Source organism: Lepidochelys olivacea, assembly GCF_965140295.1.
Source record: "Lepidochelys olivacea isolate rLepOli2 genome assembly, chromosome: 5".
In the NCBI taxonomy this organism is placed as follows: Eukaryota; Metazoa; Chordata; order Testudines; family Cheloniidae; genus Lepidochelys; species Lepidochelys olivacea.
In genome coordinates, this window is record NC_140415.1 from 100,119,222 (window position 1) to 100,226,195 (window position 106,974).

At 42.0% G+C, this 106,974-nt stretch overlaps 1 protein-coding gene across 2 annotated transcripts; it reads right to left on the bottom strand.

Annotated features, from left to right (window-relative positions):
- Positions 1-2,465: 2,465 nt before the first annotated feature.
- Positions 2,466-106,697, bottom strand: MAMDC2 (MAM domain containing 2). Of its 2 annotated transcripts, XM_084627646.1 has the most exons (14): positions 106,425-106,697; positions 105,912-106,025; positions 57,582-57,853; positions 54,573-54,657; positions 53,150-53,287; positions 47,922-48,178; positions 46,207-46,300; positions 42,062-42,208; positions 39,622-39,887; positions 16,118-16,211; positions 14,587-14,739; positions 6,067-6,326; positions 3,261-3,345; positions 2,466-2,931 (listed from the first exon to the last, which is right to left on the bottom strand). In XM_084627646.1, the coding sequence occupies exons 1-14, from the start codon at positions 106,453-106,455 to the stop codon at positions 2,867-2,869; spliced, it is 2,061 nt and encodes a 686-aa protein (XP_084483772.1). In that variant the 5' UTR covers positions 106,456-106,697; the 3' UTR covers positions 2,466-2,866. The 2 variants fall into 2 exon arrangements, with proteins under 2 accessions (XP_084483772.1, XP_084483773.1); XM_084627647.1 differs by lacking the exons at positions 2,466-2,931; positions 3,261-3,345 and having other exon boundaries at positions 6,171-6,326; positions 14,591-14,739.
- Positions 106,698-106,974: the final 277 nt, after the last annotated feature.

The following is a 106,974-nucleotide window of genomic DNA, read 5'->3' on the forward strand; positions in this document are numbered from 1 at the left end:
AGTTGTCAATATAGCTCCAGCCATAAAGAGTGGGGCAACTAGATTAAGAAGTTACATGAAAGTAAAACTGAAGTAACAGAGTGGTGAGCCTTTATGTTAAACAAAGATTAATCTAATACTGGGCCAGAATCTGGTCTCATTTACACTAGTGTAAACCCAAAATAACTGTATTAAATTTGATATCAACTGGATTTACACCAGTGTAACTGATAAGAATTTGTCCCTCTTAAGTAATAAAAATATGCAAAAAGAGGAGCTGATAGAACATATACATACAAAATAAAGAGGACAATATTACAAACAACAAAGGGACAATGGAAAGGTCTGTCGTGCTCTCAGGACAATGCCAGTTTTACTGCAATATAATTTGTTTCCAGAACAACCAAATATAAACCACTGAGTGTTTGGGATCCTGTAGTTGCTTTTGAAGGCTCTGTTTACATACCTATACTGGAATAGTCCACAGAACTGGGCTCATAGCAGTTGCATGAGGATTTATTTTTAAAGACATCTGAAGAGATTTTTAGATGGCTGATTTATATGACATGTCATATAGCTTAGGTATCAGCTTCAATTCTTTGCTTTGCTGTGATCCACTTATGCTCCAGTGATGCAAGGGGCCATATAATAGATGAAACTGGTCTCCAGGTCCAGGATATTCCCCTGATGCAGAGGGTTTCCTACTTAGCATAGTCATTCCATCAGTCTGTGCAGTCTCCCTCCCCTATCTCAGCATAGAGACTTGCCAGTTGGGGGAGCACTGTGCATGCTACCTCTATTCTTAATTGACCATGGGCATCAAGGGGTCATGTGCTGCCCTGAGGCTGTGAATTCAGGAGGCACAAAGTGTCTTAAAGCCACCTTTTCTCTTCTCCCTTTCATTCCGCTGTCTAGTGGCGGTGTCTTTTTTGGACCCCTAAACAATTTTAAATGGAGCTGTGGACCCCTTTGGAAATCTTAAGACAGTCTGCAGACCACCCCCTGTTCTATGGTAAAAACAACATTTTGTGGACCCCTTAGACATAGTCTGTGGACTCCAGGTTGAAAACCACAGGAAGTATTGGTTAATTAATATATCTTAAGATAGTTGTTTAATGTATATACTGAACAAAATCAAATCCTTTGATTGTGCCTCCAATGTTAAAAAAAAGAAAAACACACCAAAAACTCAGCTGATTGGAGGCATAAGGTAAATCTACACAGCAAAAATAAAAACCCTGCAGCAGCGAGTCTAACAGCCTGAGTAAACTGACTCAGTCTTGCACTATAGGGTAAAAATAGCAGCACAGATGACTTTTGGGGTCGGGCTGGAGCCCAGGCTCTGAGACCCACCCCTATCACCAGGTTTCAGGGTCCAGGCACCACCCCAAGCCCAAACATCTATACTGCAATTTTTAGCCTCATAGTGTGAGCCCCATGAGCCTGAGACAGATGACCCAGGCTATGAGACTCACTGCCGCAAGTCTTTTTTGCAGTGTAGACTTACTGATAGAGGTCCAGATCTTCAGCTGTGGCCAAGGAATGTTCAGTGCAGCTTGTGGAGGTAGGGGCAGTGGATTGGACTCTAGATGCAAATTAGAGCAGCCTGAAGTCTGCTCCAGTATGCACCAGGTACCAGCAGTCCCAAGGGATCATTATAGCAGCTGGGGATCACGGGTGTACAAGGGAGCATTGGCCACTCCTGTTTCCTGGGCCACATACCCTGTTTCAGCAGCCAGAATGGGGACTGGCATAGGAACTGTTACAGTGTCTACATACAGAATCCTCCTGTAGCTGGTTACGTTGGCTTTTGGGCTGCTCTGGGCTCCTGCAGTGCAAATGTACTGGAGGATCCAGCTCATAATTTTTTCTGAAAATTCTAACCTTGTTTGCATATCATGGCAATAACTGGAGAACATGGTGTTTGAAGTGGAGCAATAAAATAAGACATTCAAAATTACATTTTATTAGATAGTTTGGTAATTTTAAAACAACCATCTTGTAATACAAACACACATATTATGTCTTAAGAGTTAACAGATTATGTGAATTTAGTTTCTTTTTAAGATAAATGCAAAACATTTCTTGGGTAAAGTCTATAAAAAGTGTGAGTGTAGAAACTAACATTTAAAAAAGGAGGCCTGCAGTCCAAACAAAGTGTTCTTCTTCTATTGCATACAAATCAATAGCAGTGTATTTTAATATAGTATTAACTTGCACTGAATCACACTGGAACATTGATGGAAGTCCTTTTGTTATGCACATTGATGGCAAATAGATTCATTATAGTAATTAATCTGGCAAAGAATAGTGAAAAATCCATTCATATGGAACATTAGAAGTATAACCATTAAAAGACTACATTTTCCCAGAGAGATTTGTCATCATGAATAATTGCATTCAATGTGCAGGATATTATTAATATGCAATATTATTTACGTATTTCAAAATATTTATAAGTCTTGAAATAAAAACAAAACCCAATTTCTACCCAACACAAAACATTCATTGAATGCAGATTTAAGATAACACAATATCAAATTTTAATTGTGCCCTTTTTACCTTCTTCTCTTTACCTATGTGACAAAAAAGATTTACCAAAAAGCATTAGTATTTTATTGCTTGATCTGTGCAAAATGGGAAGCCTTTATATAATATCTAATATCACATGCAAAAGAGAAAAAATACAATAAGAACAGTCTAAGAAGCCCTGAGTCAGTAACTTTGTTACAAAGGCCAAAGACAAGAGTGCGCTGAGTTCTTCCTATACATTGGTGACATATTCAAAATACTCCAGTATTTATCGTTTTATACAAAAAAGGGAGGGAATTGTGCAGTTTCTCACATATAACTTACATAGTGCTTCATTCATTTCAACAGAACTTATTTAATACTCAATTTCATTTAAGTCATCATAATCCCCGGATGAATGCTGAGTAATTTCTCCCATTTCTAGAACAGAAAAGAGGGAAGACTATTAACTGTTTTCATATTTCTTTATCATTTTTACGTACACAGAATTGAATTACCATGTTGGACTTTGACCAAGAGACTGGGCTTACATCCATGTGCCATGGGATCTTTACTTACCACAAGCTATCAGGACTCTGGTTTTACATCTCTTCCAAAAAATGGCCCATCCAGCAGTACGGTGGTCCTTAATACCACACTACTGTGGGATTGATTCAATGCTGTCTCAGGAAAAATAGCACTGACTCACTAAAATCACTACCTATAGTACCTAGGTGTCTTAGAAAATTATAAGCAAGTATAAAATTTACCTATACAGGGTCCAGCCTGGAACAGAATATCATCTATAGCAATGTCACTTCTTATTGACACTCCACGAACTGCTTCAACAATAATCTGTAAAAACAACCCATATGGTTTTCATAAATATCACATCTAGAAAAAAGTACACCTTTTTAAAAATGCAAAACCCTGATGCAGGCTATTTTAAGATATAATGCAACCCCAATGCTATTCTAAGAAAAAATATATATACTCAGTAATTAGCATATTTTAATAGACTTCATTCTAATTAGTCCGAGAACTGGGATGCATGGGACACCCAGAAAAGGCCAATCAAATCTCAGAATTTGGTATGGAACTGTTTTGTCCTAAGGATGACTGACAAATAATCAAAAAGAAAAGGAGTACTTGTGGCACCTTAGAGACTAACCAATTTATTTGAGCATGAGCTGAAGTGAGCTGTAGCTCACGAAAGCTCATGCTCAAATAAATTGGTTAGTCTCTAAGGTGCCACAAGTACTCCTTTTCTTTTTGCGAATACAGACTAACACGGCTGTTACTCTGAAACCTGACAAATAATCAGTTAGTTTTCATGATGTAATGTTTCTGTTGTTTTTTCATTGCCTGAGTGTCGTCCTTATCACCCGGGTAAGTTATGAGGGCATAATTTTGTGATAAATCAGCAAGTTGTTCCTCTTACTCCTGCAGTTGAATTTAGCTCTTAATAAAAAGCAATTTTTTTCTAATTAATCTCTAGACATTTAAGACAAAATGAACCTATCAGTATATGTTTTCTATTAATGGTTAATGCATTTTGGGGCCACTCTTGTGCCAATAGATATTAGAAATTTTACCACTGACTTTAATAGGACCAGGCACAGGTTCTTATTGTACACACCAGAGTTAAAATCCTGGCCTCGTTGAGGTCAATTGCAAAGCTCCCATTGACTTCAACAGGGCCAAGATTTCACTGCAGAATCACTGAGGCACAGCCACAAGAGGAAACACAGCAAAAGGATGCATTTGTGCATTGTTACAAATGTTTTTGATAACAAATAAAAAATTATTTGATGATTAAATTCTAAGTGTATGAGGAACTTTTTTAATAAACCAAATATAAGCTCTGATACCCTTCGGTAGCCAAATTCTTCTAAGCAGCCTATCAACAGAGAATTCTTGTCAGCAGAAGTATGCATTCTCCCTGATAAAAAGCAATTGTCTCTATTCTGGATAGTTTACAAATTGAATTAAACATTGTGAAGGAATACAAGATGGGCATATTTTGTTTGGTTGTGTGTGTGCATCTGTTTGTTTCATTTACACAAGGGCCAAGATGCAGCAATTCTGGTGAAAGCCAGGAGGTCCTGAATAGTTAGAGAGAGTGATAGGATGGTCTATTTTTCACCCAAGTTACATAATTTTAGAGGTCCCTCTAATAAGGCCGTTGGTTAAGGAGTATGGAATAACTGAATCTTAAGATGCATTGCCAGGTGAGGTCACAAAATAGATGACCAATGGTCGGACAGATGAAATTGGCAACTATGGGATGTGCTCTGAGACCAGTAGAATGTGCATCTTAACCAAGAGAGATGCATCATTAATGATTCCAAATTTCAATGAATTGAGAGTTTATTGATCTATAGTGACATTGAAAGAGAAATGTAAAACCAGTTGTGGAGAAGAAATACAAGCAAAGATGTACAGATATATTAAAAAGGGACTGAAAGACTTTCCTCCCGTAAGATTTTTATGTGCGTATCTATGCAATCAAAGTATTTGGGTCAATAAGGGTCTAAGTCATTTTTGTTATCGTCTTTTGTAAGCCAACATACAATTAGATTTAATAGTAATTCATAGTAAAATATTCCAAGTATCACAACCTTGGGTATTACATCATCTTCCACCTGGTTCATTTCCTGTTATAACTTGCATCAGTGCATTTCTAACCTTCATATCTGGATATTCAGAATTGGGGTTTGGTTCAAATACATCTCTAAATTTAATGTCAGTGGGGCCCAGACTTTCATAATTATGCACACACTTGCATGGCTCACTTGCATATGCAATGTAACTGCATAAGCAAATGACCAGTTAGACTTGCACAATCAATTAATGTAATTACATTGGCAATCGTGGTAATCTTGGCTTCAAAAAAGGCATGCAAATATGCCTGCAATGGAAAACGTGCAGTTCAGAAAATCTAGATCTATCAAGAATGAACATTATTAGGGTCCAGTCCCGTGAGGTGCTGAGGGTCCTCAAATTCCACTGAAATTAACCTGGAGTTTAGGGCAGATGGAACCTCTCAGGACTTGGCCCCTCATTGGCAGTTACAACCTCAGCTCAAACATTTATGAGCTTGAGATAAAAATGAGATCTAGAAGACAGAGCTAAGACCACTAGCAAGAAAGGGTGGAACAATATCATTTAAATTAATATATACAAAAATGGACATGATCAGTAATATAAATTGAGATGTTCACATTTGCAACCCACTTATGACTGTATCTGGTATATTCCCTCCCTCTTATAAATTGGGAGAAGTTTTCCAGTATTTCATCTTGCTCAAATGAAATGCCACACGCAGCACCAGTCAGTGATCCTGAACAAGAAGCATCTCAACACTTTCTCTGTCATGAACAGAAGAGGACACAAGCTCTGAATAGCATCATGGATTTGATTTCCTCCTTCCTATAAAATGTCCAGGTCTCATTGAAACCCCACCTATGGCAGTTTTTAATTCTGACTTCAAATGGAGCTCATTCTCTGAGCTAAAAAATAAATCCCAGAAAACAGTGCAATTTAATCTTCCATGTGGCTCAGTCTTTTGCTTACCTGATGGTATTTATCACATTCATATTCTATCAGTCCCCTTAGCCATGTGATGCTCTGTTCACCTCTCCTTCTCCATAAGAGGGTTTCTTCACTATCACCTTCCTTTTTCACATAAACATTTAACAATCCAGTTCCAGCTCCGTGCATGTGATAGAAAAATGTCAAGCACTGCTTTCCGGAGATCCCTCTTAGTGACCTTGAAGTCAGACGCGCTTTCTGTCCATAGATCATATTGGATGCCTCTATGTACATGTAGTATCCTTAAACAGATACAAGACCAAATATTAGTAAAATAAAATGGTTCTTTCCCTCAGTATGTTCAATAATAAGCCTGTGTGTGAAACCTGTTTGATAAATGCTTGCTCTTGCTCACAATACAGTTCAGAAATGGATGACTCTGTGTTAGTTATATAGTAAAGCAGAGTATATGAATGATTAATGAAAAATATTTTAAATTAATATATACTAAATGAAAAAAAATGTGTACAAAGAAATAAGATACCATGAATGGTGATAAAGGGGTAACATTGGAAATAATAAAGGCCTGAAGTAGGTGAATAAATGTTATGGAAAGGTTGCATATTTTTAAAATATACACTGTTTTAAATTTTTGCTTATGCAGTGGAGTCGTACCGGTGGAACTGAGTGGAGATTTTTTACCCCAGTGTATAGTACTTGAGTATAGTAAAGAATACTGATTTAGATCAAAGGTGCAACCTCTAATAATTCAAATAAAGCCATGAATTTAACATAAGTAGAGATTTAATTATGTTAATATATGGACCAAATTCTGCCTTCAGAATGAACAGGAATGTCTCTGACTGCAACTGTTCTTAACGCAGGGGTATGGCATGAGAGAGGCAGAATTTCACTGATCTGAGAGTTTATTGATCTCCTGGAGTACAATGGGAGTTGTGTACATGCATCAGAGGTCAAAATTTGGCCCTATATTTAGAATTGGTGCTTTTGATAAATCAAAGGAATAAAAATAAGTCTTTGCCACGGAAGACATCAATCATGTGTCTGTTTCAATTAACAAGATGTGAAGATACAAGTCAAGAGAACTGATTAGCCAGAGTGCATAAAGGGTTATGCTCTGAAGTCTGAATTGTGGGAAAATTGGTTATTAATCAGCAAAAGACAAATAATTTTTCCTCTGAGGGTCATCACACAGCTATTTCAAGCTGGAGCATACTGATATATCAGAATACTGGGAAGCATCCCAATGTCCCATCTGTTATACATGGCAACTGTTTTGCATGTTGCGGCACATACTCCACCAGTAACTGGTAAGTTAAAATTTTGCAGCAGCTGTTCCTGCGGTCCCACTGCTCCCTTCTTGTCATGTTGGCGAGGAAAAGCTGCCCTTCCACCCCTCTGAATAACAGAGTTTACAACACTCTTGGGGCAACAGGGAATTCTTAAGGATCAGTGAGACAAGAGGAGAGCAGAGAATGGCAGGAACAGCTGGTAGATGCTCTGAATGTCTTTGATGATATTCAGAGTCATTATCTAAAATCATTCTGAAGAGGTCCTCTGTGGCCAAGGTTATTTTTTTGGTGGTGAGTAGCAGCAGGAGAGTGAAGGAGAGAAGATGTGCAGGGGGTGGAAGCATAGAAGAATATCTACAGCTGCAGATCTTCAAACAAAAGCGCACTCCCTGTAATCTGTCAGAGGAAATTCCCAGGGCTATTGTGGCTATTATACAGAACTGAATGCATGCTGGTTATAGAGATTTTAACTACTGTTTTGCTTAAAAATTATTCTTGAAGTAAAAATCCAAACTCAGAACTATGTCATTAGCGTAAGCTAATAACACAATTGTTTTGAGAGCCAAATCAAGTTATAAACTAGCTGGAATGACTAGATCAGATCTAGATTTCATTATCCCATGTTTGTAAAGTTCCCAGTATACTTGGGTGAGCTAAATAAGTGAAATAATTATCATCATTTTGAAAAATATTTTTGTGTGACAGCATTAAGACTGAAAGACCAAAATTACTCTTTTTCAGCACCTTTGAAAATCAGGACACCATCCTCTTGGCTGTCTCAATGGTTAGTGGTCTGTACAATCAGACAATAGATTTCTGCTCTGAAGAGAGCACACTAATTTCCTAGGGTGGGGAATCTCTCTACAATGTCTCCTTCAGCAAGCAGATGGGCTTCAGTCTTGAGAAATATGGGGCCTGGAATATCTACTAGAAAGGGGATAACAGAGGATACTATGTAGAAAATCCTGCTGGGGGAGAAACAGTAAACAAACCTGTGCCCTGCATTTCTTTATGACAGTGGTTTTCAACCTGCGATCTGCGGACCCTTGGGGAGTCCACAGACTATGTCTAAGATTTCCAAAATGTCCACACCTCCACTCAAAATTTGTAGGGGTCCACAAATGAAAAAAAGGTTGAAAACCACTGCTTTATGATAGTACAGCCTGGTTATGAACCAAAACAAAGCTGGCAAAGCTGATTTAGCAGAGTCCTTTTAGATTACTGTATATAGAAAAGGAAGGCTGTGCCAGACAGTACAGGGATCGTCTACACATGCCTATTCAGGTATCAAAACCACATTTTAAAAAATATTCAGTCAAATGGATTTAAAAAACACTTGGAAAAATATTTATCCTGACTTTCTGGCTGGATTCAAGCAAATCTAGTTTATGCAAAAGAAGTGGGTGTTAAAGATGGCAAAGACCTACTGGTATTAGGTCATCTAGTTCATAGCCTGCCAGAGTAGGATTGTTTCCTATGCTACATTTTCTAGCATTTTTCCCAATTTTAAATGGACCAAGCAATAAGGCTTCCATCATTTCCTTCTGGAGACTATTTCACAGTATCGAAGACGTAATCATTAAGACAGTTTTTCCGGTTATTCAGCCAAAATGTTTCCTTTGCATAATTTAACCATAACAACTGCATCAAATATGCTCAAATTTGTAACTGATTTGTTTGCTTCCATTTTTCATTTCTAATATCATAGCAGGAGTTTGATCAGAGCTTTGGCATTCCTGAAATGTATTAATACTTCTGCCTACATGTAGCACTGGCTAGCATTGGCTGTGGGAGAACATAATTGCTTTGAAGACTGAAAACTACAAGTGAGGTTAAAACTCTTCCATGTATATTCTCAGTTCAATGCCCAGGGCTTTGGCCATGTAGTCCACATTGACATGAAGGGAAATTGTGTAGCTGAAGCTCTGTAAACAGTCAAGAATATTCTCCTCCTCCATTAGCATCTCTTTCCTTTCCTGCATTAATACAGAATTTTTCAATCCTGCCCAGGATGTAGCTACTGGAGGGGCTTTATTAAGAAGTGTAAACGTGATGTTCTGCGGAGTATACATCTCTTCTATGCACAAATATCCCTCTCGATAGAGTGTGATTAGAGACAAGGCAAGGCTCTTATTATTTTGTTAACTAGAAACAAAATAGTTTTGCAGGTGCTCTTGAATGCAGCTGCGTAAGACTCCACATACTCAATTGAAACAACTATGTTTAAAAATGTTAGCATGGTTTAAATTCAGCTGTACACAGACTGAGTTAAAACACTATTTGGCAAGACACTTTGGACAAGGCCAAGCTGTGTTATAATCAGGCTTAAAATATGTTCATCACAGCTATCAGAATTGTTATAATTCAGCTCACCTACTGAGTTTAAGCTTTATTGCGTGAATTTCAGCCCTGTGCAAGAGGCCCAACAGAAGGCACCACTTAAATCCTTTTACGTCTGCTAAAGTATTCTGAGAGTTTAAGCAGTTATGAGCTGGGTGAAACCTTGTATAAGGGTTGAACTCATCCTTCAATTGATATATCTGTAAGCAAAAGCCCCACCAAAGACAAAAGATATGCGTGAACCTGCCCAGGAGTTTTTGGCTGAGGCAGGGGTGAGAAAAGTTTTTGGCCCAAGGGCCACATCTGGGTGGGGAAACTGTATGCAGGGCCATGAATGTAGGGCTGGGGCAGGGTGCAGGAGGAAGTGTGAGGTGTGGGAGGGGGTGCGGTGTGCAGGAAGGGGCTCAGGGCAAGGGGTTGGGGTGCGGCAGGGGGCTCAAGGCTCCGACCTGGCACTGTTTACCTCGAGTGGCTCCAGGTGGCAGCAGCGTGCAGTGGGGCTAAGGCAGGCTCCCTGCCTGCCCTGACCCCACGCCACTCCCAACAGCATGTCTGGCAGTGGCTTCTGGGGGTGAGGTGGGGCAGCCCTTGCCTGTGGGTACCATCCCCGAAGCACCCATGGCCGGGAATGGGGAACCGCGGTCAAGTGGGAGCTGCACGGGGCGGTGCCTACAGGTGAGGGCAGCGCACAGAGCCCTCTGCCCCCCTGCAGCCCCCCAGGGGCCACAGGGATGTGGTGCCAGCCACTGCTGGGAGCGGCGCGGGGCCAGGATAGGTAGGGAGCCTGCCTTAGCCCCGCTCTTGCCATGGGCCTGGCAGTCCCATGGGCTAGATTGAAAGCCCTGACGGGCTGGATCCGGCCCACAGGCCATAGTTTGCCCTCCCCTGGGCTGAGGGAAGTGTGTGTGTGCACACATGTATAGAAATTATATAGAAACTGAGGTCAGACAAGAACAGAGCTGCTGGAAGGAGCAACTGAAAGCACAAGGCTGACCCTGGAATAAACCTCAGAAGAGGATTTGGGATCAGGGGTGCAAGCTAAAGAGCCCTCTTAATGCTGTGAGTGAAAGAAGCTGTGTCCTGCTATTTGGTTCCCTCTGTGGTTCAGGGACACAGAACTTTTCACTTTCTTTGTGAATAAACAAAGCTGCATCAAACAAATACCTATCATCAATTTCCACTCCCAACTAGAACGCCCACAGGGCCCAAACTTTGATGAGTTGCTTAGCTCAAAAAGGGGCCACACAGTACATAGGCCTTAGGCTGGCCTTCTGCACAGTGATGAATTTAATCCATTATGCTGCACTCAGTAGAATTACTTCGAAAGACTTACACTGGTATAAAGTGAGCCATAACCCATACTATATTAAAGCAGCCGGGTGACAGCACGCACATGAAATGTCCTGCTAATTAGGTTGCTCCTTGGTGAATTGATGTAAGAGGCAATGTGAGGTGGAATTCTCTTCTTCAGGACAAGCAAGCTTTAGCTTAGACACAAGGTGAACTGTTTTATAATTTAGGTCTGGTCCCATAATCTTTTTCATGTTTTTGTGAATCCTTGAATATTTTAAAAACTAAACAGGACACCATGAGTCCACTCTCTCTTCTTTGAACTTACTTCTGTTTAATTAACAAGCTAGTTAAGGGCAAAAATTCTAGTGCCTGCATCTTTGTTCTCTGAGGTAAACAGCTATTCTGTGTATTTTGTAAACACCTGAAAGGCATCCTTCAGACCAAGGGAGAGACAATATATTGGAAAGTTTTATACTACAAATTTTCTGTGACTCATGGAAAATACTAATATGCATCCTGTTTAATACAGCCAATTAGTTATCTCATTGTTTTGGGTGGAGAACATGCAGTAACCATTTAGGTTGGTCCTTTTAGTCTCTTGTTTTAGTCTTCTGAAATCTAGGAGGGTAGAATCCTTCAAATTTTGGAAGTATAAAGAAGGAAACAAAAACATTTCAGATGAAAACAGAGTTGCCAGCCATGGAGGATGGGCTTGTTGGGGCTGAAATTTCCCCTCTCCCAGGGCAATTGGGGGTCAAGAGATACAGAACAGCCCCCTTGATTCCCCAGGCCCAACTATCTATAGCGTATCTTTTTGTTCCTCATCTCTTCTCTCTTCCTTGAAGCAAGGAGTTCATCCAAAAGGGCTGAGCGCCCACCCCTTTATCTTGCCTCTTTCTCCCCTGTGGAGGCCTCACAGAATCTACTGCAGATCTGTAGTGACTGTGGACTTGGGTCAGAGTCTGGGCTTAGTGTGAAGTATAGACATACCCTGTAACTCCTTCGTAGCTGCTATATCTTCAGAATCTGTGAAACTAGTGCTAAGCCTGCTGTGTAGGGATAAGGGGCTCCTTTCTCTACATAAGACAGGGCCAGGATTTGGCATTTACAGTGAAATTCTTCCTTTGTCTGCACATATGACACATATCACTGAAATCAGCATAGCCCTGGCATACACAGACAAATTCTAAATTTGTCACTTAGCTTTTACAGCTTTCAGTCAAACCCTAGATCAAATAGTCAGCTTGCCTAAGGCGGCATAGCTCTACTGAAGTAATATAAAATAGCTGTTTTGAAATCAATAGAGATATGCTGATTTACAGCAGCTGAGATTTTCCACCTTCTATGTATATCCAAAGCCTGTTGCTGAAAGAAGAAAAGAAATTAATAGAAAAAAATGAAAAGTAAAACCTACTTTATTTGCAGTTTGAAACCACTAGGTTTTGTCTTTCATTTGTGTTTCTATATGTGAACATTTATTATCGTAACTAGAAAGTATGTGTAATACTGACAGACCGGAAAGCCGAGCTCTGTTTAGCCACAGAGAATTTAGAGCACAGACAGCGATAGTTTACACTGCCCCATCCATGTGCCCAAACACTGTTCTGAAGGACTACCGCAAGACGGGGAGGGTCCGTTTCTGCATTTCCATTCAATCACTGATCTCTCTATTATGAACTCCAACCAACAAAGGTGGGAACTCTTATGCTATTTGTGATGTGAACACCTTTTGCCTCTGACGGCCAACTCATTTCACACAATCCAAATAAAGATGAGAAAGAGAATAGGAAACAGAGCCTATCATCTGATCCTTCAGTCCCATGGTTGACACTGTCAAAGTTGCATCAGTCTCTATATTATAAAATCTTATGTTGAGAGATTTGAAAATACTTTGTATCATTCGCTTAAAATTAATTTCCTTTTAAGCTAAAGTCTGCAGTAACATCCCACCCCAGCACAGAGAACAGGCAAATCAAAAAGGTAATCTCTCAATGAGCACGCATTAGCTATCATTAATGGAATATATGCAAGAACATCCAGAGAAAGATAGACACCTGAGTTCAAAAATGAAGGGAAACACTATGCTCATCACATGATGTTAGAAGCACCCTTGACTAAGCTGTGTTAAAAGTGGCAATGACGGCTGCCCTAAAGCAGGCTGTATGTTCAAGAATGAGGAAAGATGCTATCTAGCCCCATGTAATTCAGAGTAAAAGAGGAAAACCAACAAGTAAAGAAGCGGCTCAGAAAGAAGAGGCTGATACTGCATTACTCTGCACTAAATTCCAAGGGGTCACTTACCAGCAATATCTCAGATGCTGTAAGTGCACCCATATGCTATCCATGTCTCCCACTTTCACTATTATAGGGTTTCATTTGACTTTACCTTCAAATTTGAAATGCAATTAAGCTGCAGCAATCATCATCACACATATTTATAAAGGGATGAGGGCTGTTAGCAAAAGGTACTTGATTTGTAAGAATAAGTCAGATGATGAGTGAAATTAAAAATAATTTGCCTACCACTGAGAAGTCTCTATGTGTATTTTTCACTACTACATTATAGGGTTGGAAGTACCATTTATATTTTCTGAATAGTTGGTAAATTCTCTATTCCCTATGTAATTATTCCCACTAAAATAAAATGTAACCACTGTTATACTAACACACAACCCCAAATTCTGTAGAGATAAAAAGAAATAAATCTCTACAGTACGTTTCCTTTATGGAAAACAGTGAATCTCTTTTTAAGAACAGCTACAATTACCCAGACACACTTGGTGAAAACATTTCATCTACCAGTTGAATGCTATAGGCAGGCACATGACACAGATTAAAACACTATCTTCCCAGACATATATTCATAGTAGCATCTTTCAGATAAGCTAACAGATTTCTTGCTTGTTTGTTTTTTCAGATTTTTGTTTTCAATAACTATTTTGGATATGAAAAGGAGGATTTGTGGCACCTTAGAGACCAACAAATTTATTTGAGCATAAGCTTTCGTGAGCTACAGTTGACAAGAACGTGTGAGGAACAGTGCGGGGGGGGGGAAACATGGGGAAATGGAATTAATTTGCAAACTGGATACAATTAACTTAGGCTTGAATAAAGACTGGGAGTGGATGTGTCATTACACAAAGTAAAACTGTTTCCCCATGTTTATTCCCCCCCACCATTCCTCATACTTTCTTGTCAACTGCTGGAAATGGCCCACCTTGATTATCACTACAAAAGGTTCCCACCCCCACCCCCGGCTCTCCTGCTGGTAATAGCTCACCTTACCTGATCACTCTCGTTACAGTGTGTATGGTAACATCCATTGTTTCATGTTCTCTGTGTATATAAATCTCCCCACTGTATTTTCCACTGCATGCATCCGATGAAGTGAGCTGTAGCTCACGAAAGCTTATGCGCAAATAAATTCGTTAGTCTCTAAGGTGCCACAAGTACTCCTTTTCTTTTTCGGATACAGACTAACACTGTTGCTACTCTGAAACCTGTTATTTGGATATGAAGGGTAAAAACCTTTTTACTTTGCTCTAGAATATCACTTCAAAGGACATTCATTTAACTGTCACTCTGCTCTGAAAATTCAATGTGACCCTTAACTCACCTACCCCAGTAGTGTGGTCTCCTTTTGGTCCAGTGTATGAAGTGGGAGTTTGACCCCTTCTCCTATGCCAACTGCTTCGGTTTCTTCTCTCCTGGGTAAATGCACACTCATCCTTTTCAAAAGTACATTCTCCAGGAAAAGATGACCACATCTCTGCAGTGAAAGAACAGAGTTACGTCTAAAAACGTATGGTTGGATACATTACTTATATAATCTATTTTATCCATCCATTTACAATGTCTCTTTATGCATAGAGATATTTATGACAGGTTATACACACAGTGTAGGAGAGATGGGTCCAAATTGGAACACTAGATAAAGCCCCCGTTTTCACAACTTTAGATCCCATTCTGGATCTGAATTTCACAATTTGGACCCTTCTCATATTCTTTTAAACAACCCTGCTGTTCACCTGATAGGTCATCCGCTTGCTGTGACCCTGATCCTGCAATGGGATCTGCTAGTGTAGGCCCTTCTACCAGCGTGACAACCCAATGAGCTTAATGGGCTCTGGGCATACATAAGGGACTGCACTAATAGATCCTACCATAGGATCAGGGCCTATGTTAACTGAAGTCAAATGGAGAAGATTTAGCCTGCTCAGCCCACAGTACAGGATTCTGTGTTTCCTTTATTTCAGCTGATAATATCACAACAACATGCATTCCCTGAACTACTTTAGCTGTTTGGAATATCATTACATGATGCAGAAGAAATAGACAACCCAGAATTCAGATCCTGGCAGGAATGTAAAGGAGGAACTGCATTTCAGCTATTCTGTTTTAATTTTTTAATTCATGAATATTTTAAACTTGCTTTTACCCTAGACTCTCCCTTTATTCTTCAACCGCTCTGGCCTGTTGGGACATTGTAGACCTTTTTGCTTGTATCACCCATGAGTCCCAACATGTGAGGTAAGTAATCCATATAGGAATATCAGTTTAAGTATGTAAAGAGCATGGTAGTGTCTGTGAAAATTCTGTTTAAACTACAGTATAAGAAACATGTATTTAGTCATATACTGATTGAATTTTACTGCTCCTTCTCCAAGCCACTTTTCCCCTTTTTATTCAGCCTGCAGTGGTGGGAAATGGGAGTATTGCATATCCACTCCTAGCCTCTCCAAACTGCCCCTTATATCCTAATCAAAATAGCTCAGGATTAAAGGAAAATCATCATAAATACTAGTACAAAGGTTGATTCTGATTTTTATTATAAAGCAGACTTTTAGGACCAAATTTAGCTCTGTATTAAGCACATACACCACCCACTGGAGACAATGGAGTTAATCAGGATTTACTCTGATGCCAAAATTTGGCCCTCACAGTAGATCACTGAAGCAATGCTGCTTTCACTGCTTGACTGACACCCACGAACACCAGTGTTACAGCTAGCTATGGAATGAGAATTTGATATAATTCTGTTAGGAAAATGGACACATAAGAAGGCTTTTTATAGCAAGGGCTGAGATTGGACAGTGGTTGTAGCAGAACAAAAACCTAGCAGAGATTTCAAATGCACATTGTCTTACCAGTGGTTTGGCAGCTTCCCAAGCTCATGGATATGTCATCAAGTGCCACCAGCCCACAGTCCCAAAAGCTTTTGCACCAGCTCAAAAACACCACCTGCAATTTATGAAGAACATGGGTCTCAGGTGTTTTTAGTGAAACCTGGCGTTGTAAGCAGTCCTGAAATTTTATACTTTTCTTGGTGTATTAATAATTTTAAATTTTTTAAGTGTTGAAGGGATTGATTAAAAATTTTTCTCCAATAATTTTTGTCATGTCAGTTTAAATTAACTGGTTTTTAGACATTAAAAATATGTCAGTTCCAATAGAATAACCTTTCTCCATTTAATTTTTTTAAAGCTAATGATATCTATCTAAAAAATAGATTCCATTAATATAAGTTCTCTCCACGTACAGTTATTTTATTAGGGCACACATATTTATCAATATAGGAGAAAGAAAATCTCTAAACTTAGATCTCACTTCATTAAATTTCCTCTGGAAAAAAAATAGCACAATTTTAGATTGTTTTCTATTAAACTAAAAGAAATTTTTCACCCCAAGAATGGTTAGAGTTGAATCAAAATATGGCAAACAGGCATATTATAGGTTTGGCAAGATCTGTGTTATGCTACAATTTCTGAAAATGAGAAAATATAATATAGCCAAGAACAGAAGGTTCCCATGATTACATTCAACTCTGAAACTGAAAAATTACATACTGTATTCTGGTTTTACAGTCTAATAAACTCTAGCATGTAGTTTGGTTTCATGCAAACCACAATATTATAGTGACTGTACATATCACTCTAGAGCACTGGGATTTTGAGTTTTCCGGATAGTGTACACAATGCTCTGGTGCATTTAGCCAGCAATGCAAGGGCAGAAGCAGGCCTCAAAGCAGGGAAACTGGTGTTTCCAGAAGGTTGCTGTAGAGCAGGCGCAGAAGGGGACTTCACGTCCCTCTGAATGGACTCTCCACTTACTTCTCATAGGCTAGTGCAGAGGTGCGGGTTAGATGGGGAAAGAGGTATGACTAGTTGGTCTATAATTACATAAATCCAATGATCACAAACCATCAACTAAGAGGGGTTGCAGCTCTTATTACAATAACTCAGGGACCATAATAGCAGCCGTGGAGGTACTGACTGGCAGCTTCACACCATGCCTGTGCATTGCGAGGATGGATACAATCCTTCCCAATTCCTGCATATCAGTAGATCCCATGCACAGTGCCTGTTTAGTTGTGTAACAAGTTTCAAACATTAAAGCGACATTTTCTCCTAAAGAGAAACAGGATTCTGGGGGAATATCCTGAATGCTGCTGCAATACATTAACATTCCATTACTGTAATGGATGTACTTGGTACAGTCAACAACTTAGAAACTGCCTTTGTATTGTATTACGCCAGAGGGACTCCTCAGATGAAAATGTTTTAGTGCACACTCTTTCATACTACGAATCATCCTAGACTATCAGGGCTGGAAGGGACCGCAGGAGGCCATCTAGTCCAACCCCCTGCTCAAAGCAGGGCCAATCCCCCATTTTTGCCCTGATCCCTAAATGGCCCCCTCAAGGATTGAACTCACAACCCTGGGTTTAGCAGGCCAATGCTCAAACCACTAAGCTATCCCTCCCCCCGACAGTCCACATTGCTAGGGTCTAAAACTCTTCTCTTACTTTTTTATTTATAGTCTTGAAAATATAAACTGCTGCATGGGATTTTCTGTTAGTCTTTGCAGCTTGTTCCAGGGCCAACTAAAGTCGCTCTCACACACCCATCACAGCAGCAAGTACAGAGCCACTAACTTCTCCTGACCACCAGGGGCTGCTGTGGTGTCAGCACTGAGGCAGGGAGATTTCTCCTCCACTCTCAAATCTGCAGGTGCGTGGCTAGAATGCTGCCAGTGTGTGGGGAGGAGATGGCAGCTGCTGGGATGGAGTGAAGAGAATGGAATGGGCGACAAAATGGGCGAAGCAGGCTGGGAGGGACAGTGTACTGCTATGTCTTTGCTCTCTGCACAACATGGATCAAAAGGGAAAAGCTTGGGGGGGGGCAGAATAAGAGAATGGGGGATCGGAACAACAGGCATGGGGAACCAGGGTTCCTTTTGAGACCTTTAGCCCCATTCTACACCTCCTCCCCTCCTCCCTCACAGAGTTGCGCCTTGCACCCATGCGGAGCGTTCCAGTGAGAATGTTGCTTGAGGACAGTACAAAATGGCACTGGCATGATTGGCAAGAATAAAGCCATTGGGAATTTAAAAAAAAAAAAAAGTTATGGATGCACTAGGGATGTAAAATGTTAACAGATTAACCGATAAGCATGAGTCTTATAGGTAAGGTAGTCTGGTTAACGTTTCAACTCCACTGCAGGATCCTGGCTGCCGCGCTCCCTCCCACCCCCGCCCAGGGTCCCAGCTGCTGGCCCCAGGTCCCAGCTGCCGGCCCCAGGTCCCAGCTGCCAGCCACGCCCCCAAGATCCTGTCTGCTGCCCCGTGCCCAAGATCCTGGCTGCCGACCCCAGGCTCAGGGCCGGCAGCAGAGTCCCCGGTGTGGGGCTGGCAGCGAGCAGAGTTCCCAGGCGCGGGGTGGGAGGAGAGCCCTGGGCACTCAGGGTGGCAGCCGGGACCCCAGGTGCACAGGGCAGCAGTGGAGCCTAATGGTTAAACTTTTAATGAGTACCATTTTAATAGTTTAAACATTTACTTTTTTTAAAACGCTATGGGATGGCCACCAGAAAAGGCCCAGGTATGCTTCAAAAATAAAGACATACCGTCCTGAGTTTATAGAAGTGAAACTGCTCCATAAAATGGGATTCTCTACAAACGAGATCATATTACTATGCAGCCTGAGGTTGAAAATGCTAAGCATACTCCATAGTGTCCATCTGGGTACCGAGAAGTATAAGAGGAGTCCAAGACATCCTATTTTGGCCAGGCATGAATTCTGCCATGAAAAATAAGGTATTCAAGTATGTAATCTGCAATCAATACAGCAAACAGAACGCAAAGAACCACTGAAACCATGTGAGATTCCTGATTGCCCTCGGATCAAGGTTGGTGCAGATCCGTTTGAATTAATCAAGAAAATACAAAGCTTATTTCCTGTGCGTATTGCTGCAAAGCAGTAGATGGGCAAATAATAAAAATTGTGTATCTGACTAACAAAAGTAATTTGCTGCCATCATTTTTGGGAAAATTTTCAAAGCTATTTCATTGTGATCAGGCATGACTTAGTGGCTGCAGCCAGGTATGTTTCTCATGGCTGATTCACATTCCAGTACAAATTGTTAATCCCTCAGCTTCACATTTGAGGTTCTCTGCTCACTTACAATTTTTGGCTTATGCTGAAAATTCGTTATCATAGAAAACCATGTATATACTTTTAATCACTTTTCACTGTCTTTAACAGGACCTGTGGTGCCTGCAAATATAGTTGTTGAACAGGGTAGTGCCAAGTTGCTTAACTATGTAATATTTACTAAAACCTGCAAATGCATAATGAACAGTCAGATAACCACACTTAAATCTTTAAAGAATACATGAATACATGAATTCAATTTCCAGTCTCCTTCTAATCATGGTTCTGAAACCTTTTGCTATGGAGATATAAAGTTTTCATCCTCATATGATTAAACAAATTGTAAGACAATTCTCAAGAAACAAACTATTCAGTAAAAATTCAGTGCCTTGGGAATAATTGACACAATGACATATAACCACTATGGCATATGTTAAACATCTATCTCTATAAAATAAAAAGTTCAGTGTGGATGACTTTTGGCTACAGAGATGATATTTTCATAAAACCCCCAAGCTTCAACTTCAAGAAAGTGGCACGTGAATGGATGAGTCACAATTTTACAACTCTTAATAGTGAAATAATGTTTAAGCACTTTGGGCCTAAAGCTGCTCCCTATTAAATTTTTCCATTGACTTCAATCAGAGAAGGATCAAGCTTTTTGTTCAATTGCAATAATCTACACCAGGGGTGGGCAAACTTTTTGGGCCAAGGCCCACATTTGGGTGGGGAAATTGTATGCAGGGCTGGGGCAGAGGGTTGAGGTGCGGGAGGGAGTGCGGGGTGTGGGAGGAGGAGCGGTGTGGAGTGTATGAGGGGGCTCAGGGAAGGGGGTTGGGGTGCAGAAGAGGTGCGGACTGCAGGAGGGAGTTCAGGGAAAGGGATTGGGGTGCAGGAGGGGTGCGAGGGGCAGGCAGGGGGCTTAGGGCAGGGAGTTGGGGGCAGGATGCTGGAGGGGTTCAGGCTCCGGCCCAGCGCCGCTTACCTAAAGCGGCTCTGGGGTGACAGCAGCGTGCACCAGGGCCAGGGCAGGCCCTGGTGCACGCTGAGCGCTGCCCTTGCCATGCCTCCAGGTACCTCCCCCAAAGCTCCCATTGGCCATGGTTCCCCGTTCCCAGCCAATGGGAGCAGCAGGGGGCGATGCCTGGAGGCAAGGGCAATGCACAAAGCCCTCTGCCCCCACTGCCACCCCCGGCCCCAGGGACATGGTGCTGGCCGCTTCTGAGAGCAGCGCGGGGCCTGCGGCACCACGGGGGGCAATCCCACGGGCCAGATCCAAAGCCCTGACAGGCTAGATCTGGCCCGTGGGCCGTAGTTTGCCCACCCCTGATCTACACCATATAAAAGATTTCATATTTTCAAAGAATCCAAGGCTAGAAAGGACCATTAGACCACCTACTCTGAATACCCTGTATTAAGTCCAAAATCTTTAGTTAGACCAAAGCATTTCAGGAGACTAACCTGTGTGCCATAGTTAGAGAACAGCAGTGATTAAGGTGTCACCAATGCAATGGCAGGGAATTGATTAGCTGAGAAATGCCCAAATGATACTAGCAGGTGAACCATGCCACATGCCGCAGAGGAAGGTGAGAAACCTCCAAGTCCCTGCCAGTCCGACCCTGGGGAAAATTCCTTGCTGACCCCAAATCTGATGAGTAGGACACCGAGCATGTCAGCAAGACAAACCAGCCAGGCATCTAGGAAGAGGATTTTCTGTACCACCTCAGAACACTTGTCCTATGATCCATCTCTCGGTGTGGCCACACTCTACTGCTTCAGAGGAAGGCAAAGCCTACCCCTATTCCCTCCTCAGAATACAGCTGGCCAATTATGCATTGGGGGGAGAAATTCCTTCCTGACTCCTGCAGGCAACAGGCTAATGGCCTGAAGCATGAGATTTGATTATAATCATCGTCTTAATACAGAGCTGCAAGTGTTTTGCGAACGTTGAGGGCAATGCAAGCAATCCTGTTCTCCCCATGGCCCATAAAACAGGGGGATGAACAGAGGAACTCAGATTCAGACTCAAGGCCAGAAGGGACCATCCAGCGTACTCCACACCACACAGTCCATACAGTTTCTCCTAGAAAATGAATTAAGGTGTATCTTTTTTTAAAAAAACAATCTTGTTTTAAAGATTCCAAGCAATGGTGAGTCCACTACCTTGCCTGGTAAGCTGTTTCAAAGTTTAATTCCCTTCCAAAAGATGCTACAAAATTGCATCTTATTTCAAGGCTACATTTATTAAACTTCAACTTCCAGCTATCAGATCTCATTATGCTTTAGTCATCAAGGTTGAAATTCCCACCCCACTCTTATGCTCAGATCTCTTTTCTGTGTGTAAGCATCTATACACAGCAATCAAGTCCCCACTCAACCTCTTCTTTGATAAGATGAATAAGGGGAGCTTCTTAAGCCTCACTTCATCAGGCTTGTTTTCCAGGATCTGGCTCACTTTTGTGGGCCTCCTTTAAACAGACTAGTATTTCCATATCCCGCTTCAACTGCGGACACAATAACTGGACACAGTATTCTAGCAGTGGTCTTACCAATGCTAACTAGAGAGGCAAGATCACTTCCCTTGATAGTCCCCTTTTTTACATCCACATTAACCCTTTTTGCCACAGCATTGCATTGAGAGCTCATATTAAGATGCTTTTCTTTGATGATCCCTAAGTCCTTCCCTGAGTCACTGTTTTCCAAGATAGAGTCTCACATCCTACAGGTATAACTTGCATTCTTGATTCCCAGATATATCACTTTGCATTTGGTTCCATTAAGAGGCATTTTGTTGGATTGTGACCATTTAACTAAGCAAATCAAATTACCCTATAAGAGTAACCCCTTTTCCTCATTATTTACTATCCCACCCATCTTTTTGTTCTCTTCAAACTTTACCAGCAAAGATTTTCTATCATGATCTATGTCATTAATAAAAATATTAAATAGCTTTGGACCAAGATTTAATCCTCGGGAAACTCACTAGAAACAGCCCTGCTCGTTGATATCTTTCAGTAACAACTACATTTTAATATCTAATGTGTGCCCTGTTAATTCCATATAATGCAAATTTTTAATCAAAATGTCATGTGGTACTAACTCTAATGCCTTGGAGAAATCTAATTATACTGTATCAAAACAGTTGCCTTTATCAACCAAACCTGTAATGCTGTCAAAAAGGGACAATAGGTTTGTTTGACAAGACCTACCTTCCAGGAAACCATGCTGACTGGCATGAATTATATTTTTCGATATACAGTTACCCATTGGATCTCACAGAAAGCAGTAGTGATGTAGTGCTTTTACAATAGGTATTGGCCAGTCAAGGATTTAACTGAGTAAGTACTCAACTTTTCCCCCAAAATTTTAGTTCAGCCTTTTAGCTTTACCAAGCAACAAAGACTATCCAATGTGTAATTCTGTCCCAGTGTCTGTATATGTACCTTTAACCTTGCTAAATTCTACCCTTGTTTTTTGAGGTAGTAAGTGACATGCTACTGCCACGTGGCTAATGTTTCCATGGCTACTTTGTTGGCTTATGCTCAGGAAAAATGGATTTTCCAGCACGGAAGTAACATAATGCACTGTGAAGTTGTCTAGTGTTCTCTTGACCAATTCAGTGTTTCTGAAACTTTCCTTTAGTAACATTCCTGGTGCCATTATGAGGAATGGAGTAGAAGACATTTTTCTTTACCAGATCAAAATGTATATTTATTTGACCCCTTATTTGTCCCTAACATCTTTAATTATAATTTTGGCCCATTTAAGTATGCTTGCTGCTCACCTGTAAGTTTGGATGGTATCGGTATGTCTTTCAGTCTTTTGCTTATTTTCATTTCAGGTTTGGCCTCTGAATCGGTCCTTCACACTGCACCTAGATTAGCGGTCACCAATAGGCCCATCGTGATAGACTAGTCGATCCTAGAGGATCTCCCAGTCAATCGCGATCTCTGGCGGTGCAGTGTGGCTGCCACTAAGGTGCAGTGTGGCTCCCTCTGCTCGTTGCTCCTGCCTGTAAGCACCGCTCCCCGCAGCTTCCATTGGCCAGGAGAGCTGCAGGGACGGTGCTTGCAGAGAGGCACATTGGCCCCTTCTGGGAGCGGTGAGGGGCTGGGGTAGGCAGGGATCCTGCCTTAGCCTCGCTGCACCCATTGCTGACCAGAAGCTGCCAGAGGTAAGTGCTGCCTGGCAGGAGGCCGCACCCCAACCCTCATCCCTGAGCCCCCTCCCAGAGCCAGCACCCCATACCCCTTTCTGCACCCTGAACCCTCCCCAAGCCCCAGCCCTGACACCCCCTCCCAGAGCCAGCACCCCAAACCCCCTCCTGAACCCCAACCCCCATCCCTGAGCCCTCTCCCAGAGCCAGCAACCTGTACCCCCTCCTGCACCCCAAATCCCCTCCCAGAGCCAGCACCCTGTACCCCAACACTCTGCCCCAGCCTGGAGCCCCTTCCCAGAGCCAGCACCCCTTACCCCCCCCCCCCGTATCCCAACACTCTGCCCCAGCCCAGAGCCCCCTCCTGCACCCAAACTCCCTCCTAGAGTTTGCACCCCTCACCCCCTCCTGCACCCCAATCCCCTGTCCCAGGCTCAGCCCAGAGCCCCCTCCCACACTGCAAACCCCTCAGCCCCAGCCCAGAGCCTGCATCCCCTCTGGAACGCCAACCCCCTGCCCCAGCCTGGTGAAAATGAGTGAGGGTGGGGGGAGAGCAAGCGACGGAGAGGGGTGGGGGATGGAGTGAGCGAGGCGGGGCTTTGGGGCAGGGGCAGGGTAGATCCTGGGTTGCCCTTAGATTCCAAAAGTGATCTTGGGCATAAAAAGGTTGGAGACCACTGACCTAGATGATGACTGATTGTGATCTAATTTGAGCCTTGCAATATTTACGTTTATATTAATTTTGACAATTTCTTTTCCCAGGGTAAGTCTTCCATAAGTGAATTAATGCATGCCATAGAGGAGGGGATGAGAGGGCAGAGGATCATCTGAGTGTTCAGCTCATGTTTTCTTTATTTAACATGACAGATGATGAAGAATACATTTATTGTTTCAGTCTAGAATTATTAAAATACCTCTTGGGTTTGTGTGATATCCTGGAGGTTAAATTAGGAAATATTAGTGGATGCAGTCAGCTGTTGCCAATATTATTGAAGTTAAAAAGTGCTTTCCTCCTTTACCTCTGATTTTTGCAGTGAGTAAAGGGAGATGCCCAGGACATTATTCACGCATCTGTTTACAAATCTTTACATCAGTTTCTCAAAACATGTTTGATTTATGTTCCAGTGCTTACTTAATCTCCTTGGTCTACAGCATCAACAAAAATCAGTGATCGAGTCTTGTAATTTATCAGCCACGTATCAGTAATTGGTACAGAAGAAGGCAACATTCATACTAAATAGAAACGCAAGCATGCAAGTAATTTGCAATGATGATTCAAAACTCATCTCTTCCAGGATACAAAGTTGGGTTTTGGCTCGCAGGTTATATTGAGTTGGGTTGAATGATTCCCCATTCTCTTTTTCTGTACCTGGACCAGGAGGACTGAGGTTGAAATCTGTATATATGTAGTCTACCTGCTCCTAGAGGGGGAGGGGAAATGGGAGGACCTGCTGTAAGTCTCTGCCAAGGAGGAAACAGGCAGTAATTCTGATCTTGCCAAGGAGAAAGCACCTGACATAGAAGCCTGTAAAAAAAGCCCTAAGACTAATAGAAGCTAGGCAAAGGACCAATCGGGAGCCCTGCATGAAAAGGGCAAAGCTCTGAGAAAAAGGAAGAAGACGCAGCCAGACCCTGACGTAGCGTAGGAAGCTGGGTTTTTCCTTTTGCACTGTTTACCCCAGAAATGAGAGTTTTGGTTCAGGTAGAGACCTAGACTACCCAATCAGACAGAAAACTGAGGCACTGGCCCAATCTGATGATGGGAAGTGTGACAGGGTCAGGCCAAATAGCTACAGGAGTGTTTTTTTGAAGCAGAAGCCAGATTAAGCAGGTCCATTTCCCCGGGTAAGGTAACAGGGGCAGTTCCAGAACAAGAAGGAATTTGCTGGAACAAATTCAGGCAGGCAGGCTAATTAGGACACCTGGAGACAATTAAGAAGCTGCTAGAATCATTTAAAAAATAGCTCACTTCAGTTTGTGGTGTGTGTGTGTGTGTGAGAAGCTAGAAGCAAGAGGCACTAAGAGTAGAGACTGAGATGGTGTACTGCTGGAGGACTGAGGAGTACAAGCATTATCAGACAGCAGGAGGAAGATCCTGTGGTGAGGATAAAGAAGGCGTTGGAAGGAGGCCAGGGGGAAGTAGCCCAGGGAGTTGTTGCTGTTGCACAGCTGTTCCAGGAGGCACTCTAGACTGCTGCAGTCCACAGGGCCCTGGGCTGGAACCCGGAGTAGAGGGCGGGTCTGGGTTCCTCCCAACTCCTGATCAGACATAGGAGGAATTGACCTGGACTGTGGGTTCCATCAGAGGGGAAAGTCTCTGGGCTGTTCCCCGACCCACATGGTGGATCAACAGAGACTGCAGGGATTGTTCTCCTTCCTTTTTCCCATGCTGGCCAGTGAGGAGGTTAGCTGAATGAATGGCAGGTTTGAGCCACTAGCAAAAGTAGCCAAACTGAGGGCTGCCATGAATCTCTGAGGCAAGCAAACCACCAATAAGTGCAGGACCCACCAAGTCAGAGGAGGAACTCTGTCACAGAAGGTAAACTGTGCCCCAGCAGTAGGTTATGTTGCCTGAGACCGTCATGCAGTTTAACCTACAGTATTGCTGACTATTTGGTCTGAGCCTAACAAAAACAGAGATTAAGGCAGTAAAGTGCAATTATACTATAAACATGACTGTACACTTTTGTGAATTTGAAAATAACTTTCAGGTACTGTTTTCAATTATGCTGCTACTGAGCACTCCCTCTCACTACCCAGCAATAAGCTTCCCTAGTATCAGTGGCCGTGCCCCGAGCTGATGACTTTGTCACTGACCACTGCTTAGACTTTAGAAAACCTACTGCTGCGCAATGTACTCTGGGAAAATAATGGCGTGTGAATGGCTGGTAAACTCATATCCATCGAAGAAATCTGAACCAATGACTTCAAAAATTATCCAGGATTTAAAAAAAAAATTGTAAATCTCTATGAGCAGGAAAAACACAGTTTAGTTTTAAAACTTAAACTAAGTGTGAAGAATTAAATTTAGCATTTAGTCTCAATTTTTAAAACAGAACCTTCAAGTGCTGAAAAAATGTTAACAAATTAGCAAAGAAGGTATGAACTATTTCATTCTGATGAAGTACTGAGCACATTCTGGATGGTCCAGAATGCCCTTAATTCCCACTGAAGTCTAGATGAGGCAGTTCAGCCCCTCACAGCACACACTCAACATCTTGCATGCTTAGGCCCCTTAAGCCCAGTTCCACCAAAGTCAATGGAAAGCCTGCAATTGACTATGAGTGGAGTTGGGATCGGCCTTACATTAGTAGGAATAGTTATAAAACTTTATATAGCACAAAGATATTGATGATCTTGCCAAATCCACAAATATTGCATTCCAATACAAATAAAAATGTGCTAAAGTGTAATTGGCCAGTTCATAACATTTCACAAAACAAAACATTGGGCCTGATTCTTCACTCGGTTACACTGGTTTTACGCAAGTGTAACTACGTTAAGATAATGTCACTAGCATAAAACTGGTATAGCAAAGGGAAGAATCAGGCTGATCGACTCAAGGCTTGTCTACATTGGGAAAGTTGTACCAGTTTAACTTTAATCAGTTTTTAATCAAACTGGTGCAAACAGCTGTATGGACATTCTTATTTCAGTTTAACCAGGTTTATTTTGGTTAGCTAAATTGATAGAAATTGATATACACTTAACCGAAATAAGTCACTCAAACCAAAATAAGAATGTCCACACATCCGTCTAACCAAGTTGGCTTTAAAATCACGCTAAATTAAACCAGTGTAACTTTCTCATGTTACAGATTACTCAGATAAACTGCCTATGCAAATGCTGTGGATTGTAAAGAGCAAAAGAAATTGATCTGAAAATCTGGTGCATATTGAATTGGAAAAGCCTGGTAACATCTGCTCGTAACATTTGGACAAATTTCTGAAATGCACATTTGTCTAAGGAGAAATAGACTGAAGAAGGGAAATGAGAAGCTCACAGAACAAGTTAAAGCCACAGACTCTGCCACATCTATATCAATGGATTATTTTATCTAGCAGAGAATGCTGTCTGTACAGAAAAGTAAATAGACTAGTGATATGTTTAGCAGTCCCACAGAGCCCTGCTAAATTTCCCATATCCTAATATTATGAGTTTGTTCCCTCCTTAATGACGCTGTTTGGTTCTTAAATTTTGGGGCGGTGGGGAGGGACAGCGCAGCGGGAGATTTTGCCCTTGGACAGAAGAGTACTGTCATATCTTTGGCCACATCATTGACCTGATAATCTCACAAGCTCTGTTAGACATACACACCTCTTGGAAAACAATATTCAGTGCAGAGAACCAAGCAAGTAAATAAATGTCAGTTAAATAGTGCAGAACAACTAAGTAGTCATAATGGGGATATAGTATTCACTCCTCATCTAGCTGCTGTGATGAGTGTAGGAGGATTTATATTTCCTAAGTTTTTAAATTATTTTCTTTAACAGTTTTTCTAGGATGTTATTTTTAAAAGTGTATATCAAATGTCACAGACAAATGGGTATCCAATACTGATCACCATATTTTGAGAAATCTTACATTATTTGAGATTTTAACCATGAAGACTCAGAATGGGATTTTCAGCAGCTGACATTTTAGGGCCATTTCTTTGTTTTTGGGGCAAGGTTCGTTTCCCTGTTGCTTTAAGTTGCACACCCACAAGTTCTTATGACACAGCCATCACCCTTCCAATTCAGAAACTGCATGGGAGTCCCTTTGAAACTTGACAAAAAATGCTTTAACTGAACGTAGAAGTTGCATATTAAGGAGTCATAAGGCTTTATGCCCTCTTTCACTTGATATTGCCTAGGGAACTTCCCTTTATAAATGGCGAATTGTCTGTGGTTGCCCAGGCTTTCGTGACTTCAAAGATTGGATTATTTCAACTCTCCAACTCTCCAGGAAATACAAAGACCTTGACAAATTTTTGTTAACCCAGAATGCAACAGCCCAGCCCCTCAGCAACACCACTCACCAAGTGAGCTTCAGCCTGAATACTGTGTGTTCTACACTGGCTCCCCACAGCGTACTGGGTCAGGTTTAAAATCTCAGTTCCAGTCTTCAAAGACATCTGTGGAACTGGTCCAAGGTGTGTAAGAGAGCATCTCCCTCTCTTTTTCCATGTTAATGATCTCCCCTGGTGATTGTGTTTCTAAGGAACTAAGAATGAATCTATGTCCTGTCAACTTCAAGGCTGAAGCTCATGAGAGCGGGAGACAGGGATTTCTCAGTGTAACAGTGGGGCTTGCCCCTTAAGGGCTAGAGGTCTGGGGCCAACCAACCATAGTTACCAAGGGGGCACACCTGAGCAGGGATCTGCTGATTCACCTGTAAAGGGGTAGCAAAAAGGGGCAGAGAAAGTTCTCTGGGGGAACAGAATGAAGTACAGAGGCTGCTGGAAGTGACTAGGCTCCAGTAGAGCAGGGGTTCTCAAACTGGGGGTCTGGACTCCTCAGAGGGTCACAAGGTTATTACATGTGAGGGTTACAAGCTGTCAGCCTCCACCCCAAACCCCACTTTGCCTCCAGCATCTATAATGATAAATTAAAAACACTTGTTTATCTATTTATGGGGGGGGGGTTGCACTCAGAGGCTTGCTATGTTAAAGGGGTCACCAGTACAATAGTTTGAGAATCACTGCAATAGAGAAACCTGGAACTTGGGGAGTGAGACTACCAGCAGGAAAGACCTGGAACTGACCTGATAAGGAGGTAAATGGATGGAGTTGAGAATTTTGTTTTTTGCGTGTTTGTTGATTTAATAAAGCAGAATCTGAGAAGGGCTGTGACTGGACAAAAGGAAATGCAGTGGATCTAATTTACCTAGATTTCAGTAAGGCATTTGATACGGTGCCACATGGGGAATTGTTAATTAAATTGGAAAAGATGGGGATCAATATGAAAATTGAAAGGTGGATAAGGAATTGGTTAAAAGGGAGACTACAGCGGATCATACTGAAAGGTGAACTGTCAGACTGGAGGGAGGTTACCAGTGGAGTTCCTCAGGGATCGGTTTTGGGACCAATCTTTTTATTACTGACCTCGGCACAAAAAGTGGGAGCATACTAATAAAGTTTGCGGATGATACAAAGCTGGGAGGTATTGCCAATTTAGAGGAGGACAGGGATATCATACAGGAGGATCTGGATGACCTTGTAAACTGGAGTAATAGTAATAGGATGAAATTTAATAGTGAGAAGTGCAAGGTCATGCATTTAAGGATTAACAACAAGAATTTTAGTTATGAGCTGGGGACACATCGATTAGAAGTAACGAAGGAGGAGAAGGACCTTGGAGTATTGGTTGACCAAAGGATGACTATGAGCCGTCTATGTGATATGGCCGTGAAAAAAGCTAATGCGGTCTTGGGATGCATCAGGCGAGGTACTTCCAGTAGAGATAAGGAGGTGTTCGCACCGTTATACAAGGCACTGGTGAGACCTCATCTAGAATACTGTGTGCAGTTCTGATCTCCTATGTGTAAGAAGGATGAATTCAAACTGGAACAGGTACAGAGAAGGGCTACTAGGATGATCCGAGGAATGGAAAACCTGTCTTATGAAGAGAGACTCAAGGATCTTGGCTTGTTTAGCCTAACCAAAAGAAGGTTGAGGGGAGATACGACTTCCCTCTATAAATATATCAGAGGGATAAATACCGGAGGGGAATTATGTAAGCTCAGTACCAATGTGGACACAAGAACAAATGGATATAAACTGTCCATCGGGAAGTTTAGACTTGAAATTGGACGAAAGTTTCTAACCATCAGAGGAGTGAATAGAATAGCCTTCCAAGGGAAGCAGTGGGGCCAAAAGACCTAACTGGCTTCAAGATTAAATTCAATAAGTTTATGGAGGAGATAGTATGATGGGATAACATGATTTTGGCAGTTAATTGATCTTTAACTATTCATGGTAAATAGGCCCAATGGCCTGTGATGGGATGTTCGATGGGCTGGGATCTGAGTTACTACAGAATTCTTTCCTGGGTATCTGGCTGGTGAATCTTGCCCACATGCTCAGGGTTTAGCTGATCACCATATTTGGGGTCAGGAAGGAATTTTCCTCCAGGGCAGATCAGAAGAGGCCCTGGGAGTTTTTCGCCTTCCTCTGTAGCATGGGGCACGGGTCACTTGCTGGAGGATTCTCTGCACCTTGAAGTCTTTAAACCGTGATTTGAGGACTTCAGTAGCTCAGGCATAGGTGAGAGGTTTATTGCAGGAGTCGGTGGATGAGATTGTGGCCTGCATTGTGCAGGAAGTCAGACTAGATGATCATAATGGTCCCTTCTGACCTTAATATCTATGAAACACCTTGAAGGAGAAAACCTGAGGTGGATTGAACTTACAACCCTGGGTGCTAGAGAAAGGCAAGAGGAGCTGGGGTACTCCAACCTAGCAACTCCCCAGGCTGCAGGCCTTGTGCAAGGCCTGAAGAGAGGTATGGGGCTGCAGGGAAAGGCAGCAGGTCCAAACCCCCCCTTGCCAGTGATGAGTGGTTTACATACTGCAGTCTGCCCCAGTGAGCAGGGGCTAGATGATGACTGGCAGTAGCCACGGAGGCAAGGTAAGGATAGAAGGTTGGGGGTTCCCCTGGGAGGGGAGACCCAGAGTGTGGGGGCACTGCCCGGGGGCAGCATCCCAAGGTGGAGGGACATGAGGGCCAGTGGCAGGCGTGACTCCAGCCAGGAGGAGGCGCTCCATACACTGGAGAGTTAATTCCTGAGATGACCAGTAGGAGGTGCTGTGCTGGTGAGTTGTCGCCACACACACATTCAAGCTGTGTAGTGCATGTGTGTGCATGTTTGGAACTCACTTGTTAAGTGGATTCCCCCCCACCTCATATAGTCTGAATCCACCCCTTCACTCTAGTGAAATTGACTCCAAATCTGTTCTCAATATTAAACTGAAATGTGTTTCAAACAATCTAAAAAGCTGTCATTTTTCATGCTACCATAAACAAAACCTTAATAGATCATGGGTCTGATCCATGCCCATAAATGCCAGGATCTTCCCTCTGACCTCCTCATCCTCATGCTTGTTCATAAAGTACCATTTTCAAATTCTGCAATGCTTATGTACAGAATCATATGCACTTACTCTGTCCTTAGCTCATGCTGTAAGAAAGGATAACTTTGAATTTCCTGCCTTTTCTGAGATTAAGTTCATCTGCTAACATTATTCAATGTAACTTTTGTGTTCTATTTGCAGTATGTATATTAGAATTTATAACTTGCTTGGGTGATTCATATCCATCTAACATTTTGACATGGTACTTACAAATGCTACATTAATGCCTTCTGGACAGCTGCAAGTTTCCTGCGCTCAGAATTCAAGCCAGTAAACTGCTCCCAGACTCCAATTTACTTATTCAAAAAGAACCTATACAAACCAGGATCCTCAAAAGTAGAGAGCCTTTTATTAGTCTGAGACACACAAGTGCTAGCTTCAACAGACAAATGCCACTTTGTCCCCAAAATTCATCAGAAAAATCTCAAAACGTACCTGAAAAGATTTTGGGAGTAATGTTTGTACCATACATCATTCCCTAGACTGAGGAGAAAGATGAAGGAAATATGCAATCAGAAGCTCTGGAACTACCACTTTCTGACAATAGGAGTCTTACAATTTTCAAAAGATTCTCTGGCCAAAGAAAGGAACAGCATAAAGATCTGAGTCGCTGGCTTTATTTGCCATTAAGTGGCATCCAAGACATTACATCACCAGAGGCTGTTTGCTATTTCCACAGACACTTACTTAGCCAACCTACCAAGTAACATCTGTCAACCAAAAGTTTGATCAAGCAAATTACCATGCACATTTAAGTTTACTTTTCAGTTTAGACTTGTTCTGTCTCAAACATATGCATGCATCAACTATGATACTTTATAAACAAAATATGCAGAGCTAGTCACAGTGCCTATTAAGATGTCTTATGGGAGATGGGCAAAGACCCTGTTTTCAGTTGCTTATAATTTGCCAAACTAACCATTTGGGCTGAAATTTTCCCTGCCAGGTTTTGGGGACTGGCTGGGCAAAGAGACTAGTTCCGGGAGAGAAGGAAAGATTGGGAAGGGGAGTCTGGAGGGGTGAGGGTGGGACTTGCTGTGAAAGGAGACTGGAACTAGAATGAAAAGCCCGAGGAGCGGAGGCTGGGACGAGGACCCATGGATGAGAAAGAGACCAGACTGAGATGTGGACAGGCTAGAGGGGATGAGACCGAAGGGATCGCATATGGGGCCGGGGGTGGGGGGGAGGGGAAGGGGGGAAAGAGCCAAAAAATAAAGTCTATACCCCACAGAGCACCCTGGATTGGAACCCAAGATTCCTATGTCTCACCATTCCTCTGCTGTCAGCAAATATCTGAATCTACTGGCAAAGTGTGCATCTAATCCCCCTCTAGAGCTGGTCCACACAGAGGACAACAACCTACTGTTATCAGTTAATCTGTTAGTTCAAATGGCAGAGGTCTGCGTGGTGGGTCTAAAAGTTCCATCCCTGCTGATGACCCATGTGTCCATATGATGCCACATAATGGAGTTTTTCTTCAGTTTGCTTTTTTTAAAAACTAGGAAATTACACACACAAATTATATAAAAAGAGCAGTAAAAGATTTCAAAGCCTACCACTCAAAAGTTAGGAAATCCCAGAATTAAGGTTGCCTATACCACCTTAATTTAGCCGCCTTGTGTGTCTGCATTATGGTACACTCTTTAATTATGTGATGACACACATGAGGACCCCTGCATCATTCAATGCATAGAATTGAGTTTCTGTGGGGATGAATCAGGATTGTGTAGTAAAGGAAAATGTTAAAGACGTTAAAGACATATGTTAAAGCAAGTTAAAGACGTATGGGCTGGATGAATGCACTATAAGGTGGGTAGAAAGTTGGCTAGATTGTCGGGCTCAACGGGTAGTGATCAATGGCTCCATGTCTAGTTGGCAGCCGGTGTCAAGTGGAGTGCCCCAGGGGTCGGTCCTGGGGCCGGTTTTGTTCAATATCTTCATCAATGATTTGGAGGATGGTGTGGATTGCACTCTCAGCAAATTTGCGGATGATACTAAACTGGGAGGAGTGGTAGATACGCTGGAAGGCAGGGATAGGATACAGAGGGACCTAGACAAATTGGAGGATTGGGCCAAAAGAAATCTGATGAGGTTCAATAAGGATAAGTGCAGGGTCCTGCACTTAGGACAGAAGAACCCAATGCACAGCTACAGACTAGGGACCGAATGGCTAGGCAGCAGTTCTGCGGAAAAGGACTTAGAGGTGACAGTGGACGAGAAGCTGGATATGAGTCAGCAGTGTGCCCTTGTTGCCAAGAAGGCCAATGGCATTTTGGGATGTATAAGTAGGGGCATAGCGAGCAGATCGAGGGACGTGATCGTCCCCCTCTATTCGACATTGGTGAGGCCTCATCTGGAGTACTGTGTCCAGTTTTGGGCCCCACACTACAAGAAGGATGTGGATAAACTGGAGAGAGTCCAGCGAAGGGCAACAAAAATGATTAGGGGTCTGGAACACATGACTTATGAGGAGAGGCTGAGGGAACTGGGATTGTTTAGTCTGCAGAAGAGAAGAATAAGGAGGGATTTGATAGCTGCTTTCAACTACCTGAGAGGTGGTTCCAGAGAGGATGGTTCTAGACTATTCTCAGTGGTAGAAGAGGACAGGACAAGGAGTAATGGTCTCAAGTTGCAGTGGGGGAGGTTTAGGTTGGATATTAGGAAAAACTTTTTCACTAGGAGGGTGGTGAAACACTGGAATGCGTTACCTAGGGAGGTGGTAGAATCTCCTTCCTTAGAAGTTTTTAAGGTCAGGCTTGACAAAGCCCTGGCTGGGATGATTTAATTGGGGATTGGTCCTGCTTTGAGCAGGGGGTTGGACTAGATGACCTCCTGAGGTCCTTCCAACCCTGATATTCTATGATTCTATGATTTGACCTTAATCTCTCAGTGCCTTAGTTTACCATCTATGAAATGGGGATAATATCCCCTCATCTCACAAGGGTGTTATGAAAATAAAGTCATTAATGTTTGTGAAGCACTCAGATGCTATAGTGATAAGCACCATAGAAAAGCTCATGAGGAAAATAATAATTCTGTCTTTATAGCAGGCTTTGAATAGTTTCCAGTAAATGAGGCCTGAGGCAATCCAGTATTTTGTTCTTTGTTGTTCAGTGAATAGCTGCTCAGTAAATGAGCACCATCCATCATGTGTCCTGAGTCAGACAGGGGCCCTGTCAAAAGAAATAGTATGTGATTGTGTAATTAAAGACTCTAATACATATGCATAAAGAGGCCAAATTAAGCTAGCACAGGCAACCTTAATTCTGACATTTTCTAACTTTTGAGTATTTGACTTTACAACCTTATTAACGTTCTTTTAACGTAGTTTGTGTGTGTAATATTTATATATACACACACGTGCGCCTCTGAAGGCATTAGAGATATGGTCTTCAATATGACAGGTTTCAGAGTAACAGCCGTGTTAGTCTGTATTCGCAAAAAGAAAAGGAGTACTTGTGGCACCTTAGAGACTAACCAATTTATTTGAGCATGAGCTTTCGTGAGCTACAGTTCACTTCATCGGATGCTGTAGCTCACGAAAGCTCATGCTCAAATAAATTGGTTAGTCTCTAAGGTGCCACAAGTACGCCTTTTCTTTTTGGTCTTCAATATGTTATTTGTCTAATCAACCATTTGTAAAACTATTTTATGTAAACTATATATGGCCATAGAGAGAGCTGTAAAGCAATGGATTCATTACAGAATTAAGACATTCTGTTGTTGGTCATTACTTATGTAGCAATGGCAGCTACTGCATCATCAAGATTGCAACACGGTTTCCACTATAAGCCCAATTTTGCCTTCCAAACAACAAAAAAAGTCGTATCAGCCTTAAAATGAGTAGGCTGAGTCTACGCTGAGGTAGGGTTTTTTCACAATTTTAAGTAAAATTGGATAAAGAGTTCCTAAATTATGACACCCTCAAAGTAGGTATTCTCCACAGCTCAAAAAGTCTCTGTGTGTGTGAGTAAAATAAACCTTAAATTTACAGGACTAACATTACTGAGACCTACTGCACAATATAAAAATTTAGCTGATTACAGGTCTACTTTCAGAAGTCGTTAACTTCTGGACATGTAATACCACTATAGAACATCTGCTCTACTGAGCTGAATATAGAACATCAAAGAACTGCTGGAGACCCAAGGTTTAATTTAAAAAAAAAAAAAAAAAAGCAAGCCTCTAGTCTTTTCCCTTGCAGAGATGTGTGTCCCTGTGTAAGTATATCAAGGGGAAAAGAAATACTTTTGCACATAAAAACCTCTCCGGGGAGTGACTGAGTGAGACTCTTAAGACTTGCCAGGAGGCCAAGGAGCCTGAGCCTTCAATTGCACATTGGGTTTCTCCCACCCCCTGCAGGTTTCAGGAGGCCCAAGGGAAGATAGGAATACTCCCTTGATCTCCTCTTTCTCCAGGTCCAGTTCTCAACCAGTCTGCCCCTGCCTACAGCCATCCTGGAAATTATACACACAAACTGTATTTTGTTTAGTTATTTGCTAATTAAGTTTTTAAAAGGTTTTTAAATACATTAATTACTAAACTTTTCAAACAATTTAAAAAAAATCAAATGAGTTTCTAAAGATTTTCCAGATAAATCAGATATTAAAAGAAATCAAACTGGGAGTATATATTTCTTCCATTGTCCTAGGAAGATTTTTATCAGCACCATTTTCCCACCACACATTTGCTATATATCTAATAGAAGTTTTGCATTGTTTTCCATATTAATCTGAAATTGCATACAAGAATCTCATTACTATTTATTGTGACTTTGCAACTATAGCAGCTACCTGACAGAGCCTGCTACTTTGTAGCTAAGGTAGAGACTTTCAGTGCAAAACCCCCTTTTCACGTGTTCATAAGGTTTTTTGTTTGTTTTTTAAATTCTTCTTTTGGGGTGTACTTGGTCTCCACCCAAGGAGAAGTTATTCCTAGAAAGTTTGAACAAAATAAATACCTTTAGCAATTTTTAACTATATGAAGGTAGGAGGAAAAAAAAAAAACACACACACACCCCACATTCTCCCAGTGTAGGAATGTTTTAAGATGCTAGTTAGCTTATACATAACTCAGAAATGGCTGAGCTTTAAAATCTGTCCATTTTATGTTTTTCTTGAGGTTTCACACATGCAAGGTAGTCATTTTTAGCTCTCATTTGAAGCAATGGTACTAAATACAGCACTAAATCAAATCTGTACTCTTTTACTCACACAAGTAGTCAAACACACAAGTAGTCAAAGTAAGCCCATGTGAGTGGTTAATGGGACTGTTTGCAGAGGAAGGAACTACTCGGGTAAAGATTTACTGGACTGAAAATTTTTTATTTTTATTTAGTATCATAGCTAGACACCGATGTAGAAAGTTTCACCATAGGCAGATTTCAGTGCAGAAGATTCCTTTATGCTTTTGTAGAGCTTGTGATCTCTCCAGGAAGGAAGAGATTCTACTCTGGATCTGGTAACATGGACAGTGCATTGCAGTACTCAACTGTCAGGGGAGCAAAGACAGAAATGATTGTAACAAGATCTACATCTGAAAGACATGGGCATACCCCTAATCATCTAGTGCAGATTGAAAAAACCATGCTGGCCTCACCTGCCACAAGACTCTTGCACTGCAAACCTGCATAACAAATGGCAGCTTGCTCCCTCAATTAAGAACATTAATATAACTCACCAAATCTTATAGTTTCTTCCCATCATCTAATGTCACCTTAGTCTTGTCTGCTTGAAGCCTCAGCCAGTTAGCCTTAATCCAGGCTCCAGTTACATACATACCATTCTATCACATTAGCCTGGTCAGATAAATCAAAGACAAAGCTGAGTGTCATCAACATATTGACAGAACTATAACCCATGTCTCCTCACAGACACGTTTTGCAGCCTAGTACGTACCTTGAACAGAGTAGTAGCAAAACACATCCTCATAGTACTAGGCACTTGTGCTGTGAGGGCTCTCTTATGCAGTTACACAAAGCTATCCCCAGTATCACTCAAAGGGGCAGAGCTAATCACAAATAATTCTATCTGCTACTTGTCAGGAGAATGGACATATTAGCACACTGATAGATCTACTGATGCCAATCAGCAGGGTACTGTTCTCATCTACTGCATGGGGAGTGGTGTCCTAAACCTATATCACCACTGTGGTTTCTGTAAAGTTCCCCGACCTAAAATTAGATTAGCTGGAGTCAAGGAAATGTGAGGCCTCCAAATATCAGCAAAGTTAGCCCACGAAATCCTGCATTTGGTCACTCAAATAGATATTTCATAGGTGCATGAAGCAGATGTCTGTCTGGGACTGGAACCCACATTTGAAATTGGGCATACAGTCATTGTGTGTGTACCGCACATACCAATGGTCCTCCACCTACACCTCTTTCTCCCTCTCCCTCTCTCTCATTGAATTAAAATTGACTGTTTGCTCAAAAGAATGGCAATACCATGTGGCAGACTTGTGAAGACAGGACCATCTTAGGGTTCAAACAGCAGCATCTCATCTTGTCAAAATTTTCAAGTCTGTACCACAACCTCTTAAAAAGTTTTAAGGAGCTCTGTAAAAGTATTTATGTAGGACAGGATCTATGACTGCCTGTCTCAGTTTCCTTCTGCATTATCATATTGTTCCTGAAGTTCAATTCCCTTCTACTACTGGTCACTTGTAGAAACATCAAAAAGGCATTAACATTGATAGTAAAATTAAACAGACTCTCCAAAATCGTGAGTGTCATCCATCTTTTTATGTGATCCAACATTTAGCCACTCGCAACTGGTCCCCCAAAATCTTTTGCACCATTTGCAATGGTGCTCCAAGGGTATGTCTACACTCTATCTGGGAGATGTGATTCAGAGCTTGGGCAGACACATCATGCTAGCTCTGTTTGAGCTAGCTCTCTAAATATAGCAGGACAGTTGTGGTGCCATAGGCATTGACTTGAGCTAGTCACCCGAATAGAATCCCACCTGATCCCCTGTGTACACACTCAGGTGACTATCCCAAGCTGTGACCATGGCCACATTGCTAGTTAACATGCTAGCTTGAGCAAAGCTAGTGTGTGTATGCCTTCCAGTGCTGGAAATCACACCCTCCTGCTGTCATGTAGATGAACCCCAAAAGAGGAACTGTGATAACTGATACAATGACTTCTAGACTGATTTTGATACCTGGGGATTATCTAAGTCAAATTAACTTTGGGGGGAAAAGAGAAAGGTAGTAGAAGTGTGATGACTGCTTGAGGGTTGGTGTGGATGGTTCTGAGAAAAACTTTGTTAATTCACCTATTTTTGGTACAAACTCTGACCAGATTCCACAAAACCTTCACCCATGTCTGTGAACTTGGACTGACTTCTGGGTTCAGGTTGAGACTTAGTTTTAGTCAAAACTACCAAGACAAATTCAGCAGTTTGAGCAGAAATTTTTGCTTTTGAGGTTTTGGGTTTGTTAAAACTGAAAATGAGAATGGCACCTGCAAACCCCCTGTGAAGCAAAACTAAAATTATACGTATATGGAGCCCATGAGAATCAAATCCACCGAGTTGCACACAGCTATAGCTGTAACTCACAGACTAAGGTCCTCCGGAATAACATGAGCACCAGGATTACTCAGATTGCAAACTTCTTGGGGTAGGGATTCGTTCTTCATTATCCATATGTAACGTGCCTAACATAATGCGGCACTGATTTTTGACTGATGGCCTGGAGGCACAACCTCAATAAACAAACAAACAAACTAATAGTAGAATAAACCTGCTAACAAGTGCCCTAAGATTCTGACCATCGCTGCAAGCTGATTGCCCTCCACTCCATCATTAACTTCACTGGAAGCTGAAGACTCTCAGCACCTTGCAGTGTTGGGCCAAAGATGATTAACATTCCCCCTAGAAGGGAAGTGAATGAAAAATCTCCGTCTACACCTTTGAGAAAAACAAAACACAAGCAATGCTGGTTGTTACCTTGCAAGGCATAGGCTTTTTGAAGGTGATTTCAGCTTGAGTCCAGACTCCCTTTGGGGATTCCAAGACAGACCAGATTTTCTCTTGAACCACGTGATTCTCCTCAAAGATATAAACAGCCAGGGTGTCGCTCATTTTGAAAAATCCATATACGGCATAATAAAACCGCAGACAATACTGCAAGTTTCCTGGCAGCGAGGGGCCATACAGACGTCCAATGTACCCAGGCTGTGAGGTAAACTGTGTGTTCGCCAGCAAGTAATAACCTGCAAAACAGTGCAATTATTGAGTCTTTCTAATAAACAATTCACAAAGCCTATTCACAGGTAAAAGAAGCTTTAGTCATTTCAGCAGATTTTGGTGCTAATGAGAGTTTCCCCTAGCAGGTTAACAAATTATATAAAAACCCTGTTTGTAGTGGTCAAATCAAAATCCTAAATAAACTCCCTGCCATTACAAATTTAAGACTGCACATGGCCAGATTCCAGTTTTCACTGGAGATCAACACTTTGCAGAATTACCTTTAATACAAAACAAAAAAACCTCAATTTTATAGCATCCTGCTGACTCCATTGGCAGCCTGACTCAATTTCAAGACTACCACTCCCTTATCGGAAGAGGTAATGCTAGGGCACTCAGCACTTTATTCACGGTCAGATTTTCACTGGATAGTTCATACAGAGGATGCAAGCCTCTCTGGCACATATGGTTGAATGGTGGTGAATGCTACACAAAAGGGTCTCTATGAGCAGTGTCAGAAACCACAATGTAAAGGATATTCCCAAAACAACCAAATATCCTGAGGCTCTGCTTTGGAGAGGTAAGAGCACCACTGACATGCAATTCTTGCTTTTTTAATCAGCAGGATGCTTGAATAGAGTTTATATTCATGTGCCTAACACCTCTCCTTATTAAAAAAGTTACGCAAAACTCCTGACTATTACAAATTCCTACAAGTAGTTCATTGCATGCTTTGAAAAACATTATGAGACAGATCCTCAATGGGCATAAATTGGTGTTGACTAGTGACTTGAATGTAGCTGCATTGATTTATATCATCTGAGGATCTGGCCCTATATTTCCATAGAGAAAGGGCAAGGGTTTTCCTGGCACTTGTGAGAGTGTAGTGATAGAAGTGCACAAGAATCCTCCCCTCTTGAAATGCAAAGGCCAGGCACAATTGTAGTCCATTTTAGGACCTTCACAGGGATGGTGCAGTGTACATGCTCCTTCTATATGACTGGGAGCTTGGGATGGTTCTCAGGGTGCCCACGACTTACCACCACCCTGCCTCAAGCAAGAGGGACACTTGTTTGTGCTTAATTAGGTGCCAGCTCCCTGATACCTCAGTCTGTTAGTTATCCTCTGGGTTATGGAATCTCTTACTTTGCCTTGCAGATTAACAGTACGTGCACCCCAGTCCCCAAGCCCCTTCAAAGTGTTCCCCTGCAGGGGTCAGCACCCTGTACACTCCAAGGAACATCAGGTTTGCTCTCCCCAAGAGGAGAGGGTACATACCAGCTTGTTCAAGTCAACTCAGGATCAGTTCTTGTATAATACCACAACACAGATATATTTATAGTGAAAATGATCATCAGTTGATTATCAACGATCAAGGTTTAAGAGATAATGTGTGAGAATAATGGAAACAGAAGGGTTACATATAAAACGAATCATAACACGATCCCTATAGACTAAGCTTACTTTAAGAGACTACTTTCTGTCTAAATAAATTTCTTACCCCAAATGTCCTTTGCATCATCATTTTCCACCAAGTCTCATCAAAATCCCATTTTTATGAATGTAATCATACTGCCTGGTTACTTCCTAGATGCAGGATAAAGGGGTGTCTTCCTCGCCTCCTGTACATACCCCCACCCCAAGTCCATTTTCTTTGCACACAGCTAGGCTAACCCCGATAGCTTGTTTTCCTTTCCTGTGTGCTCCTTTTCTGTTGACGCTCTATGTAAATAGCGCTTCTATTGTGTTGGCTTGCAATGCTTAATTTACATTTTGACAGATATGCATCTTACCTCCTCTCTGGAAGAAAACCTGTTTTCCTCTTTGATTGTGACAGATGTTAAAATATATTTTTAGTACATATACACAACTCTATAATCCGTACAGACATCTTGCAACAATTATGAGGATCAGTATGACATAACCTTTCATTAAAGGATGCACATGACCCTGTCTGGTGAAACAGAATGTACATGCCAGACTCAAGAGACACCTGTACTCTCTATGCACCCACTCTGTGCCCCCTTGCCAGCTGGCATTAACAGGTTCTTGGGTTACAGAGCTCCCTCTGGGGCAGTATCTCTCTGCCGTACCCCCAGTGCAGAGCAGTATGTCAATTGCATAGTCTGTTCTGGAATAAAGAGTAATTTAACCTTCATATCCAGTTGGACTTTTCCACTTAAAAGAACTTTCGATTTACCTAATCCAGTAGTGTGATCTCCAGTCCTATATGCATTAGGCTTTACTTTCACTCTGCTCCAGCCAGGGCCATCCTTGTGATCCTGATAAAAATGACACAGATCTTCCTCAAAATTGCAGCTTGCCTCAGCAGGATTGAAAGAAAATCCTGCAAAAAGATAAACATGCTCTGCTAGGAGGGGTACACTGTAATATGCATAAGTATTTTAAGAACAAGAATGCCAAAATGTATTCTGTTTTATCTCGGTTTGTTCATGACTAGTAATTGTGTGTATTGCAGAAGAGAAGCAGATACATATACACACACACTTTATACATATGGAACACAGTTTGAGGTCAGCCTGACTATCATTTTTGTATGACAAATAGATCCTATTTTCTTATATTTTGCCAAGGGGGGAAATACCTCTTTCACAGTCCCTATAAAAAAAATAAATAGGCAACAGACATCAAAAGAAAATAAAATTTCTCCTTCAGGGTGTAATGCATAAAGACACCCAGACATTTTTTTCTGTCTTACTCCATTCAAAAGATATCCAGACAAAAAGTGTGTGTATAATAATAATATTTAGATTTCCAGTGTGATAACCTTCTAAGACAAATATTTAAATTTTATTTATTCATTTAAACAAACCCTCCTTTCCTGAAAGGTAGGTAGGGGTAGTATTTTTTATTTATGGCTGACATCTGGAGCTTTGCTCAATTCACATTAGTATTGCATGTTTCACTGCACAAAGGAAAACATTACTATAAATGGTGTAATTTATTAAAGAGTTGAGCTAATCTCTTCATTCATGCTGAAGGCTTTTTGGTTTTCCTGCTGTGTGGAATTCAAAGGCCAGAGTTTTAATCTAAAAATATCTCCACCCGGCAGACTGCTTCTAATAAAAAACGCTTCTCTCTAAGATATTCACAGATCATTTGTACAAGTTATTGGGGAAAATCAACATATGGCAATCAGGGGATGTTCCTACAGGTTGTAGGTCAGGTCTATAGGAGCTCCATGATGGCCTGGCTCAGTCCTCCCTAGCATTACAGTACAGTAGCTAATACAAGGATTGAAAAGTCTGCTTGCTACTGCCAAGTAGGAGCTTTCCCAGAGTGAGCGTAATAAAAAAAAAAAAAAAAGGGGGGGGGGGGGTTCAGCCCTTGTAGAAGACTGAAAACAGATCAGCCCTAATGGCAACCAACCCTATTGCAGCAGCTAGAAGGGCAAGGGAGGGTTAATGTTTTGAAGATGCTACCCCTTACAACAGCTGGAAGACCCTGAGTAGAAAGGAAAAGCAGAAAGTAAGTGCTTCTCTTCCTTTCCAGTGGACAAATAGGGTTGTGGTGGCTTTAAATTTAACAGACACCTACGAGCCAGCTGTGAAAGATAGAGGTGCCAAGCAAGGTCCAAGAACAGCACTTGGAAAAAATCCCTGCACCCTGACTCTGGGTGCTGATTGAATTCAGCTTTTCATTAGGGCATTGGCCAGAAGAGCCAGGCCCCATCTTTTGAATCAGCCTGTGACTAGTAAGTTTAGTCCTCTGACTAATGGGTGGCTGATAGATTTTTTGAAGATCTGAGCTAATATTTGTGCACTTTTGAATCAGAATTCCTAGAAAAAAAATCAAAACTTAATGTCACTATTATACAGCAAAGGATTTCAGATAGAGCTGACACAGTCTCCTGGACAGCTGGAGGCAGAGAACCACTAAAGCCAAGCAGAAAGAGAATGCAATTTCAGAAGTACTCAAAGCAACTAGAGATGGAAATAGGGGAATTGGTGACAAGACTGAAAGGTTAAAAAGTAACTGAACATATTTCAACAAAACACCAAGAAAATTACTGGCATGAATTTCTCACACAGAAAAACTTAATGGGCCAAAATCAGACCTGGTGTAACTGAATGTAGCTCCACTGACAACCTAGAGTTCCACGCACTTACAGTGGATAAGAATTTGAGTCAGGATATTTAGAATAAACTGTATTGTGTTCTAAAGAGGTAACAGACTGTATTTAGCCCATCAAATAAACAACATCTAAAAGTTAAAATAGAAGAGGAAAATATATTATCAGTATAAGTAATAAATGGATCAAAGCGCAACATTATTGCAAACATAATCAAGAACTCAAAAAAATACATAAATCCCAAGCACAGACTGTTACATAAATGAGTAAAACCAGAACAGGAGGAGAGAAGATAGTTATACAAAAACTACATTCAATCAACCAAGACTGGTAGATTAGCAACACACATGGGGTCTCAGTCTTATGCCCTCCAGAGAATGCATCTTTAAGCTGTGCAGATAAAGTTTGCAGAGACCATGTAGAGATAGATGTAAAAAAGGAAGAAATTGCTTTCTACTAGATCAGTACAAAATGTTTTTTTCTTCCCATTTCAAAAGAATTCATAATTGTGACCAAAAAGAATGAATAGGTTTGATAGCAAATCATTAATCATTTTGTTAGAATGTTACTTAGCAACGAAAAGCAACATTCAAACTAAACAGTATCTGGCTAGTCCAGGGACAGACACTGTATCTGCCAAGGGCTGAATCCTGGCCCTAACTGCCCCGCAACAACAATCACATGGATCCATCTTGGTTCTGTTGTTGTGGAAACCTAATAAAATCCTGACAACACTCCCCTCTCAGAGGCAGCTCCATCAACTGAGGGAAGTGAGTAGGTCACATGACCCCAAAAGGTATCTTCTGACTTAACTCTGAAAGGGCATACCAGGCATGTGGGAAGATATTAACACTGGGACATGTCCTCACTGTGGGAAGGATACAGCCCTTGCCAGTCACCTGTGGTTTCTTGCCACCATGGCATCTTGTTTATTTAATTTTGGGCACTTGTCCCTGTCCCATGCTCCCTCAGAGGCATGCTGTACCAGCTTCAGTCTCTGTGGAAATTTGTTTAACCTCAGGGGAGATAGAATCACAGCATTCCAACTAGCTTTCCAGTTGCAGCATGGAGCATGCAACTTGTCTGAGAGGAAGGGTAGACCATTCTGTTTTGGATCAATTGCCCAAATGAATGACATTCTCTACATACTTCATAAAAACTTCCATGATTCCAAGGCCAGAAGTCTGACCTTCTGTATAACACAAGCCATAGAAATTCCTCTAAATAATTCCTGCTGAACTAGATCATATCTTTTAGAAAAACATCCAATCTTGATTTTAAAATAGTCAGTAATGGAGAATCCACCACAACCCTTAGTAAACTGTTCCAACAGTTAATTACCCTCACTGATAAATTATTTCCAGTCTGAATTTGTCTAGCGTCAGCTTTCAGTCATTATCTTGTTATACTTTTGTCTGCTAGATAGAAGAGCCCATCATCAAATATTTGGTCCTCTTGAAGGCACTTACAGACGGTGGTCAAGTTACCTGTTAACCTTCTCTTTTTTAAGCTAAATAGACTGAGCTCATTGAGTCTATCACTACAAGGCATGTTTTCCAATCATTTAATCATTCTTGTGGCTCTTCCCTGAACCCTCTCCAGATTTATCAACATCCTGCTTGAAGTGTGGACACAGTGTTCCAGCTGTGGTTGCACCAGTGCCAAATACAGAGCTAAAATCTTCTTTATTCCTACTCAAAATTTAAAATGCTGTGCTTTAGTTTTGAAGCTCTGGCAATCTACAGATTAAGGTCAGAAGGGACTATTATGATAATCTAGTCTGACTTCCTGCATAACTCAGGTCATAAAACCCAACCTAGTAATTTCTTCATCAAGCCCATCACTTCTGTTTGAGTTATAACACACCTTTTAGAATGATATCCAGTCCTGAATTCAAGACGTCATATGATGGACAATCCACCATGTCCCTAAGTATGTTGTTTCAATGACTAATAATAATAATAATTAATAATAAATAAATACCTAGTTCATATATAGTGCTTTTCCATCATCAGATCTCAAAGAGCTTTACACAAAGGGTAAATTACCCTCACTTCTGATCTGCATGTATCATTTATTCTACAATCCCATTTCATTTCTTAAGAGGAGGAACCCAGTGGCATTGCTAAATTGAGCAGGCTAGTATTTGAATGTCACTATAGTATATTCCAAGCAGTGAAATCTACAGACTGATAAAAGGAGGCAGAGGAAGGGAGAAACTATGGAAAGTAAATACCCAAAAGAATTCATACCTGTCTGATTGCTGCAATAATTTGGAGAGAAAGAAATGTCATCTAGAGCAACATAGCCTCCTTTGGCACTATTGAAAGCAACTTCAAAAATAACCTGAAAAAATAAATGGCAATTTATTACTTATCTATTGTGTATGTCACTACAATGTAGTAACACAACTTCATCATCTGGAATTCAGATTACTTAGGAAAAACTACAAAACCTCTTTGAGAGGATAGTGCAGGTATTGGCATTCCAAGGCCGGGATGGGGACAGAGGGAGGGTGTCAGGAATGGAATCTTCTTCCCATTCTGTGAAGCATCAAGAGTCAGCAAAGAATAAACACTTTCTACTTCCTATTTCTTTTGGATAGCTCTGAGGTTTAGAATAAAATAATAATAAATAAGAATAATAATAAAATATAGAGCTCAATTTTAGCTTTGAGAAATCGAGCTGTGTTAAGGGGGGTTGTGGAGGAGTAAGATCTAAGCTGTGGTTGCTGGAGGCATCCTATCTGAACAGGGAAAAGGAATAATACAGCCCAGAGAGTACACTCGGGTGCATTAGCTACCACAACTTTTAAAAGTGCATTTATTTTCAAATGAGATTGCAATGGGGTAGGCCAGGATAGAGGGCAGTAGTGCCTACTGGTCAGCCCTACCACTTGGCCCTTTAAAATGTTCAGAGGAGTTCAAAAGATACATGTAGAGACCTAAGAGTCCTGGGAATGAATGGTGCTCAGGGAAGGAATCAGAAGACCGTACCTTTAAAGGCCCAAATCTTTCAGAGAGGGCAGGGCAAGGAAGGGGTTAGGAGAAGGGGAGCAGTATAAAGGCTTCCTCCTCCATCAGAGCAGGGAGATGCTGACAGCAGAAGTCTAGCCTGACAAACCCTCCAGACTGGAAGGCTTACTAGGAAGGGTGTTCAGCTGAGGGAAGCTGGCACAAGGCCTTGCAACTGACTAATCTAAGGCAAGAGGCATGAGGCACACTCCCAGCTCCAAGGAGAGGGCTGAGGGGAACTCCTGTTCATAAGAGAGAGCTACTGACTGCCTTGAAGAAAGGGGCAAAGAATTGCTAGAATTGTACAGTCCATCTGCTGCAGAGAGGAACGAAACTGGCTTGTAGGAGATGCCTCCTGAGCTAGTCCCAGGAGAAACTGTGAGGAATCACAGAGTCAGTGCAGGGACAACAGAGCCTGCTGATCTTATGAGGATGCTGATAAGTGAAGCAAAGGGGAAATGGTGGCGGGATTAAAGGAACAGTCCTTAACTGCCTAAATAAGGTCCCCAGACTGGAACCCAGAGGAGAGGGCAGACAGGGTTCCCCTACCTCTTCCCTAGACCAAGAGGGGATGCTCAGGCAACAAAGATAAAAGAAGCCAAGAATATCAAGCACCAGATAGAGGCCAGGAGATGGATTAGAGTTTCCTATTTTGGGGACTGTTCTGTTAGCCCCGGAAGGGGAATGAACTGAACAGCGACCTGGCAGGAGGACTAGGCCATACATAACAAACCAACAAAAGGGGGTGCTAGACTGAAACAATCCCTGCAATGCCATACCTGGACACTAGTAGGCCCTCTGAAGGTAAGAGACATGATGACAGAGATACACATGTTCTATTTGATTTTATGATATAGTAGAGAAGAAGCGGTACGTCAGCAGCACTGACATATGGAGCTGCAGTGCAAACTGTGGAAGATATAGCTATACTGCACAGGTTTTGATTTTCTTACCTCCATTGGATATGGTGCATCAAAATCAACCTTTGCTAAACTCCAGTCTGTATTCATTGTACGGTCTATCTTCCAGATCTCCTCATAAAAGCCATTTATATCTCTCATATAGAGAGTAAAAACAATGCCGCTCTCCTGCTGAAGTTGGTAATAAAAGGATAAGCAGCCGGACATGGGAGTGGTTGTCTTAGGTGAGACCAGCTGGGCCACTTCTTGGAAATGCTTGACATAGATAGAGTCCACATACATGTAATGACCTAAAAAATATAAATATATATATAAAAACCCCTTAAATATATATAATGGTGAAAATGACAATTAAATAGATGTATCAATAGATGTGCAGAAATTTGATATGCTGCTTATCCACAACATATACATTGGATAACTACTGTGAGGGCCTCCTTAGAAATGCTAATAGTAGTAATACTCTCTTCACTTGACAAATTACAGATGCTGCCTCCCTTTTTCTTTTCCCCTCTTCTTCTTTTGGCACAATCCTATGAATAGCATATTGGTGAGTTGTGATTTTGAGAGACTGGGATTCCAGAGGTAAATAAGCCAATTGCAACCCTTACCTGTTGCTGTCTCAAGTCATTTAAGTCTTCAATTTTACCTTAAATTGAAAAAATCTGCTCTCCAAACTCACAACTGAAAAAATTCAAAGGACAAAAACTTACCATATCCCAGTCAGATTAGAATAAAAGAAGTAGGTTACTTCCTGCACACACATGAGGTAGATTCTCAGTTGTTGAAAATTGACATAGCTACATTGACTTCAGTGGATTTATGCTGATTTACAGCAGTTGAGAATTTGACCCTTTATATGTATTTCTGTTTATCTAAACAGCATATGCATATCTGTATATTTACATTCTCTCTTTCTAGGTCTCTGATGCACACCCAGAGCTGCCACAGTTAAAGGACATAAAATAATATATATTGATCAGAGATGAGGTTTATCATGGAAAAATATTGCTCAGCATGGTGAAAATATATATAACAGTAGAGTGAAATGCCACAACCACAGGCTATTTCAGAGCTAACATTTTAAGGTTTGTATGTTGGTTTGTATATACTTGTTGCTGGGGAGGTTCCTCATCTCTGTAGCCCAAATAATTAGTTGATATTTTATGAACTTAGAAGCTTTAGCTGTTGACCACTTCATCTTGGACTTTGAGAAGGGCTAATTTGGCTGTCTCTGCCTCTTTTACTAGTCTGGCAAGTTCCTGCCTCGCCACCAACCTCCCAACCTAGGTTTCATTTCTACTGCAGTTGGCTGAGGGCATTTTTGGTGCTTCATTGTTTCCATGCAGTGTTACCACTTGTCGCAACTTAATTTTCACTGTTTGTGGCAAGCTCATTCACAAATGGTGAAAGGTTCTCAACAATGAGTCACCAAGTGTGGGCTAGTGAAAGTGTAACATATTAAACTCAAGTTAAATTGGTTACCAATTGTTTAGCTGACTGGGGGCCAAGCAGTGTTAGACTGATACTCTGTACTCAACTCATACAATTGTGGTGGTAAAAGGCACAGCGGCATCAGTTAAGGAGGTGTTAACCATCACTTTTCATTTCCTGGTTTCTTGTTTTGTCACACACTTCACATTGTTTAAGATCTGAATTATAAGTCTTGCCTATTGCTGCCCTTAGAATGCCCTCAACTTCTTTTCTGTAAGATCAACAAGGAACTAAAAAGTCTGCCCTGTCTTTGCTAGTATAGTGTAAAAGAGGCACTTCAAGCAAAGTAGTGAAGAAAAGGCATCTACTACATAAGTTTTATGTACAAGGAGAGATCCGAAAGATCCTCTAAGCCTTTAAGTGCTTTGTGTTCTATGACCTAAAGAACAGAACCCTAGTTAAGTTAAAGAAATAAAAGTCTTCTAACTCCAGCTAAGTCAATGTCATATAAATGAGTTGTGTTTCATTCCCTATACTTTCTGCTCACTGAATTCCTCCATCCAATATCAATGATAAGCAAACGCTTGGAATATGTACGGCTCGGCATTACAAGGATGAAAAGGTTTCTGTAATTGGCAGCACGTTGTCATGTACCATAATTTTAAAATCCAGACAATGAGTTATTTCAGTATTTATAAATGTGGAACAGTTTTGTCCTAGATATAGTTGTGGGTGGTTTCTTTTTTCTTAAACAGACTACAGACCATAACAATCATGTTATAAAGATTTCAGAAAATTTTTCTTAACTTTTTCAAGTTATCTGGATCACTGATGGGTTTTAATCTCTTCTTTCATGTCTGTTTTTCCCCCTACAAATGATGACAGTCAGAACAGGGTCCCAATAGAAGATTTTTAATGCGTAAGTTTTACAGAGATTGTAAAACTGCATCATAGTCACTGCTCTAAACATAACAGCATTACGGTCTTTTGTTGTACTATCAAAATCAGTAGATCACATGAAAATCAATAAAGTCTGTTAAAAGGGCAAAAGAAACAGACAGCACTACGATTTGAATAGGACACCCACTCTATTTTTAGAGCACAAGTTAGGGTTTAACTAGCTTTTGCATTCACGTTCCTTCATTCAAGTTACACAGGTACTTTTTAATTTTCAGAATCTACAGCCAAAATTTGTAGAAGAGTTTGCTAATTTTGTGTGCCTCTGTTTGTCAATGCTCAACTCAAGATACCTTTTGCCTGATTTTCAGAAGTGCTAAAGACCTGCAAATCTCATTGGGGTTACATCTTGAATTCACCCAGAGACTAAAGCCGTTGCAAAATGCAGCAGTCTTCTCTAGTCTAATGTTACAACCAATAAAGGTGGTGAGAACAGATAGCGTGGTCTTGTTCCCTTGTAAGGGGCATATATTTAGAGCAGGAACCATTTATCAGGATACTAGTTCTCGGATCTATGTATAAGACATTCACTTGCTTTCTGAATTTTGGGCCAAATCCACATGGAAAATACATATTCATATGTTCAGCACAGCCCACTTAGAAATGGCCACTCAGCCTGGTATAATTTCTAATACCTGCTGAACAGAGCTTTTGGTAATACATATGGTTTTAAGGAGAATTCTATCTTTTAGCCTTTCTTACCACTGAGGGAGGAAAGTGAACTTTTTTCCCATGCCAAGTTCCTTGGATGTTTAAAAGAGAAAACACATCTTTTATATGTCTGAAGCAACTGATTCACAAACTAGATGTCTAATATTTACAAAGCAGTGTCCAAGAAGAAGTTTTTTCATATCAAAAGCAACTCAAAACTTCTACTTTTTCATTTGCTACAATTTTTTTTTTTTTTAAATTTGCTGTTCTTTCAGTGAGCTATAAGGCCCTTACATCTGCTCAAGTCTGGACTGGGTGAAGAGTGGAATGTAAAAGATGACAGGAACATGAGACTAGAGTAAAGGAGCACAATACAAAATGAGGAAAAGTTGCCATGAGAGCGATACTTAAGGCCTGATGTTTCAAAGACTTATGCACGTGCTCAGCTCTACACACTGTGAGCAGACTGCTCTTAAACCAGTGGCAGACTTAGAGTTAGTGGGGCCCTGTGCACAGCTTCATTTTTGGGGTCCCCACTTGGGGACCCAGCCATGAAAAAGAACATTATCCTCTTACCTCCCCCACCCTGTTTTTCATTCTTTTTTTCTTCATCCTCCTCCTATATTATAAGTAATGAGAAGTAAATGAAAATAAAGTGCGGTACCTTGATTGGGGCAGGGGCTTGCGTTCGAGCGGGGGGGTGAGTGGGCTCTGGGAGGAGGTTTGGGTGAGGGGTGCAGGCTCTGGATGGGGGGCAGGGGAGCAGTGCTTACCTCGGGCAGCACGGCTCCCAAAGTGACCGGGACACACACCCCTCTGGCAGTAGCTCTTAGCCAGGGGCAGGGGGTCTCTGTTGGCTGCAGTTCCTGGCCAATGGGAGGAGTGGAGTCAGCGCTCAGGGTGAGGGCAGAGTTCGGAGACACACACACGCCGAGGGGCTGAAGGGACATGCCGGCCGCTTCCAGGAGGAAAGCAGCATGGGAGGGAGGGAGGCAGAGCAGGCAGGGAGCCACCTTAGTCCTGCTGCTGGCATGTCTCTGCGCACCCCTTGAGGGCAGGGGAGCTGCCTCCTCCCCTTTCCCTCCTAGGGGCATGCAGAGATGTGCCAGCAGTCGGCCGCTTCCGGGAGTGGCGTGGGACCATCGGCCACGGCATGCAGGCAGCCGGGTCTCGGGGCAGGTTGTCAGATATTTATCCTGCATTTGGGGGGCCCCCTGTCTTTGGGGGCCTGGTGCCACCACATGGTGTGTTTCATGGTAAATCTGCTCCTGCTCTTAAAGCAGGCTGCTCACAGTGCACAAAGTGAAGTATGTGCATAAAATCTTTGTAGGATCAGGGCCTAAATTATTCAACAGACAAAAGGGCTTAGTCTCCTATTAATGCTGCAGATGCAATTGATTCCTATCATCATTGGTGTGTTACTGTACTTACATATGAAAGTTACCTGACCACTGAAAGTAAAACGGACCCAAAAGAGTGATGGGAATGAGAGAAAATGATGAAGACAAGAACTTAATGACAAAGAAGAAACAGGATCAAAGCCTTTAGAATCATAATAAGTATTTTCCATCACTAACATCTAAGTCATCTAGCCCATTCTCCATCTGCCAATGCAGGATTGTTTCTTACAGTATTTTTTCCAATACTTTGTCTATTCTTGTTTTAAATATCTCAAGCCACGTGACTCCCACATTCCAATGTGAGAAACTTAGAACAGGCAAGTATTGGAATGAAAAATAAATGGACTTTTTTTTTCCAGTCACATACAATATTAAGTAGTAGATGAGGGGAAATATAAAGAGAGCAAGTTTGAGAAAGAATTCGTTTCACCTACTCTGAGGTATTTACACTAGCTAGGAAAGGAATGGAGAATAGCTGGCCTTTACACCACCTTTGATCCCCTCAGCCCAGATCTGAAGGAAGTCGCCTCAGGAGAAGCAGCAAAAAGAGGAATTATGAGTAGCAAGGACCTGGCCTCCTAACTTTTTCTTAAAACGCAGCCCTTCCTTTGCACCATTATAAATGTCACAATATTATTCGCCAACCATTTATTTTATTTTTCATTGACAACAGGGTAAGCAAAAGTAAAGTCTTAGTTTATCTTTCGATCATGTGACCTGGTTAGGTCGGTTAGTTGCTACCACAATACAAAAGTTAAAAGTTAGATGCTTTTGTGGGCATAGATTATTATTAGTTTAGATAATCTACTTGTTGCTTACCCAATTCACTGTTAAATGTATGGTCTCTGGGGAAGATGGATTGTGAATTTCGAACGTTGCCTCCACCAACAAACCAGTTTACATTGGGGTTCCATTGGTTCATGAAGCCACAAAGATGATTTTCTTCAAAGTCACATTCTGCAATTGCAGATAACATCATGAAGATCACATATGTTCATTACAGAAGCACCAAGAAAGGCTATTGCTAAGCATCTACTTTATTGTCTTAGTAGAGACCACATGTTAGCCTTCTGCAATCTAAGAAAAAACACCTACAGGGCTTACTAGCTAGCCATCAAAGGAAGCAATGTAAACTGCCACACTACCATAGCCAATGACCCTTGATGTGTGCTATGAACTATTGTGTCACATCCTGTTCAATCCCACTTGTTCTTTTGACATTTGCTAAAGTATCTCACTAATTGCTGGAACTTAGCACCAATTAAAATATTGCAAATGCCAAAACAGGGTCTCAGTGTACTACTTTCTGACCCTTATCAGGTCTGTCAGACCAGAGCTCCCACTGGTGAACCACAGTGGGTCCAAGAGAGGCTGGAATGGGGCTCAGTGAAATGGGGTGTATGTGCAGGGAGCTATGGTGATGGGCTGGCTGGGCCCTGTAGTCACAGGCAGGTAGACAGGCTGGGGAGCATAGCTGGATAGCTGAGATTTATAGCAATGACTATTGTAATTGGAGCAGGGCTGGTAAAACAGAAAGGCCCCCCGTCTATTGAATGTCCATTGCAGAGCCAAACAGATGTAATGATTATTTTTAAACTTCATGTTTAAAAAGTAGCCTGCCCAAAGAAGAGTAAAGTATGCGTGAATTATCAAGCATGTGATGCTTGTGATAAGTAAGTTATTCAGAGCACAATAAAACGTTACTTTGAAATGTTATCTTTTAGTGTGTAACATATACACACAAGAATGGAAAAATGCGGATTCATCCACCACTAAATTTACCTAAAAATTTAAATATTTCCTGCTCATTGCAATTTTATTACTTTGGTAGGGATCTCTGGGAAATATCATGGGGAATTAAGGGACTTAAAATTCCTCCTTTACGTACAATCATCAACACAACTGTAACTATGGAGCTGCTCGGACATCTGCATAATGAAGCATGAATGGACAGTTAGTCATAGGGTTGCAGCTGTTACGTCCAGTACTTGCAGCAGTCTAGTTTTCTGAGTCCTACAGTAGATCTTGAATGTGCAATAAATAGCCCAGAAATATATACATTTAAGTGAAGCTCTCTCTCTCTCATAGAGACCTATATATGTGTGTGTATACACACACACACACACACACACACAGAGTTTAAATATAGTGAACTTTTTACATGGACTATGCTAGACTATTCTCTAATAAAAAATATTTTTTTGTTTTCATCTATGCACATGGGGAGAGGGATGGTACTTACCAATACAATATCCATTAGTTATTTTAATTTCAAAAACTGCTATACTGGCAGAATTATCTTGTCCCAGTACACCTTCCAGTACAATCTGGAAAATATAAACACAATAGTATAATTGAGTGCTAGTATTTCTGTTACTGTATATAATATCGAAACTTTAAAATTGTGATATTAGAGTAGCTAAATAAATGTAGCAGTCTTGTCCTGTGTTTAATCACTAGAGGTGCCCTTGCTGGGCAACAGAGAGGCCAAGGATGGAATGGGCATGGAGACTGTACTGCTCTCTTTCCTCTAAGTCAGCGCTAAAGCACATTGATGGATAGTGAGAGGAAGCCTGCATTTTACCCACTGTGTTATACCTGTTTTGCAGATAACAGACTTCAGACCCCTCTGTTGTTCATATGGCACCTTCAGATGCACATTAATTTACTATAAAGAGATAAAACACCCACAGATCCTCTCTCTCAAAACTTCACCATTATGGCTACCCTTAAGTAGCTGCCTGGACCTACTCAGCCCATCCTGACTCCAGCTTCCCCTGCGCTAATACTCCTGCATGGGAGGCAGCCAGTGGTGAGCTGGAGCCGGTTCAAACCAGGTTGCATGAACCGATCGTTACATTCTGAAGCCAGTTTAGAACCGGTTGTTAAACGGGTGGGCAAACTCTGGCCCGCGGGCCTCATCTGGCCCACGGGACCATCCTGTCCGGCCTGCCTGAGCTCTTGGCTGGGGAGGCTCCCCTGAGAATCTCTTTTTAATTTTTACTCACCCGGCGGCGCTCCGGGTCTTCGGCGGCAGGCCCTTCACTCGCTCCAGGTCTTTGGCGGCGGGTCCTTCAGTGCCACCGAAGACCCGGAGTGAGTGAAAGACCTGCCGCCAAAGACCTGGAGCGAGTGAAGGAACCGGTTCTTCAGCTTTTGGCAGCTCATCACTGGAGGCAGCTATGGCTGCAAGTGCTCCAGAAGCACATATCCAAAAGAGACATGTCTGAGCAGAATGGGAATAAGGCCATGACTCCGGCCCCTGGGCCCCAGCTAATGCTGGCAATGCAAACACTTAGGAGTTCTGCATAGTACTGCTGCTATATAGATGTATCAATGTGCCTCCCATTCCTCCTGAAGGCTATTGGGAAAAATTCATCTCTTAGGTATCTCCAGTGACTTGAACAGCATTACATCACAGATTAATTTAACCTAACATGTTTTACACAAGCATGGAACCTGCTCCTGCTCCCACTAAAATCAATAGAACATTTCTCATTTTCTTTCCTGGGGATAGGCTCAGATATAGAATTACCCCAGCTGCAGTACCACAGCTGGGGCAGAGCACATCCCTTCCACCTCAGCTCAGGCTCTTATGCTTGTGTGTATGCACAGTTTGGGGACATTAAGGGGGAATGACCATCCTTATCATTCCATCACCAGGTATTCTTTATTGTCCCCATGAGCCCTGTGACAAAGACAAGAACAAAAGCATGGGCCTAGTGTAGCTATTGCCACCATTCAAGACAATGACTTTTTTTCATGGGTACTTGCTGAAGTTTTCTAAGTGTGTATGTCAACATAAATGGAACCTGGGGATGGTACTAATGCAGTCACTCAGTGAGGCGGTGATGTCACAGGGACATGGAGAAAAAGGCTTCTAGAGGGTTCAGTGAGAGTTAGAGACAGCTAGTGAGGTAGTACAAGAGCTAGCAATGAGCTGGGAGCTTTGAGACCAGACTGTGAAGTGAAGAAAGCTACTGCCAGATACTCTATGGAAAAGAGCTTGGGTATCAATACTGCCCTGTAAGCCTCGAACCCTCTTCTCCTTTGAGGGCAGGGGAGCAGAAGCAAGAACCAGTGAGGGTGGGAATAACAAAAGCTAAGCAGCTCTCTAAAGAAGAGTGGTGACTGGAAAGTAATTACTGATCTGGGGGCATAGCTGATTAATCCAAGTGGGGGTAAGAGTTGATTAATTTGGGGAGGTTATTAACCTATTTTTTTGGTGGGGGGCAGCATTAATTTGGATTTTAGGGACTGAAGATATATGGAGGTCAGCATTAACTACTTGATTTTAGGGATAGAATTAATAGATTGCTATCCCGAATCAATCTCCAAATCAATCAGTTTTAAAATGCCTAGATGCCCTGGAACCAGCAGCTAACAGGTTACAGGAAGGATTAATTCTTTCCTCCCTGGCAGTTACCTAAACTGAGTATCATGCACTCTATAGGAGTTTTCTGAAAGACCTTAAAAAGTGAGGTTCTATTTGCACCAAAAAACCACCTTTAGTGAAGTAGAGATCTGTTTATGTACGTGCAGTTCTATGCCTACTCTTTCAGTCCAGTTACCATGCATGCTCAGATTGGACCACTCTGGCAGCCCCAGCTTGATGCCAGGCTTATTTGGAGAATTGTCCCTGACAACATTTCGGCAACTATGTATTAAATGTGAAATCCTTTGTGCACCTAACTTCCACTGAATTCAATGTGAGTTTTGCATACATTAAGCCTGCATGTTCAGGTCCTTGAACACGTAGCAGAGGAAAGTGTGTGAAAACCAGAGAGAGTCTGGGTTCCAGTGAAAAAGCTTTCATTTTCCACTGAGTTCTCTTTCTGTGTTCTCACTACTCAAAGATCCACCTACTGAAAACAACAATGAAAGCCAAGAAGAATGTCAATGTTGTCTGTAGTGTTGTTGTAGCTGTGTTGGTCCCAGGACATTAGAAAGACAAGGTAAGTGAGGTAATATTAATCTTTTAGTGGACCGACTTCTGTTCATGAAAGAGACAAATTTGTGAGCTACTCAGAACTCTTCTTCAGATCTATGACAGTTTGTTGAATACGGATTACTTTTTCCAGACCTGAAGAAGAGCTCTGCACTACAAATAAAGCTTGTCTCTTCCACCAACAGAAGTTGGTCTGTTAAAAAGATATTATCTCACCCACCTCATCTCTCCTGTTCAACAAGAGCCAGTACATTCCAGCATGTACACAGTAAATCCAGTACTATCTTCTACAATTGTACTTACTTTGTACTTTTTTGTGGTGTTTCTTAAATCAAGACTGGCTATGAGCCAGCTATCTGAAGGCTCCTTGGCTGACCATAGTAAATGATCAAAGCTTTCTCCTTGTAACCTCAGATACAGGTTTAGCCTGGTAGGATCAAATGACGTCTCTGAAGCTGTTGCAATCTGATATATAAGCCTGATGCAGCTCCACTCTTCAGAATGTAGTTCAGGACTGGTAAGTACTGCTTTCTCATCGTGAGTTCCCCAGGAAGTATCCACAGAAATGTAATGGCCTAGGAACACAAACATACACAAAAATAGGACAATAAATGTCAGACACTTTACTTGTGCATCACTATATAAAAGTATTCATTTTAGGGAGGAAATGTTGTGTAGAGGTTAGAACAGGACATTGAGCCAGGACTCCTACATTTTGTTTTCTGCTCCTCCACTGACATACTGTGCAAGACATTTAATCTCTCTGACCAATTTACTCATCTGTAGACAAGATATAATCTACCTTACAGGTACTGAGAATCTTAATTAAAGTTTGTAAAATGCTCTGAGATCCTAAAATGAAAGACGCTATAAGTGCGAAGAATTAATTTTTTTAACAAATTTCAGTTATTTTACTCAAGTATTATCCTTTAAAACTATACTTTTATGGAGTGATTGTTTATATAGATAATAAATGGATATCCTACAGGAATATTCCATTATTTTCTGGACAGAAACATCTCTAGCTTCATTTTATAATTCAACTTTTTTAAAAATAAAAATATATTTTAACTGACACTTAGTAAAATCTAAGCACTTCTCATAGTTTTGCAGTAGAACTTGAAATAAGCTGTTGGCAGTTCTTTCTAAGGTTACTACTGAAAATATACACTAATATGTACAAATGCCCTGATTCATCATAGCACTAAAGCACATGCTTAACTTTAAACACATGAGTAATCCCCAAAGAGGCAATGGAACTAGACTTATACTTAAAACTAACTACATGCTTAAGTGTTGTTGTTGTTTGTTTGGAATATTATCTGGCCAAAACTAGTAGATAGCACAAGACCCCACAAAACTACCCTGTGGCCAGTCTGATGCCATCTTCTATATTTGCATATCACCTAGACCTCCTGTAAAATGATCTTAGGCAATCTACTGGGAACACATAAGGGACAAATCATAGAATATCAGGGTTGGAAAGGACCTCATCTAGTCCAACCCCCTGCTCAAAGCAGGACCAATCCCCAATTTTCACCCCAGATCCCTACATAGCTCCCTCAAGGATTGAACTCACAACCCTGGGTTTAGCAGGCCAATGCTCAAACCATTGAGCTATCCCTCTCCTCCAAATGTTATTCCCATTGCCCACTCTAAATGCTTAGGCTAGGAGCCAGGACTCTCTGGGGGCAGGGCTGGGAAAAATTCTGTCAGAGTGAGTGGATCTTCAGAGCTGCAGTAGTATCACATGCCCCGTCACTCCCTTCTGTCTGGTTTTTTGCTCAGTGGCTCCATATGGCTACAAATTCAGGGCCCCATTCAGCAAGGTATGTAAGGGAGTGCTTAACTTCAAGCACATGAGTAGTGTTGAAGTTAAGCACATGTCTAAGTACTTTGCTAAACTGGGACCTGAGTGAGCACAGCCTAATTCCCAAGATCGCGACTGCAATGACAGTGGAAAAGTTAATCCATCTCACATTCAGAAGGCTTTGGCCCTCTGTATAGCAAATAACCCAGAAACATAGAGCTTGATTCACTGTCCCTCCACATTCTTTGTTCCACTCCTGTAGCCCAAAGGGAAGGAAACGTGGTGGTCCTGTGACCCCAGCAGGTGTAGAGCTGACATACACAGCTCCCAACTTACCCATTCCTAAACCCCTGGCACAGGCTACACACTGGGGCAGAGGTTGGGGAGTAAGTGTGGCTGAAGTATGGTGTGCTCCAGCTATCCTCTGCCAGCAAATAATCCACTGATCGCTTTTGCCACTGGTGCACATTACAGCATCCCCCAGGCAGCTCTCTGACACCCTCTGCAGCTCTGAGTGGCAACTCTGGACAAGAGAAATTCTGGCCCATAATGTATATGCTTGCACTGTAAGCTCTTTGAGAGTTGCTTACAAATATTGGCTGTTTGCCTCCTTCAAATAGCTCCTCGGTACTGCCATTTATTTTGATCAAATATGTGACTGCTGCTCACACATCCAAAGCACAACCTATTAAAAATCTTTGTTGTTTTTTTAGGAATGGATTTTCACATCTTGCCATGATCTCTCCTTTCAAGATAGACATCTACAGTACACTCTTTTAGTCCCTAGGCCTTGGAATACGTGCATTATGGCATGTTAATCATGGGTGACTTGCTAATGCAGCAATATGTAAAAGAAAAACAAATCAAGGGCCAAAAATTTAAAAATAGGCACCAAATGTGCTTGCCATATATGAGAGCGTGCAGCTAAACAGGTAACTGCGTATATAAAAGATGCAGTTGCATGTGCAAGTCAAGTAACGCACAGTATGTTTGTGAGGGTTTATTTTTCTCTCTTCGTACCAAGATCTAGTATGGTATTATGAAATGTTTATCTAAATGATATTTTAAAAAGACAGGAATTCTATAACAATTAATATACCCTCTGAAAAATATTATCTTCTTATCTCCAACAGGTTTGTCCTTCCTCTAATCCATTCTATGACAGATATTCTTGCTTATACACAAGCAAGTGATTAAATATACTCCTGCTTGTGAAATGTGAATGGTTTTAATCACAGTTTTCCTTTAGTATACAGTTTTCCCAGTCACTCAAATTGCAGGAAGAAATTGGTACAGAAATGTATTTATGGATTTTTACCTAGTTTGAATGATCAGCTTGCATGTATTTAAAAACCTGTTTTTACATGCACAAAGAGAGAAAACTTTAGGTCTGATTCTGATCTCACACTAGATTTACATCATTGTAATTCCACATATTTCAGTGGAGTGACTCCTGATTTACAGTGGTAGTTGACATCAGTAGGCTCCACTTTCAGAAAATGCATGCAATTTTTCTAAAAATTCTAAACAGAATGATGCGGAAACATTGTTAGGGGGTTTGTTTTGTATTGAGTTAACCAGCAATATCCAGCTCAGGCAAGGAATTGGATTTTCAAGATGGTCCTACTTTTGCCCCGTTTTAACACATGGATACGAAGAAACATATAATTCAGAGTCCAGACATTGCAATTGCTGTTTAGATTTCAGTCCTATTTTAGTCTAGAATTTATGAGAAACCCCAAAGGAAACACAACCTCCTTATGGCTGCAAACCATAATACTCACCATTTTGTGTTTTTCAAAAATAGATTAGTATAAAGACAGGGAAAAATACATTCAGATAGAGACCTCAAATTACCAGCTATGGGACTCAACTGCCTTTCTAACTTGAAAACTTAATTATAAGTAGACTAGGGTCTACTTTTCTCTCATAAATGGTAATTTGTTTTAAAATGTCCTCTAGTGACTCCAGTCTAGATGTTTATGCCACATAAATTTGATGCTGCTCCTTAAATACATGATACACTTGTTCTCATTTGCTCTAGACTCCCCGGGAAAGTGAACAGCATATTTGATCGCAAAGCTGGAAAGCCTGTCTCTTGAGTCGTCTCTTTCAGATTAATTTGACCAGTTCATTGTTATATGCTAAAGCCCTTTGCAGCAGAGGTGAGGAGACTAAGAGAAGCTCGGTTCTATAAGATGCTGAGCACCCTGACTTCAGTCCAGCAAAGCACTTCAGTACATACCTAATTTTAAGCATTTTAAACATTGCAGGATCAAGCTCCGATGGAGACAAAATTCTAAACCTCTTACAAATGAATAGTGGCACTGACTAATATGCTGCTATTGCAGCACAAGGACACTGTCCAGCAGAAAGGACTACAAGGACTTGGTCCAGAGCGATGGTGGGAGAGAAGTTAAGGGGCGTTTATGAGGGGAGTAAGCTCCCCAAAGTAGAGAGGTGTGCATATGCAGAGTTGTCCTTCCTCCAGCCAGAAAAGAAGAAAAATGTTGCCTCCAGAAGTTCTCTCCTGTTTGGGGAAACCTTTGGAAGTGGCTGAACTTGGTAGATCTCTTGTTAAAGGCTTTTTGTGGAGATAACTTTTAAGGCAGAGTTCTCATTGAACCTAATTTTAATTTTCTAGCATTTCATATATACAAATATTCCTCAAAATCCCATTCCCTTCCACAGTATAGAACATTTCATTTACTAGTGATCACAGAGAGTTGTCAGCATGGACCAGACTGCAACAACCATATGCCCTAAGTAGCTGCTTCATCCTAGGCACAGACCAGAGAACAATGACCCAGTCACAATTCCTCCCCTGCTCGCCCCTTGCTCTGGGTGGGGAGTATGGTACTTCAACCATTTTCTTGGAGCAGTTTACTCCCAACTGTGCCACCCAGCCAGCTACTGTGGCTGGAAAGTTGGTGGGAGGTACCAGAGCCAGGGCTCCTCCAACTCTCCATCCTCTCCCCACCCACTTGCTTGCAGGAGGGAATATGAGGCAAATAATTCCCCTTTTTCACTTGTGGCTGGAAGACAGTCTAAGCAGGGTCAAACAGGGGAGTAAGTTCGTCTTACCCTCTGTACGTCCAAGCAAGGGCAGTGACAATCTAGACCTGCGGCTGAAGGAATAAATCCTGCAAACCCAACGGATGTCAGTGGGACTGCTCACGTCAGTAAAGTTTGAAAGACGAGGCCTTTAAACTCCCATGGGTGAGTATGTCTCTGACTTTGCTTCTCTAGTAATCAGTTTCTTAAAGACCGACATCAGTTTAAATTGATTAGGCTATAACCTTGCCATTTTTTCCCCACACAAACACTGCACTTCTAGATCACAATGATTTTATCTTTACTTAGCAAATTTCAGTGTTTCAGTGCTATTATAGTAAAATCTGAAGGGCATCAATATATCACTAAGCACTGATTATATCAGTGGTTTTTTTGCAGCATTTGTTCCTCAAAACAGTAAGAAAATTATGCTGATTGCACATTCTATGAGTAACATGAAAGACAGGAAGCCAGATACTGTGGCTAACAAACTAAACTACAAGCCATTTAAAAAAAAAAAGATTACAAAGCATTTGTAAGAACTAAAAATTACCAATTCTGCAGATGTAACAGGGTGTAAACATTTGGAAGTGTAACCACAAATATGTTCCACCCTTCAAAGGAGTTTATGTCCGGTACAGCTGTTCATTCAACCTAGCAACAGTACAGTTTTAAGGGGGAGGGGAAAAGGGAAAACATGTTTATAAACGCAAGTTCCTGAGGAAACATTATTTAATAATGTGAACTGGAGAAATCTGAGTGAAAATTTTATTAAGCATTAATTTATGCCCCCAAATCCATAGATTTGCAAGAAATGCCTTGAAGTTACAAGTCATGTGACTGTTTCCTCTGTACCCACCATACAAAAAATTAGGAGAGGATCATCAAGGTTTCTAGGAGCAACAACTTGCTCTATGGAGATCTCCTTTGGCACAGCAATATCCAGTTTTATTTTTTAACATACCATTCTATTGCCAAGAATAAAAGAACAAAGTAGACACCATTTTTGTAGATGTCCACACTGTATTACATAATATGTGTTAAGCTTTGCTCTTCCTGCAACAATGGTTAGCTAACAAACGCTATTTCCCAAAGCCATGCAGAAATCATTTTGCACAATTAAGTTTGCACTGTGAAGGCAGTGTTTTGATCTGGTTTAGGTTCAGGTTCAGGTTCGATTTAACAGCACTGAAATCTTACTTGCTGTTCTCATGCGATTTTGGCTGAAAATAGCAGAAGTTTCAGGAGAATAAACTTGAGGTGTTCAGCTTCAGGATTCCCTATTTGGTCCAACCTTTTTTGCCAGGAAAAAAACTGTGTTTAATTTGCCGAAGTTCTCTGCCTGCCTCAAATATTTTCAGTTTTTCCACCAGAAAACTGAACACCTGAAAACCAAATACTTTTGGCTGAAAATTGAAAGTGTTTTGGTTTTCAACTTTCCAACAAAAAGTAGAACAAAACAAAAAGTTTCTGCAGAACAAAAACAAAGCAAAAAAAAAAAAAACAACCCACCAACACCTTATTTTCCAAACAGCGTTAGTTATTTTAAGACACTTTACCTATAGTTTTACATTTTATAAAATGAAAGGACTCAGCATATTAGCACAAAAGTAGAGCCCAATAGTTAAACAAAAGGACTATCCTGGGAGAAGAAAAAATATCTGTGTGCACATTGCATTAATATTGACCTTCTCTGAGAAGGAATTACTTTATACCATACAAATCCAGTTTAAAAAAAAAGGGGGGGAAGGGTGGAGAGAGAATCATCCAGCAGATTCAAAGGCAAACCATCTATTCATTATTTTCATATGGGCACAGACTTTCATGCCAAGGTTAGAGAATCAAATTTAAATTGTAACTATAGCAATCTCAGCATGCCCATTCAAGGTTTGGCACAGCTATGCACTGCCCTTTATATACAGAAGCATGCCTTTTGGCAAACTCTAGCCCTAACTTAATGAAGGTGAAGCCTACATTCCAAATAGTCCACAAATTATAGCGTTACTGTTCCTACAGCAATGCAATCTGACTGCATTGCACATATGTAGTATTTTCTATTCTTGTTAAATTGTGACTGAGTTTAGGTTGTTCCATTTATACCATAAAATGTACATGATGTGCACAGTGGTCAAATTAACACTGTGGCAGGAACCTTAATTTTCACTCGTACTGACTTAGTCTCTTAAACAGTTTATCCTTAAAAGTGACTATGGAAAGAACTTTTTAGGGTTCCATGTTTATTGTCTTTCAGTGACTGAAACATTTTGGGTGAAGCGCCTACTGCACCATTCCGACTGCAGTGTACGTGAGTTCCTGCCCACAATGGTAAGTCACTGTCCTGGGTGCAGTGGTGCAGGCAGAAATGGTTTAAAGGCCTTCCTCTGAAGAGATGTGCCCCTACTACTACTAAGCAATATATTTACTGCTTTTTGCGTGTGGGCACAAGGTACTTTTGAAGCATTGCTACTACCAGCGGTGGTAATGCCTTTTTGCCTTGATCTATCAGCCCAACTGTAACAATCTGGCAAGTTCAGTATATGCTGCTGTTTTCGGATTTAAAACATCTGCTCCACTACAATGATCTCATTGGTGATACTTAATTGTAGACTTTTTGGCAACAATTGTGACCTTTCTTTGCTCTCCCTCTAGATGTCCCAAGATTCTTACATCATGTACAGATTATACCAGATTCTCTGTTTGTTCCAAATGCAAGCATATGGGTTTGTTTTCTTTTATAACAGCCTCATATACTTTTATTCTCTTCTCAAGTTTTCCTTTGTTGTTGTTTTTTTTTCCAACTGCTGCATCAGCTTCAGGGGCCTGGTGTTAAAAGCATTCAGAAGTCCTTTTAAGTTGCTCATATGTGTATTTTGTTTGTCAAATCGGTTAGCTACTGCAGTAAAAGCCTCCAGATATGCTGAATTTTCCCATTTATTGTTTCCAATAGCTCTTTCAAGAAGCCATCCCTGTGATTTTTGTTAGTACATTTGAGCAGGATGGGGGTCAGATTCCGAGACCCCTCTGTGATAGCGGTTTTTGAATTGGAAGGGAAATCATTTAATAAAGTATTTCCTTTATTCTTTGGCATCTTAGAAAAGTTTCCATGATCTTATATGCTTTAAAAATATTTAAAAATAAAAAAGCAGCTAAAAAGGAAACATCCATGCATTCATTTGTTCACAGTCCAGTTCTCTTGGGTTCTGAACTCCACCTCTTCTTTGAATTGTGTTTTTGACAAGAATCAACATTCTGGAGAAGGAGACCTGGGCGTTCTTACTAAACAATTGTTTGTTCTGCCATATACCAGTACAGAATAGCCCTAACACCTCCGGGAGAAATGTTAATTTTTTCTCTTTAATCTATTGAACTTCTATCGATTGTTTCCCTCTTTTATTTACACAGATGCACAACATGACAGAGTGGATATATCTGTATGAAATTATGAACTCCATCTTGTATTATGTGTTGAACACATCTAAACTTGCCCAAGGTACTCCTACTCAACTGCACTCCAGACAGCGTCGCTGCCTAGGAAGGGTACATAATACCTCACTGAAGGACTATCTCCGTGAAGCCATCAAAGCTGCAATCTGGGGCCATTAAATTTGATAGTCTGTCAGCTGTTGCCCCCCACCCCCCTGAACAATGAGCTCCTGTGTAGAAAAAAAATGTAGGGTGCAGGTGGGGGGAGCATGATTGTGGGATCTGTGGTTTCTCAGTTGGAGCACCTGGATCAGAGACAAGGCCACCCTACTTAAGGGCAGGGGCGAGATCAGATACAAAGGATGGTATACCTCAGCATTTTGTTGTTTTCCAAAAATCTAACTCAAGTGCTTTGAGAGTAAAGGGACTATGGTTAAGAAATTCCTTTGCTAAGCTTGGGTTCCTTGCTTTCTGGCCACACCGTCCTCAAAAGGGTTAAACTAGAACTAGAGTACAGAGGTGTCATAAATATAAAGGGAAGGGTAAACCCCTTTGAAATCCCTCCTGGCCAGGGGAAAGCTCCTCTCACCTGTAAAGGGTTAAGAAGCTAAAGGTAACCTCGCTGGCACCTGACCAAAATGACCAATGAGGAGACAAGATACTTTCAAAAGCTGGGAGGAGGGAGAGAAACAAAGGGTCTGTGTCTGTCTGTAGTCGTCTTGGCCAGGGACAGAACAGGAATGGAGTCTTAGAACTTTTAGTAAGTAATCTAGCTAGGTATGTGTTAGATTATGATTTCTTTAAATGGCTGAGAAAAGAATTGTGCTGAATAGAATAACTATTTCTGTCTGTGTATCTTTTTTGTAACTTAAGGTTTTGCCTAGAGGGGTTCTCTATGTTTTTGAATCTAATTACCCTGTAAGGTATCTACCATCCTGATTTTACAGGGGGGATTTCTTTATTTCTATTTACTTCTATTTTTTATTAAAAGTCTTCTTGTAAAACACTGAATGCTTTTTCATTGTTCTCAGATCCAAGGGTTTGGGTCTGTGGTCACCTATGCAAATTGGTGAGGCTTTTTATCCAACATTTCCCAGGAAAGGGGGGGTGCAAGTGTTGGGAGGATTGTTCATTGTTCTTAAGATCCAAGGGCCTGGGTCTGTAGTCACCTAGGCAAATTGGTGAGGCTTTTTACCAAACCTTGTCCAGGAAGTGGGGTGCAAGGTTTTGGGAAGTATTTTGGGGGGAAGGACGCGTCCAAACAGCTCTTCCCCAGTAACCAGTATTAGTTTGGTGGTGGTAGCAGCCAGTCCAAGGATAACGGGAGTAATATTTTGTACCTTGGGGAAGTTTTGACCTAAGCTGGTAAAGATAAGCTTAGGAGGTTTTTCATGCAGGTCCCCACATCTGTACCCTAGAGTTCAGAGTGGGGGAGGAACCGTGACATGGTGGCACAGTGGTGGGATTAACCTGAAATCATTTGAGATCCAGTTGAGATTTTTTGAACTAGAAATACAGATTTTAAAAAGGAAATTTTTTTTTCTTTGGAAAGAAAGTCCAGAAAGCAGCTTTGAAACTGAAAGCAGCTTGGTTTCTCTCTGCTTTGTGGCCAAGCAGAGACAAAAGGGGATTATCTTGTGAATTGCAGGTTTTCTTTGCCTGGAGGCAGGGTACTTAACTCCTGCAGGGAAATTCACAGTCTTCCAACCCAGAGGTTTTTTTTTCTTTTCTTCCTAAAAGTAAATAGGGGGTGTGTGCTCTACCCATTTGCCTGGAGACAAAAGTGGCAGGGTTTTTTTTAGGATTTTGATTTTTTTTTGTTTTACAAGGAGCACAGGTTTGAAAAGAAATTTTTTTTCTTTGGGCTGGGTAAGCAGGTTTCCAAGTAGTTGGAGGTTTTTTGCTTTAATTTGGGCCCAGAGCAGAGACAAGGGAATTGTCTTTTTCTGTAGGCTGACAATCACTATCAGAGAATAGGTATTCTATTCCAGCACAGCAAAATTTTACAGCCAAGTTTTGTTTGTTTATTTCTAAACCTCGGGTGTAAAGTTAGTTAAAAACAGAGAGGTTAGAATGGCCAAATCCTCGGCTCGACTACAGCTGGAATTAGCCAAATTTCAGGCTGAGGAAAAACAAAGGGAACATGAAAGACAGATAGAACTCATGCGGCTGGAGAAGGAGGTACAGGAGGCTGCCCACAAGAGGGAAATGGAGGCAAGGAAGCATGTGGAGGAGATGGAGAGGATAAAGGCCCAGCAGAATATACCAACAAACCCTAGCAATCCTTCTCCAGGTACCACTTCCCATCCCAGAAAGTTCCCCACCTACAAGGCAGGTGATGATACTGAGGCCTTCTTAGAAAACTTCGAAAGGGCCTGCCTTGGGTACAACATCTCTACTGACCAATACATGGTAGAGCTGAGGCCGCAGCTCAGTGGACCCTTAGCTGAGGTGGCAGCTGAAATGCCTAAAGAACATATGAACAAGTATGAACTGTTTAAATCCAAGGCGAGAGTCAGAATGGGGATAACACCCGAGCAGTCTCGTCGGAGGTTCCGAGCCCTAAGGTGGAAACCAGACATGTCATTTACCCGACATGCCTACCACATTGTGAAACATTGGGATGCCTGGATATCAGGAGCAAGTGTTGAATCTCCAGTAAATTTGCCCTTCCTAATGCAAATGGAACAATTCTTAGAGGGTGTTCCTGCGGAAATAGAAAGATACATCCTAGATGGGAAACCCAAAACTGTAATCGAGGCAGGAGAGATTGGAGCCAGATGGGTGGAGGTGGCAGAGAAGAAGAAAACTGGTCGCAGTTGGAGCGGAGACCAGAAGGGACCACCCCAGACCACACCCTATTACCGGGGGCCGCCCAAAGCCCCACCTACCTCCCAAAGAACCCTCCAGACCCCTTATCGTCCCACCACCCCGTTCTCCAGCAACCCACCTCGCCCCGGTGACCCGTCAGCTGGACGATGTTTTAAATGTAACGAGCTGGGGCATGTAAAGGCCAACTGCCCCAAGAACCCCAACAGATTACAGTTCATTGCACCGAATCACACCAGAGGTCCACAGGCCCAGATACCTCCCAGATACCCTTGGAGCGGAAGGAAACTGTGAGTGTGGGCGGGAAGAAGGTCACCGCGTGGAGGGACACCGGAGCACAAGTGTCAGCTATCCATGCTTCCTTAGTGGACCCCAATTTAATCAACCCAGAGATCCAAGTGACGATTCAACCCTTCAAGTCCAACTCTTTCAATTTGCCTACAGCCAAGTTGCCTGTCCAGTACAAGGGCTGGTCAGGAATGTGGACTTTTGCAGTCTATGATGATTATCCCATCCCCATGCTGTTGGGGGAAGACTTGGCCAATCACATGAAGCAGGCCAAGAGGGTGGGAACGGTCACCCGCAGCCAGGCTAAACAAGCCGTGGGGCCTAGCTCTGTCCCGGAAACTTCTATCAGGGCCCGGTCAGAGGTGATGGACCCGGACCCCAGGCCAATGTCTGCAACAGCAGTAGTGGATCCAGTCCCAGAGACCCAGACGGAACCAGTCCCAGAACCGGAACCAGCCAAACAACCAACACCAGACCCCGTGCCAGCACTGAATCCAGTACTTGCAACCTCAACACCAGAGGGCCCCACCGAACCTGAACTGGCAGCAGCCAATAACCCTACACAAGAGGCTCAGCTGGAGCCTGAATCCCAACATAGTGCACCAGCGGAGAGTGGTTCACAGTCAACAGAAACAGCTCCATCCCCTATATCGCTTCCAGAGGGACCAAGCCTAGGTCCACAATCCAATGAGGAACTGATGTCTCCAGCATCAAGGGAACAGTTCCAGACCGAACAGGAAGCAGATGAAAGCCTCCAGAGAGCGTGGATGGCGGCATGGAGCAACCCACCGCCTCTCAGCTCTTCTAATCGATCCAGGTTTGTTGTAGAAAGAGGACTTTTATACAAGGAAACTCTTTCTGGGGGACACCAGGAAGACTGGCATCCTCAGAGACAGTTGGTAGTTCCAACTAAATACCGGGCCAAGCTCTTGAGCTTAGCCCATGATCACCCTAGTGGCCATGCTGGGGTGAACAGGACCAAAGACCGTTTGGGGGGGTCATTCCACTGGGAGGGAATGGGCAAGGATGTTTCTACCTATGTCCAGTCTTGTGAGGTGTGCCAAAGAGTGGGAAAACCCCAAGACCAGGTCAAAGCTCCTCTCCAGCCACTCCCCATCATTGAAGTTCCATTTCAGCGAGTAGCTGTGGATATTCTGGGTCCTTTTCCGAAAAAGACACCCAGAGGAAAGCAGTACATACTGACTTTCATGGATTTTGCCACCCGATGGCCGGAAGCAGTAGCTCTAAGCAACACCAGGGCTAAAAGTGTGTGCCAGGCACTAGCAGACATTTTTGCCAGGGTAGGTTGGCCCTCCGACATCCTCACAGATGCAGGGACTAATTTCCTGGCAGGAACTATGAAAAACCTTTGGGAAGCTCATGGGGTAAATCACTTGGTTGCCACTCCTTACCATCATCAAACAAATGGCATGGTGGAGAAGTTTAATGGAACTTTGGGGGCCATGATACGTAAATTCGTAGATGAGCACTCCAATGATTGGGACCTAGTATTGCAGCAGTTGCTCTTTGCCTACAGAGCTGTACCACATCCCAGTTTAGGGTTTTCCCCATTTGAACTTGTATATGGCCGTGAGGTTAAGGGGCCATTGCAGTTGGTGAAGCAGCAATGGGAGGGATTTACACCTTCTCCAGGAACTAACATTCTGGACTTTGTAACCAACCTACAAAACACCCTCCGAACCTCTTTAGCCCTTGCTAGAGAAAACTTACAGGATGCTCAAAAAGAGCAAAAAGCCTGGTATGATAAACATGCCAGAGAGCGTTCCTTCAAAGTAGGAGACCAGGTCATGGTCTTAAAGGCGCTCCAGGCCCATAAAATGGAAGCATCGTGGGAAGGGCCATTCGTGGTCCAGGAGCGCCTGGGAGCTGTTAATTATCTCATAGCATTCCCCACCTCCAACCGAAAGCCTAAGGTGTATCATATTAATTCTCTAAAGCCCTTTTATTCCAGAGAATTAAAGGTTTGTCAGTTTACAGCCCAGGGAGGAGACGACGCTGAGTGGCCTGAAGGTGTCTACTACGAAGGGAAATGTGGTGGTGGTGTGGAAGAGGTGAACCTCTCCATGACCCTTGGGCGTATGCAGCGACAGCAGATCCAGGAGCTGTGCACTAGCTACGCGCCAACGTTCTCAGCCACCCCAGGACTGACTGAACGGGCATACCACTCCATTGACACAGGTAATGCTCACCCAATTAGGGTCCACCCTTACCGGGTGTCTCCTCAAGCTAAAACTGCTATAGAACGGGAGATCCAGGATATGTTACAGATGGGTGTAATCCGCCCCTCTGAAAGTGCATGGGCATCTCCAGTGGTTCTAGTTCCCAAACCAGATGGGGAAATACGTTTTTGCGTGGACTACCGTAAGCTAAATGCTGTAACTCGCCCAGACAACTATCCAATGCCACGCACTGATGAACTATTAGAGAAACTGGGACGGGCCCAGTTCATCTCTACCTTGGACTTAACCAAGGGGTACTGGCAGGTACCGCTAGATGAATCTGCCAAGGAAAGGTCAGCCTTCATCACACATCTCGGGCTGTATGAATTTAATGTACTCCCTTTCGGGCTGCGAAATGCACCCGCCACTTTCCAAAGACTTGTAGATGGTCTCCTAGCGGGATTAGGAGAATATGCAGTCGCCTACCTTGACGATGTGGCCATATTTTCGGATTCCTGGGCAGACCACCTGGAACATCTACAAAAAGTCCTTGAGCGCATAAGGGAGGCAGGACTAACTGTTAAGGCTAAGAAGTGTCAAATAGGCCTAAACAGAGTGACTTACCTTGGACACCAGGTGGGTCAAGGAACTATCAGCCCCCTACAGGCCAAAGTGGATGCTATCCAAAAGTGGCCTGTCCCAAAGTCAAAGAAACAGGTTCAATCCTTCTTAGGCTTGGCCGGTTATTACAGACGATTTGTACCGCACTACAGCCAAATCGCTGCCCCACTGACAGACCTAACCAAAAAGAAACAGCCAAATGCTGTTCAGTGGACCGGAAAGTGTCAGAAGGCCTTTAACAAGCTTAAAGCGACACTCATGTCTCAACCTGTACTAAGGGCCCCAGACTTTGACAAACCGTTCCTAGTAACCACAGATGCATCCGAGCGTGGTGTGGGAGCAGTTTTAATGCAGAAAGGACCTGATCAAGAATTCCACCCTGTAGTGTTTCTCAGCAAAAAACTGTCTGAGAGGGAAAGCAACTGGTCAGTCACTGAAAAAGAATGTTATGCCATTGTCTACGCTCTGGAAAAGCTACGCCCATATGTTTGGGGACGGCGTTTCCACCTGCAAACCGACCATGCTGCACTAAAGTGGCTTCACACCGTCAAAGAAACTAACAAAAAACTTCTTCGGTGGAGTTTAGCTCTCCAAGATTTTGATTTCGACATCCAACACATCTCAGGAGCTTCTAACAAAGTGGCTGATGCACTCTCCCGTGAAAGTTTCCCAGAATCAACTGGTTAAAATCGTCCTTGAGATGTGGAAAATATTGTTAGTCTTTATGTACTTGGTAGTATATTTAGAGATGCATGTGTCTTATTAACTCTGTTTTCCTAGAGCTCCAGGAAGAAATCCCAGCCAGTGTTTCACCCTAGCTGAGATTTGGGGGGCGTGTCATAAATATAAAGGGAAGGGTAAACCCCTTTGAAATCCCTCCTGGCCAGGGGAAAGCTCCTCTCACCTGTAAAGGGTTAAGAAGCTAAAGGTAACCTCGCTGGCACCTGACCAAAATGACCAATGAGGAGACAAGATACTTTCAAAAGCTGGGAGGAGGGAGAGAAACAAAGGGTCTGTGTCTGTCTGTAGTCGTCTTGGCCAGGGACAGAACAGGAATGGAGTCTTAGAACTTTTAGTAAGTAATCTAGCTAGGTATGTGTTAGATTATGATTTCTTTAAATGGCTGAGAAAAGAATTGTGCTGAATAGAATAACTATTTCTGTCTGTGTATCTTTTTTGTAACTTAAGGTTTTGCCTAGAGGGGTTCTCTATGTTTTTGAATCTAATTACCCTGTAAGGTATCTACCATCCTGATTTTACAGGGGGGATTTCTTTATTTCTATTTACTTCTATTTTTTATTAAAAGTCTTCTTGTAAAACACTGAATGCTTTTTCATTGTTCTCAGATCCAAGGGTTTGGGTCTGTGGTCACCTATGCAAATTGGTGAGGCTTTTTATCCAACATTTCCCAGGAAAGGGGGGGTGCAAGTGTTGGGAGGATTGTTCATTGTTCTTAAGATCCAAGGGCCTGGGTCTGTAGTCACCTAGGCAAATTGGTGAGGCTTTTTACCAAACCTTGTTCAGGAAGTGGGGTGCAAGGTTTTGGGAAGTATTTTGGGGGGAAGGACGCGTCCAAACAGCTCTTCCCCAGTAACCAGTATTAGTTTGGTGGTGGTAGCGGCCAGTCCAAGGATAACGGGTGGAATATTTTGTACCTTGGGGAAGTTTTGACCTAAGCTGGTAAAGATAAGCTTAGGAGGTTTTTCATGCAGGTCCCCACATCTGTACCCTAGAGTTCAGAGTGGGGGAGGAACCGTCACAATAGGCTAGGTGGAATTTTGAGGGCACATGTGTAAGCAACTGGGGGAGGGGGACTCATGAAGTCTTAGGCACCGATTTCCAATGTTTAGGGCAGATAGGTGGAGCCATTCCACTTCATAAAAAAGAGTAGCAGCAAGAGATCTGAGCGTAGGAATGTGCCCTAGACTCCCAGAGATAGGAACAATGACAAGACCCTACCCAGACCCAGGTGGCTTGGAAACATATGGGATCCAGTGATTGGTGGGCAGCAGATTAGTGACTGTATAGTGGGGTACTAGCCCAGATTATAAAATGTGCTGTTTGTCTCTTTGATCCCCCCCCACCCCATCACCACTCATAGTACTCTTAATTTTAGCTACAAAGAGTTAAAAAAAAAAAAAAAAAAGAGAGACACACTAAAAATTAGGCTTTGTTACAACACATATATGCTCTACCTGCATCTTCCAAGTCACATGCGTAGTTAGGACCTGTTGTGTTGTGTGAGGCTGTCACTGTCGTATGTAACTGCTTCTGATGTACCAGAGACAGAGTTCATACAATTATGTAATTCTTCCCTTCAAGTTCAACTATGTAAGGAATGATAGTTACCTATAAAAGCTTACTTGCTTTGCATGAATAAAATTGTCCTTATATCTACACATAAACAACTCACTTCAGCCCCAGTTCAGCAAAGTGCTTAAAGCAGGTAGCTAACATTAAACAAGTGAGTTGTCCCATTGACTTCAATGGAACTACTCATGTACTTAGAGTTAAGAATGCTGAAAGGCAGCGAGGCTGCATATAAACACTGAAACCCAAAACTGATTTTAGGAGGAAAAGACTTTTTACTCTGACCCAGTTAAAGTGTAATCTTACCCAGAATGTGTCTCAAAAATATGCTGTTCAAAATTGACCTTCTGCGTATCAAAATAAAAAGGGGGAGTTATAAGCATCTGTCTATAAAACAGGAACCAACCCTTCTTGTGCATGTCTGAGTGAATGTATGATTCATGTATTCTCATGATTTCAGTTCCAAAATTTTACTAGCTTTGTTTCTTTTTTTTAATTGTTTTTTGAGCTAAGACTTTTTAGGATGGTTGAGATAATGCCTGTGGACTGACCCATGACCTCAAATGTCTCAAAATACCTATGAATTTGCTGACTGATTGGGTATATTTTTGGATCCATGGATATCCAAGCCTGAAGTTACTGGAATGGGGAAGTTCTTCATTTGCAGAAGGTTGACCTAATCAAACCACATCCGGTGATGCCAGTGACTTCAGAAGGTGTGCCCCATTCTGATTCACCAAGAAGTTCCTGAGAGTGGTTCCAAGAGGAATGAATCAGCCAAGCCACCATCTTCAAAAACTGAATAAAAAGAAACAGCCTGATTGCTGTGACTACTGGCTTACCTGTTTCTGGCACTGGTTGCTAGCCTTTGGCCATGCAATGCCACCAGGCCTGACAAAGAGGCCTGTGCTTGCTCCATTGTCCCAGCCAGCCATGGGTAGGAGTCCAGTATCATTTAAATATAATGGATCCAGCTCCTTACCTGTTTCCTCCAAGAAGAAGATATTCTTTAAACAGCTCACACTCATGCTTTAGCTCAGTGGTAGATTAGACCTAGGGGAAACTGAGCAGCAGGGTTTTGGTCCTGATCCCACTCCTGTCAGTGATTTACAGTTCTTTCTAAAGGAGAGGAGTAAAGACTGCTGGCTGAGTATGGTTAAGCAGAAAATGATAAAACTAGCAAACCTAGAGCCAGAGCTGGCCTCTGGAGCCTGGGAAACCTATGGCTGCAGGGCCCCTTGATTTCAGGATATCAAAGCTTATCCTACTCTTCTTTCTTTCAAGTTAACTCCACTCTGTTTTGGTAAGGAGATGGCTTGCAAAATATAAAAATGGAATTCAATAGCTAGGATGGCAAGTTTGTCACTATGATTTTTTTATTCCAGAAACTCACATGATCCCCCAGACAGTTTTCCAAAATTGGCTTTAGGACCCATTCAAATAAGCCCTTAGATTTTTCAGGAACTCCAGCCACATTTGCAGCTGTGGGATTACTAGGGGTCACCCAGAAACCTGGAGGATCCTTAGCATTCCACTGGAGTGTAGAACCATCTATGAAGAGGCTCTGTGCCCCAGTGCCTTCCCCACATCCGCAATAGCGGCTGTCCCTGGTATACCCCATGAAGGGGGATCCCAACTGCTAAGGTGCGCTCTGTGGAACAGGTAATACAGATTTTGAGAAGACAAAGTTGCCCAGGATTTATATTCATGGGGCTCTATCAATTAATTCTGAGGTCCTTACTTGGGCAAATTCGCATGGAAGAGCAGGGGGAAGAAAAAGAAACAGGTATTAATGCAATCTTACAAAGCAGGTGGAATGTGAATTCTGTCCATTACACATGAATCTGTAATCATGGATGGCCATAACATTGTTAAACTTTTGTTTTCTTCTTCTTGACACAGCCAGGCTGATCCTCCTTTAGCGACCAAACATAAATTTAGTGAATTAACTTACTAATATGCTAGCCCTTAAATGTAAACAAAAATTTAACTGATGCTGAAGATGCTTTTATAGTTTCACATGCATGTCAAGATTATACCTTAAGAAACAGCTTTGCTGTATATGTCAAGCTTTGTGTGGTCTTTCAATAAAAACACTGCATTAAGTTCTATTCTGAAATCACTCCTTAGGGCAAGAGTTATATTTGTCTATGAAACCATTGCAATAATGCGTGCTTCAAGAGTTATTCAGGATAAGGCCAATAGTTAAGATAATATCACTTTTAGAATCAAAGTATTTCTTTACAGCACAGGTATTAAACTAAGTCCTCACATATCCTATGTATTCTTGCAACTTTCACAAACACAGTGGACTCAGTACTGAAAAACTTTGGCCTATAATGTGCAGATTGGTTTAAATAACCTTATGATAGAAAATGGAATTGTCAAGGTTCCTCCCCCACGCTGAACTCTAGGGTACAGATGTGGGGACCTGCATGAAAAACCTCCTAAGCTTATCTTTACCAGCTTAGGTCAAAACTTCCCCAAGGTACAAAATATTCCACCCTTTGTCCTTGGATTGGCCGCTACCACCACCAAACTAATACTGGTTACTGGGGAAGAGCTGTTTGGACGCGTCTTTCCCCCCAAAATACTTCCCAAAACCTTGCACCCCACTTCCTGAACAAGGTTTGGTAAAAAGCCTCACCAATTTGCCTAGGTGACTACAGACCCAGACCCTTGGATCTTAAGAACAATGAACAATCCTCCCAACACTTGCACCCCCCCTTTCCTGGGAAATGTTGGATAAAAAGCCTCACCAATTTGCATAGGTGACCACAGACCCAAACCCTTGGATCTGAGAACAATGAAAAAGCATTCAGTTTTCTTACAAGAAGACTTTTAATAAAAATAGAAGTAAATAGAAACAAAGAAATCCCCCCTGTAAAATCAGGATGGTAGATACCTTACAGGGTAATTAGATTCAAAAACATAGAGAACCCCTCTAGGCAAAACCTTAAGTTACAAAAAGGATACACAGACAGAAATAGTTATTCTATTCAGCACAGTTCTTTTCTCAGCCATTTAAAGAAATCATAATCTAACACGTACCTAGCTAGATTACTTACTAAAAGTTCTAAGACTCCATTCCTGGTCTATCCCCGGCCAAGACAGAATATAGACAGACACACAGACCCTTTGTTTCTCTCCCTCCTCCCAGCTTTTGAAAGCATCTTGTCTCCTCATTGGTCATTTTGGTCAGGTGCCAGCGAGGTTACCTTTAGCTTCTTAACCCTTTACAGGTGAGAGGAGCTTTCCCCTGGCCAGGAGGGATTTCAAAGGGGTTTACCCTTCCCTTTATATTTATGACAGGAATATACCAGAATGTTGACTTGCAGGTTTATGATCTTCTGCACTTGACAACTCTGGCTGGAGTCCTGGCATGTCTGACTGGATCACTGACAATGACTCATTCCTTTCTTTCTGGTGTCAAGAAACAGATTTTCAGTTTTCTAACGATGCTGTCAACTCATCTTGATAGGCAAAGAAAACCTGCCTGCAGCTTCCCATTGGCCTGATATGTCAGAAATTTCTAGTGTATTAACAGCATTCTTTTTCAAAGAAACTTGCTGTTTCGTGTGCCTGGGGTGATATGGAGATAATCTGAACACACGCACACACATGGGTGGAATGAGCTGAATACCAAACATCCATGTGTGTTCAGATTATCTCCATAATCTACAGTTAAAATGCAATTTACACACACACACCCCTGCACGTAGTCTACCCCTCAACCTGTAAATTAGGGTGCAGAGCTGTAATGCAGCTCCTCCACAATCTCTATTCCAGCCTACAGACTGAAAGAGCAAGCAGCCCATCTGTGCCCTGATGCAGGGGATTCCTGCCACTAGATCCATGTAAGCACAGATCTCATTGCCCTTTCCCCCAATTTGTGTGCAATGCCCCCTTCCTACAGTGGCCTATTTGGGGATGGAGCAGAAACCACAGCATCCAGTGGCCATTTCACCCGTCACAGAGCTCAAACAGCATGAATGATTCTGTACAGGCCCACCATAAATGGTTATCAACTGAGAATAGAGCAACAATCTGGCAGCTAGCTGTTTAACTGGAAAAAGAGAAAGGGGTGCAAAGCCAATCAGAGGATCCCGAGAGCATTAGAATGGAATGTCAGACTGGACACAGAGTATTCTGTTTTTTGTCAGTTTGCATTCTAGCCCTAACACTGATTCAGTGTTCTTGCCCTTTTACATTGAGGGAGGAGGGGGAAGTGGGAAACAACAAAGCCATGAGTAAATCAGATCATGGGCTAGTTGCCTGCCAAATTTCATCTTTGAAAAAAATCAAAGCAAGTTTTCATGACTGTTGGAAGCCCCCAAAAAACATGTTTTCAGTGTGTAATATGGACATAACCTTAACTACTGAAGCACATAATCATCAACCATTATAATCTAAAGGGGGGAAAAGGCAGTGACCTATACACCAGTCTTAAAAGCCTCCAGAGCATAACATTACCAAGATGCTGACTCAAGCTGACAATATGTACTGCAGTATTCCAGACCTAGTGCCTTTCACCACCATAGCTAAACTCATATTCTCACTGAATTGTCCTCCTTATAATACAGATTTTTTTAAAAAATAAGCCTTTTTTGTGAAGGAAGGAATAAGAGACACTATCAAATACTTAAAGGCCACAACTTGGCTGATTAGTTATTTATGTAGTGCCAATAGCATGCTAGGCTTTCAGAGAAAAATAGATAGCATAGAGATCACAGATGCAACACAAAGCAAGTGATTAAACTGGGATACTTAGCATATCTTGTTAGATTTTTTAAAAAATCACTTCTTTAAAAAAGAGGACTAGAGTTCATAGGCCTCTTACAAACTTTAAAAAAAAAAAAAAAAAAAAAAAAAGGCCCAGTCCTCTCTTACATTCTGGCAGCCCTAAGGGGGATTGAATTGGCACCAGATCCCGAAACAGCATAAAGCTGGTGGAATGTTTCTATGCTGGCTGCACTTGCAATCTCCAGCATAGGCAAGATGTGCTCTAGCTATTTTAACCCACAAGGACACCCATGTATGCCATCACAGAACAAGTTGAGAATAAGTTGACCCCTGGCAGAACAAGCAGAAAAGTGACTGTGGCAAACTTGCTGTCTGTCACTCTACATCCCAGTGCTGTATATGGCATTGCAACAGATATGCCTCAGTTTCCCCCCAGGCCTTTTCTGGCCTATTTCAGCTGTTGGTATGACCTGGCCCTCCAGCCATGCCAAGTAACATGGGTCCAAAGATCTTCAGGATCTCAAATTCTTTCACTTAAGTCTAACAGAAAATAGCAAAACAACTGAATCTTCAATACAGCTGGGCTCAGCTAGTAGCCTTCTTTGCAGGCTAGTCCTGCTTCAAACCATCCCAGCACTGATCCATATTCCTGTCTTCCACTCCTAATGCCCGATGGAGGGCAGGACAAGTGGAACCCATCCTTCCCTCAGCCTAAGGGAGGAAAACTCCCAACTACCTCTCACCTGGGTCTTGTCCCTAACCCTTCCTCTAGCAACAATTTGATCCTTCCTTTATGAAGGCCCAGCCCCTCCCTAACTGGGTTTGATCACCAGTTATGCCTAATGCCCCTCCAGCCCAGTCGGTTAATTGGTCTCTCAGGCCACTTTAATCCTTTCATCCCATGTGTGTATGTGTGTGGAGGGGGAGGTATATACGCCATCACAGTGACTTTAGGTCTACATCATGTGGGTCAGGCTACCGGTTTGTTTAATTGTGGTACAGACTTTCGGGCTTGGGCTGGAACCCTCGCTCTGCGACCCTCCCCCATCCTGGGGTCCCAGAGCCCAGGCTCTAGCCCGAGTCCAAATGTCTACACAGTGATTAAACAGCCCAAGCCCAAGGCAGCTGACACGGGCTAGCTATGAGTGTGTAAGTGTAGACCTACCCACAGAAAATTTTGTCCTCCCCTCATCTATGTGCCAAGCACAGCTCAATAAGAGAGAAACCAACCCCAAATGTCTATCAGTTTTATCTTCTATTTGATAAATGTAGTTTCACCCATATGAGCACGTGTTTGTATTTACTCCTTTGTGTCCTAATATTACCCAAATATCAGCAATATGCTGGGGACAATGTATATTAAATCCTACATTACAGCCAGTCGTGGGAGGATAAGGGTATAAAAACAAATTAATGGCTTTTTTGCTTAATTTTTTTGCGATGGAATGCTGCATGAAAACTCTCTCATATGACACAGAGGTTGTGTCTAGCTCTTTGACAGTTCCATAGTAAACAGTTCTCCAGACATGCCCCCACCTGTGACAAGCTGAAAATATGACATTGGCTATATGCTTATCTTGCTGTTTTACTGACAAGGCATCTACCGGAATCTGTATGCATTGTAGTGCATGTCTTCTGGTGTTCAGCTTTTTGTTACTTGGTAGGGAAGAAGTGTTTTTGTTCGGAGCTGTGTCTGAATATATCAGATGTTAGTCAGGGAGATGATTTCTGTTCTAGTTGCTATGTTGGCATCACAGACTGGATATAACTACATTGCCTAGAAACTACTGTGTTTATAACAATATGTACAACAGTGAGAACACCATTTCAGACAACTTTGGAGAAATACAGCAGAATTGATATACGGGGTGAGAGACGCGTCCGCCGACTGCCCCCTTTACATTCAGTAAAAAGGCCAAAGTTGCATAAATGGAACTTAAAAGCCCCACTTCTGGGCCAGGTAAGAATTCCTCCAGTGCAGGAATTGAAGCAGACAGCCACAGTCCCTATGGATTAATCTCTAATTGTTTAGGTTATGCTCACTACTGGGATTTCTGACTGCATTCCCCATTATTCACACACCTGCTCCTACGCTGTGTAAAAGCTTGCTTCTGTTGATGTAACATGCTGACATACACTAACTACCCTTTCTGCACTGCAGAAATGTGATCTCTCACATTAGAGCTGATTAGTTCCATAATTTGTCTGTTGGGCCTCCAGGAGTCATAAATGAGCATGCTTTTACATCAGTAAAGTAACCACTACTTTTTCTTCTATGGCATATCTGCTCTCACTGAAGGCTGTACTTATCTTTACACTAAAATTTTGTGTGAATTTGATGGGGCAATAGGGTATAAATTATGCTTCCTTATTTAGAAGCTGTCAAGGTTCCCTCCCCACTATGAACTCTAGGGAACAGATGTGGGGACCTGCATGAAAGACCCCCTAAGTTTATTTCTACCAGCTTAGGTTAAAAACTTCCCCAAGGTACAAATCCTTCCTTGTTCTTGGATGGGTACTGCTGCCACCACCAAGTGAGTTAGACAAAGATTCAGAAAAAGGACCACTTGGCGTTCCTGTTTCCCTAAAATATCCCCCCAAGCTCCTTCACCCCCTTTGCTGGGGAGGCTTGAGAATAATCTACCAACCAAATAGGTAAACCAGGTGAGCACAGACCAGACCCTGGTTTTTAGGACACTAAAAACCAATCAGATTCTTTAAAAAACAGAACTTTATTATAAAGAAAAAAAAGGTAGAAGAAACACCTCTGTAAAATCAGGATGGAAGGTAATTTTACAGGGTAATAAGATTCAAAACACAGAGGATTCCCCTCTAGGCAAAACTTTAAAGTTACAAAAAACGGGGATAAACTTCCCTCTCAGCACAGGGAAGATTCACACGCTAAAACAAAAGATACTCTAATGCATTTCCTTGCTATTACTTACTATTTCTGTAAGTTAGATGTATCATTCAGTAGGAGCTAGATTACTTGCATGACCTTTCTCCTTGTGTCCGAGAGAACACACACAAAAAGACAAAGCAAAAAACCTTCCCCAAACAGATTTGAAAGTATCTTCTCCCCTTGTTGGTCCTTTTTGTCAGGTGCCAACCAGGTTATCTGAGCTTCTTAACCCTTTACAAGTAAAGTCTGCTTGGCGGGGGGGGGGGGGGATTTTATGCTACCCTTAGCTGTATGTTTATGACTGAAGCAATCTTTGGAGTATGCCTCTTGCCGCCCGTCCCCGTCCCCCCACCCAACACACACACACACTCTCCCCTGCTTCTTTTTAAATCCCACACACTCTAAAGAAGACAAGATGGCTAATGCACACACAGTACTTTCCCAATTAAATTATAACTAACCTGAAATGCATCACATTGTGCATGCAAGAGTTTTGACAGCATCAATTCAAATAGTCATTTTTCCTGCCGAAACCAAACTGTAGGAGTATCTTATCATCAACCTGCCTTGAAAGTTTTTCCAGAAAGATCAGAATTTTACTTTTAGGATTGCCCTTTTATAATTACTTCAATAGCACTGGGAGTTAGAATACAATGACTTTATACCAAGGGTGGCCTTTTAATAAAGATTCACCATGAAGGAGAAATATACTTTCTACTCCAGGATATTTAAAAGCTTTTCTTTTAGTTTGTATTTGGTCATCTTATGTGTTAATACAAGCTCTGCCAGCTAATTACTAAGGCTCTATCTATACTATAGCCGATGTTAGTAAAACTTTGGTCACCCATATGCCCCCCCCTCCATCCCCCAAGCAACATACCTTATACCAAGATACATGTTCAGGTGCACAGGGCTATGTCAGGTTTCAGAGTAGCAGCCGTGTTAGTCTGTATTCGCAAAAAGAAAAGGAGGACTTGTAGCACCTTAGAGACTAACCAATTTGAGCATAAGCTTTCGTGAGCTACAGCTCACTTCATCGGATGCATTGAGCTGTAGCTCACGAAAGCTTATGCTCAAATAAATTTGTTAGTCTCTAAGGTGCCACAAGTACTCCTTTTCTTAGTGCAATGTCAGTGGGAGAGCTTCTCCTGTCAACATAGCTTCTGCTGCTCTCAGAGGTGGGAGTTTTTATACCAGCCAGAGAGTTCTCTCCCATTGGCATCGAGCTTCTTCACCAGACGCACTCAGGTGCACAGCAGCATCGGTACAGCTGTGTTGCTGCAGGGCTGTACGAATAGACATACCCTTATTGGTAATGGAACATAGAAGCCCAGGTGACAGACAACCCAGACAATAATCCTAATAATGAAACATGTAAAACAGAAAACAATTTGCACTGGAACCAAACAGCATCCACCATTCTTGCTATACAATTTTTTTTTGGGGGGGGGTGAGGGGAGTAAAATAAACATAGCTGAATAATTCTATATATCATATAAAAAAGTCTAATGTTACAATAATATTAAGAACCTGATGATGAAAAAAATCTCCATTGTGAAATTCAGGTTTAAGACTAATAATTGATTTAAAAACCAGGTGAAAATAATATTAGATGGTGACTACATGTAATTGTGTAATAAGCCTTTTTATTGGGGAGGAAATGAGGAGTCTTAGTCAATTGTTCTAACACCCAGCAGTCGCAGCCCACTGAGCTGAGATACGAATGATTGACTGGCTTTTCTTAGACTATTCGGATGTGTCAAAGAAAAAAAAATTCCATGTTTATACAGCATTTCAGAACACCATAATTTTAGTCCAGAAGCAACAGAGTTTACATTTATAAATCAACGAATAAATCTATTGTAGGTACCAGTAGAAATGTATTTGCAATGGCTGTAGGCAACATCAGAATCAATTAGTTTTTACATATGGGTAATCACCTTGTCTTGATTAGGGTCAAGTGGGCAGTGCTAAATTCTTCACTTTTTAAAACAACAATTTGTGGGTCCAATAGAAACAACTTATTTTATCCCTCTTCTCTATGCTTACTGGAGTGGCCACATAGTGGATGCAGCCTCCTGCTCTTTGTCTCCCACTGCCTCCAGCCATCTTTCCGCTATTAGACTGAATTCTCGGCTGCAGATGAGCTGCGGCTGGGGAAGCTGGGATGAGATGGAGGTTAGGTTTCTTCACCCTTATGCGCCTCCCCCCAGTCCTGCAGCCAACTGTAAGTTTCACTGGTTGACTATTTGCTGGCATTATTTTGAGAGGCTCAAATGAGGAGCCAGGATCTATGTGAACGAACAGAGGTTTGACGTTGGATTCTGTTTTGTATTCGACCGCGACTGCTCTTCTGGACATCTCTCTGACAGCAGGTCAGCTGTGGATGAGCTAACTAAAGCCTTGTAGGTTTGGACTCTCTACTGCTCTGGACTTCTGACTGAGCACTCCAATAGGGCTGTGTCTACGCTGAGAATTGTGGGTCAGTCTCCCACCATTGGTCTAGCATCAGGGCAACTCCAGGAGTGCTAGCAATGGTGCAAGCACCAATGGAGAGTCCACAGACACATTTACCACCATGCCATTCAACACTGCTCTGGGCAGGTCTGGACTCCATGACTGGAAAAATGCCTGTTGCCTTCCTCCACTGCTGTTTATACCATTGCTAGCACAAGTGAAACTGCACTGGTGCTAGAGCAATGGTGGAAAAATTGTCTAGGAGTCTATGTACAACATGGCTTAGGAAACTTTCACCTGCAAGCAGCAGTGGGTACTGCATTACTATGGGCACTCTGCAGACTGCCACGTTCCCTTTCAGGAAGACAAGTATCAGGGGGTAGCCGTGTTAGTCTGTATTCACAAAAACAACAAGGAGTCTGGTGGCACCTTAAAGACTACTCCTTCTTGCCTTTCAGGAAGAGTTTTTCATGGTTCGGTGACGGGCTGTTTTGTGCCCACACTGCAGCCTGTGGTGGCAGAGCCCCCAAGTTAGAAGGGGCCCCACAAGGGAGATATAGTTATTAGAGCTGTCTGGAGGACAATTCCCTTTCGTGGCAACTTTCAAAGTTTCAAGTTTTGGTTTTGCTCTTCACTGGAACAAAAAACAAAACCTTTTGAATGTTTTACCAAAACAGAATTGCGTCAAGACATCTGGTTTTGGATGGAAAAGCTTATGTTTTCAGTTTGAGTCTCTCTCATGTTAGAAGTGACCAGAGAGCCCTGGTCCTCAGAAATCTTTCAGATGAAAAATTAATCAAATCTGATACATCTCAGCTTCAAGGAAACAGCATATTTCCATGAAATTTCATTTCATGAGAAACATCCTGACCAGCTCTAATAATTATATATAGGATTCTCACTCCTCCTCCAGGCCATGAAAGGAATGGTCAAGAAAACCACGCTACACATTTCCTTGGGTTGACTGGAGAGATTCCACCCCAGATCCAATCAGTCAGGACTTTTTGCGGCCACTCAAAAATGGCATTTAAGGTGTGATAGAGCGACTAACTGGGGGACTACTTCATCAGCCCCTCCCCACTACCTTCCCCTTTCTCCTGGACAGGTAAGAGGAAAGATCCTGAGCCAGGAAGTGGCTGGGCTCTGTTGGGAAGCAGCAGCTGCATGGCTAACCAGGAACTGTAGAGAAGCTAGATGCAGAGGAATCCCCAGGATATGTATGCATAGCTGCACATAGAAAAGGCTGTGACTGCTGGATTTTATAGCCAGGTGCAAGTCTGCATCGGACTTATAGGAGAGCAGCAGCAACTGGGCAGGGACACAGTGCAGAAGGCCCCAAAGCAAAACACTAACTGAGCCTGGCTTGGAATCATGCAAACCATCTATTTGCTTGACTGGAGAGGGCACCCCATACTCTAAAGAGCTCAGACTCTCAGTTGGACTATGCCAGGGACCTAAACAAGAACCACTATTGCTCACTTAGAACTCTGTTTAAGCCTCTGTACCTAGGGTACTTGCAACTGTTCCCTTTTCTGCCAGTCCTAGTAAAATACCCTTGCCCTTATCCATGTGTCTGAGTGGTTATCGGGACCAACCAGGGCTAGCACCTACATGGCCTAGCTGCTGAAGCACCTCCAGCGCTTGTCTCCCAGTTGCAGAACACCTAGCATGCTACTGCCACCCTAGGGATCTGTTAGGCCAGTGATTCTCAAACTTGTTTTTTTTCGCGGACCACTTGAAAATTGCTGAGGGTCTCGGCGGACGACTTAATGATCTTTCCAAATGTTGTTTGTACCGTTAGCTAACTATCGTAAAGCACTTTGGATAAAAGCATCATATTAAAAAAATGTAATTAACTTTTCTTTTGGTTATACAAATAAAAGCACACAACTTGTATTTTAGTATCACTTATCTTACCTTTCTAATGTGATGGATGTGACTTCTCTCTCCCGCCACTGCAGCCCCCCGAGCTGGGGCTGGGCAGGACTGAGGTATCTCCCTCTTTCCCCCCGCGACAGCAGCCACAGAGCTGAGGCTGGGAAGGAGGGCTGTCTCTCCCTGGGAGCTGCAACCCTCGAGCTGGGGAAAGTCGCCTCTTTCTCTGGCCGCCACAGCCTTGCACATCCCAAATTCCCCCCCCCCCCCCACCTCTCCTCTTCTCACCCCACTGCCCCCTCCGACCTGCCCCCTATTCCTTCAAAGGCCACCACCCCACCTTAAATGTGCGTCTTCTCCAGGGTCCAGGCACCTAATTAGTGGAGCCAGACCTGATACTTGATATTTAGATTGGGAGTCAAGACCCTCTGCCCTCTTACCTTACCTGCTTCTCCCACCATTGGTAGCTCCTCTAGGGCCTTCTTGCTGAAGCAGCCTGGGTACTACCTAATACCCCAGGCCCGAATTTGTTCTAGGAACCCTAGAACTGCTGCCTGAGGCCCAGGTGCTCCCCATTCCCCTCAACTGGGAGCTGCTCTTGGGCCTTTCTCCAGACACTGCTCACTGTGTCTGCCTCTCCATTGCGCTCCCCTCTATTGCCCTACTCTGCCTGTGCACCATTCTCCCTCATAAGGAGGGGTCTCCATTTTTCATCCCAACAGGGATTTCCCCACACACACACCCCAATTTCCCCAACACCACCACCTCCCAGTTTTGTGAACTAGTTACATGCAGTGTTGCCAATTTAGTGATTGTTTGGACATTTGAATTGAAATTGAAACATTAATACACACTTTAAAAGCATATAAAGTGATGATGCACATATTTTATCTGAAAAAGTATAATAGATTTGAAAAGTATGAACATAAAAGCTGTATAAGGAAGCCAGTCTGTTTTTATGAAAATGTCAGTGCATTCATTTCAGTGATGTTGGCCAACCTAATAATGTCAAAATGATGATTTGTAAGTAAAGTCTAAATGAGCTCTCCCTGACAGCTAGTGATGAGCTGCTGACTGGGGGGGGAAAGGCTTCAGGACCAGATTGTATTTACATTCACACCTAATCTACCTAGGTATCCAGCAAACAGAGCTGTGTTGCCCAAGGGATAGATTTTGGCTGGGGTTGGGTTACAAATCACTTGAATGCGGGGGGGGGGGAGGGATGGCGGAATGTTGTTATTCTTATTGTAGGAGTAAAGGGCAGTAGAACTATACTTAGCCTGTACTGATGGAGGGCATGAAGAGAGGGTGGGGACATAGAACTCACAACACTGGGTTTGGCAGGCCAATGCTCAAACCAGGTGTTTTGCTTGATGACCTGCCCCTCTCCACCGTTTAAAGACACAGCTGATTAGGCTCCATAGACAGTCTTTTGTTTTGTTAAGTGACCACTACAGCTGAAATCACTGATAATCAGGCCTAAGTGCTTAGACCGGCTGTGGGACAGTGTGTCTGTGGAAGAGACGGCCCAGCCTGCCCTAGCAGCGAGGTTCCCCCCACGGAGAGCGCAGCTGAAATCTCCGAGAGCTGGTGGAAACTCAAGAGACCAACTCGCAGAGGTCACAGCGGCAGGTGGCAGCAGAAGGGGACGGCGCAGGGCCATTGGCCACAGAGCGATGGAGTGAACGGTGGCACAATGAACAGCAGTGGCCAGAGTGAACAGTGAGCAACTGGAGGAACGAACAAGGTGCCTTCTTGCTCCCCACCTGGGAGGTGAACTCACGTGAAAGCACGTCTGAACTCCGAGTCTCCACTGACCAAGGACAACATCCGTGAGTGTTCATGAGGCTGTTAAGAATGCTGGAGACATAACACAGTTCATGCGAACAAACGTGGCTGTGGCATCATACTTTCTATTTAAGCAAGAGATAACATTGGCCTCCAGTTTGTAGTATGTAGTAAGTGCATTGTCACTTGCTCATCCTGAAGTTGAACACTGGTTCCGAACAAGACCAGCAAATGCTCACTATCTTTCCTCAAGAAACTCAACTGTCTGGCTAGAAGCATATGGTGCAACAGTGAAAGACTCAACAGTTGAAAAAAATGAAGAACTCTCTCATCACATTAAAAACATTTGCATGCGTGGCTGATGAATGCACCGATGCAGATGGGCATCAAGTCACTATGTACATTATCTTGATGTCAGTGGTAGGCCAGTAGATGCATTTCTAGATGTTCAAGTTATAGAAGACACATCGGCTGCATCTGTGACAACCCACATCTTAGAGTTAAATGCTTGTCAACTGGACCCCAAACAGAGGGCTGCTTGTGCATTTGATGGAGCTGCGAACTTCTCTGGAAGACATGGTGGAGTACAAGCTTTGCTCAGAGAAAAGTGTAACCCTAATCTCTCCTATACACACTGCAGAGGCCATCTACTCCAACTAGCACAAGTACAAGCTGCAGACTGTTCAAAAGACATTTAAAAAGCTATAAATTTAATGTCTTCATTATATTCTTTTTTCAGCAAGAGTCCAAAAAGACTGAATATCTTGGAAAATATAGAAGATACACTGGGACTAAAGTTCATATTAGTCCAACCTGGGAAAACCCTCTGGCTTTCTCATGAGCAATCCTTGGCTGTGGTCTTAAAATTACTCCAGCCATTATTACTGACTTTGGAAAGTATCTACGAAGATGGGATGCATCTAAGTAGCGAGGCTGGTGGATTACTTTTGCTACTATGTTCAGAGAAGGCTATTGCCATTGTCTCCCTTGTAAGTCTACTGTTGAAACCACTTGGGTCATTAAACAAGGCCATCCAGGCATCTGCTACAACATTAGTAAGTCTTTGTCTAGCAACAGAAGCTACATTTAGATCAGAGAGCTATCCACTGAAAAAGTACTGGAAGAAGAAAAGACTTCAGTCCAGAAGTTGTCTAATGAAGGCATTTATATTGAATCCTTAAGTGAAGAGGACAAGAAGTGTTTGTTGTCAAGACAACTGAAAAAGTACACAGACTTGATTCTTAAAAAAAATCTACAACAGCAACTTCCAGATTCTACTCAACCTCTAGGTAGCTTTTACAGATCCCTGTCCTATAAAACACTGACTGTTGAGTGGAGTGAGGCACTACCAGCAATGGGGCTTCCATGTGCTCAGGATAGAATAGAGAATTTGAACACAGAGTGGAATATCATACAACAAATGAATGAAGATTTTACTTCAACTTCTTTTTTATCATCACTAGTGGCTCAACCCAACCTTTATGCTATGTTTCCTGCAAAGAAAGAAGTTGGAAGTAGCAAGAGATGAATTCCTGTCACAACAGCTACAGTTGAGTGTTCTTTTTCATCATTGAATAGAATTTTGTGTTCTGAAAAGTCACCTTTTGCCTGATCATGTGAATAAACTAATGAGCATATCAATTGAAGGAATGGAAGTACCAGACACAGGAGAAGCTACCAAAGATGAACACGCTGCATTCAAGAAGTTCATTAAGAAACCAAGAAGGATGTAGTGCTCCACAGAAGGCTTGAGTATCTAACTTTAATTTGTGTGATGATTTTAAAACATGAGTTAAATCTAATATAATGGTCACGAAACATTTTTCAGTTTTTACTATGGTGCCATACAATCTATTTTCACCCCTCATCGGCCCTGATCCTCCCCCCATCCGTAAATTCAACCTCCTCCCGCCCCCATTTCAATTCCTGGGGAAAACACACTCCAACAAAATGAGTCCACATTGAGGACTTGGAGGTGTCTGAACTAGCCATGGTACAAGGAACTCCACATCACAGCCCTTCACTCTTCTGCTTAGAGAGCATGACCTTGCCATTTTCAACCCTCCCCACCCCCCATTCATGAAGTGAGTGCCCACCCTCCCCAGGTCTTTTCAAAACTCTCAAATCTTACAAAACTAAAGAATGAGTGAGCCAAACTGGAGGAGTATGCACTGAGAGCAGTCTGGTTGAAAGTGAAGGATTGTGGAGGACCTCTTCTTCTAAGAATGCTGGATTATTTTCAGATTGGCCAAAGTGGAATTTCCCCTGGAAGTGGAATTTCCTGGCAGAGAGACAGCTAAAAGGAAGGATTCTCACTTACATGTACGGAGCAAAAGCATCTGTCCTAATGCAAGGCAGCTATGCCATTACTTCACATTATGGACTTATACAAAAACTATGCCCTTCAGCTTTCAGAGGTAGACAAAACCCTCTGAAAACCACTGGAGTTCCCCAATTTGGACTTCATCAGCCAGTCTTATGTCAGGAAGATCAAACGACAATCTCCCCCCCGGCCCCAAATCTATGGTGGGAGTGATCGTCCCCAATCTCATCAGACAGGATCTTGGAAAGCCTTGATCCTAGGCTCAGAATTGATTATTCATTTACAGGATGAAGTGAGGCTGGTACTGGTATCAGGACTCTTCCACTTCCTCCCCATTGATCCAGTAGAGGCAAGCAATTACCTTTTAATCCCCTCTCCAAAAGGCACAAATTCTCTCTGCCCTTTTGAACAAGCCACTTGAGAATTCTTAACAGGCGGCTTCAGCCTGCCTATCCCCGACAACCACAGGCACATTCATGCAATACACAATGATATGGTCTGGATAAATCTGAACCCTTACCCCCTGAAGGGAGTTTCAGAAAAGCTGAAGTTCTGCTGTCCCTTTGATACAAATCCAGGGCAAAACGGCCTCCTTTTAAACCTGTTCTACCTCCTAAGCAGTAGGGGAAAACAGACAATGCCTTCATTCTTGGGCCTATAGAAGAGGTACCACCAACAACATTCTGGGAGGCGTGGCAAACTCCATATTTGCAGTTCCTGAGTGGAATAGGGGTTGCCATCAATCAAATTTGAAACCCCTTAATCGGTTCATAACCACACAGCCGTTTTGGATAGATGGTTTAAGAACCTGAGGGTCACATAACACAAAGGGAGTTAACTAACAAAACAGATCTGGCCAAGCCCAAATTATGAGAGATATCTTAGTTTCTTTTGGAAATGAGTCTTCTACTAAAGGAGGGTGATTGTTTTCCTAGTGTAATCTTATCACCCTCTTTTGGCTTGTACAGCTCTGCAACTGTGTAGCCTATTCCCAATTAATCAGCCCTCTGTCAACATTTTTTCTCTTACTAAAAACACTTACATTTGACTTTTACTTACCCACATTTGTGTGGAGATCCAAGCTACACCTCCCTCTAACATCACTGCCATATATGACAGCCTCACAGTGAAAAGTTCCCTGTTGTTTTTCAAGGAAAGTGCAATTATTTCTATAATAACTCCCTAGCTTGACACTTAGTTTAAAATAAGCACTGAAGTGGCTATATTTAGAAAACTATTGATATAAAACCTCTCTTGTTTCCACTCAAGTGCATAAATGTACTCTTAGTTAGGAAAGAAATCCCTCTGCAAATCTCTCACACACTTGAAGATCAGAACAATGAACCTGAATAATACACCCTCAGTAATGTATCTGCAGATGAACAGGTTAAAATATATGTATTCAAACTAAGCCTGTTAATTCCAAAACTTCAAGTACCAAACAAAACAACAGCTTGGACTGGCACTTATGAATCTGCAAGCTCTATACAATAGATGTTGTTACAAGTCATCTGGACATGCTTTTAAAAGACATAAGTATATGAATATTTCATAAAATGAAATATGTAAGTTTCCAGAGTTATACATATGGGTGAAAATGAGGATGATAGTAGTTATATACATGAACAGCAAGTGTTTGCCAATTTAGGATTTGATGGCCCTAGAAACTTAAGTCCAATTTATTTACAGAACAGGTGCACCACAGAGAGCAATGCTACATCTGCTTCACCAATGTGCCTCCAATTTCTCTTGAAGCATTGAGAGGATAGTTCAGAGACTATCCTCATTTATTCCTCAGCCTCTCTACTATACTACCATGCCAATTATGGTCAAATATGACTGCGATGTTTGTCATGTGACTTGAGATGAAAACACCTCAGTTAAACAGCTATTAGATGATATCTCGGTCAGGGAGGCTCATTTATGGAATGAACCACCAGGTGAGATTAGACAGAGCAGACATATTTTCTAAAGGTTTCCCCATCATAACTGCAGTGTGTAAATCACCATACACAAAAAGACATCCCCAAGTAGAGGTTACTAGAATCTTGGAAGGGTTCATAGCAGAATCCTCTAAGTCCATTATGGAGAATTCCACATAGACTTACCTATGCCACACTTGGGGCATATCTACACTGCAATTAATTAATCCCAGTTATTTTACATGTGTCTATGAAAACCAAGAGGTCATAATCTCCTGAGGTTTGTGAAGCACAGAAGGAACACCAGAACCTGCCTAAAAGTGCCAACCAAAGCCTCCTGCTTGAGGTGCTGCCATATCAAATGAGGGCAAGAAGATGGTGCCACACAAGACCTGCAAACATCCAAAATGGGAGATGTGTCCCAGTGAAATATGGAAGGACTCAGGGAAACACCAAAGTGTTATTTATATTACCTAGCAAAATCAACATTTCTTATTACCGAACAAATACCCCAAAGGCCAAATTATCACCTGTGCAAAATCATACAGAAGGGGAAAATTAAGGCAAAAACACCACAAGATTTAATTTGCAAAGGTGCAGACACATTCTCCCCTCTTAGAGCAAGATTACTGGCTCCAAGGAAGCTGAATGGTATGGCCTCTTACCCACATGGATCCCTGAATAAATCTGCAGTTTCACTGAAACCTGGGCCATCTGTGTGGAGACCCAGCTTATCCACAGTGCTCCACAAGACACAACTCTCCCTCTCCTTGCAGCACAGAACCTGTGCTACCATTGGACCCCTGGTTGCACACTATCCCACTGAGGGGCAGTGATAATAGCTACAAATGGTAACTTCATGATGCTATTAGCTTTAAGTTCCATGGGAAGTTCCATATGAAAATCCCCAGGGACAGCAGGAGATATTACAGAACAGCTGCTCTCCATCTCTGCCCTTCTAGAAACTCCATCCAAAAGTATGTGAAGCTCCAGCTATGGAGATTTTGCATGGAAGGGTGTCAGTGGATTTATGAACATGGGCAAACTGTGCAGGCTCTAATCCCCCCGTTCATTATTTGTATTATAGTGGAGCCTAGAAACCTTATTGGAAGACTCAAGAGCCATCACAATGTGGGGCACCACACTGATTAGTAATACTGCCCCCTTATGACCCAAGCAGCTAGTCAAATTTCAGGGCCCCAGGGATGTTCTAGTTGGAAACAGAAATTGGTGGAATCTGGAATTCTCTTTGAAACATCTTGTTTATTTACAAGGATTTCACAAAGTTCTGCTTCTCTAAGTGTGGGAAGAACTAAGAACAAGAGGAGCGGTTTCAGCCCCCAAGCCTCTTTAGCCAACAGACCTTGGCCAAAAGCTCTCTCTAGCTTTTCCGACATTGTGCTCACAGACTACTGCCTGGCTTTCTTGCTTTTTGCCTCTGCCTCCTCCCTTCTTGCCTCTTCTCAGTTTCTATGTGTTCTGTTCTCTCACACCCCTGGCAACAGAACCAACCGTGGCAACCTCCCACCTCCAACCCCCACGTGGGGCTAGATTCTGCGCGGACTCTAATAGGCCTGTTTTAGAGGTAGTGCCTTAACCTTACAATTGCTTTAATTGAAGGGCATGAATGAGGTTTTAACTCATCCCATAACAAGGCTTCACTAGGCTCATAATCACAACCCCACCTCAGCTTCACTCATTCTCCTGATGAGGCCTTAAACAAACAGTGGCACAATTCCCTGGGAGAGAATCACAGAGCGGCTCTGCTTAGTGCAGCACAAAGAGCCGTGGGACACACATGACACAAAGGGGAATGCAGCAGCACCAGTGAGGGCACAGTAACTCGGGTAGGGCTTTGCAATGTGGCTGCTCACAGCCAGGCCAGGCTAACCTGGAGGTCTATCATCCAAGCTAAATGCACCGCAAACATACCCACGGACTGCAAGGGGTTCAAAAGAAAATAGGATCCAGACAGAGTAGCATCCTATCTGCTGAACTTGGTCCTTTACAGTGGGTTGGTTACTACAAATGTTTTAGCTCCTAAATGGCATGGTCCATGCTGAGAGACAGCATAGTTCAGCAAATGGAATACAGGTCTGAATCAGGAGACTTGGTTCTATTCCAGGCTCTACCAGTGGGGGTGTCGTTGGGCAAGTTTCTTAACCTGTCTGCACGTCCACTCTCCATCTGTAAAAACAGGGATAGTTATAGATCTCTGTAAAGTACTTTGAGATCTGTGGATGAAGAGTATTTATATGGTAACCTTAACTCTGCCCCATGTTCCAGCTTCAAAAAGAATGAGATAGCACTTCCCTGTGCACCACCTTCAGGCACAACCCTTGCTTCATTCCTTGTCCAGCCTGCACACTAAATGAGGAAGCAGTTCTGCATACAAAATAAGATGCAACAAAACCATTAAATAGCATATTGTAATATAAAAAAAGTGAAAATTTGAGACAATAATAAGAAAGGCCATTTGAAAGGCCAAAATAAAAAGGGCATATAGAATGAAAATGCTTGGGCAACCTTAAATATAGGTATCACTATGCAGTCACCTTTGCACAACCTGCTTTTGTAGATCTCTGCTCTTTCCACATATTTTGATGGAAAAGGATAGTCTATCGCCCTGAGAGTCTAAAGGAACTCATAAAGGCATTACACAGTGCCGTAATGTATGTTTAATTGTTCAATAATTGGGTATTTTACAGTCCAAATTCTCTGAAAGACTTTAGATTTCCATTTGAAACACCAGTTAAGCACTGTGATTCATGGATTTTTGGATATTAAAAGTTGCGAGTGTTCCAGTACTGAACAAAATGTTAGGAACATGTGTAGATTACACTTTATCTAGGAACACATCTATTTCAAACAAATGTTCAAAGTGAGCCAATGCAGTTACTCTACCTACCAGAGTAATACATCACTTCAGTCTTGATTTATGTTTGCCAAAGTAACTATACACTGTATAAGAATTATGTTGTGAATGACAAAAATCACCTATAGGCGGTGCTGTAAAGTTACAGGATTCTTTAGTTTGATTCTTTGGTAGACACTACACTAATGTGAGTGATTGCAGCAACCAGACTGGAAAATGTTAGTATGCATAAAAACAGGAGAGTATTATGGTACAAAAAATACTGAGTCCTCTAAAAAGATAACAAACTATGCTCAAATTGCACCGATGTTGCCAAGCAACCAAAAATGACAGCATGCATTTAAAGGGTCACAGTCAATCACACTTCTGTCTAAAACATCTTTATGTACCATTATTACAATACTTAAGATACCTAAAATTGAAAATATACATTTATTTATATTTTCAATTTGTTTACTTGGAGCGTTTGACAGTACTTTGTGGTTGCTTTGATAAGTCAGCCAGTTAGTCAATTTTCAGTGTTGTTTATGTTGGTCTTCCACACAGCAATCAGGAGAGAAAAAACCATTTAAAATAATAGTGAAATGTGAAAGTAAAACCACAAACATTGGCAGGAGGCCTCCAGGGGAGGGAGCTGAACTACTTTTAACTTATTTTTTGAATGTCAAGATTTCAAGTTGACAGTGGCCCTTTACAATTAATAGGACACTTTCAGTTTAGTTCAGCTAAGCCTACAAATCATAGTCTCTATGATCTACAATGACAGCAAATAAATTCTGATTAAGTAACAGTGATAATAATGGTTATTACTTGTGTAACGTAACACGTTTCACACTTTCAGGATCTGGTATTACCAATAAGGGTGCAAACTGATTACTGTACTCTCAAAGCTGTAAGCACTTGTTTCTTCCCCACAGATCCTGGCCTAGATCAGCTCCAGGGTTACATGGTGGAGACCCAAAGCATTGGAAATGCCACCACAGGTATTACGCTGCAGCAATGCAACCTGCCCTAAGCTAACATGGCTTTTAGAGAGTATAAGCAAAACCCTGAAAGTGTGTGATGCTAGCTAGCAAGGCTGTGCAGCTAGAGCAGTCAGAAAGTGCACTAATTCAGCAACTCCTTTTTACCATTACAGCTATTGTACTTCCTGGCACTTGTTTTACTGAATCCCCTACATCCCAAAGTCCCTAAATATAAAGTCTAGCTATTCGATTAACTTATGTTCCTCATTTACTGGGAAAATTCAAAATATTTACTACTGTTTAAAACAGACATGTTTGCATGTTTATAAATTTTAAACCAAATATTTTTAGTGAGTTTCAACAATATTTTCAAGTTTAGCACAGTTTTATATGTAATTAACTTATTTTTTTTTAAATCGAACCATAGCTATATCTCACAGAGTTGAATAGGTTCCATTATCAGAAAACAATTTTAATATCCACTGGAGTCAGTGGTGCAGTTAGAATTCAAAGTCCTATCTCAGTCCTGTGGTCCATCTATAACTCCTCAACCCTTTTTACTGCAAAAACACACACACACACACACACCCCTTTGTTTTCACCCATGTATGCAAAAATGTGCAAAAAAAAATATCACCAGGCCTCTATTATGTGGTAGAGAAATGTTAAACTAATACAAGTATTCTGTTTAATAAGAGGATATTTTGCAACATTGAGGCATTTTGCAAAGTAAAGTCAGAAGGCATTTGCATTAAGATTTATAGTGTCATGAGATAATGGTTAAAAAAAAATCAGAGAAGCAGCTGCTTTGTTCTAATATAGAACAAGGAACTTCATTAGAATAAATAAAACCGTTTTATTTATCCATGAAACCTCTCTCTCCCCTTTACTGCAATACTTTGACCTCTAGTACCTTTCCCAACCCTCTTTTGCCCTGTTTCCTGCTACAGATTCAAAGACGCAATGCATACATCCTGACGTTATGCTATTAATTATAATCAATTATAATCTTTCCAGTTACTTGAATACTCCAAATCAATTTATACATATTAACCCATTTTAGTTGTTTTGTTACAAATAAAGCCACAAGAGAGGCAAGGTAAGTGAGGTAATCTCTCTAATTGGACCAACTTCTGTTGGTGAAAGATCAGCTTTTGAGCTTACACAGAGCTCTTCTTAAATAGAGTCAAGCATTCTGGCACATGCTTCAGGGATATTTAATAAACAAGAACTTTAAAAACAGCTGTCACACTTATCTTGCAGCCATCCTCCCTGTTTTAGTGTGAACAAGCTAAAATAGGTTGTTGATTCCTAAAAATACTTAATTTGTGACAACTATAAAAGAAACCATGATCCTGATAACTGTATTATATTGTGGACGAGAAGGAGTACTTTGAAACTGGTCTCTCATATTGTGATGTACTGATAGCAATCGAGGATTGGTTTATGTGTCCTAGAACAGATGGAAAGCCAGCGTTATCAAAGGTTTCACACATTGCCTGTTGTTGATGCTGAGAGTCTCTTGTGAATGTAAATAGTACTTTGTTTTTGTTGATGTTTTTTCTGGGAATTGTATCTGCAGCTGAGCTAAGAGTAAATTAACAATCGTAACTCAGAATCAGATTGAGAAAAATTCTATTGCACAGAAGCCTAAGTTAACAAGTGATATCTAGGCAAGTAAGTGTCAGATTTGTTGCACATGAGATAAGGACAACAGAAGAGGCTGCAAACATGACTGAGGGGCATCACACACAGGAGTACTGAAGGTATGTCTACTTTGCAGTTAGACAACCACAGCTGACCCATGTCAGCTGACTTGGGCTCCTGGGGCTTGGCCTCCAGGCTGCTGTTTAATTGCACTGTAGACTTTCAGGCACAGAGTGCAGCCTGAGCTCTGGCACCCCCCCCATCTCACAGGGTTCTAGAGACTGGTGTGCAGCCAAGCCAGAATGTCTACACCACAATTAAATAGCCCCTTAGCCCAAATCAGCTGGAACGAGCCAGCCTTGGATTTTTAAATGCAATGTAGACATTCCCCTCTGACCGGAAGCTCAAGGTATGCGTGAGACTGAGTGAGAGAAGAGAAGTGAGCTGCCTCAGGGGGAGGAGGCAGCAGTGGTGGAGCAGAGCAGACCAAAGAACTGGACTGCTAGTCAGAGGGGAGTGCACAAAGAGAAGAAAGGTTGAGCAGAGCAATTTAGGCTAAAATGGCAATCAGAGGGGATGGGGATGGGCCTAGTTGAGATCAGACATGCAAAAAATATCTAGGAGAAGGAGCTGGGCTCAGGAAAGAGTTTACAGCTGTGCACACATGAGGATGGACCTCAGTTTGAATGTTATGTTTTTTTCTGCTGCTGTTCTGTTCATAGGTCTCTGGTGACTGGGAAAGGCAGAGATTGGGTCTGAGCTTTTCACTACAGACAGGTAGTCCAAATGCAATTATTTTTGCCAAAAAGGAAAGCAACAGTTTAATTTTCCAACCAAGCTAGAGGTGGCTGTGTTGCAACTCTTTGAGTTTTACAAACTTGGTTGCTTTACTCACAGAGCGAAAGCTTAATCCAAGATTAGTGTTATATATATATATTTTTTTATAGAGACAGTTGCATAGTAGGGTAGGAAACTGTTCCAGAAATGTACTACAGACAGCTAAAATTACTACTGTACTAACAGATCTGCAACTCAGCAAGAGTATGCATATATCAGATTAGAACTGCCTTTGCTGACATATTTCAGAGTAGCAGCCATGTTAGTCTGTATCCTCAAAAAGAAAAGGAGTACTTGTGGCACCTTAGAGACTAACAAATTTATTTGAGCATAAGCTTTCGTGGGCTACAGCCCACTTCATTGGATGCATAGAATGGAACATATAGTAAGAAGATAGATATATTATATCTGTACACACACACACAGAGAGAACATGAAAAGGTGGAAGTAGCCATACCAGCTATAAGAGGCTAATTAATTAAGATGAGCTATTATCAGCAGGAGAAAAAAAACTTTTGTAGTGATAATCAAGATGGCCCATTTAGACAGTTGACAAGAAGGTGTGAGGATACTTAATATGGGGAAATAGATTCAATATGTGTAATGTCCCAGCCACTCCCAGTCTCTGTTCAAACCCAAGTTAATGGTATCTAGTTTGCATATTAATTCAAGCTCAGCAGTTTCTCCTTGGAGTCTGTTTTTGAAGCTTTTCTGTTGCAAAATTGCCACCTCTAAGTCTCTTACTGAGTGACCAGAGAGGCTGAAGTGTTCTCCTACCAGTTTTTTAATGTTATGATTCCTAATGTCAGATAAGTGTCCATTTATTCTTTTGCATATCGACTGTCCGGTTTGGCCAACATACATGGCAGAGGGGCATTGCTGGCACATGATGGCATATATCACATTGGTAGATGTGCAGGTGAACGAGCCCCTGATGGTGTGGCTAATGTGATTGGGTCCCATGATGGTGTCACTTGAAAAAATACGTGGACAGAAGAATCCCATGCACTATTACAGACTAGGGATCAAGTGGCTAGGCAGAAAAGGACCTAGGGGTTACAGTGGACGAAAAGCTGGATATGAGTCAACAGTGTGCCCTTGTTGCCAAGAAAGCTAATGGCATTTTGGGCTGTGTAAGTAGGAGCATTGCCAGCAGATCGAGGGACGTGATCATTCCCCTCTATTCGGCATTGGTGAGGCCTCATCCGGAGTACTGTGTCCAGTTTTGGGCCCCACACTACAAGAAGAATGTGGAAAAATCAGAGTCCAGCGGAGGGCAACAAAAATGATTAGAGGGCTGGAGCACATGACTTATGAGGAGAGGCTGAGGGGACTAGGATTATTAAGTCTGCAGAAGAGAAGAAGGGGGGGAGGGGGGAGAGAGAGGATTTGATAGCTGCTTTCAACTACCTGAAAGGTGGTTCCAAAGAGGAAGGATATAGATTGTTCTCAGTGGTACCAGATGACAGAACAAGGAGTAATGGTCTCAAGTTGCAGTGCGGAGGTTTAGTTTGGATATTAGGAAAACCTTTTTCACTAGGAGGGTGGTGAAGCACTGGAATGCGTTACCTAGGGAGGTGGTGGAATCTCCTTAGAGGTTTTTAAGGTCAGGCTTGACAAGGCCCTGGCTGGGATAATTTAATTGGGGATTGGTCCTGCTTTGAGCAGGGGGTTGAACTAGATGATCTCCTGAGGTCCCTTCCAACCCTGATATTCTATGATTCTAAGGGGTAAATAACAGCTCCCTATTCACTTTCTTCACACCAGCCACGATTTTACAGACCTCTATCGTATCCCCTCTTAGGTAATCTCTTTTCCAAACTTAAAAGTCCCAGTATTTTTAATCTCCCCTCATACGGAAGCTGTTCCATACTGCTAATCATTGTTGTTGCCCTTCTCTGTACCTTTTCCAGTTCCTTTGTGAGATGGAGTGACCAGACCTGTACACAGTATTTAAGGCATCGGCACACCATGGACTTATATAGTTGCACTATGATATTTTCTGTCTTATTATCTATCCCCTTCCTAATGGTTCTTAACATTCTGTTGGCTTTTTTGACTGCCGCTGCACATTGAGCGCATGTTTTCAGAGAACTATCCACAATAACTTCAAGATCTCTTTTTTGATGGTAACAGCTAATTTAGAAACCAGCATTCTGTACGTATAGGTGGGATTATGTTTTCTAATGTGCATTACTTTGCATTTGTCACCACTGAATTTCATCTGCCACATTCTTCATGTTGGTGTGTACTATCTCGTCCCCCGCCTTGTGTTTGCTATTCTGGTTTTCAAAAAGTTTATCCTCATCTTAAAAAGTTTAACTTTATTTTGAAAAACATTTTCAACTGTTATTAAGTCCTACACGACAACAGCAATGTCAGTTCTCTGAGACAACTATGACCTATTTCAGATACATCTGCCGGGCATGCTGATTTACTAATCAAGCCAATGTTCAAATACGGTTATCGGACGGTCACCCATTTGGAATATACTACAGAAACCCGAGTCTTGGACTGAGGTAGCTCAAGTTGTAGCATTTGTAAGGGGATCAAGACAGAAAAATTTATGCACGTTTTGTAATTCAGTATGTACTTAATCTCCATTCTGACTGAAGTCTTTCTTTTCAAGGACCGAGCCTCTTGTGTGAATTTTAGCAACAACAACAAAAACTAGAAAGTTCCATTCAGGAACTCTCAGCAACTAAAAACAATCCTGCCTTTATGTCCAAAAACTTATCCTTAGAGATGATCAATTGGATGGGGTAAACATTTCTGGATCTGTAGAGGCAAAGCAGCAGAACAATCAAATCTATATGCTTGAAGCTGCCACTGACCATACAAATGCCAGATTCCCCAGACTACAGCAAGCACCATACACATAGCTCACCTTCACTCAATTCATTATGGAAAAGTACTAAAAAAGTCTACTAGCAAACATTACACAGGTAAGTGTAGAGGAGAGCCCTACATCAGTAGCTGCCTGTAAAATTGCTGCTAAATACCACTAAATCCACAACAAATGCCAGTGCATACGCACATTTAACAAAGCATTCAACCACCAAACTACTTGCCTTTCAGAATATATTGCTGTGAATGGAAACAATGTTCTCATAGTCTTGGAGCTCAGCAATAATAACACAATGGTGATCAAAACAAGCCTACACCAATACATGCAACAAAGCACAGTCCAGGACTTGGTGCAGATAGGAGTCAAAGGCCCAAGTGTGGATGCTTTCCAGCTCTATTAAGTTGTTTCCTGCTGACTTGAAGGAACAAAACATACTCCCGGCCACAGTCAAATTGAACACTCAACAGGAGTAACAGGTGGCACCTGTGGTGGATTAAACTAGGGCTATCCTTGACAAAAGTAACAACAAATGAAGTGGTTCACAGGCATAGAAAGGATGGACCCTGATTCTTGAGTCTAAGGAAACTATGATTTATAATTTTGCTATGAACATGCTGTTCTTAGGGCCAGATTACAGCTGGCTCTTGTGCAGGTTAGGTTGCGGGGAGGGAGGCAAAAGAAGGCCAGAAAGCTTACCCCATGGCACCATCTATGTAATGCAGTTACAACTGCAGTCCTTGCACTCTGACTGCAGAGACTGTTCTCTTCCTGCATTCCAGGTGGACCTATCTCCCTGTCTCTACTGTTCCAACCACAACTGCTGTCTGGCCATGGACAGGGGCACTCCCTGAACTTTCCTAAACCACAATGTCTCTTGGAGCTCCCACACAGTCAACACAACTGTGTTGTGTAACAAGATCCTGTGATGTTGAGTCACAGAGGATTCTGGACAGGAAGGAGATAAAACTTTCTTCTACTTAACAACAAAAAAAATTATTTAAAAAAAAAGCATTTTCTTTAATAAACTTCCTCTTCTGCCAAAGAGTTATTTGTAAGCCTAAACTATTTGTAAAATCCTACAACACTACCTTTAAGGATTTGTAATATAGGTAACAGTGCCCCTTATTGTAGGGGGGTCTGATTTCATAAATTCTGCTAACATTATAAACCGTAAGAGTAAAGCTCTAGTAGTTTGCTCATATTATCGGAGCCTCAGCATGGAATTACAGCCTAGATCAGAGCTGGCCTTCAGGGGTGTGCAAAGCCAATGTCCACAAGGTATCTGAATATAAACCTGGGCTGAATTTGACCCCAAAATGCAATTAGTGACAATTATTATTGCAACAGGTTTCAGAGTAACAGCCATGTTAGTCTGTATTTGCAAAAAGAAAAGGAGTAATTGGTTAGTCTCTAAGGTGCCACAAGTACTCCTTTTATTATTGCAACAGTGAATTCTAACTTTTTGACTAAATATTACTTGTATTGGTGAATATGGACTTGCCTTCTGTCTTTCTCATAAACTATGAGGTATTATCAAGGGAGAATGATATTTGTCCCATGCTCCTGAAAAGGAGTTTTATATGTAAATTCCTGTTCAGAGATACAGTGCATTCAAGGATATTTATGGTAAAATGGAAGTAGATCCCTTGCAGATGTTTCTAAAAAGTTACTGAAGGTCACTACTAGCAGGTTGGCTGATGCATACAATTGAACAACACTCACAGAGCTCATTACATCTTCAAAGCACTGTACAGACATTAGCTAATCTCTTGGTCACCAGTTTATGTTTGAAAACAATATATTGCATAAGGCAGCCACTTTGCCATGCAACAAATTCACAACCGTTTTCTTTTTCACATCGCTAATATAGAAACTTGCACACAGTGGAGTCCTCCATTATTCATACACATTACATTGCAAACTGAACTGGAACACTGGGAAATGTTGCTGGATTTTTAATGTTATATTTACTCAGCTGGGGTTCAGTTCTTTAGGGCTCACACATTACTGGACATTGTACACTCTCCTCTGTACTAGGTACACCTTTTTAAACATAGGGTTTGTAATATTCTGAGCCAATTTTAGTTCTTATATTATTCTTTACCCAGTGATTTTTAGCAATACATGAGAATAGTCTGTGGCATTTACATTTTGGAATGTAAAATTTTAGTAGTAAATGACCTCTATCTGTCTGATAGAACAGCTATCAGACAGAAAGGGCACCTTGTTGTTTATAATATTAGGCCCCAATCCTATATTTAGATCCATCTGTGCAGAATCTTAGTCCCACACAGGGTACCACTGAAGTCAATACAGGTTCATTTGGGCACAAGAATCCATCCCATTGATCCAACTGCAGAACTGGGGCCTTAAAGCCCAATCTTACAGTCCTTTATCAGACAACTCCTGTTGGCTAATACTGAATATTTCTGTTTGATTTTCCAGTGGGTCTTCTGCAAAAATTAGGACTGCAGCAGCTGTCAAGCTCACTTGACTCAAAAGATCAGGTAAAAAGTGATTTAGAATTATTTAAATGGTAAAATTGTATGGTACTCAACATCTTTTCCAACTATCTCAATGTGATCCTTATCTATTTGAATAAAACTGACCCACCTCAAAACTCTCAGATAGTTAAAGAGAAGCCATAAGCATTTCAAAGGGAAGTTGAACCCATGCATCCCCACTGATCTAATTGGGAATACACAGGTATATACCAGAGCAAAAATTGGCCCCTTATGTCCAACCTGGGTCTGGCCATTAAGTACACACTGGCTTCCCTGGCAGTTGGACAAAAGACTTTCAAGTATGGAGTGGAAATTTCTCAGCGGGATTTAACTATGCACACATCACCTAAACTGCTTGGCATTATTGAGAGATTTATAGGATGAAAGAGCTGAAAGATTTTAAACAGCAAGTCAAGTAGTCCCTATAAGGGTATATGCTCCAAATAGTAAATGCTACTTAAAAACAATAAAAGATTTTAAACAACCAAAAATAACTGAAACAAGTCACAGTTAAAGTTGCCACTCCCGTCCTTAACTTTCTTTGTCGTGCCAGTAAATGCACAACTTATGCACACGCTGATCAGAGACACCTGGGTTAGGCTGCAAATATCAGCTTCCAGAACTGTATTATGGAGCAAGACAGTATCTGAAACAAATTGGTTCTGCACACCTGGAAGCAAAAGTTGGATGAAACATTTTAAACTAGTTTTGGTTACAATACTGAATAAATTTCAGAGAGGCTAATACCCTGTATGCCAAATGTCAGCCTGGAATGTCTTACTACCACTAAGTTACGAACTCCTGGAAAAGGGGTTATAACAGAAATACTGACAGAGCCCTACCTATTACAAGTATTACTACACCAACTGTCCTCCCAGAGTGAACTTTACAATCCAGTTATACATTCCTTAATAAAAACAGTGATTTCCAGTGACAGAAACTTAGCTGTAACTGCAATGTTCAGATAAAATAAAGAGTGTTGCAAGCAGCCAAACCAGCGCTCTATGAGCCAGGACACTGTGGCTGTTAGTGCTCCAAGTTGGGGGTTGTTTTTTTCCCCCCTTCTTTCAAGCACCATAACAGTTACTCTACATCTCATACCGTTGCTCCTGCAGGTGTTGCTGCCAATGTCTCACTGCTACTCTGGACTGAATCAGCAACGCTTTACACAGGGCTTCCTGTCAATCAGTAAGAGGAAGTGCTGCTTCCAAAAGAGCCAATTCAATGAGGCGTGATGCTAACAGACAAAGTAGTGGTAACAGAGACTGTTAACACAGCTTCCAAAAATGGATGGGGATCCATTTGGCTCTTAGGAGCTGCATTGTTTTGTTATTTTAAATAGTTAGAGAGGGATTGGAAACAGAAAGAGAAAAATCTTTTAGTAGTTGGAAGGCTGAAAGGAGAGCAGACGAGAGGATTTATCTATAGGAATCTATACTCACCACTTTATTATACCTGGACGCTGTTTGGGGGATTTATGTGGCTGCCAAAACCACAGCTAATAGGGCTTCCTTTTATTATGTGAACCCAAATTTAATCCTATGTATGGTACCCACTGCCATACCCAAATATAAATATTTCCACTTCTCAGTTATATCCAAATTGTGTTAATTATATAGAGCACGACAAATTCTGCAATCATTACTCTGGCCACACTGCCTGTGAATCCATGGGAATACAATACTGTCACATACTTTCCCAAAATAGCCCAAAATAGCTCAGTAATACAATGTCAGAAATAGTGACTTACAATTTTTCCTATTCAATTCTAGATACCACACAATGGACCAAAAAGAATATTGAAACACCAACAATACCTAGCAATCATATATTACTTTTCGTTCAATGATCTCAAAATATTTAACAAACAACCCTATGAGGTACGCATAGAAATTATAACATATACAGACATCATTTCTCTTGCCATAGAAATGCAGCCACTTCTGGGATGGCAGAAAGCATATGTTTAATATAAACAGCAATATTACACAGACGTTTAAGACACAATGCTTCATATATAAAGGTAGAGAAAGAGTAGGCAGAGCCACCACCTCAAGGGGATGAATTAAATTAGGTCTGAAATACTGATTTTGTAAAAAGGAGTTTTTCCCCTCAATAGAAAGTTAAACCAATAGAAAGTTACCATGATATCTGTAAGATTCCCATGAAAACAGATATTTTTAAACAAATTAATATCTCTCTGTAGTGCCTGTAAACGAAATACTACAAGACTGAGAACCGATGAAACTGTAAACAAAAGTGAACAGACTTCAGTGGTATTCATATAAGAGTTAAACAGCATCAACCATGAAAAGTATATTGGAAATTTAAAGTTCTTAATACTTTTAGTTTATTGTAGCCTAGGTATAAAAATGTATTTGTTCATTTTTAAGCACAGCACGTCCCTGTAAATACCAAAAAGCCATCCTTACCTTCTTCATTTAAAATCCATGGCAAAAATCCATCGTCCGATTCATAGCCACAAGTGCTGTCTTCAAAGGCACAAGACCCAGCAGAGAGCTCAACAGCTCCAGCAAACAGCAAAACTGTAAGGACAAAGAAAGCTCTGTTCACACAGATAGCATTGCATTGCACTCAGAATGAAAAGAAATGTGAGGGAAGCCACATGCTTCTCTACAACTTGGGCAAGCAGACTCAGGCTCATTCACTCATGGAAGCATCAGGAATAAGGGCAGCAGATAGAACCTGTTGCATTCAAGACTCCTTTTTTGCCTTGATATCACAGGTTACATTATAGCCCCCAACAGAAAGATGCTGCCTCACTCACACCTTCCAAAATGAGGCTGCACACACGGGACTGTTACAGGCACTTCCCTGCCTTCACAAGCAAACAGCCCACAGAGGCAAGAAAGGGATTAACAGCAACAGGGACTAAATTTGCTGGTCCCTCCACACAACCTCTCCCCATAGCTGGGCCCCCTTACCTTGCACAGTGAGGAGATACAGCAGGAGCATAGTCACCCTTCCAGTGAGGAAAACAGTACAGCTCGTTGGGATTGAACTAATAGAGCGGAGAAAGGGGGGCCGGGGGGAGTAAATGAACCCTCCAGGGACTATGGCAAATAAAACTTCCAAAGCAGCAGACAAGTTCGTTCAGCGTATGTGTGTTTGCACCAAGCTTCCTTATGTGCTCAGGACAAGACACCAGAATGGAAGCAGCTGCAAAGATGAGCTGAGCTTGGAGAGGGAAACTTACCAGCTACACAGCTGGTCCTTGGCTCAAAGGAGGATAGGGAGGGGCTACTCCAGGGCTCTGTGTTCCTCAGGCACTGCAGCTTATAACAGAGTTCATCTCCACAGCCACTCCGTGCTGGAATAGAAAGGAAGAGTGAAGGAAAGGCTGAATATAACTCATGCAATTTAGGAAATTTGCAAAACAGAAAGGGGGAAGAGAGGTTCTCCATGGGTGCTATGGTCATTTTACAAGTAGGTAAGCTGCACCATGCACAAAGACCAACTTCCCACAGCGGTATT

Coding starts and splice junctions, on each gene's coding strand:
- MAMDC2 (XM_084627646.1), bottom strand. CDS start 106,455: ATGCTCCTGCTGTATCTCCTCACTGTGCAAG. Junction 106,026..106,424: donor GTATCTCCTCACTGTGCAAG/GTAAGGGGGCCC, acceptor TTGTCCTTACAG/TTTTGCTGTTTGCTGGAGCT. Junction 6,327..14,586: donor AGACCACACTACTGGGGTAG/GTGAGTTAAGGG, acceptor TATCTGTTTAAG/GATACTACATGTACATAGAG.